This window comes from Cataglyphis hispanica, chromosome 2 (assembly GCF_021464435.1).
Source record: "Cataglyphis hispanica isolate Lineage 1 chromosome 2, ULB_Chis1_1.0, whole genome shotgun sequence".
Lineage (NCBI taxonomy): Eukaryota > Metazoa > Arthropoda > Insecta > Hymenoptera > Formicidae > Cataglyphis > Cataglyphis hispanica.
The window spans coordinates 8,123-131,940 of NC_065955.1; the positions used below are offsets into that span (position 1 = coordinate 8,123).

A 123,818-nucleotide genomic window follows, 5' to 3' on the forward strand; every position below is an offset into this window, starting at 1 on the left:
ACCCAATCCCAATCCCAATCCCAACCTAACCTAATCCCAACCTAATCCTAACCTAACCTCAATCCCAACCCAACCTAACCTAACCTAACCCAACCTAATCCCAATCCCAACCTAACCTAATCCCAACCTAACCCAATCCCAACCTAACCTAACCCAATCCCAACCTAATCCCAATCCCAACCTAACCTAACCCAATCCCAACCTAACCTAACCTAACCCAACCTGAATCCCAACCTAACCCAATCCCAACCTAACCCAACCTAACCTAATCCCAACCTAACCTAATCCCAACCTAATCCCAACCTAACCTAACCCAACCCAACCTAACCTAACCTAACCTAATCCCAACCTAACCTAATCCCAACCCAACCTAACCTAACCTAATCCTAACCTAATCCCAACCTAACCCAACCTAATCCCAATCCCAATCCCAACCTAACCTAACCCAATCCCAACCTAACCTCAATCCCAACCTAATCCCAACCTAACCTAACCTAACCTAACTCTAACCTAACCTAACCTAACCTAACCTAACCCAATCCTGAACCCAATCCCAACTCTAACCCAACCTAACCTAACCCAACCTAACCCTAACCCAATCCCAATCCCAACCTAACCTAATCCCAACCTAACCTAACCTAACCTAATCCCAACCCAACCCAACCTAATCCCAACCTAACCTAACCTAACCTAACCTAACTCAACCTAATCCCAATCCTAATCCCAACTCCAACCTAACCTAACCCAACCTAACCTAACCTGAATCCCAACCTAACCTAACCTAACCTAACCCAACCTAATCCCAATCCTAACCCAACCTAACCCAACCCTAACCTAACCCAACCTAATCCCAACCCAACCTAACCTAACCCAACCTAACCTCAACCTAATCCCAACCTAACCCAACCTAATCCTAACCTAATCCCAACTCTAATCCTAACCTAATCCTAACCTAACCTAATCCCAATCCCAACCTAACCCAATCCTAATCCCAACCTAATCCCAATCCTAATCCCAACCTAATCCCAATCCCAATCCCAATCCCAACCTAATCCCAACCTAACCTAACCTAACCTAATCCCAATCCCAACCTAATCCCAACTCCTAATCCCAATCCTAATCCCAACCTAATCCCAACCTAACCTAATCCCAACTCCTAATCCTAACCTAATCCCAACCCAACCCAATCCCAACCCTAACCTAACCTAACCTAACCTAACCTAACCTAACCCAACCCAATCCCAATCCCAACCTAACCTAATCCCAACCCAATCCCAATCCTAACCTAACCTAATCCCAACCTAACCTAACCTAATCCCAATCCTAACCTAACCTAATCCCAATCCCAACCTAATCCCAATCCTAACCTAATCCCAACCTAACCCAATCCCAATCCCAACCTGAATCCCAATCCCAATCCCAACCTAACCTAATCCCAACCTAATCCCAACCTAACCTAACCTAATCCCAACCTAACCTAATCCCAACCTAATCCCAACCCAACCTAATCCCAACCTAATCCCAACCTAACCTAACCTAATCCCAACCTAATCCCAACTCAACCTAATCCCAACCTAACCTAATCCCAACCTAATCCCAACCTAACCCAACCTAATCCCAACCTAACCCAATCCCAACCTAACCTAACCTAACCCAATCCCAACCTAACTCTAACCTAACCTAACCTGAATCCCAACCTAACCTAATCCCAACCTAACCCAATCCTAACCTAACCTAACCTAACCTAACCTAATCCTAATCCCAATCCCAACCTAACCTAACTCTAACCCAACCTAACCTAACCTAATCCCAATCCCAATCCCAACCTCAATCCCAACCCAACCTAACCCAACCCAACCTAACCTAACCCAACCTAACCTAATCCCAACCTAACCCAACCTAATCCCAACCTAACTCTAACCTAATCCCAATCCTAACCTAACCTAATCCCAATCCCAACCTAACCTAACCTAACCTAACCTAACCTAATCCCAATCCTAACCTAACCTCAACCTAATCCCAACCTAACCTAATCCTAACCTAACCTAACCTAATCCTAACTCTAACCTAACCTAACCCAACCTAACCTAACCCAACCTAACCTAACCTAACCTAACCTAACCCAACCTAACCCAACCTAACCTAACCCAACCTAACCCAATCCCAATCCCAACCTAACCCAACCTAACCTAATCCTAACCCAACCTAACCCAACTCTAACCTAACCCAATCCTAATCCCAATCCCAATCCTAACCTAACCTAACCTAACCTAATCCCAACCTAACCTAACCTAACCTAATCCTAATCCCAACTCAACCTAACCTAACTTAACTTAATCCCAACTTGAATCCCAATCCCAACTTGAACCTAATCCTAACTTGAATCCTAACCTAACCTTAATCCTGAATCCTGAATCTTGACCTGATCCTAATCCTGACTCCTGACTCCTGACTCTTGACTCCTGACTCTGACCTACCTGACTCCTGACCTGACCTGACTCCTGACTCTGACTCCTGACCCTGACTCGACTCCTGACCTGACCCTGACCCTGACTCCTGACCCTGACTCCTGGACCCTGACTCCTGACCCTGACCCTGACCCTGACCCTGACCCTGACTGACCTGACCCTGACTCCTGACCCTGACCCTGACTCCTGACTCCTGACCCTGACTCCTGACCCTGACTCCTGACTCCTGACCCTGACCCTGACTCCTGACCCTGACCCTGACCCTGACCCTGACCCTGACCCTGACAAAAAAAAAATTATCTGTGTATATATATATATAATATATGGCCATACTTACAGCGATATCGTTATAAATTCAAAGTGCAAACGTATTTTAATCTAAATTTTATGTCCGTTCGCGCTTTATGAACAGCGTTCCTTATTGGCACTGTCATTTTCTAGGCATAAATTATACGCATCAATCACGCGAAATATTCGAATTGCCATTTTCTATTATAGGGTCTCTATATGGAACTAGAGGAATGCGTTCTGTTTCGCGCATTGGTCGCTTAGATCGCCTGAAAATATTTAGTTCACGTGACATATATTATAGATTTTCAAACGATCTGCACACTCTTGCGCGTGAAACGGAAAGCAACCTTTATGGAATTCGCGATATGCGCCATGGGACGTCACCCTTGCGAACTATGACAGGGTCGTCACAATCTTAAGCGGGGAACACACACTTTTCCATAAGCGCATAACCATAAGTATAAGAAAATTGATTGGTTCATTTCGTTAAGCATATGTTTGTGGACCGATCAATTTCCTTAAGCGGGGAACACACACTTTTCCATAAGCGCATAACCATAAGTATAAGAAAATTGATTGGTTCATTTTCTTATGCATACATTTGTGGACCAATCAATTTCTTTACGTTTATGGGTATGCGCTTATGCAAAAGTATGTGCTTCCCGCTTTATACTTACGGTTATGCGCTTATGCAAAAGTGTGTATTCCCCTCTTTAAGAACAAGTTCCGACTATGAATACGGCCCTTCATCTTCGTACTCCGCGCCCAAAAATGTATATATCTTGTGCTCCATCCAGATATTTTTTACATCCATGGTCGAAATCTTCTCAGCGCTGCTCAGCGCCGTTTTGGCGCATATGCGTTGATCAGGGAAACTAAAATATTGAATCGTAACTTTCGTGGTTTCGTGTGATGTTGATGATGATGCTCTGAAACACCTCTGCTAAAAAGAATGCGCGTATTTTCGTACGATACATACAAAAGATGTTCGTATAGTATTGTTCCGTGAAATTTAGTGGGAATAAGTTCTAACGTTTAGATAATTGAAATCGAAAAACTTGTATATTCGCCATGGATAGAAGAAAAATGTCGTAAGTGAAGAATATCCCGCGACATTAAAGACGCCCAATGCTATATGTGATGGCTGCTTATATATCTTATCTTAGCTTTTATCGCCACGTTTGCCTTGTTAAGTTATTCGATTCGTTGATTACTGATACACTTGTTTCTTTCGAAAATGAATTATAAACAGTCTCGATGAAAGTCGAACGATCTTTAACTTTTTTCGTTTTACTTTACCGGTTGTCACCTATTTACATCAAAAATAGAAATTTTATAAATGAAATACTATACATTAAAGTTTATTGCAAATGTCCGAAAACATGCGACATATAGAGAAATAATATGCTTTTATAAATTTCTAGTTGATAATTAATTCATAGGTTATTATAATCTTGATCAAGTATGTATAATCTATATGTATAATTTTTTCACTTTTTGTTATCTTTCTTTTTACACTTATACTCTTTCTTTATTCATAATCGAAATAATATCAAGATTATACCTTTAATAATAAAGGACAAAATAATCTTTGACAATAATTTGAAATAATTTACACAAATTTTTCCAAAGTATTAACAATATAAGCTAATATTATATAACCTAACTAATTAGCAATCGATAGATAGGTTAAAATCTTTAAAAAAGATATGTAAAATTTACAATTAAAACAAAATTTATTTAATATTTGTTTATTTTTTTGTTTATAGTACAGCAGGGGATTCCCTCTATCAGATTTTGGAAATTCCAAAAACTGCCACTTCAGAGGATATTAAAAAGACGTATAGAAGATTGGCTCTGAAATATCATCCAGATAAAAATCCTAATAATCCTGAAGCAGCTGAAAAGGTCTTTTAATTATAATTTTAATTTGTATATATCCAATCTAAATATTTTTAATAACTATATAATTTTTGGATGTATATATATATATATATATATATATATATATATATATATATATATATATATATATATATAAAATATTGTATTCTTTGATAGATTTAAATTATAAATAAAATAGTCAATATATATTGTATCGATACAATATATACTGAAATAAAAAAAAATTACGTAATATATTTTATTAATCTTTAAAATTAATATAAATTGCTTCTCAAAACTATTTATATATATATATGTATATGTATATAAATAGTTTTGAGAAGCAATTTATATTAATTTAAAGATTAATAAAATATATTATTACTTTTTTTTTTTTTCTGTGTGTATATATTGTATCGATACAATATATATTGACTATTTTTATTTATAATTTAAATCTATCAAACAATATAATATTTTATATGTTTTTATATATTTATTTATATACTACAATATTATAATTAAATTATATATTTACAGTTTAAAGAAATAAACAGAGCGCATGCTATACTGACAGATCTAACAAAACGGAACATATATGATAATTATGGATCTTTGGGTCTATATGTTGCGGAACAATTTGGAGAAGAAAATGTTAATGCTTACTTTGTTGTCACTTCTGGATGGTGTAAGGTAAGAGTAAGGATTAATTTTAGATTAATGTTTCTTATTGACATGATCTAATATATTTTTTGCTTATAATTTCTAAAATATGAGAGTATTTGTCAAATATTTATATATATGTGATTTATGTTTTTATATATGATTTATTTTTAAATAAATGCTCTATAAATCACATATTTTATGTATAAAATATATCATGTTAAATAACTATAAGATAATGTTATTGCTTCAACTATTTTCAAAAATCTATAATTTTATAATTGCATTAAATTATATTTTTGTGGTTTAGAATAATGATTAGAAATCGGAATAGTAATAAAATAAATATTTTAACATTTTGTTACAGGCATATATCTTATTTGTTTTCAGGCACTGTTCATGTTTTGTGGACTAATTACCGCTTGTTACTGTTGTTGCTGTTGTTGCTGCTGTTGCAATTTCTGTTGCGGTAAATGTAAACCGACACCCCCTGAAGATAGTGGTGCATACCATAATTTACAGGTAAAAAAACTAATATCATTTTAATTATTCTTTTGTAATAGGGTTTATATAAACTTTAAAGCTAGATAGATATAAGAAGAAACAAATTATATTCCATGATAAAGATATAATAGCAAAAAAAAATTTAATTAACACAAAATATAAATACAAAAATTTAATTAACACAAAATATAAATTCAATGAGAAAATTCTTATTTATTTGTATATATTATCATACCAAGCCGACTAAAGAACTCTCCATTTCTTTCTTTATTTTTGTCATTTTTCGACATATTTATCATTGATTTATTAACTATTATCATTGATATTTTAACTATTATTTTTTTAATTAAAATTATAGTTTGGAAAGTATAAGTTTTTTATCAGCAGAAATACAATGTCCTTAATAAAAATGTCCTAAAAATTGTTATTTTTAACGATATTATTTTCTCTATAAATGAAAAGAATTTGATATAATTATATGCAAATTATGCAATTAGTTGCATATTGCATCCTTATTTTCTTCATGTACATCTAGGTACTACATTTTTTTACATATTTTTTTTTGATATTATTTTTATTTTGTTTTATCGTGTAAAAAAAAATGTATAAAGGAAAAACGAGATATAATATTTTCTACATACATTTTTATATAACCTATTAAAATTTAATCCAAAATTTGTTTTCATACAATGCATGTAATATTAAAAGAACGAATTTTATAATCAGTTAACACATTGCTTAGAAGTGCATGATCTATGCTGTATGACGATACAAGCAATTATTTTCGTTAATTTATATAAAAGAGGTCAAAAAAAATATGCAATAGATCTCGAGCATGATGTGTGATTGGATTTATTACACACACACTACACACAATATGCATATATATATATATATATATATATATATATATATATATATATATATATATATATATGCATATATGTGTGTACACACACACACACACACACACACACACACACACACACACTTCTTAAATCCTTTACTTGAAACATGTACTGAAAATGTTTCAAATATCGTACTGTTAATGTCTAAAGTTTTTTATCGATTTTATACTGATATTTCGAGCATAAGTTTAATTTTCTATCTTGGATAAAATAGAGCCATATAATGCAATCTCATTTTCATATCTCTACTTATTGATAATCAGAATTAAATGTCTTCAAAAATAATTAAACATTAAAATTCAATTACAGGATTAAGCATTGATCATCAACACATAATTGATTATCAACACATTTTATCGTATTGGAATCTTATATTAACAATTGCTCTAAAACAAAATCTCCTAATGTGTCGTTGTTAAAATAAATCAAGTATTTGTGTAATCTCATCTTTAATCCTAATATCTTTATAATTGACAAAATAATGTATTTTTTAATATATATATATATTTTTTTTTCTTTTTTTATGTGCGTATATATACATTATAACGATATAAATTTTCTAATATTATTAATTATTCTTTATCTCTATACATGTTTCTAATTACACATAATACACACACAGTTAAGTTTGAAAAATATATATTCTTGTTCTTTTACATTGATGCAAATTTCCAAAATAAAGTTGGAAAACGTATCAGTGAGAAAAGAATATTTTAGATATCTAATTGCGAAGACAAGTGATTCAAGGAGCTCATGCAATTTAAATATGATCGACGTATGCATAAATGTTTGTATCCATCTTGAAATTGCAAGTACTATCTGTTGTTCTTTTTGATCCGGCACTATAAATGCTTTGTATTGGCTTGGCACAACTTTCAATGTTTTTAGTTATGAATATTTAGTTTAATATTACACAAACACATACATATAAATAATTTTAACATCGTTTCTAATGTATTTGTATCACCAAAATAAGAATTGTTTAATACATTGCATGAAACGAAACAAAATTTAAGTATTTTTCTTAAATATTTTTTTTGCAGTATATGCAACATGTATAAGTATACATAATTTTAATTATAATTATTAATTTTTATTTAATTTGTTTTTTTAAACAAAATTATCTATCTATTCTACAAGTTCTTATATAGACATAGCTCGCTATATTTATTATTTGCGTGAAATGATTGTAAATAACAAATGCATAAAACTTTTATCATTGTGCACGCCAAGTTATATTATGTTTTATAGGAAAGCGTACATAGTTTAGTCGTTTTGTTTATGTTATTATTGTATTATAGCGGAACCCGAATCCAGAGGCTGTTGTGACAAATCAACCGAGAGGTTTTGGCAAGGTAAGTTTTTTTAATGCTCGGAATTTTAATTTTTTTTTCTTTTCTTTTGCTACATAATTAATCATAAATATTAATGCCTTTTATTTTTGTTCTCGTTAAAATATTATATTGGAATGACTTTACACGCAATATACACATAAGTAGTTCTTGTACTATATATTTTATTGTAATATTCGCGCACTATTTTCCCTCCGTGAGCAATGTGAAAGGTAAATTATTACAGCTCCCATACACTTCTGTGCAACGTATTGCATGATATACTTGTAATTATTAGAAATTCTTTAAAGATTCACTATTATTAAGTTTCATATAGAAGAACATATAAAATTTTGTACTATTTACATCGTAGTTATTAAAATATTAAATTGTTTTTAATTTCTGTATTGCAACTATATGGTTCTCATGAAAAGTTATATAGTATTCATTTATTTTTTCTATAAAATACCGATGAGTTACTATGACTTCTATTATTTCAATAATATAATTCTTAACATTTAAAATAAACATATTAAATTATGCATTATTTATGGAAAAATGAGAAGAGGCGTTGCAAACATATTGGAAAATAATTTAACAATTTATTTTTATTTTAATTATGCACAATTTTAATTATTACAAGTACCAAATTAATTGCGTCTGAATCGGCAAGTTTAAAACAAATATGGTTGCTTTATGCATTTATATTGCTTAACTTTTATCATTTTTTCTGCTGGTATAAGCTTTAATTAAATTTTATATATTCAATGTGTTTTATATATTCACTTTATCATATAAAATATTTACATATTTATTTATTATAAAATTCATCTTTCTTTTACACATTATGTTTTTGTGTATCAGCAAACCAAATTAATGAAGGATAAATATTGTTTAAATTACAAAAGAAAAAAATAAAATAGACATAAATTATTAAAGTTGACTTGGTATGAACATAAAAATTAAATAAAGATATTACAGATATAATGAATGCGGTGCGTGCGGTAGGCGTGCGTAGCGTGCGTGCGTGGCGTAGGTGTGTGGTGTGTGGTGGTGTGTGTGTGTGTGTGTGTGGTGATGTGTGTGTGTGTGTGTGTGTGTGTGTGTGTGTGTGTGTGTGTGTGTGTGTGTACATACACACAATATATACGGATGGGATTATTGTATGAAAATATAATACCCGAGAAAATAAAATTAAAACGTAAGAGAACACATACATGCATATATAAGGTGATTTAAAAGATTACTGACAAACTTCGAAAACGTATAGAAGAGTCGGATCTAGCATCTTTCGAGTAGGATCTTATATTATGTTCTCCTGAAGTAATCCTGAGTCAGTACAAGCCTTTGAATTTAAGGAACTACATTGTGAACATAATTAAACTTTGTAATATTGTATAATATTATTGTATTCATGTAACCTTTGATTAATTATTAAACTGTGTACAATAAAAATTTTGTAAAATTAAAATTATTTTTCTTATTGGTATATTATCCACAATGTAATTTCTTACATTCAAAGGCTTGTACCGACTCAGGATTACATCGGAAAACATGGGTTTCTATTCGAATGTTGCTATATTCTGATCTCTCTATACTCTTCTGAAATTTGTCTTCTGAGTCACTCTATAGATAAGATATTTCTGAGGATATAACTAGTGCTGATTCTACATGAAAAAATAAGTCTAAAAATGTAGAATAATATTTATTCATATAAGACCTTCAAATAAAATTAATTGTACAAAAACAAAATCAGAACAAATACATGAAAAGTGTTGTAGAAAAGTTTTCTACATTTTTTACTCATTCTTGCGTGTAGAAATATTACCTTTCTGATTTTATCATCATTTACAGGATATCATACACACGCGCATATACATATATGTGCGTGCGTGCGAGCGTGTCCTTTATGTGCGCGCGCGCGCGCGTGTGTGTGTGTGTGTGTGTGTGTGTGTGTGTGTACTTTTGGGTTGTCTCTTCTCGCTGCGCGCTTATAGTCGCGCGAATTGGTCGATGTTTTTTAATTAATTTCTTAATAATTATTACAAAAATCGCAAAATGGTAAAGGGCTTTTCTCTTCGGTTTCATCTGTTCTACCTGCACACGAGAGGTGATACGGTCAATATCAGACATTTTGTACATAAAAAGTTTTATTATTACGATCAAGATGTCTAAATATTTAAATATCTGAAATATTTAATTATTTATTAGTGCAGAAAATATTTTATATTACAGCATTTAGGATTTTAAGGTATAATATGTATAGATCCACACACACATCTGTATACCATAAGCGAATCTTTTATCAAGGAGAAAGAGGAAAAGATAGCTTGTTTCTATTATTTTATTATAATTTTTATTATTTTATATTTATATTTTTTATTATTACTTTTATTATATTCGGTATTCTTAAACCGCTAAAAAATATATATATATAATTGTGTGTAAAAGGAAAAAAATAGTAATTATTTATTATTAAAATATTATACAATATATAATAAATTTCTGCAGAAATGTATAAAATATATTTTATACATTTCTTTTATATTTTAATTATTTTCATGGATAAATGGCTTAACAAGAGATATTATATGCATTTTTCAATAATTAAAATATGCATTCACAGGAAGATGAGAGCGATGATGATGCTGTGACAGCTCAACCTCAAAGTGCATCTCAAAATACATCCAACATACAACAACCTATATTTGCCATGCCTGCACCAGGATCAGCGGCACCAACGTCAACAGTTAATGAAAGCACGAATCTAAACAGCGGCGGTGAACGTGTGATTTATACCACTGGTATTACGAGTTCTTGAACGTAGAAAGTACAATACATATTATGAATTGTTGCCTTCTATACATTGCCATTAATTATTCAATCTAAGAATGTTTGCTTTTTTCTTTTTGTCCATTCTTTTTGTTAATTATGATATATTTTATATTCTTTCATATTGATGACGATTTTAGCACATCGAAAAAGACTATACTAAAATAATTTTCTTGTACAATTGTTGTTAAGATGATTATTTTTCAAAAATCTTACAGGATAAAATCTTACAGGACATTAAATATAAAGGAGATTTATTTTGTATAAAATTATATATAAAAACCTGATCGTGATCTCACAAATTCCTTTTTAACGATAGTGCAAAATTTTAATGGTATTCTTTTTCAATTTTCTTTGCTAAACTTTTTAGTAGTTCTTTTTTTATTAAAACAAACTTGTCCACTGATTTATCATTTTTAAGTTATTAAAAGTGCATTAATAAAGTAAAACATTTTTCCATTAAAACAGTTTTAGATCAAGTGCTGTTCTTAATATTAAAAAAAGATAATTCGACGTAAGAGTCCCTAATAATAAATATCTTAATGCTAAAGAAATGGACTAATTGATCCAAGAGTCAGGCGCGGTAGACGAGGCGCAGAGATTATCTCATCAGTTCAAACTGAATAAAGAAAAAAAAATTTAAGGATAATCTCTATGCCTCGTCTACTGCGTCTGGCTCTCAATTAAGCTATTCCTCTAGCATCAAAATATTATAAAAAATATTATTAAAATAAAAGGACGCGAATATTTTATTTCTGTAGAAAATAATAATTTTTCAAAAGAACTTTATGTTCACGAGTTTATCGCGATATCTTGTATAATTTATGTAGCAAACAATAACACATATATGAATATATATATGTTGTAAATAAGGATTTATTTTTATCACAGAAATCACAGGATTCTATACATTAATATGTGCTTACATACATATACTTATATACTAAAAAAAGGGAACATATTTTAATAAGTTAATGAAATTCGTAATCTCATATTTTACAATTTTTTTATCATTTACGCATATGCGTGCATATATGTAAGAAAGAAAGAGAGACAGAGCGCGCGAGAGTACATGTGTCTATATTTATGTGGTGAATGTGCGTGTGCGCGCAAGTAATACAATTTTTGTGCTATTGTCATCGTTCCTCTTTGCATTTTAACTCAACAATTCAAATCTTACAATATTACATTTTATTATTTGTGTACAATTTTTAATTATGATTATACTTATGTGTTGTTAATTTTGTTGTTGTTATTTTTAGTCTTTTATTTTAATTTTTAGTATTTCTTTGTTTTGTTCTTGTTTTTACACTTTAATGAAATTTTTACACACCTGCTTTTATTTATAATGTATCTTTGAAGTTATATATGTATGTACCTTTGAAGTTTTTTTTTAAATGAAATGGACTAACGAAGCAAGTTTGTGATAAGTCGAAAATTTAAATTGCAGATTTTATAATAATGCATATGTGTGAAATAAGTAGAAATCAAATATTATTACAACTGTTATTGCTTTTGATAATATCTGATGAATCTACATCTAAATTTGTATTGAAATACAATATTTGATAACAGGAACGCAAATTAATTACTAAAAAAAATTTTTAAATTTGTTGTACATTTTAAATTTATATTTATATGCGTATTCTAAACTTCCTCGCAAACATTACATGAATATATTTCTCTTCCTCTGCATTTTTCATATAAATTATCTTTTTTATTTTATTTTCATTTTTTTAGCTATAAAACTTTATCTCAAAAGATATTGCATTTGTAATATATATTTCGTTAAAGTTATTTAATTATAATTTTGTTTATTTTTTTTTATTAAAAGATTACAGTATACTTTACATATATATTGTGTGTGTAAATATATATATATATATATATATATATATATATATATATATATATATATATATAACTTCACACATTTATAAAATATTTAATGCAATTTCGCGAATTATCAGTTAATAATATGAATAATACGAATTAATAATAATACAGATTGCGATACATGCATTTCTATTTACGAAAATATCATGTGTTATATCTGATTATCTAATGTTTAAGAATTTTATAAATTTGTTTTGCAAAGAAGTATACTGACAATAATAAAATAAATAAGTAGCGCTCGAATGAGATTTTATGACTAATATGATATTTCAATGTAGCGGCTGCTACAAACCCATTTATAGGAGCCAATGCAGCTACAACTGACACCGGACCATCCAGATGGTAGACTCAACATTATGGAAAATTATCACACGAACATTCAATTTATATTTTTAGCGCCGGATCTTTACAATAGCTTATTAATATAGATTATAAGTTCATTGTTTTGATAAAATATGCTGCAATTTGTTTAATATAATGACTCTTTTTTTCTCTATTTCTTTTTTTCTTGTACGTAAAATTTTTTAATCCTTTCTAATTCTTATTTTTTTGTTGTATTTTATATTATATATGTATATATATGCGTGTATGTATGTGTGTGTTGAGTATGTATTTATGTGTCTGTGTGTATGTGTATATTGTATTATATATATATATAACACACACACACACACACACACATATATATATATATATATATATATATATATATATATATATATATAAGATATCTCGCAAGAAGTTGTCATCTTATTTTATCTTTTAAACTAAAAGAGATAGACCATAACAAATATATATCAAATTAAATGGTTCAAACTCAATTATATTGTGAGCATAGTAGTTTCTTCCAAAAGCTATCTGTGTTAACGAACGGGAGGTATGCATAACTTTTTTATAATGTGAATATTTGGATAGGAAAAAAGTTGTAGCGCTGCTTGAAACGAATACAACGATGTATGATATACTGTAAATATTTTACATATTATACCAATTTTATCAACTTGAAATATCGTGGGTGATGTTTACTTTTTTATTTTCAGTCCTGCGATATAGCCAACTACTGATTGAATATTATGATCAAATGAAAACATACATATGTCAATCTTATCTTTAATACATGAATCAGAAGTTGGCCATATCACAAAGCAGAAAGGTAGACATCGCCTGCCATATTTCAAATCAATAAATGTTGTATAATATGTAAAATATTTACATTATCATACATCGTTGTATTTATTTCAAACAACGTTACAACTTTTTTCATAAAAATATTCACATTATTAAAAAAAAATTATGCATACGTCTCCGTTCGTTAACAGCTTTTGGAAGCAACCACTATATACAATAGAGTTCAGTTTGGACCATTTAATTTGATATAAATTTGTTATGATCTATCTCTTTTAGTTTAAAAGATAAAAGAGAATAGTCGCTTTTGCTATGTACACACACACGCGCGCGCGCGCGTACACACACGTATACATACTGACATACTCTATGAGTAATTATTAGATTATATTTATTCAAATGGTCTTGAATTAAGTATATACATATTATCTATAGCGCGATTTTCCATTAAGAAAACAATATTTTACACACGTTTTTAAACACGTATAGAAGTATATTTTATGTTTGAATTTTTCAAACTTATAAAGTATTTTGTTTTTTTTTAACATTTTTTTAAATAGAATCTTTAAAAGATTAACGCATATATACGTGAAAAAAATGAAGTAAGATATGGAACCTTGATAAAAGAAATATATAAATTCTTATATTACCGAGAAATTACTCAATCGAAAACATGAGATCATCTGTTTTATTTCTTTAGAATATATTAACACAAGTTAAAATTATTAGTATTATTAGTATTTTAATCTAAACATTCGTTTTAAATCAACTTTTTAAGTAAACATATAATAATTTCAGTATAATAAGTGTGCAGAGAGAATATAAGTAGGAAATATGAAAGTATCTCAATAGTAAGAAAGTATTATATCATTTAATGAATTTCAAGTTTGCATTTCTCAATGAAGACTTAATTATTGTAAAGTTGAGCGACATTTAATGTTTTATTTAAATTGTTGGTAAATAGCAAAATCCTATTAGTTTTCACTCAAATTCAGTACATTTTTTTAATTTGTTTTAATTTTTTAAAGAAAAGTTTCGTTAAATATTTTATCTCGATTTTAACAATTGATGTAGTCAATTGATGACCAAGTAACAAAGTGACATCAAATGACGTTTTAATAACATATTGACGTTAGAAATGACAAATGACATTTGATATACATGTGTGTCAAGATATCAAGATTAAACATTTTAATAACATCTTATTGACAATGTCTTATCAAAAACGTCATTAAAATTACTAAGACGTCACCTTGCTACTTGGATATTTATCATGGTTATAAAGCAATACAGTAACTTGCGTAAAATCCCACGGAAAAAATTCAACCCAAGTTAATCTCTCTCGAATTTTTGCAGAATTGCAATGCACTTTATCATTGTTATTAGCTCTTAATGATAATAAAGAAATCGCAAATTTGCATATAATAATTTTTATAAAAATCTATATAAAAACTTATGTTGCGATATAATAATTTACAAAATAAATATTTTGTGTGTGCTAAATTTCATACTATACATATGTGACATCGAAGAGTGACATATTAGATTATTATCACATTTGAGGATAATAACATCGATCTTAAATTTAATTTAATTTTAAAAATTTATTTTTTGTTTCTTTTATTTATCTCGTTTTATTATCACCTAAAAATCACATTTTTATCTTACATATCGCGATTAGATGATCAATAATTTACCATTTATATAATTTACCATTTTTAACAGGTTTAATTCACGAAGCTTCTTTTTTTGAAAGAAAATATTGAATAACATCGTTCAAGACAAAATGACTTTTTTTAACACGGGAACGGGATTAGCCGTTTCTTATAAGTTTTTGAACGCTACGAATTCGATTTCGAAATTATTCCATCACGTCAGAATTCTGAGAAATTTGCAATTGAAGTTGCAAAAAAGAGCTGTTTTCACGAACTTTGTCATATTATAACTATAATGTGACGTGCTGGAGAAGTTTTATTACAATCAAAATAAAGTATATTGTTAGTTCGACCCTCAAAAGGAATTTTTGATGTTGCTTACGATTAATAAGATATCCATAATTAAATATAGAATATATTGCAGAAGTTAACTGTGACTTTTAGGTCATTGACGATTTACCAAATAGTTTTCAATTATGTTTATTTAAAATTAAATTTTTTAAATTGCTGAATACAAATTTAATCAAAATTCTCAAATTCAAAACGGTGAACTTTATATGGCGAATGTGTCAAAACTTAAATTATTGATATTATAATATTGAGTCTGTCATATTGAATCCATTTTGAATTTGACAATTTTGACATTGGATTTGTATTCAGTGATCTAAAAAACTCTTAAGTTTAAATAAACATAATTGAAAGCTATTTGGTAAATTGTCAATGATCTAACGATAAGTGTCACAGCTAACTTTTACAGTACAACCTATATATAATCATGGATATTTTATTAATCATAACTGACATCAAAAATTCCTTTTGAGGGTTGAAAGTCCTAACAACATACTTTATTTTGATTGCAATAAAATTTCTCCAGCACGTCATATTGCAGATATAATATGATATAGTTTGTGAAAATAGCCCTTTTTTACAACTTTAAATACAAATTTTTCAAAATTCTGACGTGATGGAGCAATTTCAAAACCGGATTCAGAGTCCAAAAACCTATAAGAAACGATTTAGTCCCGTTCCGGTGTTTTTTTCTTTATTGAACTATGTAATCAAACTGGTAAAACATCAAGAATAGAAAAATATAAATATTTTGGCAAACGAATTTACACATTTTTTAAAATATTTTATTTATACTTTAATTATTACACATATTTAATGAATATATTAAGAATTACAATTTCTAAATATATATTTACAGAATGTTTTGTTTAAGTCATTTATTCCAATAATTTAATATTTAATACTACTAGTCAAAAGTTGACAAAGCTGTTAAAATATATATATATATATATATATATATATATATATATATATATATATATATAGGTCATATTATTATTGTTGGAAACAGTTTTGCTCTTAGAATGACTTGGAGTTGTATATTTTGTCGGCCATACACGTATTGACTATTATACGAATATGAGAGAGTATTAGAACGCCTTTTAGTGTGATGTGTGTATTTCATAATATTGTTTAGATTTATCTCCCTCCACTCTAATATTTTATAAAAAGTATAATTTCATGTGTATCAATGACGTACCTCTGTGTATGGATGTATGGATGTATATCGATTAATTTGAACATTTACGCTGCATCGATTAAATGATGCACACAGCATGCCTACGATAAGATTTCTTTAATTATAGATATTTATCTGTATTATTCAAATTATTATGTAAATGACAAATATATTGTCAATCTGCAAGAACATTTTCAGGACTTTTAACAATATAAACGCATATGTAAATTTATATTGTAACGTAAATGTGTGAGAGATAAAGATTGAACGTAATATGAAAAAGCCGCCTGAATTTTTATAGAACATACATAGATGTCTGCGAAATAGTTTTTGGAGTTTATTCAAATCTAAACCATAAGTCTCTCGGTTCTTCATATCGAATTATGATATTGGAAGTGAAAAATATATTAAAAAATCACAGAAAATTCTTTTTTTTTATTATTCTGCATTGGCGAATATAGATTCAATATATTTTTACATTTTTACATTCGTACATGTCGTACATCTCCAGTAAAAATAAACTTTACGATAATTGATTGAGATTTGCAGCTATTTTTATTAATCTATGAACGAACAGAATGAGGATTTTCGGCATTTTGTTTATTTATTTTGTTTTATTTATTTTTAGATTGTATAAAATATGATAGTATATTAAAAAATAATTTATCTTAATGTATATAGGGCGAGAAGAACATTCAGATGATTTCTCGCTTTTGAATTTTCCAACGTAATAATTTGAATAATCCAACGAAATTATTAGTGAAGAAAATCAAGAACTCTGAAAAATAATATTTATTTTGAGATAAAGCGTGCAGATTTTATATATATTGAATAATTATAATTATTTTATACAATTAGTTTATTCAAATTTTTTAGATTGTAAAACGATACTTTTTAATTAAATTTTATTTATTCTCAATAAATGTACATTTATTTAGTTATCTATTTACTCATTTAACAATTTATTTATCTGTGTGTCGCGCGCGCGATTAATATCTTTATATCATTTTCATAAATATAGAACAAAGTAAAATTTTTTAGGGAACAAAGTAAAATAAATTATTATATTATTGAGATTATTAAAAAAGAAGAGTAGATAGTTTAAATTCTTGCACATTATTTTATCGATGTGTAATTACACTTTGTATCATCAGAATTATAAGATACAAGAATTTAACACAGAGAGATTATTCTTTATTTTATTGTTTTGTATACTTGTTACGTAAAGCTTTAAAAAAAAATTTAAACGAACAAAAACTCGATTACGAGATATTTAACTCTTTCATACACATTTCACGATTTTCGAAATTTACACGCTAATCAATAAATATTTAAAAATATTATATATGTATTCACTATATTATGAGAGAATTCAGAATGTTAAATATCTATACGCGCAGTTAATGTTAAATATTTATATGCGTTTATTCAGTTGCCTATTTAAATATTTTTAATGACTCGCGTAATATTCTACATATTATATAGATGTATGTAATTATGTTTATTATATATAAAGTACTTATATATACATATTTAATGTTCCAGAAATATACTATGTTCACATGATTGGATATACATACAAATAACTGATAAAATGTTGTACTTAAGGTAGTTGTCTCGCGACAGTACAATCCAAAATTTTATTCTTTGAATCAACATTAAAACATTTGACGGTATACCTACGATTACTATAAAAAATTTTGTACAAACATTCTGTACACTATTGCGAAATCAATTGAAAATTGTCTACAACGTTCGCGAGCATCATCTGTCATTGTTTAATTTTCGGTGAATAACAAAGATGAAATGAAAACTTTTTATTATTGTATTTCTAAAATTAAACGGTCAATAATTTTGATTTTTTAATAGAATTTCTAAAATGTCTTTCTATTTTGTATTATAATAATTTTTTATCACTTGTTATTTTTTCTAATTATTAAAATTCAAAATACAAGATTGTCGTACGTTTGTGTATGCGACATGTAAAAAAAGTGCAATTTTTGATAACGATTATATCGCGTTCGGAACGATCAATTGCTTTTAAATTGTACAAATGTGTATAGATATCATATTTATGACGTATAGTTAAATTTTCAAATTTTTATTATTTAATTGCGGGACAACTATCTTAAAGGAAACAGTGAATAATTGTAAAGTTAACATTGTACAACACGAAATACTGTAAATAAATTAGATTAAACTATTGAACAAAATATATATATTTTGTATTTTCCCGCTTCTAAATTAGAGATTTAAATTTAAAAAATAACAAAATAAAAAATTTTATTAATAAATAAAGTTATTTCAAGTGCTTACATAATTTCATTAAAAATAATATGAAACCGCCGATTAATTTATAAAGAAATGTTACTCAGGGCCATATCCTTGACAACATATGTCAAGGTCAAAGTCATCGGCGTATAGGCCCTTCTTCGAGTTTTACCTTCTTTTTTTCTCACTGCAGTTATGTTGAATTATATTGAATGACGTCAAAAATAAAAAATTCTGTTAATTTTTTTCTTGTAAAATAAATTAATTTTTTGTATATTATTTCAATCGGTTGCCAAATACGAATTTAGAAAATAAATTAAAAATTTTATTTTAAGGGCACGTTTAAATGACTTAAATGCAACTTTAATCTGTATATATATATATATATATATATATATATATATATATATATATATATATATTCTATATTTGTAGTAAAGATAAAAAATTGATCAAGAATATTACAATTATTATTAATCCGTAAGCTTTTTTTATTTTGGAAAAGAATAATATATCTTCGTTAAATATGTTGTCAATCTATATTTTATTAAACGCGGGTGCATGAATAATATTAACATACAAAAAAGCTGTTTTGATGTATTTTGCAAAAAAAAAGATTATATAATTTTTAATGTCGTAATTTCAATATGATTGCAATGAGGAGCTTTAAACAAATTCTATGTAAATACATTTATACTAATAAAATACATTTTAACTAATGTAAAATACATACATTAGGAGTTATTTTCCTATTTCTTCTATTTATTTTAATCCTCTATTCCACAAAATTTTTCAAATCAACGTTGGAGATAATCCGTGCAGAATGTTCTTGTTGTGCATTAGTAGATAAATGTTCATCATCATCTAACAAAAATTTATCATCCTCATTTTTTTCTTTTCCTTTGATAGAAGCAAGGTATATTTCTTGTCGTTTTATCTCTTTCTGTAATTTAAATATATATTATGCGATGATAATCTAGTTCTAAACATATATATATATATATATATATATATATATATATATATATATATATATATATAATGCATATCTAGGTAAAAATTACCTCCAACATATGTTTTTCCAGCTTATCGTATTCATATGCTTCACTGAGTTCTTCTAACATTTGATACCTGCTGCCAATTTCTAAGTCATATTTAGCTATTACTGCTAATAATTTTGATTCAATTGTCAATCTATATAGGCAATGATTATATAATTATATATATTGATGGAAATTGAAATCCCAACATAAAGGAGTTATGCTGGTTGAATGAAAATTACACAGAATGTTTGTTTACAAAATGTTATTTGTAAATATTTACTTTTATTACATTTTTATATTTAATTTTTTATTATATATATTATTTATTTATTTGTATTTTTTATATATGTATATAAAAATATATATTTATATATGTATATAAAATAATTTAAAAAAAAAATATATATATATATAATAAAAAAAATTAAAAAAATGTAATAAAGGTAAATACTTATGTAAGCAAACATTCTTTATAATTTTTATTCATATTTTATTTTTACCGAGTAGAGAAGACACGATAGGAAGGGGCAATGTGTAACTTAACAGTAGAATGTCAACCAACGCAAAATCTAGATCCTAGGCTCCAGGAGTCCCGATAGAGTTCCGTTATTTTTCCTCTACTCGGCTTATAGTATAAATATATAGAAAAAAATAAATAATTCAAATTTTATGCACGCATACTTGCGTTCACGGATAGTTTGTTGCAATTTCGTATTTATATCTTTTAAGGATTCGAAGTCATCTATAACATTCTCCAACGCTAATCGTATTTCATTTTGTTCGAATTCCCAAGCTTTATATAAAGTAAATTGTTTCTTCTCGTATTTGATACTATAAAAATAAATCGCAAAGATAAAAAATGTTTGTAAAGCACGTATATATACGTAAACCTAAAAGCGCTCAATAATAATTCTACGTTCTACATTTTATCTACAAAACGTATAATAAGTTTTTAAATATAGATATACGTTGTGTTTATGATATCTTCATTACACTTTTTGTCGATTTCATTAATAGCAATTATATTTTTCCCGTATTGTTTAACTACGTCCTCGAGCATTCTTTTATGATTAATTCGTTGCCTCTCCAAATTTGTAGTGGATACTATAAAGATGTCCAAAGAAGAAAAAGAAGATTAATGATATATATATATATATATATATATATATATATATATATATATATATATATGTATATATATATATATATATATATAATATGTATATATATATATATATATATATATATATATATATAATATGTATTATATTTTTGTATATAAAAATTATATTTTACTAGCAATATCAGCGACAGATTTTTTATGGCAGCGCCAGAGTTGTCTATAATGTAATTCTTTATTTCTCGCTTGTTCTGACATAAGATGCATTCTACATAAAATATAATTTAAAAAATAACGGATGTAATTCAAAAACAAAGCTGATGGCATTGAAATATGTTTATAGCGAGGATTCGTACGAAGAATGTCAACATGTTTATCAAGAATCTACAAAAAAGAATAAATATATGTGATTAGAAAATGGCAATGTAAGAAATAAAAAATCTCTATTTTTCTGATAATAGAAATATGATTCAATTTTATTTTGTTTGTATAAATTTTTTTATATTTGACGTTTTTAATCTAAATTAAGTATATATTATATTATAAATTGATATCCATTATTTATAAATAAAAACATTCTATGAATTTATTAATTTTTAATTTTTTATATAAAATCAGAATGAATATAGGATAAAGATAACCTTCAGTGCTTTGTAAACCGCATAGTCTAAACTAAATGTGTCGTACGCAGTTTTTTTAGAATTTGTATCATCGATTCCTTCTTTATAGATGATGCTAAAATGTTAAATATATTTGTGTTTAATCATAAATTGGAAATTGAAATCATCGGTAAATACATAAAACCGATGTATATACATATATGTTTTAAGCCGATTACCTGATTGCGTAATCTTGTTGTAAACATTTACAGCAAAATTCAATATTGCACAAGACATCGTTTATTACATTCATTTCGCTAGTTGTAAAAACTGTACATAATTCAGGATCCAATATAAGGGAAGGCAAAGCCATCTAAGATTATGAATAGATTTATTACAATGATATGATATCATCAGTAAGCAAAGAAAATTTAATTGCATTATTAACTGCTAATTCCAATTTTCGTATCGCAGACTCAAAAATAGTTGTTGTAAGCGTCAATATGATCGATTCTTTTGGAATTTTTCTCTCATGTTCATTTATAATATTATATCGTTTTTCAGTAATCCTGAATACGGAGAAAGGAGAATTTTCTTCTATTTCCCTAACCCTAATGAATATAATCCAGAATATATTCTTGAAAGGGCAATTTAATATGTATACAAAAAATACGTTTTGCTAAAAAATATTTTAAACTATGGATATATTTTTTAAATTCAATGTGCAACTTCTATCTAGAAGTTCTTAACGCTATTAATATTATTATCGTGCGTACGGTAATGAAAAAATTATATTCACTTTAATTAATGCTAAGTTAATAAATAAATAATAAATTTATTCAAATATACATACGTTTTATAATCAGATTTCACAAAATAGGCCTCATTATATTGATTTTTATAGGAATTGTTATTATAATTATTTAAAAAATAAGACATGATGTAAATATAAATGCAATAAAAAATGTAAGATGCCATGTGCATATCATGTGTATATATACATATATATATATATATATATATATATATATATATATATATATATATATATATATAATACAAGGTGGCTGACAATAATCCCCACTCCTAATATGTGCAGATAGAGATGAGGATTAAACCAAGCAGGAAAGTACTTTACCATTTTTTTGTATAACGCTTAATAAAAGAAGTTAATAAAAGAATTATTGAGTAAATTCTGATCAATCATCGCCGATCTTTAGCCTGGCGCATGTTAGTGAGCCATGTTTGAAGTAAAATAATTGCAATTAATATTTATTCCTATCCCTAATATTTTCTTTATTGTATGCAGGACGTAAAATTTGAAATTTACAATCATAAACTGAATTGTTTGATATATATTAGGAAGAACAATTTGGAATCATTTAATATATATATATATACATGTACCTTTATTGTTTGAAGTAAAATAATTGCAATTAATATTTATTTCCCTAATATTTTCTTTATTGCGTGCAGAATCTAAAATTTGAAACTTACAATCATAGACTGAAACAATTTTTTGAATAAATTTGATTTATAAATTTGATTTTATAAATTTGATTTTGAAGATTGAATAAATTTTCGAAAAAAATTTCGTTATAAAATATCTTTCTATCAATTGATTTATAAACACCTCTCTTTTTGCTTATTAGTAAATTTTTAAAGTACATATAACTTTGTTCCATAAATACAGAGAATATAAGACTACACAAATAAAAAGAAGAGTTTTTTTAATCTTTATTGGATTACAATTTACTTATAAGGGATAAATATAATAAAAGGAATCAAAGATATAATACTTGATTATTATATATGATAAATGATTAAAGTATCCAAGCAACAAAGACAATGGGCAGAGAAGCAACATTTGATGCAATAATTGCATTCATTAATTTAATCTTATAATAATGCCTATATTTATCATGCGCATGTATAGTAATATATGTATATCGTAAGATATATAATCGAGAATACGGAATATTATCAAGTTTACTTGTAGAATTCGTGCTCGGACTCGTCTTTCTTAATATTGTTTTTATAACCCTTTTCAAAATCTTTTGCTAAAACTATATAACGATTTTCACGGACCGCGTGCATTCCTGCCTCTTGACAGATAGCATTAATATCAGCACCAGAAATTCTGTCTGGTCGTGCTACATAATCCTCAAGATCCACTTCTTCGCTCAAATTCATTTTCGCGGTAATCGTAGAGAAGATTAAACGTTTCTGACGACGATCGGGTAGCGGAAATTCAATCTTGCGGTCCAATCTACCAGGACGAAGCAATGCGGGATCTAGTGTGTCCGCTCTATGAGAGTAAATCGAAATAGCAAAGCAGAGGTATTAACTATCTTGACATCCAATAAATTAAGAAATTAAACTTCTAATACAGAATTATAACTAGCTCACCTGTTTGTTGCCATAATAACTTTAACATTGGTTGTTTGATCAAAACCATCCATTTGATTCAATAATTCCAGGAGAATACGTTGCACTTCACGATCTGCTCCAGTTTGAGCATCAAATCTTTTTGTAGCAATAGCATCTATTTCATCAACGAATATTATGGCTGGTGAGTTTTCTTTAGCCAAACGGAACACATCTCGCACCATTCTTGGTCCTTCGCCCAAATACTTTTGCACAAATTCAGAACCCACTACACGAATGAAAGCAGCTGGAAAATAGAAAATAACAGAATTTAGAGCACAAAATCTGTTTCTCTTTTCTTCTTCCACGCGATTAGTTTATATATTTTATGTGAGAATTCTTTTAACAATATATTTAGATTTGTACCAGTAGTATGTCTAGCAACTGCTTTTGCCAACATAGTTTTTCCACAACCGGGTGGTCCATACATAAGTACACCTCGTGGTGGGTCAATACCGATTTGTTTATACAATTCAAAATGAGTAAGAGGCAATTCTACTGCTTCTCTGATCTCTTGCTTCTGCATATCCATCCCGCCTATATCACTGTATTGAATATCTGGCTTCTCATCTGCATTGCAAGTAAATCTTGATATTTACAATTCTATTACATTTTCATTTAATCTAAATGTAGTTTCATTCTTGGAGGAAATTTTCACCTGCTTGTAACATCGAAATGCTGGAATCAGCTTCTGGTGGTAATACATCAACTAAAGCATTGCTATGCTTATGAAGCGCTACACTAGCGGAAGGCTTTAAAAGTTCTCTGTCTATAGTGGATAAAATTCGTACATAATAATTTGAGCCTGTTGTAGAACCCACTATGCCAGTATTCTGATCAACAGCTTCGAGAAATTGTCCAATGACCAAAGGTACACTTTGAATACGTTTAACTTCTTCTTGCGCATGCAGGTATTCTTTTTTTAGATTACGTTGCTCATCCTTGATATATTCTTCTTGTACCTCGAGAAATTCTAGCATTCTTTGCAATTTCTATTCGAAAGATTAAACAATATAATTGTAGTATGTATTCAGTATCTTTAATAAGCTTGACAAAATGCTATGTAACTTCACAGTAATATTGTTGCAAGTTAATTGATAAAAAAAGACATAAAAAGATAAAATTAACAAAATATAAAAGAAGTATGTATAAATATATGGTTTTAAAATCTGTTATATACTTCAGATAATATATTGGAATGTTTATGGAAATATGCAACATCTACCTTATATTTGGTATAAAGATCTTCGACATCCAACTCGTCTCCAGCTCCTGTGTAATGACCAACAACAGGCTTACAATCGATTTCAGCCACATCCTGAATATATAAGTTTAATATAAATCAATATTCATAAACTCTTTTATCAATTAAAATCACCAATTATTTACAACGTTATAAAATACAATTCTGTAGTTATAAACATATATATATTATTAAATTATTTTAAATTGTATGAATTTATACAGATAGGGTTAATATAAAAAATCAAATATAAACGTACCTTATCGGGCAAAATAATACCTAATTCTTCCATTAGTCCAAGAGAATCCTGCAATTTAATCTAATCAAACATCGACTTATGGATGATCCGTGGCGTATCGAGTGACTTCAGATTTTTGAGCAGATCTCTTCGCAATTGGTCACAAGTCACAATCGGTTCCACAAGATATATCATTAATAACATGATTATATTAAGGATGCACACTCCATTGGTGTTACAAATTGTTCGAATTATCTGATTGGCCAATCAAAAAATGAAGTCTTTATCCCGATTGGCCAATCGGGCGATACAAAGTTTTGTAATGCAAGTGGAATGCATCTTAGGAATCTATCACGTAATTTTACGTGAAACTTTTAATTTTTTACATTTTTTTTTTCACTTATCCAGATTTCTTGATATAAAACTTTTCACGTATAGCGATTATGTAAGTAGCTTAGGTGCGCACAAAGTGAAATCATTAAACATAATCTCTATAGCTAAGAGAGGGTTTATTATTATTAGTACAACATTATATACATGAAAAATTTTTTTTCTGGTAATGCAGTTAAGGCTCTTACACAATGCGAGGCGACAGCGATAAGGGAATAAGGGAATAAGGTAATAGCGATAGCAATGGGCAATATCCAATAAGAACATTGCTTTTTCGAAAAAGTAGATCTCTCATTGGATATCGTTCATTGCTATCACTATTGCCTTACATTATGCAAAGACCTTTAAGCGGGGACACACACTTTTGCATAAGCGCATAGCCATAAGTATAAGGAAATTGATTGGTTTATTTTCTTATGCATACATTTGTGGACCAATCAATTTCCTTATGCTTATAATTATGCGCTTATGCAAAAGTGTGTGCTCCTCGCTTTACAATTAAGCGGGGAGCACACACTTTGCATAAGCGCATAACCATAAACATAAAGAAATTGATTGGTCCATAAATGTATGCATAAGAAAATGAACCAATCAATTTCCTTATGCTTATAATTATGCGCTTATGCAAAAGTGTGTGCTCTCCGCTTTAATAACAATGTACCATATTTACTTCAATTCCGAAGTATATTTATTAATTCCCTAGATTTCCGCCACCAAGTTTCAGGGCAAAAATATTTAGGTGTAAAGTTTCACATTTCCGCGGTTGGGAGAGTTACATGAACGAGCGGAATCATAAGCCGGTATTCATATAGCGTATTCGATTTGTTGATATAATATAAACTTATACTTCTATGATGATGATGATCAAGAATAATTAGAAGTTAAAGACTCTTTGATGGAGGTTATGAATCACGAAACCAATCATAAACGGCTTTCCGCCATGATAGTTTAGAGTCATTGAGTTTCAAATCGAACTTGAGATCTGACTCGACTCGACCCAGAATCGGATAGAGTCAACAAATCGAATACACTAATAGTCCGTTCTTATTTTTAGGCTACGTTTCAAAACGTACTCATCGAGAAAAATTTTACTCAATGGCTGTTTCAAAACTTTTTTAAATGTTTCTGATTTTTCCAAGCCCGCTATAGAGTAAAATTTTCCTCGAAGAGAAAATTTTATACCGGTTTTGGAATCTAGGCTTAAATGGCGTTTTCGAATGTAGCAGGATAATCGCTCTGAAAACGATTAGTGACATTGCATTGTCTCTGCCAATAAAAGACTTGAATTCATAATAAAATATAGTGCCGATTAAAATATAGTGATATAGTGATCCAAGTTGGATACTCATCGAAAATCTCGTAAAGCCCGTATCAGACTACGCAATGAAAATTGAAGATTAAAATTTGAAATTTGACTAATCAGAACAAAAGGGACTAAAATTTCTTTGTCCTGACTGGTCAAAATTTAATCTTCAATATTCAATCTCAATTTTCAATGCGTAGAAATGATGTCATTTTACATCATGTGCGTAGTCTGATATGGGCTTAAGTTCATGGTTGAAATCGTATGATTTGTATGATGTATGTATTTATATCACATTGTATGACACTCGTTTAGTACTTTCTTTAAGAATGAAAATTATTATAAAAATTTGTTGAGTTTGTTAAAATTTTATTATATATATATATATATATATGTATGTAAAATATAAAAAGGAGACTATAATATATGCTTATATTATAAACAGGTCTATACATAGTGATACAAGAATAATGTCTATAAAAAGCAAAAAAATATATTTTTAGGAATAAACTTTTTATTTTGATATTTTGGGAATGAAGACATTTCGATCTCTTGAGAGTTTCAATTGCAATCACTGCATTTCAGATGCAAAATATAATCAACTTTTATGATACTCTTATTGTTTGATGAAAAATGCAATGTAAAATTGATGATCTACCTGATGAATTATTGGAATACATTCTGAGCTTAATACCACCTTATAAAGATCTCCAAGAGTGCAAATTTGTTTGTAAAAGATGGTACCGTGTCACCAAAAGTATGCATCCATTTATTTCATTATTCTTTATACATTTATTATATGTTGTAATAGAAATATGTTTGTGTGGAACAAATTTATTATATATATCTTTTTAATTAGATGTAATGGAACACAATGAAGCACATTTTCAAAAGTCTGTTGCTTTTGGATCTTTACTATGGAATTCATTGCCATCTACTCATTGGGCACTCACCATTGGAAAGAGACATTCACATTCCGCATGTATATATAATAATTCTATGTATGTATTTGGTGGTTGCACAGCTACATGGACAACATTCAATGATTTGTGGCAGTTAGATTTAGGCACAAGAACTTGGGTTAGACCAATCACTATGGGCAACTATCCATCACCTAAAGCTTGTGCCACTATGCTCTATTATAACAAAAGTTTAATTTTATTTGGAGGCTGGTCTCATCCATCACCATATCCTTTACATCAGGTAATTATTTAATAAAAAGACAACACAGTTGATATTAATTTATATAGTGGCCGAGTTTATTTCATTTTAGATACATACTTAAAACTGTTAGTCTTATTTTTAAAAAATTTGCTAAACTTTATATATGTGAAAGCTTTATAAAATATATCTTAATTAAATTTATATAATTAAATCATAATTTAGAAAGTATAAACAATCAAATTACAATGTTATTCGTCATTTATTTGTTTTATAAATTGTTACAAATTATCTTCTTGAATCTATTTATTTATTATGTTTATTTTGCCTAAAGAAAGAAGACTAATACTAAAATAATTAAACAAATATTTTAAATAAAATGTGAAATATACAAAAAGAGATAATAATATATATAATACATTTTCAGCAATGGAAATTATTTAATGAATTACATGTATACTCTATAGAATCAAATAAATGGACTGCTATAAATACATTAGAAACTCCACCGCCAACATCTGCACATTCTGCAACAATACATGGGAACTTAATGGTCGTCTTTGGTGGAGTTTGTAATGGATACAGGTACAGATATATACTTATTGGTGGATATATAAACCTACAAATATAAATATGAATATTTCAATATTTTTATAAATATGTGTACATACATATTTAATGTTACTTGTATTATTTCATAATAGTTCTAATGATATATGGTGCTTAAATTTGGATTTGTATTATTGGCATAAACAAACTACATCAAATTTGAAACCTCAACCACGTTATGGTCAATCACAAATTGAACTTGGGGAAAAACATCTACTTGTACTTGGTAAGACATTCTTGATTGTTTATGAAATTATCTTTTGTACTAAATCAAATATTTTTTTTATTGTTAGTCTTATTTGTAATTTACATACTTCAGAAAAAATATATTTATTGAGATAGAAAGAAAGAGAGAAATATCCTTGATATATATTAAAATAAAGAGTAGAGGTATAAATAGAAGTATATATATATATATATATATATATATATATATATATATGTATATATTATATGTATACATATATATGTATATATGTGCGTGTGTGCACTATATAGAATATTTATTTTTTAAAATAACCATTAAAATCATTAAAATAATGTGTGTGTGAATATTACATATAAATTTTTACTCATTAATATTATTAATTATATAACTATAGTTATATATTTGAAATTAGCATGGGAGGTTGTACAGGACCAAATGCTGCTATGAATGATGCTTGGTTGTTGACAATGGAAGGTACATCTTGGACATGGAAAAAAGTTAATATGCACAATACAGAATGGGCACCAACACGTATTTGGTGTCATCAAGCTTGTAAGGTATATAATATATAATTAAAATTTTTTTTTTACGAAAATAAAAATATATTTTTTAATTTAACAAAAATTATTTTATTTTTATAAACCATTGACTTCGTATAATTGATTTAGTATTTTTGAAGCTATTCGGATTTACATATAATGTGACTAATATCTTAAACAAATTATTTAAAAAAACCCAGATAATCTTTAAATATCATCCCTCCATTTAAAAGAAAATTATTTTGATATTATTTCTTTCTTGAATAAAAAGAATGTCATATTTAACTTATGTTAGTTGTAAAAAAATTTGCTCCCATTGATGATATCATAATTAAACACTTTGTATATGTTGCCAAATCAATTATTATAATGCTATTATTTGCATAGGTGGGGAATTATATTATTGTACTTAGTAAAAATAGATGTCAAACCAAACCAAGTGATATGAGTATTTCATTAAGAAAGGTTGCTTGTCAAAGAAGTACTTCACCACGTTTGTGCGAGTCGAATCTTTTGCATGAAAGGTCTGATACAATTATGATAATTTTAATTAACATTGTTATGAAAATTTATGCAAATGGCTATAATAATTTCATTATTATTATTAATTTTTTAGGCAAGAAAATTTGTCTGCCATAGATAGAGATGAAAATATAAATGGACGACATGGAGCATTCTCTAGGTCACATTCACAAAATGCACATACTACATCGCATACAGCCAGTATTTCAAAAACGATACCATTTTACAGTGATAATACTCTAAGCATGGCCGCATTCCGCGATCAACCTTTGCGTAATAATTCAAATACAGATAGACAACGTCAATTGGAATCATTAAGAAGAATGGAAGAGAAAATTCGCAATAAGAAAGTACAACCACTGAAAATATTTAAAAAAGCCGAAAGCACGTTATCTATATTTGTGTTGGATATTACTAATGTTCTTTCCGACGATTGCAATGCGTCGTGGATCCCTTTAAAACAGGATGATCATTCAGGACCTGATGAGAGAATTTTGTATTCCCTTGTAGTTGGAAAAGGAGAATTAATAGTTTTTGGAGGTATTCGTAAAGAGCATTCAACATTAGGTCACACTGATGTAGATGATTCTGTAGTATATAATGATCTCCATTTTATAAATCCGCCACGATATGTTATTTAATATTAAAAAATAATTAATAATACAGAACCCCCTCTATTCTGGAATCATTTAAATTCAATTTTTCTTTTATTATTCTCAATTCCTATTATATTTTAATGGCACATGTGCATAATAGTTATGCACTTTGTTTTTGTTTTTTTTTTTTATATTTGTTTTTTCATTTCATATATGATTACATAACATTTAGTTGGTAGCTGTTGGCATTTTGTTGGCACTTTGTTGGTAGATAAAATGTAATGAATACTTTATCAAGTCGTGTAAAATAGTCGATTATTATTAACATATCTAAATACGGTATTAATAAGTTAACGTTTTTAATAATAAGAAGAAAGAATAATAATAAGAAATGTATTAACATATAATTATGATGTATTATTAAGACTACATTTAAACAATTAAATCTATGCAAAAATCAATGAAAATTGTTATAATAGTAAAAGAATTGAAAGTCATTAAACTAATAACTTTAATTTGTAAAATTAAATAAAGAATCAAATTATTTTAAAAATCATTTCAAATCATACATAAATTTTCAAAACAGCATTAACAACAACACCCAAAGATGACATTCCCCATAATTTAAAGGATATCTTATTAAATTGCAAACTTAATTCTCTTTATTTTTATCTTTATTTCTTTAATTGTAAAGATTAATCACATCAATCTAAATGAATACATTTAAATAATATAGCCGATTTAGATATATATTTCAATTATTTATTTTTAGTGTTAAAATTTGTTAAATGGATTAAAGAAAAATGAATATGATGAATAATTTGAAAAATAGCGCGCTCGGTGCCTGTTGCGCAGGCGCAAATGGCTTTTGCGCGCGCGAACTATTTCTTGACATCTCGCAAAAAATGCATAAAGCAATTATTTAATTTTTTCTTAATAAATACTGTAGATAGTTATTTTTTTGGAGCAAATTCAAACAAAAATGAAGCGATTTTTCTGTATTTTGAGTACTTATAAATTCTTATAATTTTTGCTTATTATTTTGGTATTTACATTGTTATTAACTTCATCATTTATTTATGAAAAAAGTAAGTTGGATCAAATTATGAAAAATGCTTATTATGAGAGAGAATTAATCTGATTTTTTTCATGCATTGTAAGTTTAATTACTATGTAGATCGCTGATTAGGAGCTAGCTTGGAGCTTATTGTTAGAGTTGTATATAGGTAGCAGTTTTATTGTTATCGCGTCTATGCTCGTGCTAACCACCTGTAGCCTGTAGCCTTTATTCCAGTACCCATTATTCCTGTATCCTGTAGCCTGTAGAATGAGAGAGGGGATTTCTCAACATGACTGAGCATAATACTTGCCGGTTCAGTATGTACTTATGGGCGCTTGGAAATGCGATAATTCCAATTATATTTGTTGTCTGATAATTGAAAGTCTGATAATCGAAATCCCATGTAAATCTGATTAAAAGATTTTGGTGGAATCAATTATTTTTGCAAAAACAGTTTTTTTACTGTTATGAGTTAAAATGTGATATGGTATTTTTTCTCTATATATTAATGAAGATTCATCAATATACACCAAAAAATTGAAATTTTATTAAACGAAAAAAATAGAATAGAATAAAAAATTAAGACTGTATGATACTGCAACTCCTGCAATAGAGAAGGACAATTCGACAAAGAAAAAGAAGATAAGATATAAAATATTTATTCAATATTCCCTTCACTCCATGACATAACTTTTGGCAATTCAACATTTTTTTTCATATGAGTGGGAATATCATTCAAGGTCTGTGATGGTCAATGACCATTCCCGATTCTCACCATTGATTAAATGAACAGATTGTTTTTCATCGCGAGCAATCTCTCGTGTTTTTCTCAAACGATTTATATTTACGATTTATGTCTGCAAGCCAATTCACATAGCATCATCTAGCAATCATGGATCAATCTGAGAAAAAAACCAAGAACTTTGAAATCATCGTGAAAAATCTTATAGCCGGCGGTGAGTCATTTGAAATTCCTCAAAAATATTTTACTTCATAATTTTTTAATAAGAATTTTTGCAATACACGTTTCGTAAATTGAGACAAGAAAAAGAAAGTGATAGAAAGTGGAATGTAAAGCTACAGAAAATGCTTTAGTAAAGTTACAAATTTTGTAATATTGAATTTTATTTCAAGACCACTTCAGAATGTCCTCTTAATTTTTCTTATTTTATATCAGGAAAGAATAAAAATATAATATTATATTCAAAAAATGATCTTGATTTATAAAAATTATAACAAAAATTTTTTAACATTAAAAAGAAAATGTTATGTAATAGTTCTTGTATTTTCTATTATCATTTTGTAATTATTTGTAATTACTTTATAAAGTATAAATTTAGAAATTGATTTTATAAATATATATATATATATATATATATATATATATATATATATATATATATATATATAAATCTACATATAAATCTAAAGATACTTTTTTTGGGGAGATTTTCATGTCCCAAAGAAAAGTATTTTTAGAAATAAGGAAACAGGATACTTTAGTTGTATTCCTTTACATAAAAATATGTAAATTATATAATTCTATATTATAAATATTGTTATATTATGTATTACAGGTGTAGCTGGTATGTGCTCAAAAACAGCTGTAGCACCTTTAGACAGAATAAAAATTTTATTGCAAGCACAGCACGAATATTATAAACATTTAGGTAAAAAATTGAATTCTTGTTAATAATGTGAATATTAACAATGTGAAATATGATTGAATCTTTAACATATGTATATACATATATGTACAAACACACATAAACATATGTATGTATGCATACATACTTTGCAGGTGTTTTCTCAGGATTAAAGGAAATTATTCAACGTGAAAATTTCCTTGCTTTATATAAAGGTAATCTCGTTCAAATGATTAGGGCTGTGCCTTATGCAGCAATACAATTTACAGCATTTGAACAATATAAAAAGGTAACGAAGAAAATCAGTATTAAAGATTATTCAAATTCAATATATTGTTTGATATTAGATAGTAATTTTTATCTAATAATATGTAAACAATAATATTTATTAGAGCTGTACTGCCTTTTGCTGAATAAACCCTAAGAACATACTTGCATTGAACAACTTTCATAAAAATATTTGCTAGAGAGAGATGTAGAATATAAATAATTTAATTAAAATGATTAAAATTCTCTATCAGAGAATTAACAGTAAAGTTTATTGCTTATAGAGTAATAAACGTACTACACTACTAAATCACAGAGTAAATACATAATTCTTTTTTTAGCCATGTCACAATTAATTAGCTAAATAGGATGATTTTATATATGATATTTGGAACCACTGCAATAACTGCTTAGATTCACTTTTTCCTACTCTTCAATTTAAATCTCCCCTATGATATTGTTTTAAATATGGATAATTTTATTATTTTGTTTGTAATTAAATATCTTAAATTCTTCCTGTATTGACAAAAAGAAATAACATTGCAAAAGATACGAGAATGACTGAATCTAGATCTCTCTACTTCCCAGTGAATACTTCATAAATTTGATCATAATCATATATACAAGATTTTGATGATATTGCCGATATACATGTATTAATAATATTTGGTAATTATTAAACTAAATGTCAATTTTTAGTCAACTTAAAAAAAAATTTCCAGAAAAAATAGAGAAATTGGATATGTGTATATAATAAAGAGCAAATAGACTTTTCATTAAATAGTTACTGATAAATGGTTTAAAATATCGTGTTGGCATATCTTGAATGCACATATTAATATTTGGCTAGTTATCTGTTCGACTGTCATAACTGAAAAAGTCTTATTTATTTACTCTGTATTGTATACATATAGTCGATCTCTTATATTTGTTCTTGTCAAACTGTAAATGTTAAAAAAACTGATATAACATTTCCATAATTTTTGTCAGCGTTTAGGAAAATTATTCAAACAAGGTTCACATATAGATGGGTTCTTAGCTGGAGCTGCCGGAGGTGTCACAGCAGCTGCAATTACATATCCACTTGATACTATCAGAGCAAGATTAGCCTTTCAAGTTACCAGCAATACACTTTATTCTGGAATTAAACATGCTGCTGTTAAAATGTTTAAAGAGGTATATATATATATATATATATATATATATATATATATATATATACATATGTATATATATATATCATTAAATGATTTAAACTGAACTTTATTGTAAACATAATGATTGCTTCCAAAATCTGTGTTAACGAATCGAGAAGTATGCATATTTTTTATAATAATGTGAATATTTCGACATAGAAAAAGTTATAGCGCTGATTGAAACGAATATAACCATGTATGATATAATGTAAATATTTTACATGTTATACCAGTTTTATCAACTTGATATATCGCGGGCGACTATCTTTTCTACTTTTTCGTTTTCGGCTGTGCGATATAGCCAACTTTGGATTGCATTATAATCAAATGACAGCATATGTCAATTAGTCAATCTTTAATGCATGAGTCAGAAGTTGGCCATAACGGGGAGAAAGTAAAAAAATAGACATCACCGCGATATTTCAAATCGATAAAACTTGTATATAATATGTAAAATGTTTACATTATATCATACATTGTTGTATTTGTTTTAAATAATGCTACATTTTTCATGTCAAAATATTCACATTATTATAAATTGTAAATTATAAAAAAATTATGCATATTTCTCCGTTCGTTAACACAGATAGCTTTTGGAAGCAACCACTATGCTCACAATATAATTGAGTTTGAACCATTTAATTTGATATATATTTGTTATGGTCTATCTTTTTTAGTTTAAAAGATAAAAAGGGACCATTTTTGATGGGACAACTTATGCATATAAATGATACACATGATTTATTTCAATCTTAAAAAGATGCATTTAAACCTATAAAAACTTTATTTATGCCTTTGCATCACAATAATAATAGAATTCTTCAATAATAATAGAATATCTTAATTATATTCAGGTATATTATAAATTAAGATAATTATTAAAGTAAATTTTGAATACCAGAACGAGATCAAATTTTAAACCTACATTAAACACATACAGACAAATGAATCATGTATATATTGATAATACAGAAAGATTCAATTTTCTTGCATGAAATCCAAATATTTTTACATGATAAAATTTTGATAACTTAATTTTTCATAACTTGGATTTTGTTTGTATCAGTACAAGTTAATAGAGTTAATGGAAAGATAATATTTCAGGAAGGTGGCTTACGAGCATTATATAGAGGATTCTGGCCAAATATGTTGGGCATGATACCCTACGCAGGATTTTCCTTCTATACGTTTGAGAAATTAAAATATCTATGCTTGAAATATGCGCCACAGTATCTTTGTTCTGAACATAAAACAACTGGTGAGTTAAATTGCCCATTTTATATAGACACAGGAAATATAGACTGCTTCTTTCTAATCTGTGCTGTAAACCAAAAGTATCTGCTCGAGTAAAAAAGATATAAATAATTAATACAACTCGTTATTGTTTTCTAATCGATGTATAGAAACTTTACATTTCAGATAGAGAAAGAAAAAAACATAGTTTGTGCCATCATACATAGTAGATGCCGTCTCTTTTGGTATGTTATTATATGTTTGACTCGCTCAGCAGTCTATGCTTCCTATATGTACATTTCTTGAATCTAACAAAAATGTAATGATAGGAAGTTACAATTACGATATCCTTCTATTTATGAATGTATTTATCCCCATCACTTCTGTCCTACTCAATCAAATAATTATGGCATAATTAAGGTACAATAGCTTTCTAAACTAAAATTCTTTTAGAAAGGACAAATGAAATTATGTCCTTTTTTTCTTTTCATGAATTTACTTACTTAAAGTTATGCTTTCTTTTCAAAGAATTTGCCAATCACAGATTTAAAGCATTAGCAATGGATTAAGATCAAAGATCGATTTTATTAACGATAAAAAATAATAATAAATAAAAATAATAAAAGTAATTATAATAACCATTGTATTTCATTGCAGATAGTCTTATATTAAATATACCAGCAAAACTTTTATGTGGAGGCGCAGCCGGTGCTGTAGCGCATACTTTCTCTTATCCATTGGATGTTACAAAGAGACGTATGCAATTGGCAATGATGAATCCAACTACACATAAATATGCGTAAGTAATATGATACAATATTTTACAAGAATTTAAACTTTGCAACAGAAATTGAAATGGCTCTCTTGTGTTTAACCTTACAATACTTTTTTTAATTACCATCGTTATATATATTTCCGAGGTACCATTAATACAGAAATTTAGATATTTATATATATATATATATAGTAAAAGGGTAAATTTATTTATTTATTTAGATATTATTAATCTACATAAAATGAATACTCTCTTAGGTCTGGAATGTTGTCTACAATTAAAATGATATATGTTGAGGATGGCATTGTAAAAGGCTTATATCGTGGAATGAGTATCAATTTTTTACGGGCAATTCCTTTCATGGCAGTTGGTTTTGCTGTGTATGAAGTAACAAAGCAGATGTTAAGCTTAGATACAGGAGTAAAATTATAATTATATACATAATATTACATAAATTAGATGGCTAGAGTTTTTATATACTCATTGTATATTTATATGTATATTCGTATGGATATTTTTTTTTTTTTTTTTTTAATCAGTTGGCTGATTAAAAGTACAGATTATGAAACAAATAAACTAACATATACGTATTTATTTACATAAATCAAATTTGCTTTTGTTAAAAAAAAATCATTTTGATACTAAAAAAATTTTCATATTACATTATTTTTACAAAAATGTTCAATCTATTATGAAAGGCTGAATTGTGAATATCACATAATACAAGTTAGTATTCTAATCAAATATTTTACTTTTTAATTGATACATTTTATATGTACCTGCAGTTAAGCAACTTGCTCATTATATTTACAATATGATAAATATATTTTGTAGAAATAGATGTATTTAAATACATAACAATCTATATTGAAAATCAAAATTGAAGAACCTAATCAAATTATGTAACTTATTACACTTCAACATGTAATTATTATTTACATAGATAAAATTATATACCTAATGTGAGAAATAAAAATATATATTTTTATATGTTTTATGTTTTATCTCAAAATGTATCTATACATGTAATAGAAATATATTTTATTTTGATACATATTACTTTTTTTTTCATTATTAATAGATACAAATATTAGATAAACTAATAAGAAAATATGTGTTGTGTGTGTGTGTGCGTGAGTTTGTTTTACAGAGGTTAATAGTTCAAGTAATTAAAAACATGCATAGGTGGATGAATCTTACATGAAACATGCGTTATTTTCTAAAATATTGTATGTAGAGCGATATAACAAACAAAACTCTGTCTAAATATGATAATATCGTTTTATTTCTGTAGTTTCTTATAATAAGATGACATTATATAATTATATGTTTATGGCATTTGTTTATTCCTTTTCACAAATCTGGGCTTACCCGACACCAGATCTTTGTAAATTATATTAAAGTATTTAAATAAAACTTGTGTCAAGTAAAAGAATATTGTAGACTTATTAATTCTATGCCAATTTTATATTTATCATATACAATTGATTTATATATGTATAAGTATTACTTTAGATAAGTTAAAAAATTATAAAAGCTATCACAAAAATGTTTAATTTGAGATATACAAAATTTGCTCCATATATTGTAAGATTCGAATTAAGGATATCAATTTCTACCAAGTTAAATCTAAAATAAAACTTTAATTTGTCAAATGATTAAGATTATTATTATTATTATTATTACTATTATTATTATTATTATTATATATGTATTAATTATTTTATACATTTAGGACGAATATTTTCGAAATTTATATCAATAAAATATTTAAAACTATAAAAAAAGTTCTTATAAGTGTATAATAACTTTTCAGTATATCCCGTACCAAATTATGAAATCAACAATAATATTCATGTATAGATATTAATATATTAATCATATTTTCAACAAAACATTTAGTAATTTATATTGATTTTGTCCATGAAAGTTGGTATGTAGTGAGAGAGGACAATAAATAGAGCAAATATAAAATTAATTAATTCTGGTTGGTACCTATTATTTTGCTGTACTTTTAATCAAACTTCGTCGCATTATAATACTACAAATGTGTTTTTGTTCTATAGGAAAAATTTATTCTTATTATTGTAGAGTCCAGAGAGAATATATTACGTGTATACGCATAGTGTATAGAAAATGAAAAACAAAAGAAAAAAAATGCTCAACCTGCATTGTGCAGAAGAAGGATCGCGAAGTTATTTCCGCGCTGCGTCCTGTGCTATGGATTTACAGTCTTAATAAATTGCTATATAATGTGCATCTTACACATTTCAAGTTTGTCTCGCCATCCATTGTCGTCGCTATTGTGATTGCTTCATTATGCATTATGTTTGAATTGTGATGCTTATTCCTATAAATACATCAGTAGTATGTATATACGTTTTTCATTTTTCTCTTAACCGTTCATTATACACGATGCTCCTGCGTACGTTCAATGAATATGAAATTTGACGCATTGGATTGCTTTGGCTTGCATTACACATGTTTATTTACCAAAAGCATCATTTTATATCTATTAATTAATAAAAAGATCATCAGTAGGTTTACAAGCAATTGTTCTTTTAATTTAACCAATGTGAATGCACAGATTCACTTGGTATAAAATACATGTTTCACTTTAGGAGGCAGATAGAATTGATGCAAAAGTTTTCCATTATATTTCTAAATTGTCATTCATTAACTAGTACAATGCATAACTGAACTCTTTGTAATTGCATAAATTAAAAAGCATGTTCATGATATAAAAAAAAATATATTTAGTTAACAGAAAAGTCAATCAAAGGCCAAAATAAAATTTCTCACTGTATACCATTAAATATAATCATTTTTCCTAAATAAAATGAAAATATTTTAAGTGTGTGAATATAGATATATAAATCTCATTAATTTTCTTTTATTGTATTATTGCGTAAAATTAATATTATGAATTAATAAAAAGGGACTTCAATAAAAACAAGTTTTATATTCGCACATTTTAAAAATTTTTATATCATTTAGATAAAAATATTTACTTTTTATGCTAAAACTAATGAATACCACATATAAAATTAATAGAGGACTATAATTCCAACAAAATTATTGTCTAATGAGTTCATGTGTAATGTAATAATAAAGTTTAATATTAACTTTTATCATTAAGTTTTTTATTAAAGTTCTTTAATAATCTCTATACATGGAAATTATATTATATTTATTGAATTTTTATACAGCACAATTTATAAGCATGCTAATTTATCTGCAATTGCATCAACTCATCTTTCTTTCAAGTGGAACATTTCATGCTTCATTCATACCAATAATAATAAATGTGACACTTTCTTAAATATAAATTATGATCTTGGTATATTTTTTTTGGAATCTTGCATGTGACAAATAATTGGTTTAGAATATACGAGATGTTTTGTGTACAAGTATAATTATTCTCGATGAAAGTTTTAACATTCTCATTCAAGATTACAAAATAATACCATTTTATCAATATTTCTACCTGTTACGCGCGAATGTATGTGCATATTCAGTTTCTTTATAATAAAAATACAAGCGGATATAATAAAAGTTGTAAAACTCAATGCTACAAGTGAATTTTAATCGATACGTGTGTACATTATTGTATTCTTTTTTCTTCTTTAGTGTACAAGTAATGTTGTGTCTACATGTATTGTGTAAGGCACGCACAAAACGTGCGTGTAAACTATTCTATTTCTCAATGAGACACCACAAAGTGAGCCATGATATAATACTTGGAGCTATATGTGGTATATGAGAACTTGTTTGAGCCTCACACTCATTTAGCGATGTTCTATTATAGTTATATTATCTGGCGTCACTATAAAGTCAGGATCGCGCATTTCCATTCCCCTACCTTGACACTTAGCCCTGAAGCCTAATCTCTTAGAGGAAGTAATCTGGCGTTCGCCTGGTAACATGTGGTTCTCCACGTCTCGGTGCTGGGTCAAACTGTAGGCTGTGATAAAAATCAAGAAAATTGTGTTTTTATTATACTTTTATAATTTGAAAATATTTTTGATCACATATAATAAATTTTTTTTTAATACAATATAGCACATTTAAGATTATTATACATATTTCATACATTTATGTTATACATTTAATATTGTATTAAGTTAATTAAGAAGAAAATATGAATATATAATAATATATGTGTATAATATATTTTAATAATGCAACTTGAAAATAAATATGTGTAGTTTAAATATACAGAATGTCCAAGACAACGCCCTGTGACAACGCTCGTGAGCAGATAGAGGACAGTAAACTGAACAGAAAAATCCTTTACCATTTTGCAATTTTCGCAATAATTATTGAGATATTAATTAAAAAAAAAATTGGCGAATGAGCGTTTCGCGCGGCTAGGTCATGGGACGTACGCACTAAACGTGACAGTGGCGAGCTTCGTAATGTCGCACGGCAACGAAAAGTTTGGTATCCCTCTCGTCGCGAGACCAAACTTTTCGTTGCCGTGCGACACTACGAAGCTCGCACTGTCACGTCTAGAACGTACGTCTCATGGTCCAGCCGCGCGATAGCTGCGTGTTCATTTAATATATAAATATATTAAAATCATACTTACAATGAATATTTTAAAGCATCATCCAATTCCATGATAGCAGCTTGATTTCCGCAACGATAACAGTAATTAGGTGCAGAAAATATAGTCACAACATTGCGGTCATGACACCTGAAACAACATGTTATAAGTGATATTTTCTTCTCCTATTGCAAACTGTTTATAAAATATTCGGTATTAGGCTATACACACATGTAGTAGAAAAAGAACATAGTTAAATATTTTAAAACTAAGTAAATAATATTGATGTTTGTATGTACCAATTATAACCCTCCATGACCAATTGATGAGCTCGTGACACGAGTGTTAATCCATTGGAGTGGTTGAATGTTTCAGAAATATCTTGACCAAAAGTATATCCTGCCCCACGTGGTGAAATACCCCACCCTCCTCTATCATCTGGATCTGACCATAACAGATCGCACATAGGACCCTATTAGACAACAGACGCGATTTATGATGATAAATTTTCTTATCACACATAATAGATAGAATTTACAGGAATAATAATAGCAGTTACTAACTTCGTGTGGCACTTCCTGAAGACGATCTAGAGCACGTATATGATCTAAAGTATCAATCGATGGCGATAAACCACCATGCAAACAAAATATTTGACCATCGACCAACGCTGTTAGCGGTAAATAATCGAATAGGTCTGTAAAGAACTTCCATACATTGGCATTCCCATATTTACGTAGACATTCATCGTAAAATCCATACACTTGTGTGATTTGTCTCGACTCGTGGTTGCCCCGCAAAATGGTTATTCTTTCTCGATATCGCACCTTTAGAAGTACAAAAAAAAAAAAAGAGAGGAAAGATAAAAAATGTAATAAATTTGATAAATATTTAACCCAAAAAAATGTATATAATACATAGATTATAGAAAATAACGTCTGAATGTAATTAACAAATATACAAATATACTCCAAATTATGATTATAAATTATAGATATCTTAAATTATAATATAGAAATTTATTTACATATTATATTATACCTTAAGAGCTACAAGTAAAGTGACAGTTTCGACCGAATAATAGCCACGATCAACATAGTCACCCATGAAGAGATAATTTGTATCAGGTGATTTGCCACCTATTCTGAACAGTTCCATCAAATCGTGGAACTGTCCGTGTACGTCTCCACATACTGTAACGGGACATTTTACTTCTTGTACATTTGATTCCTTAGCTAAAATTTCTTTTGCCTGAAAATTTCAAGTATTATAGAATAAGATGTTCTGCAAAAGAGAAAAAAAGAGAAAGAAAAAGAGAGAGTTCCTGCAACTGTTAAAAGACAGAAAAAAGTAAGATAAATTACATTGCAAATAAAAAAGGAATAGATTACTTTACAAATATATGACAATGTAATAATAATTTAATATTTAAATAATATTTTATTGTATTAATGTTAATGTTTGATCAGAAAATAATACCTGTGACATAAAATAATGTGTAAACATTTAAAATAAAGTAATGCAATAAAAGAGCAGGTCATTTAAAATTTTAAATTATCCTATTGCCATATTAAGAAATATTTGGTAACACTTAAACAAATTTCTTTCTACAAATGGATTTCAGTTGTCAGTTGCAGATACAATAATTGGCACGCATTTAGAAAATTAGATACTTTGGCCAATTGGCACAATATATGAATACTATGTAGCGATACATTATTGTGAAGTGTGTTACAGCTATAATATCATCTTCAAAGGTCTAAATATAGCCCATTTAAAAATATTTATTTCATTATCTTAATATTTACCATTAGAATTTAGAAACTGAAATAATTAGAAACTGAAATAATAATCAAACAAAAAATTCTTTATGCAAGAAATTATTTGTATTACGCTACTACTTTAAAAAATTTTACTAAAATATATCAAGATTTGTCGTAGTTGCAGTTTGAATACAAGAAAATTTTAGCTAATATTCTATTCAATTTTAAGCAACTATTACTTCTTCATGTTAGTTTAAACGTAATGGAAAAATATCCCAGTTCTTTAGATATTGATTCATAGCAAACAAATACTTCATTAATCAACTGCCTACATGATCAATAGAAAGATAAGAAAGAATGACAGATACTACCGCTGATATTGTAATATTATATATTATTGTAATCTGGAAAAATGATAACATTGTTCATCTCTTGTAGAAATTGTCAAAAGATATACACTTTAGCAGAAGATGTATAAATTAATTGCGACAACAGTGAATATACACTTGTTGCAGAATTGCATTAACAGGTCTAAAATATATATATATATATATATATATATATATATATATATATATATATTTAAAATAATTTTACACATACACACACGTAAGCGCGCGCGCGCGCGCGCGTTGGCGTATGCGTGATGTAAAATAAAGTCATCGATTAAGGATTGCAAATCTCTTTGCTCTCAAGAACTCGATTTTTAGATTTCAATATCGATGTCCCCGCGATCATCGAGAATAAATATCAAAGACGTTGGGAAATCCCAAGTATCATTTGGAGGAATTTATTGATTCTTGAATTCTCGTGAAATGAAAGCGAGTGCTCTAATGAAATACGTGACATTTCAACGAGCCATGTTTGACGGCAATGCACGCGCTAGCCGAGGTCGGTACTGTAGCACACAGTGTTCCTATTAGAACAGCATGCGATGCAATCAAACTGGAATCATTTAATCATGCGATGCGAAACGCGAATGGGATCATATGGAATTAATCGATTCCGCGAAACGATTGAGTACCTTATCGCAGAGAGTTTTCACTTGGCTCTCTGTCAGTTGTTTGCAATCGTTTAATTGTTCTATCCACTGGTCGAGTTCCTTGAGCGACGCCTTCTCCTCCATTGTACCTGTTCCCGGGTCTACACGGAATTTAACACACGGTATAAATCCTGCACACCTTCACTATCGCATGTAATCCGTCGCCGAGCGAGCACCTCTAATGCGAAACTAAATCATTCGGTTCTTCTTTCCCAGCCACTGGCACGAGAGACTCCCTCAACACAAATATCCCGTAAGAACGGAGAGCAGCGCTCATTCGCACAAAATGGCCGAACGGCGAGCCCGAGCGCTGGCGCGGTGACGTCAAATCGTACTCATGCGCAATGCGTGGTATACCGTACATCCCTGCCAAGGCCGAGGGCCGAGAGCCGAGACCGAGGAGGCCATGGCCGAGGCCGACGTCCGCCAATCGGAATCGCGATTCGAGGCTCGTCCGACTAATAGCGATTGATGACATCGTGCCCATGACCGCGTGATTGGAGACGTAGCAAACAACATTAGACCGGATCTACAATAGGTATAATACTACTTAGGCCAAATCTACAATAGGTGTAGTAGTAAGCCTTAAGCCATAAGAAAATAATCAATAATAATTGATTATTCTACTTATATTTGACTGTGATTGATCAATTTCTTATAGCTTAAAGCTTACCATACTTATTGTAGATTTGGGCTTATTACACCACGAGTTGCGGATTCGGTTGCGGTTGACAATCGACTGAATTGACCAATCAGAGTAAAGCAGTTTGCCAGTTGAATGATCAATCTGCATAGATTCGCACCCTAAAGCTCATATCAGACTATGCATTGAAAATTGAAGATTGAAGATTGAAATTTGATCGAGATCGAATTTGAAGGGAATCGATTATGTAACTTTTTCTCTGCAGCGGAAACGTGAAAAATTTTACCATTAATTCTAATGGGAAAATTTTTCACTTTTTACGTTTCCACTCTAAAGAAAAAGTTACATGATCGTCCCATGATCCCCCAAAGCAGTGATCATGTAACTTTTCTCCAAAGGCGGGAAAGTGAAAAAATTTCCCATTAACTTTAATGGCAAAATTTTTCGCTTTTCACCTTTTTGTCCTAGAAAAAAGTTACATGATCGACTCGCAAAACGAAAGAAACTAAAATTTCTTTATTCTGATTGATCAAAATTCAATTTTCAATTTTCAATCTCAATCTTCAATGCGTAGTCTGATGCGGGCTAAGAAAAAGTGTCGTACGAAAAACGGCGGATTTTTTTAGACTTTTCTTTGGTATCAAATATATCAGTGTAAATTAGACTAAAAATGAATCGCACTGATAACGAAATAAAAAATTTATTTTTACCAGGAAATTTTCAGGATATAATTAATCTTCCATCATCTCCTCTAATACACAAATCATAGTTTCAAATCAAGTTTAACGATATACATAATTGAGACATTTAACAGTGATTTATTTGGGTAAGCTTAGAATAATTGATATTATTCTTATACATTATAACAAATCGTTATCGCAAGAGATAGATCAACAATGTGACACATACAAAGCTGCCTTATACTCTTCTACAAAATGTGAATATAACTTATTAAATATATCGATCATAAAAATTCGGTTATCATATTTTAAAAAATTAAAAAATTATCTTGAAGAAAACTAAAATATTATATTTAAAAATCTATACATATTTTTTTATTATAATATATATATATATATATATATATATATATATATATATATATATATATATATGCAAAATAAGATTTTAACAAAAATGCATAATAAATAATATAAGTTTAGATTAAGAAACAAAAAGATATATATTGGAATCTGTTTGTGGAATAGATTGTATAGATAGCAGTTTCGCATTTGTTCTTTCAATAAGGAAGAAAGATTTTAAAAGTAAGTTATATAAATAAAAAAAAAATTCTGTATTGAATAATTTCATAGTAATCTAACACCAAGCATGTTTTCAATATATAAGCATTATCATTAACCTTAAATTGCTACAGCAATCTCTATGAAGACGTATATCGGGAATTATAAAAGAAGATAACAATGCGATTTGAATTCCATTAAATTTCCATCTGCTGTATTTTACTTATCGTTATTCTCTCCACTGTTGGTCTATTTTTCTCTTACAAAGAGTTGCATCCAACTGTTCAAGCCATGGCAAAATTAACATAATTTTTCTTCTATAATTTGGATCCTTTGCAATAGGGTTATGCTCCAAATATACAGTCTGTAATTTTTTATTGGCTTTTAAAATATCCAACGTATTCCAGTCTTCAATTTCATTATTGTTCATCTGTAGATATTTAACATTGTAATAAATTTTTATTGTAATAATATATATTGTATAGTACATAGTAATATACAATTGTATAATACCCTACTAAAAAAAAAAAAAACAATTTTCATGCTCTAAAAATTGGGCTATTTTCAAACCATTTACACTCAATGAAAAATCATTGTAGACAGATTAAAAAAGCATTTTGAAGCTTTACGTTTTAATTTTAATACGCTACCAATGGTTTTTAAAAATTTTTTTATCTTTCTTATTTTAAAATAAGAAAGATAAAAAATAAGATAAAGATAGAAAGATAAAAATACACGTTGTTTTTTAAAATTTTGACATTTGCAGATCCGATAAAAAAATTTCTTCCGAAAAATTCAACTCAAATTCCATAAACTACATTTTGCTTACAAAATATTTTCGTTAAAATTTTCCTGCAATTTTTTTTTGACCTAGTTATACAATTTTAAGACTAAATCTGTATTTTTTAGAAATGATGTTGATATTCGACAAAAAATAATCGTAGATAAAAATTTAGAAAATCATTTGAATTGAATTAAATTTTTTGAGAAATTTTTTTATCGAGAGAATCAAAAATATATAATTTTAAAGAACAAAACAATGTGTTTTATTTTTTAACTCAAAACAAGAAAGATAAATAATTTTTTAGAATTACCAATATGTTAAAGTTGAAACTTCAAGCTTCAAAATGCTTTTTTAATTTTTTGTTTACAATTATTTTTTTGTCGAATTTCAGCAGTTTGAAATTAGCAATTTTTAGAGTATAAAAAGGGTTCCCTATTTTTTTTTTAGTGGTGTATATTTTTCCATAACTTACCCAGAATTCTTCAAGATTATTAAGATGATTTATATTTTGAATTTTTTTGATTTTATTATTAGCCAGATCTAATATTGTTAATTCTGGACAATTTTCTATGCCTTCTATACATGTTATACCATTTTCAGATAAATATAATTGATCCAATTTTTTTAATTTCTCAATATTCTCAATCTTTGTAATCCGATTACTTTGTAGACTTAATAATGAGAGGTTTTCCAAACTTTCCAAATTTTGAATTTTGGTAATTTTGTTTTTACCGAGAAATAAATTGGTCAATTTTTGGAGACCCTCTAGATTTTCAATTTCACGTATTTTGTTGTCACCTAATTCCAGTAATGTGAGATTTGTCAAGTGTGAAACATTCTCAATATGTAAAATCTTATTAGATGTTAAAAACAACTTTTGTAAATTTAATAAATTGTTTAATCCTTCTATCTTCTTAATGCGATTAAATGATAAGTCCAAAAATCTAAAATCCATAAATAATATTAATAAAAATATATATGTGCAGACAAGTTATAAAAATTTAGTATGCATATATATATATATATACATATATATATATATATATATATATATATATATATATATATATATATAATTACAAATATACATTATTCAATGTTACAAAATTAAAATCAACATACTCCAGATTCACAAGTGCAGTTAAATTTTCTATGCTCCTAATTTGATTATCTCTCAAATCTAATTCCACCAAAGTAGTAAGCGTATCAAGATTTTCTATTTTCTTTATAAGATTCCATGTAAAGCATAATCTGCGTATTTGTGTCAGTGGCTCTAGATTTTCCAGTTTGGTTAATCTTGAATGGTTGAAATCTAGTTCCTAAAATATATTAATAAGAATAATCTTTTGTTAAAATAAAATGTTCATAACACACACATAAATACAATATATTATATTCAAAAATCTTTTTGGAAAAAAATTTATTAGATTCTGCTAATAATTAGAAAAATAAAATAATAAAAGTCACAAACTTCACTATTAGGATCTATAATTAATATTTTGTCAGGCTCCTCAGATTCCTCTCTCTCGTTTTGAACTACCATTTTGGCGGAACCTTCACTTTTGTCTTCTTCTAAATTTTCTTCTAAATCTTCTTCTAAATTATCTTCTTCTAAAATAATTGGATCAAATCAAACATAACCTAATTTTTTACGAGATGTATATATAATTAAAATTTATCATTCGAATATATTATACCATGATTAGCCATTATTGGAGAAGCACGATGAAAGGTGATGGTATAATGAATAAGTAAAGATATAATAAACGATTGGCTGTTATTAATTAAAATCACACAAGATCACTGATGTTTATGTCAACCTTTTGTTAGCTGATATTTTTGATAACGCACTATAATCCATTAGCGATTCTCTCTCTCTCTCTTTCTCTCTCTCTCCCTCTCTCTCAAAATGTTATAACACAATATTATAAATACTGTATTATGTGAAACGACAGAGAGGTAAAGAAGCTCAAATCACACTTAGAAAAGAGAAATAACCCACATACATAAAAGCTCTCTTGTAATATAAATAACAAATCAATCAAACGCTAAATGAAGCATGATATTCAAGAACGCCAAGTATCGGGCGTATCAGATGTTCCACAATATCAAAAAAAAGGGCGCCAAATACGGAGTCATCTGACGTACGGCAATTCAAATTTGCCATAATGTATTAATGCACATGCACAGGAAAATCAATCAAAAACTTAACGATATAATAAATAATAGGTTTGCTCATGTTGCTTGCAATTCTCAGAAATTTTTAAACTTAAAACCAAATAAATATATATATGGCATTTTCAAATAGACCAGTTAATCTTGGATTATGAATTCATGTCTTTTATTGGCAGAGATAATGCAATGACGTCATTACTTGCATTGGCTTTGCCAACAAAAGACATGAATTCATGATCCGAATTGAATTACCCGTCCATCCAAAAACGCCAATAGATTGCATTCCGTATAATTCACTGACAATACTGCCAGCATATCTTTGTTATTCACCGAAAGTTATATAAAGGCCCTTGCACAATGCGAGGGGAACAAGAGAAAGCGATAGCGATAGATGATATCCAATGAGAGATCTGCTTTTTTGAAAATGCAGAGTTCTCATTGGATATTGCTTATCGCTATTGTTAATCCTTTGTTCCTATTGTTATCATCTCGTATTGTGCAAGGGCTTTAAGGATGATGACATATTGACAACACTGTCAGTGAATTACATATTCTTGAACATAGGCTGGTACTCATAGTCAGTTCTTATATTTAAAACCGTCTTCCAATTTCACCACCTTCGGTTAAGTTAACCGACGGTTAAAATCAGCAGGGTGGCAACAGAAAATAGAGGTGAAGGAAAACCAAGCATTCTTATCATTTCAATTGCCACCCTGCTGATTTTAACCGTCGGTTAACTTAACCGAAGATGGTGAAATTGGCCCTACGAAATGCAACCATATATTCAGATATATTTACTAATAACTAGTGCTAATAACTAGTAAAAAATGGGTGCTTTTAGGAGACACAACCGTAACATCATATTCATATCAACACTACAATGTAGTATCGTATCAACACTCGATATTGATTTGTTGGTGTGGAAGTAAAAACCAATGTTCGATTCTTACCCAAAGATTGTGTCTTCTGAACGCATCCAATGACACATCATATTTTTTATTATACTTATATATTTTATCAAAGTAAAAGTTTTCCATTGCGCGAGCAATAAAAATCTTATGAATCTATTTTAAATGTTTTCTTAAAAATTTTATAAAATTGATATTTTATCGATATATGTCCAGAAGTAATATGATTCTGAAGAAAATAAAAGTCTTGGAATTAGCTGGGCTTGCTCCAGGACCCTTTTGTGGAATGGTTTTATCAGATTTTGGGGCATCCGTTATCAGAGTAGACAGGGTAATTAAAAAAAAGTAGATTTTATTAGAATTTTACTAAAATATAAAGTACGTAGTTTATAATTAAATACGAGTGAATGAAAATAAATAAATATTATTTAATCATTATTATTAAATTGTATAATTTGTATGTTGTAAACATTTTGTACCCAACAATTATTTTATTCTTATTTTTGTCTCTATACAGATTGGAACTCAAATGTTAGATTGTTTGGGCCATGGAAAAAGATCAATAGCATTAGATTTAAAATCTGAAACAGGGATCAATATTTTTAAAAAATTAAGTGACCAAAGTGATGTTGTTATTGATACATATAGAAGAGGTATATGTATATGAAAATATATCTATTTTAACAAATATATCTTATTTAACAATTTTAATTTTTGAAATAAAATCTATTATGTTAACAAGTAATTTATAATAATTTTAATTTAAAATAATTTTTAACTTTGAATTTAAATTATATACAATAGAGTTATATCAATATACGAATCAATAAAGAACATAATCTTTAATTTGTATAAAAACATATATAATATATGTACTATAGGTGTCATGGAAAAATTAAAGATTGGACCAAATGACCTTATGGCAACAAATAAAAAATTGATATATGCTAGATTAACTGGATATGGTCAAGATGGCTTTTGTGCGGATATGGCTGGTCATGATATTAATTATCTAGGTTTATCTGGTAATATATATAATATTATAATGGTAATATATATATAATATATATATATATATATATATATATATATATATATATATATATATTTGTATATATAATATAATACATGTATATATTTCATTATAGTTAGTATAGATATACTATGCTTATATTGGAATAAATATTGTATTAATATTGTATACTGATGAATTTTTTATCATAACACATTTCTTTACAAATAGAATTCTATTATTTATCTTGTGAGAATGTATTATAAATAATGAGATATAAATAATTGTTAATAGGATTGCTATCTTTATTTGGCCGATATAATGAGGAACCTACACCACCTGTTAATCTAGCTGCTGATTTTGGTGGTGGTGGTTTAATATGCGCCCTTGGTATAGTTTTAGCACTATACGAACGAACTAAAAGCAACATTGGGCAGGTAATAGATGCATCAATGGTAGAGGGAACTGCATATTTAGGCTCCTGGTTATTCAGAAGCCAAAAGATGCCTGGCATATGGGGAAATCCACGTGGCAAAAATATGCAAGTGCTTCTTCTCGGAATATATAAATATGCTCTTGATTTTATATTTTTTAAAAGATGTTTCTAAAAGTATCTTTTCCCACAGATTAGATACAGGTGCACATTTTTACAATACATATGAGACGAAAGATAAGCTTTATATGTGTGTTGGAGCGCTCGAACCACAGTTTTACGAAATTTTCATGGAGAAGCTTGGTTTTTCAAGTGACGAGATACCGCAATTCGAAAGTTTCGAAGATAATCGTCGTAAAATCGCAGAAATTTTCAAAAGAAAGACTCAGGCAGAATGGTGCGCTATATTTGATGGCACTGATGCATGCGTTACACCATTGCTAAGTTTAAAAGATGCTGCATCATACAGTCACAATAAGCAGAGACAAGCATTCACGATTGTGGGAGATGACATAATCCCAAATCCTGCCCCTCGCTTATCTCGTACACCTGGCATTTCTAGAGGAACTTGTAGAAACCCACAACCTGGTGAAAACACTATAGAAATCTTAACCGAATTAAAATTTCAGTCTAAGGAAATTGACAGTTTATTATCAAATGGGTTTGTTTATCAAGCACATCATGCATCTAAAATTTAATATGAAAATTATTTTACAATAATGAATATAATATTCTATATATCACACATGTGTATGTAAATAAACAATAATTAAGTAAAATGGGAAAGAGGAATAAAAAAAGAGAATATATAGTATAGCAAAAAGGATTTTAATTCCTATCTTTGTATATACCGATAATTGTTTGATATAAAATTTAATAAAAAAAAAAAATAATATAATAGGTTATTATTATTATATTACAAATATAAATCATATAACATTAACATTTAAGCTTTTTACATTCTCCCTCCTTTCTGTATATTTTATTGACTATAAATTCTACAAAGAATTTATTGTAGAATTGGCAAAAATATTGCAGAATCAATTGTTCATGATAATATAAAAAACAATTTGCCATAATTAATTAGAGCAGTCGTACAAAACTGAAAAAAGTATACAACAGATAAAGAAAAACTTTACATACAGATATACTAAAAACCCATCAGTATTGTACTGGCAGTAATAGACGTTTCCCTCGGTGCGCTAGCTTGCCGCACGCTCATCTCCCATGTGTCCAATAGCTGAGACAGCGAAAAACGACGTGGTAGTTTTGCAACACGGGCATTCAGGGCCTTCTGTACAGCGCATAGGAATGCCGTTGCTTCATATTCATGCGGAGCCATGACACAGCGAGGTGGTGTTGAAGGGTAATCAGCTGGGACTGTGACCGAGATCGGTGGTACACATGGAAGATGACGATCGTCGAGCCAACATATTAATTGTATGCATTTAGATCCATTTTGCTGCGCTGGATCTAAACTAACCTAAAATGAGAAAATTGTTTTATTAGTAATATTTATATTGTATAAATATTTTTTATTATTTTAATTATCGTTTATTATAATAATCCTCGAGATAAAATTCTACATGTATAATTCTACACATATGTAGAAAATATTTTAACAGAATCTATACGAAATATATCTATAAAAAATTAGGACATTTATATTTACAAATAAAAATGTGCAACAAACAGTAGGTATGTTTGTCATAAATATGAAATTTTTAATAAATATATCGCATGGTTTGAGATTGTCGAAAATGGACTTAATGAGATGTTGTTACATACCTTAAACCGCTGGTCCAACCTAGCTATCTCTCCTTGTAACACATCTGGTATTTCACTAGGTGATTCTTCTACTTTTTGCTTCTTCAATGGTGGTGGCAAATTTCTATTTTCATAAATATAATGAAATATGTATATTCCCATTAGATTATAAATTTATTATTAATAATTTGCATACATACAAATCAGAGTGTACACATAACCATATACACATTTGGGTGTTTTATACATTCATCTATACATGCATGTACACATACAACCATAATGTATATAATACTTACTTTATTTCAGGTCCAAATAAGGCATCTAGGCATGGTCCAAAGGTACGTTGCAATGTGTGATTGATTACTGGGCTCTGAAGATGTGTGCTTACAGCTTCTAATAGCGGACTGAAGATTTGGTGTTCTTTCAATGTTGTTACCGGTGGTCCTACGCTACCATCTCCTCTCTTAAAATCCAGTTTTTCTAAGACAACTTCGCATTTCAGCAATGTATCTAGTGGCATACGTTTACTCGGATTTGATAGAATTTCCAAAAGCTTCTTCATCTTGCTAAGTTTATCGACATCTGTGGCAAAGAGAAGACTCAGTGTAAATATAAATATTAATGCTGTTTATACAAATTGTCGAAAAAAATATTAAAAAAGAATGCATACCATTAAAAATATTCATAATGAATGTTAATCATTTTTTTTCTTTGTTGAAAATTTCAGCCATGAAAATAATCCTATTATTTTATATGGTATTTTATTGGTATTTATAATGTTAAAAGTATATGTATATACAGGGTGTCCGACGTCAATCGCATCATCCGTTATGTGCAGGTAAAGCAGATAAAACTAAAAAGAAAAGTCCAATACCACTTTGTTATTTTTGCAATAATTTTCGAGAAATTAATTAAAAAAGATCGACAACTCGCGTGAGTATAAGCGCGCGGCGAGAAAAAAAGGCCCAAAGAGAACCCAAAAGTTTGTGATCGCTAGGCGCGCGACAAAATTTTAGGAGCACTCTACAAATGGTTACATACGAATGATATATAACAATGGATTCTCACGTCCTAGTAATCACTTCGATGGGTTGCCTTTTTATACTCACGCGCTTATATTCACGCGAATTAGTCGATCTTTTTTAATTAATTTCTCGAAAATTATTATAAAAATAGCAAAGTGACAGGACTTTTCTCTTCAGGAGTTTTACCTGTTCTATCTGCACACGACCGGTGATGCGATTGACGCCGGACATCCTATATATAATTCTGAGAAATAAAATTTTTTTTTAAATCCAACAAAACAAACAATTTTATCCAAAAATAAAAAAAACGCTCTATAAAAATTAAAATATAATAAAAATTATAAATAAAACACGAGTTAGTAAAATTATTATTACAGATAAAATTTTCAACATGTGTATGCATGTGTATATATTCTTACTTCCTTCGCTGCTCATCTTGGCAATCATTCTTCGTAATGGCTCTATGTATTTGCTCAATTGTCTGACTTTATCCCTGTAAGCTTGATCCTCTTGCTGAGGACTAGGTGTAGCACCTACACCTCCAGGAGTATTTAAGGAACTGCTTGGAGATGGTGCCATACCTGATTTAATATTTTATGATTTCACATTCCAATATATATTTTCTTATATTTAAATCTTAAATTATTTGAACTTACCTATTGAATTTACAGAACGTGATGGCCCTGTCATGATGGCATGTTGAGAGCTTGGTGATGGTACTAGAGCAGGCGAGGCTACCATCTGATTGCTATGAAAATATTTTTCATCTTGTTATGAGATATGCTCTCATATGTTTGTTAAAAATTGTATTTGAATGTATCAAGATTACCTTGATGGTGCTCCTAAACCAGCTGGACTTGGAGCCGAAGGAGACGGGCTTTGTCTTAGGAATTGATTAGGCGTAACGTTACGTGGACCAGGGAATCCACTATTCATCATTTCATTTGGCTGATAAAAATAGAAATAAAGATAATTTTAATAGGATATTATCAATGAAGATATTTATCATTGATGAAGAATGATATCAATAAGAATAATAAAAAAATAAATGTGCCAGGTACTTTTCTTTGAATATGATTCAATTGCTGCTGCATTTGTCCAGGACCCAATTGCCCAGGACCGATTTGATTCATTTGTTGCGGCATGCTCGTTTGTATATTGCCTATTGGACCCGCGATTTGGTTATTTATTTGACCTGGTAACTGATTCTGCATTTGAGACTATAACAAAAACATACATAAAATATTTCTTTCTTTCAAATACTTTCTTTTTATATATAGATATAATTACTAGATTTATTAGAATAAGTAAATGATGCTTATATATGAATATGTATACCTGCATATTTTGTTGTATTTGTCCAGCGGACAGTTGACCCATCTGTCCAGGTACTATTTGATTCATTTGTTGAGGAATATTTCCTTGTCCCATTTGATTCATTTGAGTCAACATAGGATTGTTTTGCATAGTTTGAATTGGACCCATGTGATTCATTGGACCACCAGTTTGCGATGGCATCATACCCATACCTGGCATTTTGTTCTGCATGCCAGGCATATTCATTGGTTGACCAGGTCGTTGATTTAAACTTTGCAAAACTAACGAGAAAATATATAAGATTTCAAGTACTATTTATCATTTAGAGGCAATATTTTCGTACATGACAACCTTTTCATGTATTTGTATGTATTTCAACAAAGGTTTTAAATATATATTTTAATAATATTGTGTGTCATATAAAAAAAAAATATTTCGAATCCGAACAATGTATTATAAATCAAAAAATGTAAGATAAATTTAATAGTTGTATCAATTTACTATATAAATCAATTTATTCTATCCATTAATAATATAAATGTAGAAAATGTGAATATAGAGAAAATTTTATATAGATTTAAATAAATACACATTACATCTATGACAATAATCTGTAATAACAATCCTTTACATTCTGGCCTTTAAATTTTCTTGTTCTATATGAAAATTTTCTTCCTCCATAAATCTTTTAAATGCCATCTCTAAGGGAAAATTGTAAAAATTTTTCAACTTTAATTTTAATTTATCATTATCTTCTTTTATATCTTTCGATGTTATACTCGTGCGTATATACTCGTAGGTGATATTGCAAACTTGAATATCCTCATTTAACGTTAGTTTTACGACAATCGTATCTCTGATGTTTAATTTTCGCAGACCGCTTGGCCATGCGTTTTCTGTAAATATTAATTCTATTTCTGAAATGGCATTAGAATTAATGAAAAATTGCATATCCTTATAAATTCTTCTCGCATTATACATAAATTGGTGTACAATGGCAAAGCGATTCATGTAAGCATCTATTGATCGTTGTATTTCATAAATTATATCCAATATTTTTTCAGAGATAGGATGATATGTGCCGGATTTAAGTTTATCATTAAGATCGATCACTTCTGGTACAAAAGAATAACCTGGACTGATGTACCATTTACAGCGGAAACTACAATATACAATTGTTATCTTGAATTTAAAAATATCTGTGCCAAGTATTTCGCTGTTCCCTTTATACTTGCATATATATTTTACAAAATTCTTGCCCGATTGTATTAGTATATCTTTCACTCTTTTCTGATATATTTTTTCCAAGTCATATCGCTGTATTAACCAATCTTCATATAATGTTTCCTTCTTATTTCTTAATTGCATGTATTTAGATTCATCACAATTGTCTATTCGTTTATTATCTGAATCGTAAACAGGCTCATTCGCGTATTGTTTATTCGCATATTGTGCGTAATATATATTATTTAATCGCTCCATTTGTTTAAGTTACATTTGTATAATATGTTTCGACTTTAAATACGATAGCATGATTCTTTGATATTTTATAGCTGTTTAATTATATATTCAATGTCTATCATATTTAACTATTTATACCCGACTAAAGACGCTTCAAAATACGTCTTAACTTGCAGCCTGTTCAAGGTCAAGGTCATCATAATATTTATTATAGGCAAACTTATATCTCTCCTCAATCAGATAGACTTATTCTTTTTCAATCAAAAATTTATCTCAAATGATATCTATTTATTGAAATAAAAGCCACCCTGCCCTGCTTAAATAGAGTGATTATAATGAACAAAATTTTAAAATATTAAAATTTAATATAATATGTGAGAAGCAAAACAAATTTTATTACTATATTTATTTATCTATTATCCTATGTTTATAATAAATTGTCTATCAACTATTATGTTATATTGTCCTCATGCGACAATATCAATGAATAAATTATTTTTTGTATAAACATGAAAAAAATCACTAATCAATTTATTTGATAGAGTAAAAATATATCAATTAATTATACAATTCTAATGTACTCTGTGATATCATATTATTCCAACATGCTTTTATAATTTTAAATGTTTATTATTTACGATTAGTTGCAGTGTTTGCAGGTGGTTGCGGAATTATGCCCTGATGATTAGGACCTGGTCCTCCCATACCCATCATTTGATTATTTCCCGTTCCTTGACGCGCCAATGTCTGTAAAGCACCGATTGGATCTGGCATGCCTTGATTGTTAGTGCCAGTATTACCTGGTGCGTTACCAGTTTGGGCTTTTTTAGTATCTATAGAAAGAATTGAATTCTACTAAACTATATAAAAAGAATATATCTATATATAAAATAAAATATATAGTACAGAATGTATATATATATATATATATATATATATATACACATACACACACACAAAATAATCGCAAAAGTAATGCAAATGTTTGTTTTTTTTTTTTAAATAATGATATAGCAACACTGGACATCAATGCTATAATTAAATGTAAATTTTGCAAACACAAAACTAATATACATATAGAAAAAATATTAACATATAGTTAACAGTATAATATAATTTCATAATAAAGCAACAAATTTTTTAAATTACAACTGAGAAAGAATGCACTTCATTATTACTTAGTAGTATAGATCATAAATTGTCTGAAGACTTCAAAGACAATAGATATCAAATCTCTCTCTCAAAGAAACAAAAAAAATAATTGCATATATTAATTATTAAATGCTAATACTAAAATCATCTTATAAAAATTAGTCTCATTACTCTTACGATAAATCTCACGTATATTATTATGAAGAAAGTATAACTTAGGAAGCTTTACTCATTTCTCTGACATGAAGAATTAGTCTGGCAACAAAGCCCAAGTATTCCTCCTACAAGAGAAAAGAAATACATTACACGACAATGTTGTAAGATTTGCTGGAAAACAATGTATAAAATAGTGATACATTTTATTGCATAATATATTAATTGTAAATAACAGACTTTTAAAATGTTGATTGTTATAACAATCTTATTAACACAAACTATTTTAAATATTGTTAAAGCTAAAAAAAAATATAACTTAAAAATTATATAATATAATTTTATAAATATGTAGGAAAAATAAAATATAAAAATATATAAAATTACTATATATTAAAAATTTTCCAAATAGTAATTTTAAACAAACCTTAGATTTTGCCTTTTGGAAGACATGATTTTCCATTTCGATACTATTTTTTGAAGTAGGCATCCCAGATACTTGTATAGCTTCATCTCTGTCAAAAAAATATCATTAGAATTACATATCAAACAAAAAATTAAATAGCTTTTTTAACAGCATATATGTTATAAGGTGAAAGGAAAGGAAACGAAAATAATCAATGGAAAAATTAAAGGAAAAAATAAAAAGGACAGTTGAAAACAAATCTGTTAAAACTATGATATAAAGTTAATATAATGCTTTATATTCATGAACAAAACTTATACTTATTTTTATTTTTGAAAAATGGGTTTTTACATAAAAAAAATTTAAGATATCACTCTCTTTGAATCACTAATGTCACCTTTCTCGCTCCTCAAATACAGATAATGTTTTCATCTTGTAAAACTTGTACGAAAGATGCAAAATAACTTACATTTTTGCGATTACGCTCTGTCGAAAGCTTTGAGTTTTCCATGAATCATCCGCGGCCATAATTTACGAATATATGACAATTTAAATTTGTTAAAATTTGTCAATAATATTCACTATAACCTACAATACTTCTTCTTTTCATCTATGTGGCTAGTTAGGCTTCTGGACGAATATGTCTATACGCAAGTTGATGAATAAAGCGAGGAGCACACACTTTTGCATAAGCGCATAATCATAAACATAAAGAAATTGATTGGTCCACAAATATATGCATAAGGAAATGAACCAATCAATTTCCTTCCCGCTTAAAGCGGGGAGCACACACTTTTGCATAAGCGCATAACAATAAGCATAAGGAAATTGATTGGTTCATTTTCTTATGCATACATTTGTGGACCAATCAATTTCTTTATGTTTATGGTTATGCGCTTATGCAAAAGTGTGCTCCCCGTTTAACCTACATGAATACACCATTGAATATTGTACTATCATATCGGAAACCAGAATGTTTAATTGTTCACGACCATGCCCCCTCCACTACTACCGCAGTTGCAATGAAGAAGGCATTAACTCTCCTTCAGGCCGTATTACACTACAGATTACTGGCTCGGTTACGGTTGGAGTTATGGTTGACAGTTGCAAATTGACCAATCAGTCGGCAAGCTATTTTGCTCTGATTGGTCAACCCACAATCATCAACCGTAACTTCAATTCTAACAGAGCCCGCAATCTGTAGTGTAATACGGTCTTAACTCTTCCTTCATTATTGTAGCCAATCAATTTTTCTCTCTAATGGAAAAGTTGTAGATTAGGATGTTGGCTACCGTGTCTTTTGCCGCGCGGTAGGCACGCATATATGCAATAGCCAATGAGACCTTACTTAAGGCCATTGCACGTGAAAAAATTGTAGTCGTAATCGTAAAACCGTAAGCAAATCAACCAATCACAGTTAAATATTCTAATTGCGTTTAGAATGCTTGATTGTGATTGGTCGATTTGCTTACAGTTTTACGATTATGACTAAAATTTTTTCACGTGCAATGGCCTTTAGGCTGGGTTCGGGGAGCACGCTTTTAGCGCTATGAGCTTGCTCTATCCTTGTTTAACTTTCAATAAATAACAAAGATAGTGCACGCTCATAGTGCTAAAAGCGTGCTCCCCGAACCTAGTCTTAAACAATCTTTAATATAAGAACGGCTTTATAAATACCGGCTGCCGACTGATGTCTGCTTCGATGTTGAGATATTTTTTTCTGATAATTATATATATATTTTATATATTTATATAATCAATAAAATTACGACGAGTACTGTAAGATAAATCAAGAAATTTTAATTAAATTATCACAATGGCGTTGTCAAAGGGTAAGCGAACGGTTTCTACAAATCTCCATCGAAATACAGATGAGATACTATATAACCTAAAATCCACTGTAACTAATAATTGTGCGCATTTTATAGTAATTTTTTATGGTAATACAATGTTGCAGCATTATTAAAACGTTTAAATTCAGATGACGATCCATTGCCAAAACGTTTAAAATTAGCAGAAACTGCATTTTCTGCTACGGATCTGGCACTTGTTTGTAAAGAAGACTTGCTCCTGGAATGGTTGTGTAAAATTTGTGTCATGGATCGACATGCTTGGAAAAGTTTGAATAATTGTTTAAAATCTGCCCACATTGACATTAAGACCAATGCGAAACAACGTTTGGTCGATATGCTTGCGCAAACATTACATAGTGATATGATAGATGTATATGAGGAAGTTCTTGAATGCTGCAGCTTAATTCTTGCTAATAATAGTATGCGACAATATTTTACAAACGAACCGAAGAATCTAGGTTTTTTAATAAAAACCTTATTTAATAATGTATTTGAGCATTCCAGCTGTCATAATGCGATGCAAGAAGAATATGATCAATTACTTGAGCCATGTAAATTATCACGTACAGAAAATTATGCTATAATAAGCATTATTGAAAGTTTAATGCAAATATATAAATTGATTGCCACAAAAAACGAATTAAGATTAGTCTTTATACAGGATATTTTATATCCTATGTGTAATTTAATTGATCACAGACATACAGATAATACAAATAAGCTTGGTGTAGTGGCGTACAAATGTATTCAGCAATTGTTAATCAAAGAAACCAAACTGATGCGAAATGAACAAATCTCAAAAAATGTCCAAACAATGTTCTCAGACTTATTTTGCACGTTATCTGAAAATGTGGAAACATTAAATTTTCAGAGTAATTTTCTAACATATCAGTTTATTTTTCGCACTGTATTAGGCACTTACAAATTAGATGCTGCTTTATTGGATGCATTTTTCAGAAATCTGATTAATTCTTCTGGGAAATATAAGTGGGAAATCTTGAATGCTTTCCTCAAGTTACTAAATAACGTAACACTCGACTTTGATAATATTATAGAAAATGTCACACTCTTCGAGTATTTTCAGAAAATTATAAGCGACATTTTAACATATGACAATATTACATGCATACATTATGGTATACTTACGCAACTTTCATATATCAATCCACTATTGATAGAAAAAAATATTCCAGATATTTTTAACAAAGTACTAATGAAAGAACAAACTAATGATTACACGAACTTATTAATCGCTGTTTTGCACTCCAGTAAGAAATTGAGACGCGAACAAAAGTTGATCTCGCAATTGTTAATATCATTGAAGCAGCATTTGACAATGAGAAAAACATACAAAACGAATACACCATTCTTTTCATATGAATTTAGAATAAAACTGAGAGAAACAATTAACAACTTTTCCAGTTCACAAACGATTGCAACTTTAAAAACATTAATATATTATTTAAATATAGATTGTGTAGAATTGTTGGAATGCAATACTTCACGTAAGAATTTTTATATTTATAATATATATATATATATATATATATATATATATATATATATATATATATATATATGTGTATGTGTGTGTGTGTGTGTGTATACTAAAATTATTTTATATTTCTCTTCTTTAAATATGAAGGATAAAAATGTATTAATATTGCAGGTAAAAATATATTAATATTACAGGCAACGGTAGAATTACTTGTTGTATTTTTTGAAGGTACACAGATTTTTGAATATATTAGAACATTGTCCACTCATGAGAAGTTTGTTAATGATTTAGACAAACTGGGAAATACTTTATCATTGTTGATAAACAAAGCATTGTGTTTAAGTCATGATAAGAATGTTATCATATTACTATTAAGTGCAGTGCAATCATTGAGCGAAATACAGGATTTGTTGAAATATTATGTACCAAAAAGTGCTGATACGAAGAAACTATTGTTCCCAATTCTGGATGATCCTTGGCAACAATTAATTCAGAGAATAACTAATTTCGGAGAAGATAATTGTAAAAATATCATGGTACCTGTTATGAGAATTCGTCATATAATATATTCAATTCTTAATTAATATTTCTGCAAAGCTTATATTTGTATAATTTCAGAATAAACTTATTTTACATCGAATTAAATTGAATACATCAAATGAACCTATTAAACTTCATGGTTTAATAGGCGGTCTCGAGTATGCTTGGAGTTCTATTTTGAAATGTAACGCAGATATACTTCCATTATTAAGTGACAAAGAGATATCCAAAGTAACATGTTTATTATTGGATGATATAACATCAAGTGAAAAGAATTTTCATGAATGGCTTGGTTTATTAGATAATGATTGCCTTCAAGAAAACAGACGCTTTGTAACATATCTCTTAAATCATATTTTCACCCAAATTGGACACTGTTTGTCATCAGGATGTACAAAATCCATTACAGAACACATTAATACTGTAAGTGTAAATTGTTGCTGATAATTTTTCAAGTTTTCTAATTAATAATTGTAAATTAAAATTATATCCCTGTCGAAATTTTCTAATATTCTAATTATAAAAAATTATAGGAATTGTTGATGAAAAATGAACATGATGATATGCTGGGAGTGTTGCAAATTATAAAAGAATTGATATCACAAGAGCAATGGGTTCAAATGACAAATGCAACTTCCTCTCAAATAGAATTACATTTGGAATTATTACTTCATTTACCATTGATGTATTTTAATTCTAATATAAGAATGTTAATATTTCTGCTTGTATATTCTATTAGCAGAGAGTGTGAGAAAAATGAAATATTGACATTATGCAAGATGATCTTTTCAGGTAATTGTATTTCTTTGAAATTGACATTCTTATGTATGTTGTATGTTTTTTCTTAATTTTTTAGTTACTATTTATATATGTAGAGAAAGAGAGAGAGAAATCTAGAATTACATAAAAAATTTATTTTAGAATACATAATAAAAATGTTGCAAATTTTCTAGATTTACTAGAAAAAGTCGGAATTGACATATTTCAATATATAGAACCAATAATGTTTGTAAATCAATTACCACAAAATAAAGCATTTTTGAAAGCTTGCGAATTCTCTCTTCGCAATGTGAAAACATACGCCACTTTCAAGAATCTCATAAAAAATTGTACTCAATGCAAGGAAACTATGTACAATCTTTTGGAATGTATGGAGATGGTTAAACCAAAACTAGATGCAGAGCAAAAAATTATTTTTAGAAAGGCAGAAAAAAGATTAGCTAAAGCTATTTTAAAAATATTACCTGAAAAAATAAACAATGCTTCTGATGTAAAATATTTGACAGCAGTGTTAAAAATAACAGTATCAACTGGAGAAGCTTTTGATAAATTGAAAAAATTAACTGAATTAACTCTCGAAAATATAATCACAGTAAGTATTATAGAAGAAATTTTATATATATATATATTTTATTTATTTTATTTTTTTTTTTTTTTTACACATTTACCCATATTGTACTTTGGTGTATTTGCTAAAACTAAACTTTTTTTTTTTTCCACAGAGGGAGATAATAGGAAATATAAATAACACAAGTAATAATACATTGTTGCAACAAAGTATACAATTGGCTATTATCGTTTTACGACATCGCAAAATGTTCGAGATCCAAGATACGATCATCAAAAACTTATGGTTTATAATATTGAAGCATCCTTGCAAGAATTTACTTGAAGCGTTATTGACGTCTCCTGAATCAAAAGAGTTTTATGAATTTTTAAGATTACTGTATATTAAGACAGTAAATTTCCCCCTTCTCTCTATTAATATATGTTATTAATATAATAATTTATGTTATTAATATATTACTAATATCTGTATATATAATTTGTAATATTTTTCTTATATAGATTGATAGCTTGTCACAAGCAGATGAAACAGCATGGACGAATTTATTTGTCATTTGGAGCAGCATAATGAAGACAGACATGCGAATCAAGCGTAACAAAGCACGTTTGCATGCAATCAACAAATTATTTGAAATTGTGCTCTCATTGGATATTCCTGACAAATATTGGTCAGGTATATTGCGCTTATCTCATGATATAATCAGTATTAAGCACTTATTTATTCCCGATATTACAATTGACCTTATTGTACTGGTCAGTTTAAAATCGCTTGTTAAAGTAAAAATATCGTCATGCAACAATGTGCTTGTCATCTGTGAAACACTGATGAAAGTCAAAACAAATTTGATAATAGACAGATTACCTAATTTATTGTTGTTATATAGAAATGTAATAAATATCATTGTCCACGCATCAAAAAGCGTGTCTGATAAATTTGATGAATATCGATTTAGATGTTTCGCGCTCGATATCGAAAAGTAAGTTTAAATAGTTTAATTAAAAAAGTTTTATTCGCTATACATCAGAATATATCGATGTATAATTTGTTTATAAATGATAATTTGACAAAAAAGTAATAGATGTTTTGCCGATAGACTTACAGGCTTATTGATAAAATTGAAAAAAGATATGATTCGACCAAGTCCCTATGTGATAGCTGATTTTTTGCAACTGTGTGTGGAAGGCAGTATACCATCTTATATTAAGGTAATACCTTTGGATATGACTTATTTTATTGAATTAATTTTTTAATAACAATTGTGTCACACTTCCATGTTGCAGATGGCTTTATATAATTCTATATCTCAATTAATTAGTATTTGTGACCAGCATGGAATTGCCTTTTTATCACGTACATTACCAACATCATTGCAGGAAGTTTTTAAAGTACAATTAAATACATTTAATAAATTTTATAAATTCTCTGGCAAGATTTAAATCTTCATTGCTTCTGTGTAGAAGAGTAATTTGAGAGTACTTTTCACGAAAGAAAGAAATAACTGTATAAAAATAGATTAATATTGTATAATATGCTCCATGTGTAAATTTATTTTTGTAATCTTTCCCACACGCACACGCACCACATGCGCGCGCTAGCGTGATTATATATTTGTAAAAAAAGAAAACTAAATAGGATATTTAAAATGAAATAATACAATTCAAATAATATTATGTATATAAATAATTGATAACGATTTTTTTATTTAATAAAAAATTCATACAATATATGAGTTTATTATTTCACATTTGCATAAAATTTCCAATAAAAGTGATTCAAAGCGATATCCTTCATGATAGAATATAAATAAGTTACTATATATACGGATTTGAGTTAGAGTTAGCATCTAGTATATATATATATTATCATGAGAATTAGAGTGCCACAAGGATTCCCTAAAGATCAATTTTACGTTGTATTGATTTTAGGAACAATCACCGGTTTATATAATTGGAAAGGCCTGTTGCAGGAACATTTGAAAGAACAATTTGAGAGAGAATTCGCGAAAAAGGAAAAGTCAAATGAGGTAAAACAAATTGTTTCATTAAGTTTGCGTCTGACCTAACCTATACGCCGCGTATATTTGAGAACCGAATAATTTTTTGCGATTGTTCTCTACCATTATTATTCGTAATTATAGTAATTAATATATTAATATTATTTAATTAATATTGTTATAGTAAAAGAATTAAAAAAGATGTAAGAAAGAAAAACCATTTTAATTCTAAAATTTCTTTGTTTATATACATATATCTTTAATTTTTTGAATAAAAAGCTATTCTGCATTTTTTTAAATAAATTTTATTGATGCATTTTTTTAAGATAAATTTTATTACGAACAAAAGTTTCTTATGTTTTTTAACTTCTCTGTCTTCTTCCTATTAAAAATTTTTAAGATATTGCGTAACAAATATTTTACAGCTTATCAGCAAAAGCCAAGAATTTGTTAATTCAAAAGTTTAGCAAATTTGGACTTGTAGTAATCGGTGGAGCCTTGCTTGTAACATGTTTTAGGTAAATATATTTTCTTTCATATTTTCAAATACAATCTTTTTTAATATTATACATATTACAAATGAAATAGATATCTCAGTTAGATTTAGACTGTCCTTTTTCTTCACAGGATTTATATACGGCCATGGTATATGAAAAATAAAAGTGACCGAGCAGAAGAACATGCAAATATTATTTACGAGCTTCGCAAGAAAAGAACCTTAGAGCAAAAACAAAATGAAATTTGAGATCAAGACAATATTGTATATTACTATATTGTTATTTATATGACTTTTTATTAGTATACTTATTTAAATAAACAAAAGATGTAAATAGTATGGTACAATAAAATTTCTATTGGTCCAATAGGATTATTACATAATCATATCGGAGAACTGATATAACTATTGTGTGATTTATTCCTCATATTTGCCACCGTAAAAAGGAACATATTGCAATACAGCTTTCCAATCAGTGAAGTACAACAATGTTAATGATCCGGCAGTTCCATAAGCCATCACAGATGGAAACCTAAAACGTAAAAAAATTTTATATAAAAACAGATGGAGTATCCAATATATATGTAATGCAAATCTATATATATGTTAAAATGAAATAGATATTCTCAGCCTGACAGGAAAAAGAAACAAAACACGTGAAAATCGTAATGAACAAATATTTTTTATATCATATTTCATTATGTATTAGAAATCTTGGAAACAAATGAAAAAAATTATCAAATATGACCACTCACACAATTGTCTATTTGAGATTGTGTAAAAAAAAAGGATATTCTAAAACCAAAAGAGAAGAATTCACCATTTTCCAGCTAATTCGACGTGCTTTCGTCCTAACCGAAGAGCCATTTTCTCAGTTTGATTCAAGCAGTAACTTCAGCTTCAGCTCAGGTGATCACAGGTGGGACCCTGGCAAACACAAAAAAAAAACTTAAGCAGTAATGACCCTCGCACACTGGACGACTGGACGCGATTAGGAAGCAATGGGCGATATCCAATGAGAGCTCTGCTTTTCCGAAAAAGCTCATCGCATCTAGATTAGAGATTTTTAATATTGGCAGTAAAGGCCATTGCACATTAACAAATTTTAGTCGTAATCGTAAAGCGGGGAGCACACACTTTTACATAAGCGCATAACTATAAGCATAAGGAAATTGATTGGTTCATTTCCTTATGCATATATTTGTGGACCAATCAATTTCTTTATGTTTATGATTATGCGCTTATGCAAAAGTGTGCTCCTCGCTTAAAACCGTAAATAAATCAACCAATCACAGTTCAAACATTCTTATTATGTTTTAGAATGTTTTATTATGATTGGTCAATTTTCTTACGGCCTTACGATTATGGCTTTTTAAAAATTTTTTAACGTGCAATGACTTTAATATTGGAACACGGCCAAGGAATCGATCATGTAACTTTTTCCCTAAGGCGGAAACGTGTAAAGAAAAATTTCACTATTATTTTTATAACCTTTTTAACCTTTAAAGCTTGTTCTACAATAAATTGTATGTCAAGTGTATGTTAATCAGAGGGAAATTAATCAATCACAGTCGATAATTAAAAAAAAAATTAACTGTGATTGATCAATTTGCTTACGACTAACGACATACGACTTATTATAGAATCGACCTCAAGGCGGTTTAAATGGCAGCCATGGCAGCGTTAAGCGTCAATGTCTGCACAAAAACCATCATTGCGCAGCTTCTAACAAAGATAGAATTTGATCGAGATACAAATGATTATGTTCTGATATACATTATTAATACTGAAAAATGATATTTATTTACATTTTACACAATAGATATTATTTTAGAATATTTCAGCAACCTAAAATCTTTTGCTGCATTTTTATTTTTATTTTATTCTAATTTACACTTCCAGAATAATGATGTTTTATAATATATTTTTGATTAATAATTAAATAATAATACACACATATACATCTATTATATAATAAAATAAATAAAAAAAGTAGAATTCTGAGCAACAATAGTCTGCGGAAGCGCTTAATGCTCGACGCTTGAAGGCGTCTTTAAATGGTAGCATTTACTCAATAACAATAACAATTTACTCAATATAACAACTCCTTTATTGAGTGTTATAGAAAAAAGTGGTACAACTTTTTTTTCAATCTACCTCTACCTTTTTGGTTACTTAAGATGTACTCTGTATATGTAATTTTAATATCGATAATAAAGAAAATTAAATTTTATATTGTGAATAAAGTAAAATTAATAATTTATTCTTATGATTTAACGCAATTTTCTAATGTCGTTATTTTTGTAGAAAAACAATTCAAATTTAAGCAACAGTATTCCTCTTTTGTATAATGATTTTTTAAATAGAGGCACACGTTGGCGCCTTTTTTTCATAATTCAAGTGGCCGGCTATTGCTGAAGTTTTTACTCTCCTCTCCTCTCTTTTCTCGTTTCACTCACGCTAAAGATCGTTCTGCGTCCGAAACGTTTTGCGTCTGCGTTGTTTACACTTTACACGTGTTAAGTCATTGAAGTCCTGGGTACACGGTTAGTTCCTTCAAGAGTCAAGTGCGTTTGTTTGTCTGGCGAAAATTTATTTTCAACAAAATCGACTTGTTATCCTTGCGTACTTACAACAATGGCAGATATGTCAATGAATGTGGGCATCACGCGGAAAATGTCGTTCGGTATCAACAGCAAATTTAACGGCGTCGAGAGCAAGACACCTTTTCTAATAGGCGTCTCTGGCGGCACTGCAAGCGGAAAAGTAAGGATATCGTGCATGGGTAATTAATATATAATAACAAAAATCGAATCATTTGTTATCAGTGTTAAAAATAGCATGAATTACGTGTTGATCAATTTTTTAGGAACTGTTATCTTTTGTTTTCTATTTTTCATATATATATTCTATTTTGTGTGTGTGTGTGTGTGTGTGTGTGTGTGTGTGTGTGTGTGTGTGTGTGTGTGTGTGTGTGTGTGTGTGTGTGTGTGTGTGTGTGTGTGTGTGTATACATTTGTTAATACACATTATTTGACATATCAGAATATATAGACAGAAATACTTTACGATCAGAAAATGTTTCTAAAAATTTATTAACAACTTTTTTAACTTTTGCACGTATTGTATAACTCATGCTACTTTTAAAAGGATCGCAATATCTTTGTAAGTAGTAATATATATTTAATATATATAGATATTATTGAAGTACAAGGACTCATGCAACAATGTTAGCTTCATTTTGAAACATATAAATTCAATATAAGAAGGGACTGTTTTTACTTGATAAATAAATAAAGATTTAGTTAATGTAATAATTAATTAGACTCTGCGGCATTAGTTATAAAGATCAAGTAACTATATTTAACTCTGATTGTATATGATGACAACTTTTTTTTTTATTGTTTCAGTCCACAGTATGCAAGCGTATAATGGAGAAATTAGGACAAGTTGATATGGATCACCAGCAACGCCGGGTAGTCTGCATATCACAAGACAGCTTTTACCGCAACCTGACATCTGCTGAGAAATTGAAAGCTGAGAAGGGACAATACAATTTTGATCATCCTGATGCATTTGATGATGATTTAATCTTACAAACACTACAGGATATACTTGCTGGGGTCAAGTGTGAAATACCAGCTTATGATTATAGAACAAATAGTTTGTATGTACTATTTTAATATTTAATTGAAAGTTATTTTTATACCTATTAATACAAATAGAGAAACTATTTTTAAAATAATCAAAATATAATACAAAAATTGAAAACATGTTTATAAAAAATAAATAATTTTAAATGAATATAAAAAATTTACTATGTATAAATAAAATGGTTTGTGTTAATTTATTGTAGAATGAAAGATCAAGTTACCACGATATATCCTGCCGATGTGGTATTGTTTGAAGGAATACTGGTATTCTACTTCCCTAAAATTCGTGATTTGTTTCATATGAAATTATTCGTAGACACTGATTCTGATACAAGGCTTGCAAGGAGAGGTAATTCTTCACGTAATGTAAATTGATTGATTTGCGCTTCTATCTGAACTGTTTTAATCGATTTCTTTAGTACCAAGGGATATAAAGGAACGTGGAAGGGATTTGGATTACGTCCTAAATCAATATATGAACTTTGTAAAACCAGCTTTTGAAGAGTTCTGCTTACCAACGAAAAAATTTGCAGATGTTATAATACCGAGAGGAGCGGATAATACAGGTAATACATTATTAAATACACACAATGATATTTATTACAACTATTATTTTTTGTAGCTTGTTACTAATTTTACTATTAATTTGTTTGTTTTCCTTTTTTTTGTTTATTTATTAGATATGGATTATAGGAATTATCAATATTTTTAATTTTGAAATATATTTTAACAAAGCGATGATATATATATATATATATATATATATATATATATATATATATATATTTCATTAAAGTAAAGTTGATATGTTTTATATAAATCCTAAATATTGTAGCAATAATAATAAAAACTATATGCTTATTGTAAATATACAGACAAATTAAAATTTTAAATTGTTCTATTAATAAGAGAGTGTCAAAATGTTAACATCTGATTAATGTTATAACAAAACTATATATATATATATATATATATATATATATATATATATATATATATATGTTTTGTTATAACATTAATCAGATGTTAACATTTTGACACTTCTCTTATTAATAGAACAATTTAAAATTTTAATTTGTCTGTATATTTTTAATAAGCATATAGTTTTTTTTTATTATTATTGCTTACAATATTTAGGATTTATATAAAACATATCAACTTTACTTTAATGAAAATATATATATACATTTTATAAACAAAAAATTAATAGGTTGAATTAAAATCAATAAAAAAAGAAGGAATTTTAATTATTTGGATAGTTTAATCTCTTATAAATCAAAGTTTAATTTTAAAAAAGTTTGAAATTTTGAATCGAATGATTAATATTAACAAATAGAAGATGGCACTTATCTCTGAATACGAGATACGTTTTTACACAATAATTGATAGTTATATAGTTGATATAATTTACTAGAATATGCAATCTTTAGATATATAAAACTCGAATGCACATTGTAATTGTAATTGTTTACGTGTAAGTTGTTAAACTATGTTAAATTATAATTGGCAAATTATGTATCTGAGTTTTATAGATGGTATAATTTAAGCATTTATTTTTATTTAATTCTTGTTTGTACATATATTCATATCATTTGTTCAGTCTTTTATATACAGTATTACCTCACTTCATGCACCTTGTTTAGGACTGATCGCTATTATCAAGTGTATGTAAAAGCATAACAAGGATCCATCATTTTTTTTTTTTTTTTTCCTTTTTATTTTCTTTTTTTTTAACAGTTCCATAAGTCTTTCTCATGATTCATCCAGAGTGCGAGTGAAACAATAAAAAGAGTGAGTGAGAGAAGGACAATAAGAACAAATAATTTTCAGCATTAAATTTGAATGTTAAATAAAATGTTAAATAAAAATTTATTTAGATGAAGATTTGCACTCGCTTAAGAAGATTGGATGACTCAGTGTTGTAAAATGAAACGAAAAAACATTTATGAAGTGAGATAGTACTGTATATGTATCCTCATGGGTGCTGCCTGGTATGACGTTGCCATGGTTGCAGATGTCAGAGCTACACCTACTTAAACTCTAAGCAAATGCTTAAAGGGAGAGAGTATCTCATGGGAAACCTATATGGTCTGGTTGTTGTATGTTTGCAGTGGCAATAGATCTAATAGTGCACCACATCTGGGATATTTTGCGTTTGAAAAAGGCTGAAAACTCAACCGGGCAGCATCCATTCTTCTACCAGCATAGGCGTACCTCGGCCTCATCCGACACCCTCAGCAGATGATTTAAGCATGATAAGCTCAGTCAAGCATTGCATTTTTTTCTACACTATACTCCTATGTATGACTGAATACACAATACTGCTAATTCTTTTTTATTTTAAATACCCGGATAGAAGTAATGTCCGTTTTTCAATACGGATTTATTCGTATTTAATCGTATTACATTTAAATTATCAATATAATTTAATAATAAATAAATTGATAAATACGTGATATAAAGACAAATGATTGTCAAGCAAATGAAAGAAGAAACAAATAAATGTGATAAATATTTTTGTCATAATATTTTGAAACAACGTTTGTCGTCTTGCAACAAATATAAAATTGTCATGCAAGACTAAATTTATGTTTTATTACATTTTTACATTTATATTTACATTCGTTTCTACTGTGATATGTATACAAGAAATGTATACTAGATTATTAAGCATAATGTTTTTTTACTAATCCAAGTTTTTAGAAATATTGGTGAAAACGGACATTGTTTTCCCCCTAAACATATGATCTTTGAGGAATTATATCTTATTCTTATGTAGCGGATAGAATGTTTTTTATATATGTTTTATCTTGTATGAACATTTTTGTGTGTACAATTTTGAATTGTAATTTTAAATCAGAGGAATGCATGAAATTGTGTAGATTCAATGAAAGATAGATGAATTAGAATGTATTTATAGCAATTGATATTAATGAATCTTTGCAATTATTTTCCAATTCTAAATTCAGTTTCAACACTTTTTAATATTTTTCTATTTCTTCCTATATTGTCGATATATTCTAGCAGTATTTTGTATCTTTTATAATGCAGTTTATTGAGTATAATACAATATTTCTAACATTTTATTAATACAAATTATAGTAATATATTTAAAGAACGTGTAACATAAATGTTAAAGAAAAGAAAAGACATGACATAAAAGGAGTTTTGCTTTAAAAATATATTTTGATTCATTAAATTCTTGATAAAATTTACTCATTTTTCTAGAAAAAAGGAATGAAGGTAAGAGTCCTAAGAAAATATAAAACAGGATTAAACACTTTTGAAAGTGATTTCCTAATTTAAAAGATTTCCATCAATTTATTTCAACTTCTATATTAATTTTCTTGTGACTAAATTATTACTTGATATTATTTATATAGCTATCTATAGTCAGTCAAGTTTCTGGACAAATATCTCAAGTATTGTGTAAAAAGAGTCTATGTATACATAATTTGTATGTATGTGCACGCAATTGTGTCTGTGATATATGTTTGTATATTTTTGTGTATAAATATAGGTATTACATAAAGTTTTAGACTTTTGTTATGCCTTTTTTTTGTCACTTTCAATCACTTCAGCATATTTTACGTTTTTGCATAATATTTTATAATATGTATAAACACACGCAATTATTCTTTAAAAAGAGCATAATTATCCGAGTTAATTTATCTATTTTGACTTAGTTGTGTATCTCGAAATAAATATATATCTACCGCATTCTATAATATTGATTCTTATAAATAGATATAAACAAGAAATATGCCAAAACTGTTGTTGCAGTTCTTTTCAATAGCATTTCCGGCAAGAAATCTCAAAGCTAGAGCTTTGCTTAATGTAATTCGTAATAGAATATATAATTTGTACAACTTTCATTTCATTTGTACAAACTCATAGTAGAATGTATAATTTGTACAATACTTTCTCTATAATAGTTATTAAATCTGAGAAATGCAATTTTTTTTATCATCTGTTTGTTCATTAGCTTCTTATTAAAAAAATTTAATTTTTGATTATTTATATACATATATTTTATTTTCACACCTTTAAGACAATATCAATTCTCAATCTACATATTATGTTATATATTATATTTAGATTTATAATCAACAGAGGATATAAGCTTTGGCAAACAACCCTATTGTACATTGCTAATAAAGAAAAGAAAAAAAACTTCCTGTATTGTAAAATGATATAATGAACACAAGTGTCTTATGCATAATAAACCATGTATGTCATATGTAATCATAATACGATTACAATTATCTAAAATATCAGCAATTAATAATCCAGATATCTATAAACAATAATGATATATTGCTCCAAAATTTTCTACAATATATATTGCCAATAAAAAGGAGTTTTATTATCCCTGATATACATGATATGCGCATTACTATTCACACACTGACGTTTCATGATCTGTTACAGTGGCGATAGATCTGATTGTGCAGCATATAAGAGACTTCTTAAGCAACCGTGGTAGGGAAATGTCGGAGGCTGAAAGTCCAATAAACAGGATAGAGGAATTGTTCAAGAGGCCACATTAACTTTTGCAATTTTAAAGAGTTTCTCAGAGATCTTCTAATCGTGTTGTGCTTCTTTTCGATACAGATCATTTTCTTTCTTTTGATATGTAGTCTTTTCATTATGTAAATGTAGAGCATAAGAAGAAATCTCTCGAGATCAATGTTATTAGGAATTTTCATCATTGTTTTAACAGTACTTATTAAAAGTGTTTACATTTTGCAGTGATATTTGAATTAAAACGAATTAATTATTTTAATTGTGAGAGTAAATGCTTATACACAAATATATATAGATATGTGTATAGTATATAGTATAAAGGATACATAGGATATGATCAAAATGTATAGCAAAGCTGCAAGAACAAACTATATGTAATACAAGGATACAAAGAATCTATATTTATATTAGACAGAATAAATCTCTGTCCAAATCTTACAACTTTTTATATAATCTACAATTTGTTTTGCCGCATTTTTGAACTATATCCTGTATCTGCAAATCACAAAAAACATTAAATCAAATAAAATGTACTGTTGTGTGCAGCACAGTTATATATATATATATATATATATATATATATATATATATATATATATATATATATATATATATATATATATATATATTGTAGAATATCAATTAGAGATTAAAATATATAGCAATATTTATTGGAGTTATGATGTGAAATAGAAATTATTTTCTTCCTATTAATTAATGATTATTCAATACTTTACATAATTAATTGCTTATATTAAATAGATACATACATACATACATACATACATACATACATACATACATACATACATATATATATATATATATATATATATATATACATATATATACACACACACACACACACACACACATTATATATCTAAGGCATAAAAAAGTATATAAAATTTAATGATTACAATATTATAATTAATATTTAAAATTGTCTTTTTTTATACATATATGATATATATTTTACATTTATTAGAATTATTGATAATAAAGTTCTAAATTCATGCCGTCGTGTATTTCATCTGAAATGGCACAATTAAGAAAAATATAACATATGAAATTATTTGTTTATATTTCGAAATATTATAGTAAATTGCCTTTAGTGTACATTTTATAGGGTACGCGATATATATATATATATATATATATATATATTGCGTTCCGTTTCATGTATAGAGCGCATAGATCATTTGGAAATCTATAATATATGTAACATGAATTATAGATTTTCAGGCGATCTATGCGATCTATGCGCTCAATGCGTGAAATGGAACGCATCCATAGACACGATCGTATTTTAACAGAAAGGATACAATCTTGTAGCTTTATGTGATCTTTGAAAATGGTGTACCACTTCTTCAATACAATTTTTTCCCAATGCGTCCCCGTTTGGGCAGCTATCAATTTTTTCAGATCCCCTATGGTGTCGTCCGGGTTGCACTTGACTCTAACCTTTTTACCGAGACGGTCGTTACACGTTATCTCCAACATTTTCTATCTGACATAAAAGAACTTTAATAATTCACTGCGCAATTATTTTAGTTAAGTTACAACAATCAATATTTGTTTACATTTTTCATTAATATCGAAAACACGTGTATTCGTGTCGCTATGTCGTTAATATGTAATCCAGATTATCGATTCTGTAATTCAAGTGAGAGTAAAAATTACAAAAGCAAACGAATTTACTAGGTTTGGACCAAATTAAATTGAAATTATAAATTTTCTAATAAGTTCGCTCATTTTTGTAATCTTCACCCACATCTGAATTATAGAATTGACTCCAATTCATACCCAGATATTTAAATATCGCAGACGAAAAATGGTCGCACTTCCTCTCGCTATACACTAAAATCAACTAAAATTGCGCGACTTCAAATTTTCGTAGTAATTGGCGAAATACAAAAAGATTAATATAAGTTCGATGGCAATTCTAATTTTCGTACTCTGATATTGCGTTTTGTTTTTGAGGTTAAAGAGAGAAAAACAAAACTAAATCATTTATACGCGGTCGATAATAAAGGTTTCGTTATTTCAAGTTTAAATTACCCCGATAGCCATATAACGTATTCGGATGAAATGAAATGTGAGATGAAGCAGACTTGATCGCTCTGACAATGAGAGCGATTAATGATGTCATAAATACCGTTTTGGATTTTTAGAGATATACTTAATTATATAATAAAATTCAAAACTCATTTTCGATCAAACATATGTTCAAATTGGGTTTAATCGCTCTAAGGGCTCGAGCACAGACTTTTGCCTAAGCGCATAACCATAAGCATAAAGAAATTGATTGGTCAATTTCCTTATGCTTATGGATATGCGCTTATGCAAAAGTCTGTGCTCTTAGGTTGCAAATCCATGCAAGATTGAATAACGTAATGTGGAACGAGATCAAAACCAAAATCGAGAGCATTCCGCGGTTTTTGTTAAATTTGTGATTAGTTTTGCTTTCATTTCATTGCATAGGTTCACACCCTCGGAGCGATATCAAACCTGCTTCATTCAAAAACGCTAATAGAATTAGGTTCTTTTTTTTTATATGAACATAGTATAGCATTTGCCTTTATTTAAAGAGTAGGAGTAAAAATGCACATAGAAAAAGACAATCTTTATCTCTCCACATTAGAAGGAGAAAGGTAACTCTGACCAGTGTAGTCAGTTCAGCTGTAAAGAATAAATCTATATTGTTATAGATAAACAGTACGTTTGTTGCGCCACGAGGCCTGTGTGTTTTACTTGCTTTTACTTGCACTTTCTAGAATTTTCTACACTTGAAACGATATATATATGTAGAGAGAAAGAGAGAGAGAGAGAGAGAAGAAATAAGAAATAAAAACGAAGAATCTAACAATGAGTGTATAAAAAGTGCAAAGAAAAAGAACATATCGTCAGTGTCACCTGTGTCACGTGTCACTCTACTGGAGACCAGAGGTCGATACTTTCGTAATCCAAGTTGGTGAAGTGGAGTTCGGAGAAATGCAGAGTAGGAGAGGCTATATATGTTACGCTCTCCGCGAGGCGATATCTCTCCCTTGACCTCGACAATGCCATGTTGCTATTGCTATGTTATTACAGGAAAGATATCGGGGAGCGTGAGCGTGGTGATTCGCTATAATAAAAATAAATTGCTATCACGCAGCGAGAAAAGTTCGCTGCAAATTAAGGTTACTCGTACGAGAAACGATAGTGTCCGCTATCGCAGGTAATATGGCAAAAGCGGAGCGATTACGCTTCACGATTCTAGAGGACTTGATACTTTTACGGGAGGTCTTACGACAAAACCCGTATGAAGAAAGCGACAGGTGGAAGGTCGTTACCGACCATGTCGTAAACGCAACGCGGAAGAACTTCAGTTTGCGTTGCGTCAAGGAGCACGTCGATCATCTGTTAAAAATTTGGGCGAGAGAAGGCCACGCACATTTGAGAAAGTAAGCGAGCGCTCGTCTTCGTATTCTGTAATGTATCGTCTTGAGATTAATACACGCAATCTCTGCATTAATGCATTAATGCAGTATTATCGGCTGTTTTTCATTGAACCATTTATTATGAAATAATGTATTATATATATATATATATATATATATATATATATATATATATATATATATATAGTCAAAGATATAGTTATTATATCCTTTTGCTTATTGATTTGCAGATCAGGAACCGAGGAACAATATAATGAAAAGGAGCAACTTTTGCAGCAAGTACAAGACTTACAAAAAGAATTCAGATGCTTTAGTAAAAACTTCAATACACAGAAATCAAGAATGCAAACAAGAGAGGTAATGGAGAATATTTCTGATACTTTAGAGGTAATAATAGAGGAACCAGTAATGAAAGCATCCTCACCGACATTGTTGCCAATTGCATCACCAACTTCGTCTTCGTCATTGTCATCATCGTCATCGTCGTCATCGTCGTCGATTCTGCAATTCTCGACGAGGTCGCCAGCCGCATCACCATCGAGAACGGGTGGTCCAATAAGGAATAAAATGCGTCATGACATGAAGAAGTCAATGTTACAAATTCTACAAGAAAGATGCAAAAAAGAGTTGGAATTTCGAGAAAAACAATTTTGCTTGGAGGAGAGAAGAATTCAACTTGAGGAGGAAAAGTTTAGAATGGAAAAGAAGGAACGCGAGGCGAGACTTGAATTAGAAATTGAAGAGAGGAGACAAAGGATTTCTGTATCCAAACAGAAACAAGATATTCTAGAAATATTATTACAATTAGTACATAAACCTTGATTACTTTTATAAGATAGTTTTTTCTCGTTTTCTTGGTTTATAAATAAAATTATTGTTAAAATATACAAAGCAAGAAACGCATATCCTTTGATATAATGGTAATATATTGAACTTAAGTCACTTTGTGAAAGTTGAATGAAGATTATCTTGAATGTTTTAAATACTCTCGTTTTTTATCGTATATGGACCATGGAAATTACGTTAGCATTAGCATTATCCAAAGTATATCATTAAATACAATAATAGCAATGAGGAACTACGGACGTGACATATACTCGCAAAAAATATAACAGAGTTATGCATATTTAAAAATGATTATAATATATCAGAATAAAAATTGCGATATTTTTTCGATTGAGTATGCAACTACAATTATATATAAAATTTTAACATATATATATTTTGTTTTATAAATATTAAAAATTTTATATTTATTACAAACATTAATATATCATTCTTCTCCTCAGTCCTTACGTCTCTTGACAGAGGCGCTGTGACTCCCCAACATATGTCTACGGTGTGCGTCCCGCAGACTTTAACGCTGGTTCCGTCCTAATTAGAGGGGTGCTCATGGCAAGATACTCTCAGTGGTTTGGCATTGCCTGCCGAGAGGTGGCGATCGCGAATTCTATGATATTTTTTGTCTCTGACTGGATTATTTGAACTGGAGACCTTTGGCATAAAAAGTAAACATACAGTTTTCTACGCTATCGCAATCGACTCGTATATATCATAATTTATGTCTAATCGAGAAATCCTCGATAGTATAGTGGTTAGTATCCCCGCCTGTCACGCGGGAGACCGGGGTTCGATTCCCCGTCGGGGAGAAATTTTCTTTTCTCTATTTTTTTTCTCTCATTATTATTATTATTTTATTATATTATTTTATTGTCAATTATTAAGCAATAATCTCTAAACACATATTTTTTATTAAATTGAAATTTTTATTCTTATTTAAATAGCAACAAACGCAATTTTCAAGATCGCATATATTTTTTTCTTTCTCGCAATATTCGATAAAAAATAATGGAAATCTCTGTTTTATGATGACGTTTTACGATTAGATCTCTTACATATACACACAGGATATTTTAAATCATGATCGTTTTGAAACACACAGCTTTGAAACACCCTGTATAATTAAGAGCTACATAAATCTACTTGCGGATGAAGCTTAAAGCGGGGAACACAAGCCATAAGTATAAGAAAATTGATTGGTCCATTTTGTTAGGCATATGTTTGTGGACCAATCAATCATTCTTTAGGCTTATGATTATGCGCTTATGCAAAAATATGTGTTCCCCGCTTTAAATTGTTGGAGGTAACGTGACGAGGGCGAGAATTACCGAGAATAAGCGATGCGCACGCGCGCGCGATTGGCGCAGCGCCACCTATACTCCATTCAGTTGAGCAAGCGTGGCTAATCAAAGCACCAAGAGGTAAGCGCCGAGGTCTGTTTATTTTTGATTTTTCGTTAGATAGCTGTAGCTCCACGTCGGCAATTTGCAAGAGTAATGCGCTTCTTCGTCGTGCCTCGTCCCGTGCAACGTATTCGAAAAACAATTGATCTATAGCAGCAATTGCCATGGAAACGTAGGTGTGAACGCGCCGGACGGGGGTCCGTAACTTGTCGGGCATTTTGCCTAGTAAAAGTCGAGCCCCATTCCCCATTGCACACCCCGCGCAGTTGTCTCCGTTTGTCCGTCCATCCGTCATTCCTTCATCCGTCCGTCTGTCATTCCCATCCCCTCTTCCCTTTTTCGCCCTATCGTCCCTATCGTCCCTATCGTCCTTGTCGATCCTGTCGAGAGTCGAAAGTGTTGAGTCCGTGTTCGTAGTTGCGTTCGCGTTCGCGCCATTCTAACCAACTAACCAACGTGCACGTCGATAGTCGTCGATAGCCGACGACGCGGATACGCATCGAGTCGACGGGCGAGAACGAGAACAGCGGCTCTTCATCGCTTATATATATTCGCCGATATCTGGCCGCCCCGCGCGAACACGTAATAACGGGACTCGACTCACAATTTCTTCTGCCGCAGGAAAATGAGCAGCTCCGAGGAAGTGTCCTGGATTTCGTGGTTTTGCGGCTTGCGCGGGAACGAGTTCTTTTGCGAGGTGAGTACTCGGAAAAAATGTCCCTATTGTATATCGTTACATCATTGTCAAATGTATTTTAAACTCCATAAGAAATGTTTATTGGAGTACATTAGAGCTTCAGAGAATGCCCACTTATTCCTGCAGTCTCTCTCTTATCTGCAGTGTGTGTCTGTATGTCTGTATGTGTGTGTATAAATGTAAAAGTGACAAGCTCTTCTTATATATAGTACTCGTTTAGACTTAAGCTAAGAATAATAAAGCGACAAAATCTTAAATTGAAATTAAAATGATGCGTAAAAGTATAATCCTGTTTCTCTATACATAATGTATATATACATGGGATATACATATTTTGTTAGCCATTTAATAAATACTTTAAAATGTACAATTTGATTCTTATCTTTCTTTAAATTACGATCATGATAATTATACAAAATTATATTTGATATCTTAAAATATACATTTATTTTGTTATTGATAAGTTTTTTCATTTATATACAAGAGACATTCAAATATTTCTCACAGAAAAGTTTGCAATTATAGATGTTACTTATTTTGTTTGTCGTGCATCAAGGTGGATGAAGATTATATTCAAGACAAATTTAATTTGACGGGACTGAATGAACAAGTACCACATTATCGTCAAGCATTGGATATGATTCTCGATCTTGAACCTGGTAAGTTACCTCGAGACAATAAATGAAATTCTCTTTCTCTAATTATTAAGTATATAAATCGAAATAAGAAACAAGAAACAATTTGTCAAATACATATATCTATTGTTTCTAATACTCTTGTTATTTGATTTTTACTTGATAGATGATGATTTGGACGACAACCCAAATCAATCAGATTTGGTCGAACAAGCAGCAGAGATGCTTTATGGTCTTATTCACGCACGATATATACTTACCAATCGTGGCATTGCTCAAATGATCGAAAAATACCAAGCAGGCGATTTCGGCCATTGTCCGCGAGTTTACTGTGAATCCCAGCCGATGTTACCGTTAGGCCTCAGCGATGTTCCCGGTGAGGCAATGGTCAAGAGCTACTGTCCCAAGTGCATGGACGTTTATACGCCAAAGAGTTCGAGACATCATCATACCGATGGAGCTTATTTTGGAACAGGATTTCCACACATGCTGTTCATGGTTCATCCCGAATACAGACCGAAACGTGCGGCAAATCAATTTGTACCTAGGTAAATAGACATCAATCTATCAATAATAAGCATTTTTAGTAATAGAACAATAATCATCAATAAAAATTTAAAATGTCACCTTTGGCTGTCAAAATTTTAAAAGTATAATTCGTATTTAATTATTTTTGTTTACAATAATATTATGGAAAAACATATATATAAGAAGTTACTTTAAGATAAATAAATATTGCTTCAATCGAAAAAACCTTATTAAACACATTTTCTGTATATAATTATATATAAATTTTGTGAAAATTAAAATTTTTTTTTATAGATTCTATTAGTTTGTCAATAATCAAAGTCATATCATAATTTTCTCAATTTATTTCCTAATGATCCGTAATATTCATTGTTATCACCTATGTTAAAAAAAAAAAAGGTGATAAATTGAGCAACAATGATCTTCATGCCACACTGTGCTTTTATAAATTGTATTTTAACCAGAGATTAATTAATATAAACATCTAAGGAAATTAAATGATATTTAATATTGAAACGAAATCAAATCTTATTATATGTATTACTATATATTTTAAACTATTTGTGAAAGTCTATTTCCTGTATATATGTATGTAGAGATGTATGAAATTTGAAAGTTAAAAGATATATTAATATAAATTTATTTATTTTTTTCAGATTATACGGCTTTAAAATTCATCCTCTAGCATATCAGATTCAGCAACAATCTGCGTCCACGTTTAAAGCACCTTTACGGGCTCTTAACTACAATAATGGAAAACGTTAAGGTCATTTCGGAATAGCCTAGAATACTTCTTTTTATTACTCGCAATTTCTAATTTCGTTCTGAAGATTCAAATAAAATATTTTTTATATCTCTGTTTCTCCTATGCAATATGTTTCTGCGCAAATAGGACATTTCCTAAAGAGTCGCTCCTTGCAACTCTATCCACTCATTATCTCATTGCTTTTACATTTTCGGAATATCCGATATTACCTAAAGACACAAGAAGAAAAAGAGGAGAGGGAAGAAAGAAAGAGAGAGAGGGGAGGGGGGCAAGCATTTAATTTTGTGTAAATCATTGTCATAATTTGAATTGTAGCAAAAATATTGTTTTCAATAATCGTTTACATAAAGAATCAATATGTTTTTGTATAGAAACTTTGAACATAATTCACAATCATTAAAGGATAAAAAAAAAATAAAAAAAAAACACTATATATAGAACAATTGCGTTAGATCGTAAATAAGGAAAGACATGAATGATTATAGGATAGAATACACATCTGTTTTGTACGAGAGTCGTTCGCATCACTGTATTTGCTGCCAAGTAGTTCCTAAAAACGTGCAGAAGCGGACTTCCTAAAAAGAGAATCGAGAAGTGGATAAAGAGAAAGAGAGAGTACTCTGAGTTTCGCATTGGTTCTTTTCAAGACGAAAAATAATGTATAAAGGAGAATATAGCTATTAAGTGTAATTTAATTTAATTATCGAAGTAATTTGTGTGCGAACTGTGACAGAAACAATTTATTGATATGTAAAATCGTGTAGATAATATATATATATATATATATATATATATATATATATATATATATATATAAATAATTTATTTTAATGCCAAAAAAATTATTGAACTCGAGACAAAGTAATTTCAAGAAACGAAAAATCGTGCACAATGTTCCATGAAAAAGATTAAAATAGATGATTATCTTCGTTTCTATCACAGTTTTCGAAACGTTTTTATTGACATTTAGCATTGGTGAAAGGAAGATTTCGCGCGAAAATTTAGAAAATAAAAAAAATTCTGTGTACAATTTTTAACGCAGAACAACAAAGCTACTAGTAGTATTTTCTTCATTTCGTTTAATTATTCGCGAAGTAAAGTTTTAAGTCAAATAGATTTTGTATCCAAATTAATTGATTTTTAATAGGGAAAACTACGATATCGTATTTGCACTTAAAATTAAAGTACGATTTATTTACATTACATGTGTTTTCAATATCCATATACATTTGTGAATTTGAATGTAAAGATTCATATAAATGTGTAATTTAATTTGCAATGCTGTATACATTTAATAATTCCATTTTTATTATGTGCATTATACTTTATAACAGTTGATGCCTCCGTATAATCATATAATTATAGAAAAATATTGTATACAGGATGTTCTAGAATCAGTGCAGTCTCTGCTAATGATAAAATTTTGAAATGAAAATTTTAATATTAATATATTGTGACAACTGTACATATTAAAGAAGCGGCAACGCTTGTCGCACAGCAAAAAGCGTCGCGGTAGCCAATCAACTTACAATTTTTTATAAGAGTGAAAGATTGATTGGCGATTGCATCATCATTTGTCGCGCGGTAAACCTAAGTCCGGATCTACAATAGATGTAAACCTCAAGCCCTAAGAAATTGATCAATCACAGTCAAATATGAGGAGAATAATCAATTGTTAGTGTTAATTTTCTTATGTCTCAAGGCTTATTACATCTATTGTAGATCCGGGCTAAAAAAGCAAGCTAAAGTCGCATGCCGCGTCCTATGTTCAAGATGAGCCATTATGCCATTTTGTATAGAGATCAGTGTGATACGGGCTTTATATTATTTCTCCTAGGTTTCCATGAAATTATCCTCTCAAGGTACGTTCAAAAACATCACCCGTGTGCACACGAGTATCGCCCTATTTTTGTCGAACTTTTAGTAAATAACAAAGATAGAACGACGTTCAGATGATGTTTCCGAACGCAACCCAACTCTGACGCTCCAACCAATAAACGCGATCCTTGTGAATTCAAATGCCATGCCATGATGAAGAGCAAAAACCGGTAGAGCCAAGTTTTTTCAACGTTCAAATTATGTTTAAGTTTAGAAGTGATACTTACACATAAAATATAGAAACTGATATATCATATCAGGACACATAAATAAAACACTATTGTATGTATATATATATATATATATATATATGTATATATATATTTATATATAAATCTTCATATGCGCGTGTGAATGCCTTGTAACGCGTACATGCATACCGTATTTTGTCGGTGATTCTCTTTGTTAGGCCGTTCTGCAACTAAACTATATACTTGTATAGTGACAGGTGTGTGACATGGATATACATATGTTGAATCGAGAATGCTTCGAGCACTCACGATGAAAATATCTCGGTGATTTCACTTTTCCGCGTACTTCATAGCTAAATAGAAAATCTAGTATCAATTTAACCAATGGATTTTTAGGATAGCAAAGAAATAATTCAAATACTTTTTCTTCAGGTAAGTTGCTTTGGAAGTTTATTCTGATCGGAAATTTGTCAAAAGAAAGAGACAATAACCAAAAATTAACTTTTCTACATTAACATATATCTATTTTTTTAGAATGATAACAATTGCAACTTTGTCATTTATGTACTAATGAACATTTTTTAACATTTACATTAATGTATTTCCCTCTTTATATTATTTACTATTTTATTTATTTATTTATTTATAATACACATACTCTAAGAAATAAAATGTACAAATCATTAATAAAAGATTTTTATACAGATTTACAAAACAAGAATATAACATTAATAGCATTATAATGCAACTGAAAATTAGATTAATATAAATTTATATTTATAATATTTATATCTTATATATGTGTATGTATGTATGTATGTATGTATGTATGTGTATATATATATATATATATATATATATATATATATATATATATATATATATATATATATATAATTTCTATGCTGCACGTATTAAATGGTATAATAATTGGTATAATAAATTGGTAAATGGTATAATTGTATCTTTAGAATATAAAGATAAATTAATAATCAAAAGATTATATTGATTTGATTATATATTGATAAGGTATTCTTATAGCATTTACTGTCTTTATTTTCTTCAAACATTTATATTTTTTCCAGGGTTTTAGTAAGTTATTATTTTTTTATAACTAAGTTAAATTTAAAATTAATGGCAAAAATTAACTGAGGTTAAAAATTATTTAAACAAAAATTAACTCAGTTAAAGTTAAGTTAAAAAATTATTAACTCATTTAAGTTGAAAGTTAATTGTTTATCCATCAATGAATCAACACTTGTTGTACAATAAATTAAATATTTGCATTACGATCAATCATTTTCATACAACTTCAATATTGATGAATTATTTTAACTTGTATAAAAAAAGATTATAAGTTAATGTATTTAAAAATAATTAGTTTAAGTTAAAAGTTAACATGTTTGAAATTAAGTTAAATTAAAGTTACTACTAAAGCTAAGTTAAGTTAAAAGTTACTACTTCTTAACTTTTACCTATTTAACTAGCTATTACCCAATTCTGCTTTTTATAAAATAGCTGTACCTAATATAATGCATATTTTGAATATTGTTAAAACATAATATTTCTTTTTTTATAGGTATATTTGTTCTCTGAAGACTATCGATAATGTCAGATCTTGTGGGAAACAACAGTCACAGTTCTAATATCACAAACGCTAGCAAAGTGCCAGTTACGCTACCAAAGTCCCAACCAGTACGCCTCTTATATTTATGTGAGAGCGACGAAGATGATGATGATGACGAAAGCGAGGAGAAACCCCGCGAATCGGAAGACGAATCAGATTTGGATGGAGCGCCAAACGATTTCGCTGAAGATGCACCATGGGAATCGCGTGCATATGAAGCACCAGACGTTAATCCCTCGATTGTTTCAACAGACGGACTCTCGAGAACTACGTGCATATTGCCAAGGGATGGTTGTCCAAATGCGACTAATATTTTTTCCATGCAAAAGATAAACTATGCGAGCAATGAGGAAAAATGCAAAGATGATGTAAAATCTGAAGATAATCTGTTAGCTGACGATTCGAATAAACTAAAAATTTGTGACTTCAAACAGGAGAATAATTCACAGAACTATCATAATAGCTTTGTCTCCTCAAAGAGCCAAGCTGATATTGTTCATAACTGTTCGACAGAAGTGGCCTTTCCTTTGTCATCGCTGATACCAGGTAAAGGGGATTACATTGAAAAACCTGAAATGAATAAGAACCTGCAACCGACATTAAATAGTACACGATCGAATCTCGAGAATATTTACATATCCGATTTGTTGAATAAGAAAAAGGAGAAACAATCATATAACACATTGGCTGATAATAAAATACTGCACAGGAAGAGTGAGCTTATGTTGAATTTAAACAAGGAGGATCAGCGATATAAAGGAATGCTATATGATTTTAACGACCAGGCGAATAAAGATTTTAACGAGGAGCCTTGCAGGATGCCAACCATCGTATCGGAATCTGCTAGCTGTATATCTCAAAACTTATCCGGGAATTTAATACATCCTGTACATACATACAACTCGCAATACAGCACCTCCAAGTATGAAGCGAACGAAAAGTGTACGCCAGCGAAAAACCCGTGCACACACATGGAATTAAGTACACCCTTATTAAACGAAGTTCAGCGAACATCGTTACCTACTCCAATTAATCGTTTAGTCTTGGAAACTCCGTTGAAACATCTGTCAGTTGGTTCGGTGCATCCGAATCCATGCGCATCGCATAAACAATTGTTTCGGACCCCGCAGAGTAAATTGTCTGATGATTTAAGCAAAAGTCACATTCAAACTCCTTCTACCATATTGTCCAGTTGGTGTTACAATAACACACTATTAGAAGGAAAAAACCTCATTGCAAAGGACCATACACAAATATCTAGAAATACTGTTTGTACGCCTATTGTAGAGAAGCCGGACTCCGCGAGGTTTGTAGAACCATTTTACAATTGTGCGCCTTGAAAAAAAAAAATTATATATATATATATATATTTAATTAGTATTATTTGTATTCTATCTCTGATAAAAGATATATTTAATTTATAAACACATTACTGAAATAAATTTTGTTGTATTAAATGAACTTTTTGTTAATTTGATTGAAAAATTCAATTTTTATTGCATTTCCCATCTCTAGGATACTCAGTGATTCTTTCGAATGGATCTGAATGCAGATTATAGAATCACCGATGATAATTGATTTTTCTTTTTTTCAGAGTGAATGCCAAGAACGTGAGACGGCCTTTAGCTGATGCTACGTTAGTATATAGCGATTCTTCGGTAGTTCATCCTTTGGAATCGAAGCCATCCGTTACATTACACGCACGTATTGAAACAAAAACCGTCGCGTCTGAATTACAACAAGAAGACAGAAGCAAGAAATTGGATGCAAAATTGCTGATGCAGACAGAAATGAATTATCATAACGGTAAGCGCATTAATAGCGCGTTCAAATTAAATATAATAATTAAATTATTAAATATCTTATTTTGTTGTCACGTTAAGTTGTCATTGCATTCAGATCCCAAATTTGTCAAACCTACTGAGGAAACGAAGGACAACAAACAGTTCACCAATATGCCTGACACATTGCTAGCAAGTAGCACAAAGATTGTGCCGAGTAAAAATGAAATTAAACGAAATATGATAATCGGATCTGATACGGGCCTAAAACATTCCTTGGATTCCTTGCAAATCCTGAATAAGTATAGCGAGGGAGATTACGGGATTGTATCGGAATGCAATCGTTATTCAGTTCGCGAGAAGAAACGCGAAGAGGCTCAACAGATCGTAGATAGAATGACGAACATGCAGTTTACCATACCATCGAGCATTCCTCCCCAACGACAAGGCAAAACATTATATGTGAAAGACAGAGAGTATTTGATCTTGGGTTCTCTTGGTCGTGGAATGAGCGGCGAAGTTCTACGAGTACAGGATATATCTTTCGGCGAGTTACGCGCTATCAAATGCGTCGACTTAAGCAAGATGGACAAAGAATCGGCCCAGGGCTGCTTGGATGAGATTTCCATGTTGCGTAAATTACAGGCGCCCTGTATCGTCAAAATGTTTGACTAGTGAGTGTACATTACTACATTACAGATCTACAAAATATCAGATATATTCAAAGATAGTAATTATCTCGATTGCGCGATAACGCATTTCTCAGAGGAATTCGACAGATGATAATATTAACGAAATATTAACGCATTTAACAATGTTCGTTAATTTAATTCGATTGTTTCAGTGAAATCAGAGGATCTATGGTTTTTGTAGTGATGGAAATGGGTGACACCGATCTCAGCAGACTTCTTAAGTCCATGTCCCAGGAGAAGCAAATTTCTCTCACAATGATTCTGTATTACTGGACAGAGATGCTCACCGCTGTAAGACACATACACGATAATGGTGTGAATAAATATAATTCATTTAATTAATTAAAACGCAAGCGATCATGTTTCGCCCTGTAAATAAATATGTGATTTCTACATTTCAGGAGTCATACACTCGGATTTAAAACCGGGAAACTTTTTATTGGTACGCGGCCGGCTCAAATTGATAGATTTTGGCATCGCTTCCAGTGTAAATTCTGACATGACATCTGTTCTGAAAAGTAATACAATTGGAACATTGAATTATATCAGTCCAGAAGCCCTAATGGACATCGGTAGCAACACGGATTCGCCTACGCACAATGTTAAATACAAAGTGAGATAAGAGTAACAAATAAATAATTCGAGATAAAGATACCTTTATTTAATTATATTTAAAGTAATATCTGGAAAAACATTATAATCACTTATTAATTAAAATCAAATTAGCTTGATAATTGAATAAAAATATTGATAGCTCGCGATATTCGTAGTTCGATTTAAGTTCATAAATGATAAAATTCATAAGTTGCTAAAAAGTGATTTCTCGACAGATAAGTTTCAAGTCGGATGTATGGTCATTGGGATGCATCCTGTACAGCCTAGTGTATGGCCACACACCGTTCCAACATATACGTTCTCAATGGGCAAAGGTGAATGCCATAACTAATCCGAAACTGAACATTTTGTTCCCGGCCACGGCATCTTTTCTGGCGAGCGGCAAGGATCTTCAGGATCGCGAGCGCACGCCGCCCATTTTGATCGATGTGATGCGGAAGTGCCTTCAGCATGATCCGAAAGCGAGACCCACGGTCTCGCAATTGTTGCAGGTGCAGTATGTACCCACCACGCAAAATGTCACGTCAATCACGACATCCGCCAACATTCCGGCGAACATTCTCGTGAAAATAAAGCAAGCTTTGAATGAGGAAGAGTGGCGACAGTTGGTTCAGGTGAGAGCATCTTTATCCCGAGATATTAATATTTTTTATAAGCACGAGAGTGTGTATACAAAGTAAGAGAGATAAAAAATAGATATAATAAGTAATGTAAAAAAGATACATGTAAAAAGTCTTTCCAATGTTAGGAGCAATGTACATCATTACTTCATTATCAATTCGATATAAAATAACAGAATTATAACAGTTTGCTTTCAGTTTTGTTTAAACTTTTATAATATTTGAATAATTATACATTAGTATGGATGAATACAATTTTATTACTTGACCCGCAATTGAATAGAACCGAGCAAAAATTAATATCTTGCATTTTTTTCTAGGTATTGGACACAAAGCGACATTATACATAATATCAAAGTAATAACTTATAGATTTACTGATGTACATAAAAGTATTTGTAAATACATACAAGAGACAATTTTCAGCGAGATACAAATGTATAGAAACAATTGGTTGGACATGTGTATCAAGAACAAGGCTAATGACGAAAATAACACACACACGTACACACACACATATGCATATATATATATATATATATATATATATATATATATATATATATATAGTATATGTATGTATATATATATATATATATATATATATATATATATATATATATATATAGAGAGAGAGAGAGAGAGAGAGAGAGAGAGAGAAATGTAAAAGATTCGAGAGAATAGATTATAAATAAAAGTGAATCCTAATATTGTTTGCTTATGTGTCACATGAATATGAATTTTTGTATACAATATCAAGAATGTTCTCACTTTATGAGAAAGTAAGTTTATACAATTATTTTTAGTCGAATTAAAATATTCTCAGTTAATTATCTTGTGTTTCATTTCACATACAAATATCATATTCGCTATTCGCAAAGCCTAGATAATCGATATAGTGTTTTATATTTGAATTTTGCAAATTATGTAAATTATTTAGAATATCAGATTGAATCATGCGCGGTTTTATTTTGTTATTTTATTGCCTTCGCAAAATTGAAGGAACGATAAATTCAATTCTTACTACGCCGCTTAAAAGTTTTGATTATCTCTTCAAAGCATTAAAATTATAACGAGTATCTCACAAATTCTGTTTTGAAATATGGCAAATACGCAACGGATTAGTTTACTTCAATTCTACTTTCTCTATCTCTCTCTCTCTCTCTTTCCCTTTCTCCCTCCTCACCCCTCTCTCCGATTTCTATTAAAAAAATATTTCAATACAAAAATGTATTTTGTTTTTTTTCGTTATCGATAAATAATTGTCAAAAAATAAATTATATAGTGTTTTCTTTATTTATTAATAAAATGTTTGAATAAATAAACCAAATCATATGCAACATACATTAAGTTTTGCGTTTGTACAGGGTATCTGATAATAATCGCCCCACCCATGTACGGTAGAACAGATGAAACAAAAATCCTTTACTATTTTGCGATTTTCGTAATAATTATTTATTATTGAGAAATTAATGAAAAAAATCGACTGATTTGCGCGAGTATAAACGCGCAGCGAGAAGAGACAACCCAAAAGTTAATCCGCTGGATTTTCGTGTCCTTGCAATCACATATCAATGGGGCCTAAGGCCTTTTTCGCCACGTGCTAATACTTGCGCGAATTGGTCGATATTTTTTAATTAATTTCTTATTATTTATTGCAAAGATCGTAAAACGGTAAAGGATTTTCTTACTCGGCTTAACCCGTCCGCTCTTCACATTACGAATAGGACGATTATCAGATACCCTATATGCAGACTCTATTGTATCGCGTTACGTTTTAATGTTTAAATTATAAAAATATAGAATAACGCATAACTATATAGTCCTTTTTTGTAAATCATTTTACCGTTGTGTAATGAAATTAAATGTATCAGTTGCATTGAGATAGAAAAATTAATTTATCGCGATCGTTGGTGCTACCTAAGTTGATATTTCTATTTTTCTTGCGTTATTATATATGTCGTAGGCACTTAGTTATTTTAGGAAAATAATTTTTGACTAGACAAATGCTATCTGCCTGATTTGGCTGACTGAAATGGCTTTCATCTCATTTATTTGTGTTCGAATGCTGTTTTCCTAGGCAAATGTTATTTGACTGAACCGCTGTTAGGCAAATGGTATTCGTTATAATTATTAATAAGGTAATTATTTAATTTAACGCTTTCACCTCAAATATCGATAAAAAAGTGTATGCGTGAAGACCAATGGTTCAGTCAAATAACATTTGCCTAGGAAAATAGCATTTGCCTAAGAAAATGGCATCTCAACACAAAAATAAACGGACGAAAACCATTTGACCAGACAGATAGCATTTGTCTAGTCAAAAGTTATTTTTCTAAAATAACTATTTGCCTACGACATATATAAAAACTAATGATATGTCAACATTCTTACGATATGTTGACTTTTTTTATTTTATCTAGGCAAGTTTGACAAAAAGTTTGCTGTAACAAGGCAGCAGCGATTTTTATTAAGGTTGTACAAGGAACACAATGAAAGAGTTGAATGATATAAGAAAATCTCACAAAATAGTTTACGCATAAAATATATAAATTATCGTATTACGTACAATTCAGATGAATAAACAACGAAAAGCAGCTTTTTTTCATTTGCGAATTAAATAAATTACGCACAAACTTATTATTCTAAGCACAGATGTTCAACGCTGCGGAAAAATACACTGCCGCGTCTTTCGCTCGTCATAGATACCTTGTATAAAATGCAAAATGTCTATTTTTCACCTGAATCGCGTGGCTTGACAATGACGCCTTGTCACTCACGTATATTGCACTCGATCCCGCTGCGTATAGAAGGAAGGGATCAATGCGTGCTCGTGAGTTGCCAATATTGCAGCAGCTTCTCTCCTCTCGACAGTGCCATGGAGTTTGGTCTCTCGAATGTCAACATGATTTCCCTGACCTTGTTTTTCAACTCACGATCGAAAAGATGGCCACCAGTACGCTCCAACGCAGACGCCATATCATACTCAACTGAGGGCAGAGGCTCGCGAATGAAACGCGCTGCACTGGCGATGCTGGGAAGAATATGCCATTGCAACGCTCGAATTTCCCACAGACTACTGAGCAGCGCGTTACTCAGTAACGGGTCGCGTTCCTCCATGAGGAACGGATCACCTGCACCAGAAGCAACTTCGCCGCCCTGCGGATGATCAATCAGTCTCTTTAGTCCTGGATGTCGGAGCAACAGGTTACCCACGAAGAGGAGAATTATTAGGATATCTTCCGGCGGCGCGACTAATGTTAAACGTGCCAGTCGCTTCGCAAATGCCGCTACCAATGCTTCTGGTAAATGTCTGAAAGAATAGAAATACCTCAAGTTTGTAAATCATTTTCCATAATATTTGAAAAGGATTCTTTGTTTTACAAATCTTTTTATTATTTAGTTCTAAAAAATAAATTGCAATTTACTTAAATTTTATCGAGATTGTAAAGAGTAAGGTAAGGTACTTACGTCGAGCTAAGAAACAGATCAGATAAGTAAAACAGACGAGCTTTATACTTTGTATGAAAAATTTCTGGTTCAAACATCGAATACAGCTTGGTGAAGATAATTGAGTAATCTATATTATGCTTGGTGACCAGTATAAATACACCTTGCAAGGCTAGCACGCCGATAGGACCATCAAAATTTAGGGAGTCCATTAAGAAGTCTGTCAATAATATCGGTTTCTCTAAATGCGGCATGACTCGTTCCAGCAAGACCAGTAACAATCGCTTGTGTAACTGCGGCGTCAGTTCCCAATGCATAACACAGCCCCAGACTTTGTTTAACGCACGCTTAACGGCCGACTGATTCCATGTGAATGTAATATCTGTATATATATATAAAAAAAAAAAGTAAAGCAACGCTACGTAAATATTAATAAGATGAAAAATATTATAAATTGCGATAATGTAGAATATTTCATTACCTTGTGATCCGCATAGAAGCTCCTTATTGTCCGATACTTTAGATTCTAAAATATTTAAATTTTGTCCAATTTGTTTTTATAAAAATATACAGATATCAAGTAGATAAATAGATTAGGAACTTAAAAATATAGAGAGAGCTAAGAAATTCTATAAAATTATATAGATAAATAGATTTTCGTAGCTCTCAAAGAGTAACAATGCATAAATCTTAAAAGAGGAAGCATACCTTCTTCTTCTTCTTCTTTTGGTAGTGGTATTTTATCTATAAGTTCCAACAGATTCTTAAAATAAATTTCTTGTGGTTGTCTCTTTGGGGTGAGAGAGGGTAGACATTTCCATGTATAGTACAAGGCATCAGGGTATTCAGTGATCTCTTGGAATCTCGATATTAAATTTGTATTATCCTTTTGAGGTGAAAGCAACGTCATGAGGATAGGCTTTAGACGATGCAGAGGAAAGTGATAACCTGCTTGGTCACGTGGCTCCAATGACGCTTTACCCTCTTCCGCCAACAATTTTATCGCAGTTGTAAGGGCTTGCAATTGAATATTTGATCGACACTTCTCCATCGATGCTAGTATCTTCTTCCAAACTTCCTCGTAGCAATTTCTGAGCCAAGTTACATAGCGCGATTCGGGACTAAGTTCTATTTCGCATACAGTATGTTAGAATATAAATCTCAGATATAGAAAAATATTTTTTAGATATTATAAATATATAATAAATAGGATATTCGTATGATCTTTATTTTACGACTAATATAAAAGAACTTCTCGGATTACCAATAATTAAATTTTTTCTTCAATCTTACCCGAAGTGGTGAGAGTTATTGAACGTTCGAGATACATGTCGCCGCGTTTCAGTACTTCGACGAATATCGTTTCTATCGTGAGCAGGCATAAGCAGGTGGACTCCTACGAATGAAGAAAGATTAGAATTCTTCAACATCTTCTAAATATCTATCAGACAACACTGAAAACGCAAGTCTGACTTATGTTATGTAGCGATTTAGCACTTACCTCCCAATGACCGATTATGTCTACTAGGTTGTTGGCGTGTTTCCGCGAAGCGAGAAACTCCTGGGCCCGTTGCCGCAGCAGTCTCGACATTGCCCTCTGACCCGTAGTAGCGCCCGGTAAGCCCGACGCGTCGGTCATCGCTAAGCCGCTATGCTACTCTCGTGAGATTTCGCGAGAGACTATATTAATGACAGCGAGCAGCAGGTACACGGATAATAGTAGACTGTAGACTATAGGTGACTGTAGGCTAGAGGCTGGAGGGTAGTCGAAGACAGCCAACTCCTGTCTCGGTCTAGGTATATTGGGTTAGATCAGGTTAGGATTAGAGTTGGGTTGTGTTAAGTTAGGACACGAGGTCTGTTCGTTTTGCTGAACTGGCTGCACTAGTTCAGAGTTTATCTTTTTCTCTCCATATTGGAAAGAAAAAGATAAACTTTGAATTAGTGCAGCCAGTTCAGCAAAACGAACAGACCCACGCTATAAATTTGCCTGCTGTTCAGTAGCAATAGAACGTGATTGGCTCTTACTTTTAGAATGTTACGCCTATGATTGGACTATCAGCGTAAAATTGAGATGACGCACCCAATCGAAACATGGAAAGCTTTCTTTCCCCTTTGCCTCTATTGGTCGAATTTCGATCTTTGCAATCGCGGCGAAATATCTGGGATGCGTTCCGTTTCACGCATTGAGCTATGCGCTCGCCTGAAAATCTATAGTTCACGTAACATATATTATAGATTTCCAAGCGATCTATGCGCTCTATGCGTGAAACGGAACGCAACCCTAAACTCGCCGGTTTCTCGCGATTAGCGATTACAAATAATAATATATTTCGCGAGATAAGAATTATTATTGAGCATCATGATACGCGAGAACAAAGAAAATATTTATTCTAATCATGTTTGTTGGTTTAAAATATTTTGCAATTTTTACACGTTACGCGTTACATTACATCACTTGCGAAAATCGGAGCACGGAGAGAGATTTTCTGCGTGTCACGCTCTTCACATTTATTATGCATTTTTCTCGGTTCCACTTAAGAATCTCTTAATGTTATTTCGTGCCAATTCCATACGGCACGTTGTTCATAAAGCTCTCAATTTAGCCAGTCTTACGTTTAATTGACTAGTTCTTCATTATTAGAAAGGAAGGAGAAATCTTTTACTCGTCTAACATATTAAACTTATGTAATTAATATCGGTTGTTATTTATATATTTATTGACTTTATAATCAGTCGTGATAACATATTACAGTTTTACCTGAGACAACATGCTTACACATTGAATTGTCCAAGTATCGGACTGATAAAATCAAGTGGTCATTACAGGTAGTTGTAAGAGTCATTGTGAGTATATGTACTGTGAGCACAAAGGAGAGATTGGAAAGCGATGAAAATGACTACGGTTCCAGCTAAGCATACTCTTCACAGTGGAATTTTTCATCCTGTCTTACGACAGTGGCAGTCTCCAAATATAGAGATTACTGTCAATAATCTTATGTATCCCATATTCATATCGTAAGTATGATATCTAATTGCTATTTAAATAATATAATTTATGCAAACATTTATCTACGTATCTTTCTATCAGATATATGTAATCTAAAAATTTATTTGTCTATATATATATATATATATATTTCTGCTATTTGTAGTATTGTAGAACTTGACTTTCATATTTCTAGGGATGAGAAAAATTCTAAAGACGCTATTAATAGTATGCCTGGCATCTACCGTTATGGCATTAATCAATTGGAAAACATGTTACAACCTTTAGTTGCCAAAGGACTGCAGTCTGTCTTATTATTTGGTGTATCGCAACATCTTGATAAAGTAATATTAATGAATTGCAATAATATGGAAAGAGAAAAAAAAAAGTTTCTCTGATATAACATAAAAATATATTGGAATACACTAACTATCTTTAATTTAATTTTTTGTAATAATTGCTTTCTCACAGAGAAAGCATTGTCTTTAAATTTCTAACTATGTATTTCTAACTGCGATTAATGAGTATCTAATGAGAATTTTATTTTTCTTTTAATTCTATCCATTTTTTTTAAGGATGAGATCGGAAGTAACGCCGACAGTGCAAGAAATCCTATTATTCAAGCTGTACCATTATTGCGAAGAAAGTTTCCCAATTTATTGATAGCATGTGATGTTTGTTTATGCCCATATACAATTCATGGGCACTGTGGTATTCTGAAAAATGATGGTAGCATAAATAACGCGGACAGTATTCGAAGAATTGCTGAAGTCGCTGTGTCGTATGCAAAAGCTGGTAAAATAAAGTTCATACATTCTAAGAATTATTTTTAAGATATAATTATCTTATATAATGATTACGTATTATGTAATAATTACTTAAAAAATATTTGTAATCTATTATAGGCGCACAAATTGTTGCACCATCTGACATGATGGATGGAAGGATAAGTGCAATAAAACATGGTCTAGCTGCTGCTGGATATTCAAATAAAGTAGCAGTTTTATCCTATGCTGTAAAGTTCGCGTCAGGGCTTTATGGGCCTTTCCGGGATGCATCGCAGTCTGCTCCCAAGTTTGGTGATCGCAAGTGTTATCAACTGCCTCCTGGGAGTAACGGTTTGGCAGCTAGAGCTGCTGTAAGTTTTTGCTGATTATTATATTAATTTTTTACTCATTATTCACATAATATTTCTGAAATATTTATAAAGAATATAAATAAAATTTATATAAATGTATAATATCTCATTCTTTTAAATTATATTAAAATATATCAAGTATGTAATGGTTAAATATTCAAAATTATATTCGTAATTCTTTTTTTATGCTTGGCATTAGATTCCCAAAAGAAATTGATATTTTTATACATAGCATATGCAATCTGTTTTATTTTTTTGAAAGGCAAGAGATGTAGATGAAGGAGCAGATATGTTGATGGTAAAGCCAGGACTGCCTTATTTGGACGTGGTACGGCACACAAAGGATGCACATCCGCAATATCCTATATTTGTGTATCAAGTGTCGGGAGAATACGCCATGTTATATCATGGTGCACAAAACGGCGCGATCAATTTGGAGAACGTGCTGAACGAAATATTACTCTCCATGAGAAGAGCGGGTGCTGACTGTATCATAACATATTTTACGCCATTGATCTTGGATATGCTGCAACCGAAAAGCAAGTTATAATTATGTATAATTATTAAAAATTTATAAATACACTAAAAAAGAAAAAAAAAGGGGACACTTTATACTTATACGCCAAAATTGAACTTTATTTACATACTATTGAAAAATTATTAGCGAAAAATATCATAGATAAAAAATTGAAAAAGCATTTTGAAGTTTTAACTTGGAACTTGAAAAAGCATTTTGAACTCTGACTCGCTATCGGTAGTTTAAAAAATTTTTCATCTTCTTTATTTTGAGATTTAAAAAAAACACACATTGTTTTATTTCTTGAAATTATTTTTGACATTCTACAATTTGATAAAAAAGTTTCTCAAAAAATTTAAGTCAAATTCTATAAATTATAACATTTTGTCTAAGAAACATTTCTTTTTAAATTTTCCTACGATTTTTTTTGTTCGAGTTACACAATTTTGAAACTAAATCAGTATTCTTTAGAAATTCTTTTTTAGAATATAGAATTGAAAGAATAAAAGAATTTGTGAAAATTGTCGATAGTAGACACGTTAAGATTGATGCTTTAAGCTTCAAAATGCTTTTTTAACTCTTTATCTATGATTCTTTTCCGTCTAGTTTCAATGATTTGAAAATAGATCAATTTTTAGTGAAAAATGTTTCCTATTTTTTTCAGTAGCGCAAATATATATATATATATATATATATATATATATATATATATATAAAATTATTCATATATTAATTATTATAAATAATATGATATTAAATAAATTATTTAATATCATTTTCAGATTTTAATTAAATTTAGCATATGATGAATAATATTATTTAATATTATGAATAATATAGTTATAATTATAGGAAAAATTAATTTTTATGCAGAGAGATAAATTTTAATGGGCAAAGAAATAAATTTTAACATGATAACAAATTTTGTAAATTCTATATCACAGAATTTATTGGCGACGATATCATTTTATTTCATCATTCATGTTCGTTAAATAATGCCTTTATGTTATAATGCTAGTGAAATAATGATGTAAGATGGTGCGTCATTGCGAATAGACATTTTACTTAACTCATCACCTACTACCTGAGGTAACGGACGATACCGTTATACTACGTTACATTGAATGGTGTCGCGGTGCGCGTGAAGCACAACCGGAATAACACGTTCATCCGCGGCTATTTAATTCACATATGATCTTGTATAATGCTAATCCTGTATGATTTTTACAACAAAGAATAAGAAATATTCTTGTTATTTCAAGACATAAAAAATGTATCGTACACAGATATGTGATATAAAACATTAATAGGATACATACTAATAAATGGAAACTTTATTATATATGATATTTTAATAAAATAAATTTCGAATAAATTTATCTTTTTAAATTATCGAAGAAAAGAAAAAATATGACAGAAACCTTTTTATTTTTTTTTGCTTTTTTATTTTATTCCATAACAATATTTACGTATACATGATTGTATAAATCAAATAAATAAATACACACACACACATACGAAGCGCTTTTCAAAAATTCGGAAATTCGTCAACAAAAAAAAAAAAAAAAAGAATTGTTTACTCTAACTCTTAGTTTCCACCGTCTCTTTCAAAATCCCCTTGGACGTGGGCATAACAACATATCCCAGCGTTTTTGTTTTTTTTTCATGATTCTATGCTTCCCCGAAAGTATAGTGGAAGTAAGTGTACTTTCTGCAAATTTACCTCCTCCAGACGTCCTCATTTGTATCAAAACAATAGTGTTCAAACATAATTTTTTTTTACGACTTTGTAAAAATGAACAAAACAAACAATATAAACAAAAAATTAGGAGAAAAAGGAACAATTACATCAAATATATCATGACTGCTTTCTTTCGAACAAGTTGGATTCAGAAGTTTTTCTTTTCATGACTAAAAAGGGGAAACTATTTTAGATCTATTTTTATTTGCTTCATACAAACTTTGTTCAAAGCATACATTATAATAAAATCATACTTAATTAAAATATACATTAGAAAATATACATAATTCTTTCAGCAGTATTGATTATTTTTTATCGTGAAAATATTTAAACAAGATTTTTTTTTCTATATGGGCGCGTTCCTTAACGCCCACGATGCTCATGATGAGCGTTGCGGTCGTTAAGTGGAACGGGACCCTATGTATATTATATTTTACGTAAAAATGATGTCTTTTCATATTCTTAAAGCAAGATTATCATACACAATAATGCTAATTATTGAAAGTCTGAAAATATCTATTAATATAAAGATCTCTATATTAAAAAAATATCTATTAATAATGTACAAGTAGCAAAATGTGTTTAATATTTTTTCCAAGAAGTTATTCTCTTGGCATATCTTTAATTCCACAACTGTAGTTTAGGTTTAGACTAAAAAAAAATCCTAAACGCATGAATTTGCAAATTTGCAGTGAAAGCATTATTTAAGGATATCGATAGATATCCATGCTGGATAACTGCCTTGCGATATTCTAGCTGATGCAAACTATCGATGCTCGTGGATGAGTGAACCGCGAGACGTCGAGAGAGCAAGACAGAGCGAGACTCGAGAGCGCGAACTCTCCAACGGAATGGTGTCCACGTGTTCCGTTCGCCATATCTAATCAAACACGGGCGAATCGCGACGTCTGCTGAGGATTCTAAAAAGTATGCGGTCGTGACGTGGGCCAATGAGGCGCGGCCAACTGTACGCGTGTAAGACCAATCGACGCCGCTGCCTTCCGTCGACGCCGGCCAATCGGCGCCGGCCACGACGAAACATTCCCATTAATATCCCCGGTCGCGAGTCCGACATCGTCACATCAGTCATCGTTTTGCCGTTCGCTGCAAGTATCGAGGATCTCCCTTCATAACGCACATCGAAGAACTTTCGACGATTTTCGAAGCAAACCAACGATATATATTCTACTGGTAAGCGAATTAATAATCACTTTGGGATATCATTTCAAAAGCTCGTCTCGGGTAGAGAGGCTTCGCTTAAATTGACGTATCGACGTCAACCGGGATTCGAAGCGGATCTCGTTGCTACGAGAACATTCTGCATGAGAATCTTGCATCTTGGACGTCTTCGACCGTAAATTGTAATTGTCACTCGCAGCTGACGCAGATTTCAAAACGATGATCTTTCTTGATTGCGTGTTATTTCTGTGTTTTTTGTTAATTTAAACTTTTTTCTTCATATTTGGGAATCGTGACGCGCGAGCCTTTTGCCACGTTTGATCACGAGTCGCTTGATAACATCCCGCTCTTTGGTCAAAGTTTGTGGAAATTTCCGTGGAAATTCTTTCTACCATATAAAGACGTTCGCGAACAATCTTAGTTAGATCCATGATCACAATGTATTGGGATATGTCGAATTTCTGAAGAGATGACGCGTGACACGCTTATCGAGCCGAAATCCTCCTCTGTCAAATCTGATAGCTCGTACAGCGCCGTGTAAAGACTAATAATCTCTTGTTAATATCGAGCAAATTGAAGTATATAGATTTCTATAGAAAATGTTTCGAAACAATTTTGCGAAAATTTAAAGGTCATTTATGCATCAGATGTACAATACAGATGTATCGATATGGTACCAGGTGTATAAAGCTTAAAGACCCATCTTCCTATTGTATGATTGTAACGCGTAGGGGGAAAAAAAAAAATATCGGAGCGTCTTACAAAGCAAAGTTTATTCCTATAAAATTTATATCATTTTAATTTATTGTTAAAATTATTTTGATAAGTATTAATTTTATATATTATATTTTATTAATAATTAATAATTAATACTTTAAATTAAAGATATATAATAATTGAATTACATGATAAAATCTAATTGTATTGTATATATGACAAAAAAAAAAAAAACTATCAAGATCTCTATGTCAAGATCTAATTGTTATATAATTATTAATACTGAAGAAATGACGTGTTTGTGTAGGGTGTGTAATTCATTTAGATTAAAGAAAAAAATTGCACTTTCGCCCGTGCATTAATCGTATGATTATTATTATTGGTAATTTGTTAAATTAGGTAAAGTTTACACACTAAACCATGAAGGAAGGCAAAGCTTTACTGCTGATGGTGGGACTGCTCTCAGTCGCCACAATCGCAAAGGAGGATAAGGAGAAGGAAGATATCGGTACGGTGATAGGAATTGATCTGGGTACGACCTATTCCTGGTGAGTACGCGATGATATTATCGCATCATCGAAAACGATGACTCGTAATTTTTTTTTCTCCTTTCAAGCAAATTGATCAAACATTATGCGCTCCTTTTAGCGTTGGGGTTTACAAGAATGGTCGCGTGGAGATAATAGCCAACGATCAGGGTAACCGTATCACACCGTCTTACGTGGCGTTTACTAATGACGGTGAACGTTTGATCGGCGACGCCGCCAAGAACCAACTAACGACGAATCCGGAAAACACTGTGTTCGACGCTAAACGATTGATCGGCCGCGAATGGTCGGACCCGACTGTGCAGCACGATGTGAAATTCTTCCCGTTCTCCGTCATCGAGAAGAACAATAAACCGCATATCAAGGTTGATACTAACCAGGGTGAGAAGGTTTTCGCACCCGAGGAGATTTCAGCTATGGTGCTGGGCAAAATGAAGGAGACCGCCGAAGCATATCTCGGCAAGAAAGTCACTCACGCTGTAGTCACTGTGCCGGCTTACTTCAATGATGCACAAAGACAGGTGTAGTATTGATAATCTGTTTTGTCTGAAATGTGAGAGAGACAGAGCGAAATCTCTTAAGCGCAAACATATCATGAGTACCGAATCTTCAAGTTTATGTTCTGTTTAATGTATTTGTAACGATTCGATTTTCGAAACAAAACAGGCGACTAAGGATGCTGGAACGATCTCTGGTCTGGTCGTAATGAGGATTATCAATGAGCCGACTGCTGCCGCGATTGCGTACGGTCTGGATAAGAAAGATGGCGAGAAAAACGTGCTGGTATTCGATTTGGGCGGTGGTACTTTCGATGTGAGTCTGCTTACCATCGACAATGGCGTATTTGAGGTCGTCGCTACTAATGGCGACACTCACTTGGGCGGTGAAGATTTCGATCAGCGCGTAATGGATCATTTCATCAAACTATATAAGAAGAAGAAGGGCAAGGATATCCGCAAGGACAACCGAGCTGTGCAAAAACTGCGTCGCGAAGTCGAAAAGGCTAAGCGAGCGCTCAGTGCAAGTCATCAGGTACGTCGTATAGGTCTCTTTTTTTTCTATGTTTATTTACATGTTTTAGGTACATATGATTCTTCTATATTTCTATTTTCTTGCTTTTTCTCCTTTCTTCTATCTCATTTATCGAGCGCGATTATTATCATACATTATTCATAATTGTTGCAGGTTAGGATCGAAATTGAATCGTTCTTCGAGGGCGAAGACTTCTCCGAGACATTGACCCGTGCCAAATTCGAGGAACTGAACATGGACCTCTTCCGTAGTACCTTGAAACCCGTGCAGAAAGTTCTGGAGGATTCCGACATGAGCAAGAAAGATGTAGACGAGATTGTTTTGGTCGGCGGTTCGACCAGGATTCCGAAAGTTCAGCAGTTGGTTAAGGAATTCTTTGGCGGCAAGGAACCATCGCGAGGCATTAACCCCGACGAAGCCGTCGCTTATGGTGCTGCTGTACAAGCCGGTGTGCTCTCCGGAGAACAAGACACCGATGCTATCGTACTTCTCGATGTTAATCCTCTCACCATGGGTATCGAAACTGTCGGAGGTGTAATGACTAAGCTCATTCCAAGGTAAATATCTTTGATTATATATTGATCGAAACGATTCTAATCGGTTTTATATGCGTGATGCTTAGTTATAGTTAAAGTTTTATTCAGGGATTGCTTTTTCATACACGTACATACAGCAGTGTATTATTTTTTAAATACAATATATTTCTACATAAATTGGCAAACTTTTATCCCTAGCTTTACTCAGTTTTTATCGGATCGTCATTAAATTCTTCAATATTTGGATTATCAATTGATTAGCTCGTCAAATTATATTTACACGCGAAGTAAATAAAAAGATGAGATGAAACGTGACATTTTTCGTTTATTTGCACAGAAACACGGTCATTCCCACAAAGAAATCTCAGATTTTCTCCACGGCGTCCGATAGCCAGCACACCGTCACGATTCAGGTGTACGAGGGCGAGCGTCCCATGACCAAGGACAATCATTTGCTCGGCAAGTTTGATCTGACCGGCATTCCACCGGCGCCGCGCGGTATACCGCAGATTGAAGTAACTTTCGAGATCGATGCCAACGGTATTCTGCAAGTGTCCGCCGAAGACAAGGGCACGGGCAATCGCGAAAAGATCGTCATCACGAATGACCAGAACCGCCTGACACCCGACGACATCGAACGGATGATCAAGGATGCAGAGAAATTCGCTGACGATGACAAGAAACTTAAAGAGCGAGTGGAAGCGCGCAACGAACTCGAGTCGTACGCTTATTCGCTCAAAAATCAATTGGCTGACAAGGAAAAGCTTGGTTCGAAGGTGAGCGATGCGGATAAAACTACAATGGAGGAAGCGATCGAGGAGAAGATTAAGTGGTTGGAGGAGAATCAGGACACTGATCCAGAGGAATACAAAAAACAAAAGAAGGAGCTTAGCGATATCGTTCAGCCAATCATCGCCAAATTGTATCAGGGTGCAGGCGGTGTCCCACCTACCAGTGGTGGAGACGATGAAGATCTCAAGGACGAGCTTTAACTGCAAGCCGCTCCCTTCGATTCGCGGTTTGGACTGATTACTCGGCTCCACGAGCAAATACTTTACAGAAGTGTCGTTATTACACAATAATTACGAAAAGTTGGGAAAGGGATACAGTTTTCACCGTACATTTAGCTTTAAAGGTGTGTCTGGTTCTAAGTTTCCCCTAGATAATAAATAGCATATCTAAAATTTAAGACTCTTAGGTTAGGAAGGCATTTGAAGCTAAATGTGCAGTGGGAAGTATACGAGTCTTTGTTGTAAATCGTCAATGTACATTTAAGAAAAGTGCGAGAAAATGCCTGAGGATGCCGGAATGTCTCGTCGGATTTTTCGTACACTCTACGTAAGTAAGAGCACTTGGATAAATATACGTTATAAATACGTCAAATATTTATTAATACATATAAAATTTTAACAGTTTATATTGATTCTAACATTGTTTCGCACTTTCTTTGAATGAATTTCAATTCTATTGTAAATTGATCGCTCGATTATGTACATACAAAATGCGACGAGAGAACTCCGTGCTCGATCGAATTACAATAAAACGAAAATTTAACGTGATGTGTGCAAAATATTGCACATTGTTTGAAGATTTCGTTCTATTGTGCTTCATTCGATTGCGCTTAATACGTTCGATTTTGAATGATGCTAATATAGGAACGAAGGTATTGTCATGTGGAAATCATTGTCAGCCAATCTCTGTATCGTGTTTGCTAAAGAGGGATATGAGCCTCTTGATGAAGAGAGAAAACAATCTAGCACGGAGGGGCCGGGGGAGGCATCTTTCCGACGCTCTATTCATTTCTCCCCCGCAACAAACACACACACATACACACACACACACACACATACACATATACATTGACTCCACTGCGTTATTAATTTATTTCGATGATTGTTTTATATGTCTCATTATGTGTAATAATGATAATCGATTAATCGCGGAGCAAAGCGCGTTAAAGATTTGTTCGCGAGTATGCGTGAGAGAGTGAATGATGAACGGATACGTGCACGGGCTTGCACTTGTAACTCGTAGTACTGCCATCGTACTATGTACAATGTAGCCCAGTCTCTACGTGTGTCAGCGCAAACATGTATCGTAAGAATAAAGATTTTTTTCAGTAAACCATACACGCTCTTTTTAAATATTTATCAAAATATTTTAGTTTCCAGTTTTCTTATATCTACATATCTTCAAATGTGGCATACGTGCAAAGATGACAAACGCGAATGTTGTTTATAATCTTTAGAAAGTTTCTTGGAGCTTGATATTCGTTCGGTCATGCATAGATGTAATGATTTTTCTAAAGCTCTTATACAAATTATCGGTCTCTCGTTCTTTCTCGGTAGAGGAAAAAGATTCATTTCATATTAATCTTCTAATGATATTCTAATTATTCTTTCGATTTATCGATACAGTAAATAAAGTAAAAGATCCTTTTGAGTTCTGAGAAATTTATTTAATGACGTTCAATTTTTTAAAATAATTTGTAACAAAAACAGCACAGAGTTCGTAGACATAATCAATTTCATACTTAATAAATTCTTTCGCTTCTATTTTGCGTACCAGAATATAACCATTAACTATTAACAGACACGATGACAATAACATAATTCGTTCCTCCGAATGGAACTTTCCGAACACGTTCACTTGGAACAAGATGCTAGGCGCTTACGTGTTTCTCACGAATTTATTTAGATACAAAAATAATATCAATAGAATGGGGAATTTATACCTGTATTGGAAAAGTTTTGCGACTTTTTCAATTACGATTCAAACAGTTGTTTCCTACTTTTTTTTGCGAAAGTAAACGCTACAACATTTCGAGAACTTAATATCGTAGAATAATCACAGTCGCAATCGAGTGTTGTTCGTGACACAAAAATAAATGTAATAATTTCAATTTAATCATTGCAATATCATGTTCAACTACATTTCTTATTTTATTCATTTAAGATATCGTACTGCAGACTAATTCTTAAAAATTATGAAAAACTCGTTAATTTGCGAATTAAGAATGACAAATAATTTCCTCAAAGTTTTCATGTTGTACAGATTGATTCTGAAACTTTTCCTATACAGCACATGTACATGACAATTCCTCTTACTTCAGTTTCCAAATCATTCCGAATAATATCGCTTTACGAATTATACAATCTATACACGTATAATAATAATACTAATCTTAAACGAAAAAACGAGAAGTCGAGAAGTTAATTCGCAGCAATATAAATTCCGGGTGCTGCAAAATAATATACACGTATAGAAATCTGAAAAGAAGTTTTGAGATTGTTGAAAAATATTCTCTCATATCCCCCCTTTTTTTTTTTCTCTTTTGCGCCACCCATCCCTTTGACAGCGTACGTGGAAAGAAACGATCGTTAGTCGTAAGAATAGCATTTTTAATTAACGTTCTAAAGATGATTTTTTTTTTTTATGATTATACAATAATACACGTTAAGACATACACATGGAGAAAATGCTTTTCAAGAATCTCAAAGTTCTTTTTCTCAGAGAGGTCGAACTGCATAAAACGTGTAACATAAATCCACCGAACAGGCAACAGCTGAAGTGAACGACGATATTATTCGCCTGTGAATCGATTTGTTTCGCCTTTATTTAGGATTTTTCTTTCTGTAAAAAGGTAAGGCCAAAAGACATAGGCGTTCAGTGCGTGAATCACGAACAACGAGAGGGACAATTTTCGTCGTAACTCGCAGAGTTAGTACAATTCGCTCTTACTATTTTACACTGAGAACAAGGTAACGAGGTATTTCATTGCGGTTTTTGTACATGTAGAATTGAATATATTCCGTTCTTCGAGAGGTTTCACTTTTCTTTTTTTCTTCATACTTTTGGCATTTGAGTCGAAAGCTTCGAACAACGGGTATTGAGCACTTTTTCTTTTTTCCTAGTTTCTTCTTAGATCGTTGAAGCGACAATGTACTAATTATGGAATTATAAACTTTGTCTTTCATGTATAATATGTATAATCCTAAGGAACATGATGTATGTTATTTTCGTACTTGTACATAATTATGTTAGTCACAAACGTAAGTCTGCATACGACTGATAGAGAATCAAAAATAATAAAAAAAAAAAAAGAAAAAAAGAAAAGAGAATGAGATTAAAAATGGAAGTCCTTCGGTTGACAAATCATTCATGTACAAAATTATTAATAAATTTAGCGATAAATCTTTTTCTTCAGCGAGTTCAAGATACTTACTTTAACGAGTATGAATATCTTTTCACAATATTTTCTTTAATCCTATGCAGACTTGCGAATACTAACAGTATTCGAGACGGTAATGATGCCTATAATGCGAATCGGATAAAGTACGTTCATGTGTATGTGCTTCCTAGTCGAAATCAATTGAAATTAGATCCAGAATCTCGGAGGATCGTTTTCGGCAAGGAAGCTGACATGTTCCCGCTTAGATAACGCTTAAAGAATGTAGTAATGATCCGAGACGTCGTATATCGCACTTGGTGCCATATCCCGTGATTCATCCTGTTACATCCTCTTTTTCTTCTCCCTTATCTCATTTTATAATAACTATGTAATGCAAAATTTCTATTTTCCGCTCTTTTTTCTCTCTTTACGCGGTCAATATCTTTTTTTCCTCATCTATCATGAACACATTTAACATATTGTTTCCTTCTTTCTGTTTAATTACACAGCGCAACTTCCGAAATCAACTGTGAAATAACAGCATGGATAAGTGATTTCCTTCAAGTTCTGGCTATACTACTGCTTTCTTTTTCTTTTTTTTTTTTCTTTTTTTATCCGTTTTTTTTTTCCCTTCATATACGCCAGTCTATATATCATATACTTCGCGGACGTATTCTTATATAATAATATTAATGAATACATATATTTGCGTGCACACCGCAAACGGAAAGGATTTCGATTCTAGGATATTTTTCGAATTTTTCATGACATCATCTATCTTCAAGTATTGAACACTCTATAGCTAAATTTAATATTGATATAATTTTGTAATATATTGTACATACATACACGATTATAGAAGAGATTTGCTTGTACTATGATAAGATTGCTATTGGCGATTGAATTTAGAATTAAAATTGGTCGATTATTGTAAATGTCTGTTGTAAAAAAGAAGACGCAGCCCTTAGACGAAATCGCTCCCCGATCGCGAGACGCACTCCCATACATATACAAATACTATGTAATGCCTACTCGCTAATGCCAGTGAATACAATTGAGCTACTAATATGAACGTAGCGTAGTGTATATTATACTTAAACTCGTCTAACTAGCGTTTCAGTAATTAGACGCGTTTCGTTTTTCAAAAACAAATTTTTTTGCTCTCGCGCTACAAAGTTACGCATTCGTAAAAATGCGCTAGAAATTCTCTCACCGAACGATTTAAACACGAGATGTATGTATATGTGTGCGTGCGCGCGCAATAAATGTATAAATAATTTCTCCGAGCGCAATGCTCACAAAATACCAAGTTTAAAAATAATGTGTAAAAGTACAAGATATAGATACTTTTGATAAATTATAATTTATTACAAAATTCTCGGTAAAACGCTGCGCAACCGAGATTAACAATCATTTGTGTGAATTTTCTTTTGAGAAATACGAATCTTACCAATAAATTTATCATGATTTTCTTTCGTTGAATCATAAACACGCAATTTTGTTTAAAATTTCTATATAAGAAATTTCTATATATATATATATATATGTTTTAATCACTGCATATAACGTGTCTTCAAATAAATATATAATTTTTTTGATAAAATATTGATAGAGAAAATCGGTTTCCCATTTTTTCTTTCTTTCTTTTTTTGAAACTTAGTTTATCGCTAATTAATTCTCTCAATGTGATGTATGGATAAATCTTTTTCAACAGATAATAATAAAGAATCAATTTCTTTTACTTTTTTTCCCAATTCGGCAAAAAAGTAAGACTTCAAGCTTTAGAGAATCAATTAGAATTTGACATTATTTTTTATATTGGAGGAGTAAAGTGTTTAAAATCGTTTAAAAGGGAGAAATTTACTTATACATCCTATCCAAAATTGTTGTATTGAAATAAAATTCATTCGTTATAATTGCTGTTGATAGCTTTTGATCCACAGATTATCAAGAAGACAGCTGCAAAGAACAGGTGAACAGTTAAGCACTTAATTGAAATTTGTTTCAAAGACCTGAGAATGTTCATCCACGCTGTACTTTTTAGCGATTAGGTATGAAGGAGGTACATATACTTTTCGTACGCGAAAACCCGAAAGGGGAAAACTCGAGAAGATAATTCGTAGATCAAGAGCTCGCCGAAAGATACAGAATTTTCAACAGAAAATTCACGTGTTAATTCATTCGCGCATAGTGACTAAAATTCAACAAATATAATAATATACGGTGCGCTTCTGGGCCGCGTCGCCTTAAATATCATTTCCCTAGTTTGAACAACAACAATGTATCTCGTATCACAGTATATTATTCAGTAATGTATTTAGTATTTGTCTCTCGCTTGTCTTCACTTTGGATATGGCAAATATGAGATAGTAACAGTAAAATTATACTAATGTAAGTCTATAACTCTTTGGGGCTAAATGCGTATCACAGTGGGAAAATTTTCAACGTTCCTATGTTCATCACCGTCCTCCTCCCTCTTTCACTTTCTTTTTTTTTTGTCTTTTTCGTTTTACTTATTTTAGATTATTATTTTTTAACTGTCCAGAAGCGCACCGGTACCAGAAGCGTGTTAACTTTTGTTTGTTTTTTCTTTTTTTTTTTCTAATAAGATCACGTTATCGATACGCGCACGTTATTACAAAGAAGCGTAAACCGGCAACCAGTATTAAGCAAGCAATATAGTAATATAATATTAGAGAGTATAAGATTTTTCTTTTTTTTTTTTATCATATTAGTCAAAAAATGCACCATATGTTACTTAAGATACGCGTTTCCGTATCCGCTATGCAGTCTTATCCTAACTTCGCTGCGTAGTGTGTCTCTGATAATGCACTATTATGGAACATAGGACTATTGAATTGTACTTTTTCCTTTTTTTTTTACTTTTCAAAGATTATTGCAGTTGCATATAAAACTTTCGAAGGTTTTCAAAATGTCTTACATCACAAAAATAACTTTGAAGATAAGTAACGGTATATCTATGTTCTTTTCGATCATTTTCATAAAAATAAAAATTAAGTATAGTTTAAGTTAAAGTTGACTCAGATTCAAAGAATCTTTCGTAGCTTTCTCTCTCTTTATAAATGTGATGTTAGAAAAAGAAAAAAGCAGAAAAAAGCAATGATATTTTCGATGCAACATATCCTCGATAGCAATTTTACAACAAATGATAGTGTAAGATTTTAATTTGTTTTAGAAAAAAAATACTTACAAATTTCAAATATATAATTAAAATAAAATAAAATATAAAAAGTAAGATTTCATATGCAACGGCTTAATAAAAAAGTATATGTAACTGAGTTATATATTGCTTATATGATTATCAAATTAATATTGCGCGCCAATGTATGCGAAAAGTAAAATCGCCGAATTACTTTAAATAGTAGTATCGTCGAAAATCCAAATCCGGAGTAAAAACTATTTAATCTTTTTTACTCATAAAAAGAAAAATACTACACAGCTGTTCCCTAACACTAAAAACATGTAGATAATTTAATATCATCGTCGTGGGCCAATAATAATACACAGCGCTACTTGCGGTACGTTCTCGATAATTTTCATTGTTCACTTGCAATACTCTGTATTCTACAGAGTTCAAAATGTACTATCTCTCCATAAAAACTTAAATGAATTAACAGACATGTGCAAAATTAAACAATCTGATTCAGTTATATGTATGCAAATACACATAAGCCAATGTTCGAAACTTATAAAAAACAGAGATGTTTAAGATTTCAAAATTTGCCACTGTTTTAAGTAATTGATGAAAGCTCTTTTTGCAACTTTCCTTCATCTCTATTCATCACATTAGTTTGTTTGTCAATCCGACTCGATTTTGAAAAAAAATCAATTTAATCTCACTATAATCAGCTTTTAAAACTATCAAAACAATGTATTACTGCACTTTTATATCGAAATATGCTTTAAGAGAAAAAAACTCCCTTTCTTTGCTCGACTTCTTGCATCATATCCTATTGAAGAAAAATATTTCAAAGAATTTTCTGCATAAGTACAATATAGAGATCAACGCGCGCATCTTTTGTAAATCGATAATACTTACAAATGAAAATTTAATGTGTATTCACATTTAAAACAAAGATTGGGAGAACGCCCGGATGATAATAGGTACGGTAGCGTCGAAACCGTTGATCGTTAAGATATTTTTGTCACAATTTATCTTACGATATGTTGAGGAACAGCATACGCTGCAATTAATCAACCTGCAAAAAAAAGATTTCGCGTCTTTATCTGTTTAAATTTAAGAAATTCATGCAATAAACAAAACTGCGCATCTACTTTGCCTGTGGATGTTTTAGTTCATCTCTGTACGATATGAGAGCTTTCTGAGATTCGTCATACTTTTCGTACACTTGATCCACAATATTGATAAAGACATCGTACTTCGTCTTCTGCTTCATGGCCCATAATATTGGTTTACTCAGGTTAATACCTGCAACGGGTATTTTCTTTAATGTCGCCAAAATGTCGCTGCAAGATTGCGTCTTGTCGACGTCTGCTGTATAAACTCCAACGTGCTTAAATGTCGCTACGGTAACATTTGTTTCGCAACGCAAAAGCATCATCGCGATTAGACAGCCCGTCTCAGCGCCAGTCATATTAGCGTTCTGCCAAGCGCGTCCTTCCAACATCGGCTTGTTCATCCCAATCGTCACTAGGTAGCGCAAATTCGTGGGTTGTTGATGCTAAAAATGACGGTAGTGTTATTATGTAATTATGATAACAGGATTGTAATTAAACTGAACCTTCACAAGTATCGCAATGCAATCTATAAGAGAAATTGACTTACAGCGAATGACAAATCAAACATTTCGCGTAGAATGCTCACTACTTTGATATTCGGATAAGGTACAGGCGGCAGAGTTTTCTTTGCTGATTCTTGGACTTTTCGCTTCTCGTAACTCAAAGGTCTTAAAAATGTGTGTATATATATATATATAAATGATATAATGTTAAGTCTAATCTATTACTTATAAAAAGGCGCACAAATGCACTTACTTTCCACAATTTTCGTAATTTTTTAGAGTGATGTAAATTAATGCGGGATGAATTTTACTTTGCGCTATATGTTCTGCATTAGCAAGCTGCTCCGTTATTTTCTCGACTGCCAATCCGCCCGACTCTAACAATCCAAGATTGCTAATCCTTTGCAGGTTGTTTAAGAGTGTAACGATATCCATTGACGATATCAATGAATTCCAAACCTTGATACGAAACAGCCAGACATTATATTAGCCCATCAATGCTTGATAAATATCGATTAACACTAATGGTGATTAACAAAATTTTCTCTTCATTTACATAGCGTTCAAAAGTAGGTGCTTGTTTTTAGTCATATATTTGATTATGCAAATTTTAAACCAATTTTTCTGCAATTTGATGAAACTCTTAATTATTCACATCAACAACTTAATTTAAATATTAATATAATTCATATAATTAATATTAATTTAATATAAATATTTTAACAATTATAAATTTAATGTGTGTTAATAAAATTGTTAGTTCTATAAGTTCTATAATATTATTGATATAAGTTCTATATAGCATATAACTTTACCTAACTTTACTTACTTAAATATTTTAACAATTATAAATTTAATGTGTGCTAAAATTGTTAGTTCCGCATAAGATCCATATAGCATATAACTTTACTTGTAACATTTCTAAAAATCGCATTTCAACAAATTGTCAAGAAAGAGAGAGAGAGAGAGAGAGAGAGAGAGAGAGAGAGAGAGAGAGAGAGAGAGAGAGAGAGGGAGAGACAGAGAGAGAGAGAGAGAGAGAGAAAGAAAGAGAAAAAAGATTTGTAACATTCTACCTCCTTAGATTTTAGCAAGTGTCCAGGTACGTGCTGTAATGAGTAACCATATCTTTCCAGTAAAGCAGCTGCTCGAACCTCATCTTCACAATGTTTGAAGTCTTCTATATTTTGTAGGTATTTTAATATTTCGTTAATATTCGGATTCTCGGATTGATCTTCCAAAGCCGCTTTAGTTTTTTCCATGCCATGTATTATATATTTCAGTATCACTCCTTTTTCTATTAAATAATTAACCGCCTAAGTAACATTTCACCATCGATTAATGGCTGTAGCCATTAATCAAGATATAATGTAATTTCACTGCATATAAGTTATCTGTTAACACGTACAAGTTATCTTAATTATTAATTCTTGGACAACTTTTAGTTGTCATTATACTGGAATCTAATTAGAATCATCTGTATCAATTATAATCATATATAAATAAAAACATAAAAAGATAATAAAAATAAATTTGTTTTTATTATTTCAAAAGAGATTAATAAATCTCTTGAAAAAAATGACAAAAGCATTGACAAAGAAGCATTGATTGAAGAATTTACAACATTAAATAGTAAATTCATTTGTTATTTTGTTATTTTTACAAGACATATATTAATTTTTCTTTCATAAAAATTTTTCTCATCAATCTTTTATAAATCATAACTTTGTGGACACTTACCTGGACTATTGGTTGAAGGATGAGCTAACTTGACGATATCTTTATGCTTCCAACCATATCTACTTTTGTATTTTGTGACACATTTTGCTAGGTCCAATGGCTCTTTGGAAAGATACCAATTGTTTATAGCTTTCCTCAAACCTTGACCCCAGCCTTGTGTAATAAAATTCAACTCTTTTTCTTTGCACAATTTGGAGACAAATTTAATAAACAAGATGAAGTCCTGTGTAGATGCACAGATCTTTGCTACATTATTGTATGCCACATTACGCAACATCTCGCTTTTGTTTTGCCTACAGCAAACAGCGAGAGCAAATACCAAAGTTTCTGGATGTGGAACAAGATTGCTTTCAAATGCCTGTAAATAATCTCATCTTAGATATAGGAATAAATATTGTTTGATACACATTATGTACAATTTGTACTGATAATTACTTTTACGATTAGTTCTATTGGTACCAGTTGCTTTTTCTCATTACCAGCAAGTTCTTCTATAGATGGAACATTTTTCATTATAAAATAATTATGGACAAACCAATATCCAGGCTGATAGTTGGCATATTCCTTTCCAACATATAGAAATCGCGATAAACGTATTTCAGGCTCCTCAAATCTTTGTTCTTCTTGAATTTGTGATCGATGCATTTTAGGAGAAAGAAGTCTTGAACCAACATATTTATAATGTGTTAATTCAGAGATATCTCCAGCCATTTCCTGATAACACATGTTTAAAGCACAATAGTTAAATATATAAAATTATAAAAAATTTACTAGTGTTGCTATTAATTGCAAGTGTTAGCAGATGGCAAAATTGTTAATAATTACTTCAATTTCTGAAAGCAATTTTTAGGCAAAAATAATTAAAATGTGTGTATATATATATATATATATATATATATATATATATATATATATATATAGAGAGAGAGAGAGAGAGAGAGAGAGAGTTTATATAAATATATAAAATTCAATATAAATTGCCTTCCAAGAATACACACACACACACGCGCGCGCGCGCACACACACACACAAAAATATGTGGATTTTTTTGTTAAATAGAGCAATTTGATATAATAAATAAATATACATAAAAAAAAACAAAAGCTTTAAAAATTACTGTTTTGTTCAACAAGATTTTATTCATTCATATATAACTAGTAAAGTGCTCCTCACTTAAGGAAACAAAAGCTTTGACTTTGATCATATGTATAAACAAATAATCGTGTTTCTCATAAGTTTTTCTATCTATATATGCTTTACTTTTTTTGAACTTTTTCTCTCTAAAAAAGAAAAAAGAAACATATGGAAGAGCACTTGGAATTTCATACGATCCAATCGTGAATTGACACTCGTATCTTTCGCTCGACACACGCGTCAACATATGACATATAACATATGAGGCGTCAAGCGTCAAGCCAGGACGTATGTATATACATGCATACGTGCATGGACGCACACGAGCGACGCACTCTTTTTGCGAGAATCACGCATACATATCACTTTGTTATCGGATAAGGTAACCGCAGAGATACGCGGAGGAGTGACGCGAATTTTCGTTAGTAGAAGCGATACGGAATGGACAATAAAATCAAACGAGAGCCATGAAGGAAAACGAGAGAGACGTGATCGTCCTGTTTGCACCTTACCTTGCGTTAATGCGAACCGACACACGTTACGGAGCGAATGATATACGCAAGAAAAAACAGAGTAGACGACAAAATATCCACGATTATCACAACGATGATGACGACGATGACGACAATGACAATGCGAACGACAATGTACAACGTGCCCGACGTGCTCGACGTGCCCGACATGCAAATTGCGGGTGCGGGGTGCGGGGTACGGTTGCGGGTGCGGGAACGGATGCATGCCAGCGACGCGGAGCGGCAAACGGACTGCAACGGACGACAGATCACATGACCACAGATCGCGTTGCGTAATTCAATAGGGCGACATCAGATGGCACGACATTGATGTTTCGGTCTGACTTTCTTATTGCCTGCCTATTTCATTGTTAGCTGCAGCATCGAAAACACTCTGCCAAATTTAAGAAATAAAATAGAAATATATTAATTACAAGTATTATTAGTAAAGAGCGCATACGCTAGTCGTAAAAGTGTTATGTATTATTAAGTTTCAGAAAGCAATCATAAAGTATATTAGAGTATTAATTAGACTGTTTTTTTTTTTTTTTTAAGTATTTGTTTAGTAAACAAGAGTTTATATTACTACAATAAATTTTTGAATTTTACAAATAACAAGCTTTTCACGAAGTTACGAGTTTTATCTTATACACTCTTTTGTCTCAATAGTGCTTATTTTCTCTCTCTTTCTTTCAAAATATTTCTTTTTATAAAAATGTTTTACATCAAATAAAGTACTAAATATACAATGTATATATGATCTCACGTTCATTTTTTCTCGAGTATAAATTTCATCGTAAAACATTGAATAAATATATAGAATTTGCATACACATGTATAATGAAATAGAAATTGCATTGTAAGAGTGTGTGTATGCGTTAAAATTGCAACATGCTGCATCAATTATAAGCTTTAATTCAATCGGCAAACTAACAATAAGATGTCATAAATTAATATAGTGCTAAAAGTATTAAAATTGTTCTTGTTTCGCAAATCGTATACATTTGAATTTAAGAATTATTGAAGACGATTTTCTTCGAGAGTCTGATTCGTTGTACAGTGTAGCGCATACATATGAGAGACAAAAGGAGCAAAATGATTGTCCCTCGGTCCTCGGCCTCGGCCATCGCGCGATTCCCCTCCATGCCGTTATCGCTAACAATAAGATCAATTGCACACAAAGATCGAGATAAGTTGAATGAAAATGAATAAATGATTCTCCCAATCAATCGATCAACTCCAGAATTAACTCGCCGCTATCTAACAATAATAAATCGATATCACATTATAATTGTCCCTTAATCTTTGCGTTGTTATGTTGTAACAAGGAGTAGACACACGATAGTCCAATCCCTTGCTATCTCTAATTAAAATCTCTAAATACTAATCGGATTCTATATAACATTTCGCAATTCAATCATCGAACTTGTCATTTACCAAACTGCAACATTGTATCGATACAGGATATGTTTTTTGACTCTTTTTTCTCTCCGATTTAGATGCGTTGCTTAATTATATCGATGAATCGAATCGAATCGCAAGATGATGTAAAATTTTGTAAAGTTGCTTCTGTGATAAAATGATTGATTTCTCTATACGAAACAATAAATTTTATCAGAAAGCAAGTTTGAAAAAATTTACGTCATTCTCTCTGAATGTGCATGTCATAATAATATTCTTAAATGCTCTCAACACACATTCATTGTAAGATAGCATCGCGCGAAATATACAAATATTAAGAAAGAAAAATTAATCATACTGTATTATAATGTTATTGAATGTTGCAAACATGTATGAAATATGTGAGAAAAGAAATCGAAAATTTTATTAGACAGAATATGATATTTTTTCGCAAGATATATTAACTCTCCAAATAAATATGAATTTTTTATGCTACACCACGTAATTCGTAGCCAACAAATCTCTCCGTTTCTCTTTTTATCTCTGTTTTTCGCCAATCGCAAGCGGATTCGATAATCGAATTCAGCGAAGATATACGCGCATATGTAAAAAGAATCTATAAAAGTATGTGTAGTCATATATATATATATATATATATATATATATATATATACCTATACATATACATACCTACATACATACATACATATATATATATATATATATATATATATATATATATATATGCGGTGCTTTATCGCTGAAAAAATCGCGTGATGCATAATGTGCTTTCGCATGTGTATGCGTGAGATTTTACGATCGCGTATTTATGGCCGATATTTCTCGCTGCGGCAACTCTCGACACTTTTTCCCAGTTTCTTGTCATTTTCTGATTGCTTTTTATCATCTTGTTCATCGACTCGTTCCTTTCGGTAATATTGGAACCTGAAACTGCAGCACGAATGATTTACGATGATTATGATTTTGATGATGGATCAAGCAAAACGATTTCATAACTTAACAGTTTTTATTAGTTGCATCTCTCTCTCTCTCTCTCTCGCTTTCTTTTCCTCTTCTTTCATTTCATAAGGCGTTTATTTTATTTCGCTGATGATTTTGTTTAATGCCAAAATCCTGTCGCGTTTTAATTTTTCAACAGTAATAGCTATCATTTATTTATCTTAATGTATAAATTTTCGTATATATTTTTCAAAGCAAAAAAAAAAATAAAAATAAAAAAAAAGTTTTTCGAATAATTTATACATACACACATTCCATCTGAAAGAATAGAAATCTATTAAGAAATATTGGATAGATTAAAAAATTTTATTTTTTATAAATTCGAGAACTTTTTCATTATAAGTCACAAACATAAGAAACGTTTGTGAAGCTTTGCAAAGACAAAGATTTTTACAGAACAATCTTCATAGAGAGTCAAAGAATCTTTCAAAGTGGACTTAAAAATCTATATGCCCGTGATTGAAAATTTATAGATATTTGTCAAATATATATATATAATTTCATATAAAGAGTTTGCTAAAAAAGCTTTACATGTTTTTTTTAATAACAGATTTTCTGGCCAATTTAAAAACGGTTTTTCCTTAACGAAACTCGAGGCATTAATAACTTTTTTATAAACGATTAAAGAAGGCTTTTCGCAAATTGAACTTTGTAGAGCTGCAAGATTAACGAAACTATTTAACTTACAATTAATGTCAGGTGAAATTTACTTTAAAGAAATTTTAATTTGTTTATTACAGAGATAAGAGAAAGATGAAAAAAATTGGAAACTTTCAAAAAATGATGATTTTCCTCGACATTTTCGCAAAGAAAAAAAAATCGGCTCCATATAGATCAGAGAAATCACTATGGAAAAAACATCCGGTTATTTTGAGACATTGTATATATATATATATATATATATATATATATATATATATGCAAAATAGCATTTTTGTTTGAAATTCTGTACACGCGATGATTCGTAAATACAAAGTAAATTTCATGTCATCGGGGATCGATTGTTGAGATGAAACGTCTAGAAATCGTAAAATGAATGCGAAGAAAGAATTGGCACGAATCAGCGATAGAAATGCATTTCGGATCAAATCTTTGCCGATCAATCGATGTGCAATGTTGTAAAACGTCTTACGTTTTTCACGAATAAATGTGTATTAGTATGATCACACATTTCATCCAGAACCGAGGCGTACATTAATTATTGTACGCGCGGTCGTGATGCGTGTCTGGAAACGCGAGAGTTGGCCCTGATCGCCTTTATCCATGCGATTACACGGCATGCACATCTGTATATACGAATGTAAATATATGTGTGTGTGTGTGTGTGTGTGTCGCATATGCATATATGTATATAAAAGCGCTAAACTATATAGCCGCGTATTACTCGTACTATTACTCGCTTCCGCGCACAGCTGAAAGTTACTTGTAATTGTGAGTAGGGAGTGAGAGGATGGGGGGAGGGGCACGCTCGTTCCCAGTTGCCATCTGGGGGGTAGGCGACTACGCGTACGAGTGAGCGTGAGGCCGTGCGTGAAGCCAGCTCCCCCTCCCCTCCATGACTATATACAAACGAGTGAGTTTCTCTGCTCATTATGCGTATTTATAACTACGCGAGTCACAAACACACACACATGGCTCGCGATGCTATCGATTTTTCTGGATCTCCGCGCAACACGATTATGCCCGCGTGTATTATATATACGTGCGAATATGTATGCGTGCGCTCGCATCGGCCGTTATGTAACGCGTTCTGTATCGCGTTTCTATTAATGTCACTAATCGTCCGAGTATTAATCACGTTTATCATATTTCTCGACCATGTAAATGTAATATTACTACTGCCTTCTCTCTCATGTGTATGTGTGCGAGTTCTATAATGTTGTTCCGCGATCGTTATCTCTCTTTTAATGCGTCAAGTAATGCATCCGCGAGGCAACCGCGATTCTTTCGAATGTATTTCTTTCTCGCTTCGGAATATCCTATCCCTATACACGAGGTCGAAACAGGCACAAACAGGCATCCTCCGGCAAGTTTAAGTTTTCGGAGAAACGCTGCGTCGTTTCCCCGAATATATTCGTCGCACAGCAGCGGAGAACAAAGGAAAAAAAAGGCCTCTACATTTTTATTTTCAATATACAGATATTTTGCTGAAAAATTACGAAACTTTGCGTATCTTTTTTCAAAACTCGTTGAATTCCAAGCAATCGCAAGAGAGAGAGAGAGAGAGAGAGAGAGAGTATAACGATGGAATAAAAATGTGCCATTTTGAGATTTATAGAAATATAATAGATGTCAACGAACCTACATTATCTCCATGTATACATAAATGGTATACGATGGAGAAAGATATCCTCTTATATAATGCGTTAACGCGCGATAAATATATCTTACTTTTAGATACTCGCGTGAATTGCGAGGCAGTGTATCATTTTATTCCCTTTTGAATTAAATTTCTTTAAAATAATCCGCCGGATTAATGCGCGCGCCGAGTATATAGGAACTCGCATTCGCTCGAGCGAAGCCGATGCCGTGTATATAATTGTTACACACCGGATAATGCTGATCGTACATAATAGTAGAAAATGATAAGAAACTGAGAGGTGTACGGTAGATTTGGATGATTATTAGCTCTAGCCTCTAGTCCGCTAGAGTAGCGTCGCGCTCTACTCGTGCGCGCGAACCGGTTTTTAATAAAATTCAGTTCTTCGATTATTATGTCGTCGAACGTACGATGCAATCAGAGTCATCGGAGAGCGAAGCATCGCGATGCCCGGCGAGGCCAGAGAAAAAGGAGAGAAATAGAGAGACCATTAGTAAAAAGAGAGATAGCGAGCGAGACAATATACGAACGTTATGTTATTCGCGATCACGTACTCGCTTCCTCCGTAGGGGGAAACAAAGAGATCGATCGTTCGACTTATGGAACGACCATAGCTAAACTTTTATCTCTCTCTCTCTCTCTCTCTTTTTCTCTTTTTCCCTTGTCATCCTCGATTTACAGAAACGTGAATCGCTCTTCTCGCAGACTCGCAGTCTCGCGACTCACGAAATTAATGTGTTTCAGTTGAATGAGCTAACACAAAAATTGATTTGACGATGCTGGCGGCGGGGCTCGCGCTTATCAAAAGCTTGTTTGCACGAGAACGCGATCGCGAGGCTCGCAGATAAAAAGCAGCACTTCCGATAGAGATGTTATTCTGCAGAATCTACAGGCGTGTTGTTGTTCCACCAGCCTTTCGTTTTACGGATCGCTAGATTTATGATTTGTAGTTCAGTCCCTGAATCTCTCCCTCTATGTATATATATATATATATATATATATATATATATATATATATATATCTATCTCTTTCTATTCGCAGGTCATGCCCATGCTACGGATTGACTCCGCAGATCTTTGCGATATCTGATTGTAGATCGTCTCACACATTTAACCTTACAATCGTCGGATTATTTTATCTCCGTTTTTCATACACTTCACTTGATGTAGATTAATTATATTTATAAACACACGATAAGAGAGAGTAGAATCTCAAAGATTGAACGATACAACACCACCATTGCGTTTACAGATTCTTAACGATATGAATCGTATGGATTTGTAGATTGTGTGAATGATAAATATCTCGTTCGAGATTCATAAATCATCGGATGATATACGAAAATTGTAAATTTGTAAAAAATCGCTGTCACAAAACATTCTCGAATCTCTCCATCTTTGTATTATCATGGATTCTTAATATCACTGAGTCGCGATATTTTTTTTGTAAGATCTCTAGAGTATTTTTTAATTTGGCAATTTCTTGGTCAGAGTCATAAAAGTAAAGCTTGTGCATTATTCCTATTTCATATTTATAATTTGATATTTGCCGTTTTTCATATTTGTAAATCTAATTATCATTTATTCGCAGAAATTCAAAACTAGAAAAATTATGAAATAACTAAATAAACAGAAAAAATAATTTTTCATGCTTTTGCTGCAATGTCTTTATAAGAGAGAGAGAAAGCGAGAGAGAAAATTATATCTGTAATCTTCATCTTAGAATAAAATATACAAGAAGAATATTAAAAAGATAATAAACGCATTTTTATTTCCTCCTGTTATCTTCTTTTTAACTTTGTTATTTCTATGTATTTTTCTCTCTGCAATTTCCATATAATCGCGCGAATATAGAGCATTTCCACTGTACGCATCTCGGACAAATGTTATGTCTATGTTAATTGTCCAAATACGATCACCTT

The 123,818-nt window shown here is 30.4% G+C and overlaps 20 protein-coding genes, 1 long non-coding RNA gene and 1 other non-coding gene across 44 annotated transcripts; 12 read left to right on the top strand and 10 right to left on the bottom strand.

Moving 5' to 3' along the window:
* The first annotated feature begins 3,585 nt into the window (after positions 1-3,585).
* On the top strand, positions 3,586-19,300 carry LOC126858996 (dnaJ homolog subfamily C member 5-like). Of its 2 annotated transcripts, XM_050609808.1 has the most exons (7): positions 3,591-3,850; positions 4,529-4,667; positions 5,184-5,336; positions 5,697-5,828; positions 8,020-8,073; positions 10,676-10,853; positions 13,056-19,300. In XM_050609808.1, the coding sequence occupies exons 1-7, from the start codon at positions 3,831-3,833 to the stop codon at positions 13,121-13,123; spliced, it is 744 nt and encodes a 247-aa protein (XP_050465765.1). In that variant the 5' UTR covers positions 3,591-3,830; the 3' UTR covers positions 13,124-19,300. The 2 variants fall into 2 exon arrangements, with proteins under 2 accessions (XP_050465766.1, XP_050465765.1); XM_050609809.1 differs by lacking the exon at positions 8,020-8,073 and having other exon boundaries at positions 3,586-3,850.
* An 815-nt stretch (positions 19,301-20,115) lies between these two features.
* On the bottom strand, positions 20,116-23,151 carry LOC126858598 (uncharacterized). The gene is made up of 8 exons (XM_050609073.1): positions 22,972-23,151; positions 22,358-22,491; positions 22,161-22,254; positions 21,696-21,903; positions 21,368-21,503; positions 21,081-21,230; positions 20,421-20,550; positions 20,116-20,299 (listed from the first exon to the last, which is right to left on the bottom strand). Exons 2-8 carry the CDS (start codon positions 22,489-22,491, stop codon positions 20,132-20,134), a joined length of 1,020 nt encoding a protein of 339 aa, XP_050465030.1. The 5' UTR covers positions 22,972-23,151; the 3' UTR covers positions 20,116-20,131.
* Positions 23,152-23,831: 680 nt separating this feature from the next.
* Positions 23,832-26,313, bottom strand: LOC126858568 (26S proteasome regulatory subunit 6B). Its single transcript, XM_050609007.1, has 6 exons — positions 26,048-26,313; positions 25,771-25,863; positions 25,204-25,537; positions 24,912-25,115; positions 24,528-24,792; positions 23,832-24,426 (listed from the first exon to the last, which is right to left on the bottom strand). The coding sequence occupies exons 1-6, from the start codon at positions 26,078-26,080 to the stop codon at positions 24,108-24,110; spliced, it is 1,248 nt and encodes a 415-aa protein (XP_050464964.1). The 5' UTR covers positions 26,081-26,313; the 3' UTR covers positions 23,832-24,107.
* An 875-nt stretch (positions 26,314-27,188) lies between these two features.
* On the top strand, positions 27,189-31,910 carry LOC126858555 (F-box only protein 42-like). Of its 4 annotated transcripts, none has more exons than XM_050608994.1 (8): positions 27,189-27,216; positions 28,305-28,476; positions 28,579-28,922; positions 29,308-29,465; positions 29,585-29,714; positions 30,114-30,254; positions 30,624-30,760; positions 30,853-31,910. In XM_050608994.1, exons 2-8 carry the CDS (start codon positions 28,353-28,355, stop codon positions 31,397-31,399), a joined length of 1,581 nt encoding a protein of 526 aa, XP_050464951.1. In that variant the 5' UTR covers positions 27,189-27,216; positions 28,305-28,352; the 3' UTR covers positions 31,400-31,910. The 4 variants fall into 4 exon arrangements, with proteins under 4 accessions (XP_050464951.1, XP_050464942.1, XP_050464924.1 ...); XM_050608985.1 differs by lacking the exon at positions 27,189-27,216 and adding an exon at positions 27,957-27,997; XM_050608967.1 differs by lacking the exon at positions 27,189-27,216 and adding an exon at positions 27,959-27,997 and having other exon boundaries at positions 28,165-28,476.
* Positions 31,911-32,256: 346 nt separating this feature from the next.
* LOC126858605 (solute carrier family 25 member 16-like) lies at positions 32,257-38,642 on the top strand. Its single transcript, XM_050609086.1, has 7 exons — positions 32,257-33,370; positions 33,992-34,084; positions 34,216-34,349; positions 35,318-35,503; positions 36,628-36,781; positions 37,414-37,555; positions 37,789-38,642. Exons 1-7 carry the CDS (start codon positions 33,307-33,309, stop codon positions 37,961-37,963), a joined length of 948 nt encoding a protein of 315 aa, XP_050465043.1. The 5' UTR covers positions 32,257-33,306; the 3' UTR covers positions 37,964-38,642.
* Positions 38,643-41,096: 2,454 nt separating this feature from the next.
* Positions 41,097-45,196, bottom strand: LOC126858612 (serine/threonine-protein phosphatase 2A catalytic subunit alpha isoform). Its single transcript, XM_050609099.1, has 6 exons — positions 44,868-45,196; positions 43,122-43,331; positions 42,644-42,907; positions 42,380-42,552; positions 42,123-42,230; positions 41,097-41,495 (listed from the first exon to the last, which is right to left on the bottom strand). Exons 1-6 carry the CDS (start codon positions 44,967-44,969, stop codon positions 41,423-41,425), a joined length of 930 nt encoding a protein of 309 aa, XP_050465056.1. The 5' UTR covers positions 44,970-45,196; the 3' UTR covers positions 41,097-41,422.
* Positions 45,197-46,961: 1,765 nt separating this feature from the next.
* LOC126858586 (protein phosphatase 1 regulatory subunit 7-like) lies at positions 46,962-49,800 on the bottom strand. Of its 2 annotated transcripts, none has more exons than XM_050609051.1 (5): positions 49,251-49,800; positions 49,025-49,164; positions 48,676-48,872; positions 48,026-48,497; positions 46,962-47,199 (listed from the first exon to the last, which is right to left on the bottom strand). In XM_050609051.1, the coding sequence occupies exons 1-5, from the start codon at positions 49,261-49,263 to the stop codon at positions 46,999-47,001; spliced, it is 1,023 nt and encodes a 340-aa protein (XP_050465008.1). In that variant the 5' UTR covers positions 49,264-49,800; the 3' UTR covers positions 46,962-46,998. The 2 variants fall into 2 exon arrangements, with proteins under 2 accessions (XP_050465008.1, XP_050465017.1); XM_050609060.1 differs by having other exon boundaries at positions 49,025-49,161; positions 49,251-49,798.
* A 473-nt stretch (positions 49,801-50,273) lies between these two features.
* On the top strand, positions 50,274-53,024 carry LOC126858573 (alpha-methylacyl-CoA racemase). 3 transcript variants are annotated; one of them, XM_050609039.1, is made up of 6 exons: positions 50,274-50,292; positions 50,853-50,967; positions 51,154-51,289; positions 51,518-51,661; positions 51,943-52,189; positions 52,275-53,024. In XM_050609039.1, exons 2-6 carry the CDS (start codon positions 50,860-50,862, stop codon positions 52,777-52,779), a joined length of 1,140 nt encoding a protein of 379 aa, XP_050464996.1. In that variant the 5' UTR covers positions 50,274-50,292; positions 50,853-50,859; the 3' UTR covers positions 52,780-53,024. The 3 variants fall into 3 exon arrangements, with proteins under 3 accessions (XP_050464996.1, XP_050464988.1, XP_050464978.1); XM_050609031.1 differs by having other exon boundaries at positions 50,287-50,305; XM_050609021.1 differs by lacking the exon at positions 50,274-50,292 and having other exon boundaries at positions 50,467-50,967.
* A 2-nt stretch (positions 53,025-53,026) lies between these two features.
* On the bottom strand, positions 53,027-60,251 carry LOC126858544 (mediator of RNA polymerase II transcription subunit 15-like). The gene is made up of 12 exons (XM_050608957.1): positions 59,835-60,251; positions 59,387-59,474; positions 59,036-59,087; positions 58,293-58,487; positions 56,215-56,474; positions 55,938-56,096; positions 55,706-55,824; positions 55,533-55,624; positions 55,296-55,457; positions 54,148-54,433; positions 53,870-53,972; positions 53,027-53,564 (listed from the first exon to the last, which is right to left on the bottom strand). The coding sequence occupies exons 1-12, from the start codon at positions 59,891-59,893 to the stop codon at positions 53,232-53,234; spliced, it is 1,908 nt and encodes a 635-aa protein (XP_050464914.1). The 5' UTR covers positions 59,894-60,251; the 3' UTR covers positions 53,027-53,231.
* On the bottom strand, positions 56,482-58,299 carry LOC126858623 (uncharacterized). Its single transcript, XM_050609106.1, has one exon. The coding sequence runs from the start codon at positions 57,673-57,675 to the stop codon at positions 56,821-56,823; it is 855 nt and encodes a 284-aa protein (XP_050465063.1). The 5' UTR covers positions 57,676-58,299; the 3' UTR covers positions 56,482-56,820.
* A 690-nt stretch (positions 60,252-60,941) lies between the features above and the next one.
* LOC126858529 (uncharacterized) lies at positions 60,942-66,328 on the top strand. Of its 2 annotated transcripts, XM_050608939.1 has the most exons (10): positions 60,944-61,197; positions 61,323-62,723; positions 62,888-63,252; positions 63,335-63,679; positions 63,790-64,048; positions 64,210-64,628; positions 64,759-64,995; positions 65,105-65,580; positions 65,698-65,809; positions 65,885-66,328. In XM_050608939.1, exons 1-10 carry the CDS (start codon positions 61,182-61,184, stop codon positions 66,038-66,040), a joined length of 3,786 nt encoding a protein of 1,261 aa, XP_050464896.1. In that variant the 5' UTR covers positions 60,944-61,181; the 3' UTR covers positions 66,041-66,328. The 2 variants fall into 2 exon arrangements, with proteins under 2 accessions (XP_050464903.1, XP_050464896.1); XM_050608946.1 differs by lacking the exon at positions 64,759-64,995 and having other exon boundaries at positions 60,942-61,197.
* A 114-nt stretch (positions 66,329-66,442) lies between these two features.
* Positions 66,443-67,427, top strand: LOC126858707 (uncharacterized). The gene is made up of 3 exons (XR_007688719.1): positions 66,443-66,627; positions 67,023-67,115; positions 67,225-67,427. It is a non-coding gene; the product is annotated as an uncharacterized LOC126858707 (long non-coding RNA).
* Positions 67,428-67,430: 3 nt separating this feature from the next.
* LOC126858705 (cytochrome b-c1 complex subunit 10-like) lies at positions 67,431-68,189 on the bottom strand. The gene is made up of 2 exons (XM_050609170.1): positions 67,914-68,189; positions 67,431-67,625 (listed from the first exon to the last, which is right to left on the bottom strand). The coding sequence occupies exons 1-2, from the start codon at positions 67,958-67,960 to the stop codon at positions 67,511-67,513; spliced, it is 162 nt and encodes a 53-aa protein (XP_050465127.1). The 5' UTR covers positions 67,961-68,189; the 3' UTR covers positions 67,431-67,510.
* Positions 68,190-69,469: 1,280 nt separating this feature from the next.
* LOC126858635 (uridine-cytidine kinase) lies at positions 69,470-75,863 on the top strand. 3 transcript variants are annotated; one of them, XM_050609116.1, is made up of 5 exons: positions 69,470-69,859; positions 70,504-70,760; positions 70,950-71,095; positions 71,166-71,312; positions 72,858-75,863. In XM_050609116.1, exons 1-5 carry the CDS (start codon positions 69,731-69,733, stop codon positions 72,989-72,991), a joined length of 813 nt encoding a protein of 270 aa, XP_050465073.1. In that variant the 5' UTR covers positions 69,470-69,730; the 3' UTR covers positions 72,992-75,863. The 3 variants fall into 3 exon arrangements, with proteins under 3 accessions (XP_050465073.1, XP_050465077.1, XP_050465082.1); XM_050609120.1 differs by having other exon boundaries at positions 75,178-75,847; XM_050609125.1 differs by having other exon boundaries at positions 69,744-69,878.
* A 235-nt stretch (positions 75,864-76,098) lies between these two features.
* On the bottom strand, positions 76,099-77,339 carry LOC126858683 (ubiquitin-like protein 5). 4 transcript variants are annotated; one of them, XM_050609166.1, is made up of 3 exons: positions 77,080-77,339; positions 76,599-76,779; positions 76,099-76,307 (listed from the first exon to the last, which is right to left on the bottom strand). In XM_050609166.1, exons 2-3 carry the CDS (start codon positions 76,774-76,776, stop codon positions 76,264-76,266), a joined length of 222 nt encoding a protein of 73 aa, XP_050465123.1. In that variant the 5' UTR covers positions 76,777-76,779; positions 77,080-77,339; the 3' UTR covers positions 76,099-76,263. The 4 variants fall into 4 exon arrangements, with proteins under 4 accessions (XP_050465123.1, XP_050465118.1, XP_050465126.1 ...); XM_050609161.1 differs by having other exon boundaries at positions 76,599-76,783; positions 77,080-77,315; XM_050609169.1 differs by lacking the exon at positions 77,080-77,339 and adding an exon at positions 76,857-77,064 and having other exon boundaries at positions 76,599-76,783.
* A 624-nt stretch (positions 77,340-77,963) lies between these two features.
* Positions 77,964-79,966, top strand: LOC126858656 (uncharacterized). The gene is made up of 2 exons (XM_050609136.1): positions 77,964-78,719; positions 78,947-79,966. Exons 1-2 carry the CDS (start codon positions 78,499-78,501, stop codon positions 79,536-79,538), a joined length of 813 nt encoding a protein of 270 aa, XP_050465093.1. The 5' UTR covers positions 77,964-78,498; the 3' UTR covers positions 79,539-79,966.
* A 327-nt stretch (positions 79,967-80,293) lies between these two features.
* Positions 80,294-80,365, top strand: Trnad-guc (transfer RNA aspartic acid (anticodon GUC)). Its single transcript has one exon. It is a non-coding gene; the product is annotated as a tRNA-Asp (tRNA).
* Positions 80,366-80,848: 483 nt separating this feature from the next.
* Positions 80,849-84,785, top strand: LOC126858667 (casein kinase II subunit beta). Of its 2 annotated transcripts, none has more exons than XM_050609151.1 (5): positions 80,849-80,977; positions 81,581-81,656; positions 82,213-82,315; positions 82,458-82,839; positions 83,476-84,785. In XM_050609151.1, exons 2-5 carry the CDS (start codon positions 81,585-81,587, stop codon positions 83,582-83,584), a joined length of 666 nt encoding a protein of 221 aa, XP_050465108.1. In that variant the 5' UTR covers positions 80,849-80,977; positions 81,581-81,584; the 3' UTR covers positions 83,585-84,785. The 2 variants fall into 2 exon arrangements, with proteins under 2 accessions (XP_050465108.1, XP_050465104.1); XM_050609147.1 differs by lacking the exon at positions 80,849-80,977 and adding an exon at positions 80,983-81,131.
* An 854-nt stretch (positions 84,786-85,639) lies between these two features.
* LOC126858706 (uncharacterized) lies at positions 85,640-91,535 on the top strand. The gene is made up of 8 exons (XM_050609171.1): positions 85,640-86,086; positions 87,234-88,587; positions 88,876-89,087; positions 89,181-89,736; positions 89,907-90,067; positions 90,156-90,367; positions 90,585-90,983; positions 91,310-91,535. Exons 2-8 carry the CDS (start codon positions 87,263-87,265, stop codon positions 91,337-91,339), a joined length of 2,895 nt encoding a protein of 964 aa, XP_050465128.1. The 5' UTR covers positions 85,640-86,086; positions 87,234-87,262; the 3' UTR covers positions 91,340-91,535.
* A 71-nt stretch (positions 91,536-91,606) lies between these two features.
* On the bottom strand, positions 91,607-96,287 carry LOC126859130 (nucleolar complex protein 4 homolog B). The gene is made up of 6 exons (XM_050610113.1): positions 95,940-96,287; positions 95,732-95,834; positions 95,147-95,566; positions 94,920-94,964; positions 94,460-94,820; positions 91,607-94,301 (listed from the first exon to the last, which is right to left on the bottom strand). Exons 1-6 carry the CDS (start codon positions 96,075-96,077, stop codon positions 93,809-93,811), a joined length of 1,560 nt encoding a protein of 519 aa, XP_050466070.1. The 5' UTR covers positions 96,078-96,287; the 3' UTR covers positions 91,607-93,808.
* Positions 96,288-96,643: 356 nt separating this feature from the next.
* On the top strand, positions 96,644-106,964 carry LOC126858708 (endoplasmic reticulum chaperone BiP). 8 transcript variants are annotated; one of them, XM_050609180.1, is made up of 10 exons: positions 96,726-97,456; positions 97,624-97,771; positions 98,003-98,222; positions 98,333-98,565; positions 98,828-99,044; positions 103,156-103,267; positions 103,368-103,788; positions 103,934-104,299; positions 104,453-104,856; positions 105,173-106,964. In XM_050609180.1, the coding sequence occupies exons 1-10, from the start codon at positions 97,329-97,331 to the stop codon at positions 105,825-105,827; spliced, it is 2,904 nt and encodes a 967-aa protein (XP_050465137.1). In that variant the 5' UTR covers positions 96,726-97,328; the 3' UTR covers positions 105,828-106,964. The 8 variants fall into 8 exon arrangements, with proteins under 8 accessions (XP_050465132.1, XP_050465134.1, XP_050465133.1 ...); XM_050609175.1 differs by lacking the exons at positions 103,156-103,267; positions 103,368-103,788; positions 103,934-104,299; positions 104,453-104,856; positions 105,173-106,964 and adding an exon at positions 101,580-102,072 and having other exon boundaries at positions 96,644-97,126; positions 97,194-97,456; positions 98,828-99,104; XM_050609177.1 differs by lacking the exons at positions 103,156-103,267; positions 103,368-103,788; positions 103,934-104,299; positions 104,453-104,856; positions 105,173-106,964 and adding an exon at positions 101,580-102,072 and having other exon boundaries at positions 96,644-97,126; positions 97,268-97,456; positions 98,828-99,104.
* Positions 106,965-109,560: 2,596 nt separating this feature from the next.
* Positions 109,561-117,382, bottom strand: LOC126858709 (RNA-binding protein RO60-like). Of its 2 annotated transcripts, none has more exons than XM_050609182.1 (9): positions 117,156-117,382; positions 115,945-116,170; positions 115,510-115,867; positions 114,846-115,066; positions 114,023-114,228; positions 113,814-113,934; positions 113,303-113,709; positions 113,067-113,226; positions 109,561-112,977 (listed from the first exon to the last, which is right to left on the bottom strand). In XM_050609182.1, the coding sequence occupies exons 2-8, from the start codon at positions 116,152-116,154 to the stop codon at positions 113,094-113,096; spliced, it is 1,656 nt and encodes a 551-aa protein (XP_050465139.1). In that variant the 5' UTR covers positions 116,155-116,170; positions 117,156-117,382; the 3' UTR covers positions 109,561-112,977; positions 113,067-113,093. The 2 variants fall into 2 exon arrangements, with proteins under 2 accessions (XP_050465139.1, XP_050465138.1); XM_050609181.1 differs by having other exon boundaries at positions 115,945-116,223; positions 117,156-117,381.
* Positions 117,383-123,818: the final 6,436 nt, after the last annotated feature.

Excerpts from the sequence above, each read along its gene's own strand:
- LOC126858996 (XM_050609808.1), top strand. The coding sequence starts at position 3,831 with ATGGATAGAAGAAAAATGTC. Across the intron at positions 4,668-5,183 it reads ATCCTGAAGCAGCTGAAAAG|TTTAAAGAAATAAACAGAGC; the intron begins GTCTTTTAATTA and ends ATATATTTACAG. Across the intron at positions 5,829-8,019 it reads GTGCATACCATAATTTACAG|CGGAACCCGAATCCAGAGGC; the intron begins GTAAAAAAACTA and ends ATTGTATTATAG.
- LOC126858598 (XM_050609073.1), bottom strand. The coding sequence starts at position 22,491 with ATGGCTTTGCCTTCCCTTATATTGGATCCTGAATTATGTACAGTTTTT. Across the intron at positions 21,904-22,160 it reads CGGTTTACAAAGCACTGAAG|ATTCTTGATAAACATGTTGA; the intron begins GTTATCTTTATC and ends TCTTTTTTGTAG. Across the intron at positions 21,504-21,695 it reads ATCTGTCGCTGATATTGCTA|TATCCACTACAAATTTGGAG; the intron begins GTAAAATATAAT and ends ACATCTTTATAG.
- LOC126858568 (XM_050609007.1), bottom strand. The coding sequence starts at position 26,080 with ATGGAAGAATTAGGTATTATTTTGCCCGATAAG. Across the intron at positions 25,538-25,770 it reads ATCTTTATACCAAATATAAG|AAATTGCAAAGAATGCTAGA; the intron begins GTAGATGTTGCA and ends TCTTTCGAATAG. Across the intron at positions 25,116-25,203 it reads CATTTCGATGTTACAAGCAG|ATGAGAAGCCAGATATTCAA; the intron begins GTGAAAATTTCC and ends CTTGCAATGCAG.
- LOC126858555 (XM_050608994.1), top strand. The coding sequence starts at position 28,353 with ATGCAATGTAAAATTGATGATCTACCTGATGAATTATTGGAATACATT. Across the intron at positions 29,466-29,584 it reads GGAGTTTGTAATGGATACAG|TTCTAATGATATATGGTGCT; the intron begins GTACAGATATAT and ends ATTTCATAATAG. Across the intron at positions 30,255-30,623 it reads GGTGTCATCAAGCTTGTAAG|GTGGGGAATTATATTATTGT; the intron begins GTATATAATATA and ends TTATTTGCATAG.
- LOC126858605 (XM_050609086.1), top strand. The coding sequence starts at position 33,307 with ATGGATCAATCTGAGAAAAAAACCAAGAACTTTGAAATCATCGTGAAA. Across the intron at positions 34,350-35,317 it reads CATTTGAACAATATAAAAAG|CGTTTAGGAAAATTATTCAA; the intron begins GTAACGAAGAAA and ends AATTTTTGTCAG. Across the intron at positions 36,782-37,413 it reads TTCTGAACATAAAACAACTG|ATAGTCTTATATTAAATATA; the intron begins GTGAGTTAAATT and ends ATTTCATTGCAG.
- LOC126858612 (XM_050609099.1), bottom strand. The coding sequence starts at position 44,969 with ATGGAGGAGAAGGCGTCGCTCAAGGAACTCGACCAGTGGATAGAACAA. Across the intron at positions 42,908-43,121 it reads CTTTACTTGTAGCTCTTAAG|GTGCGATATCGAGAAAGAAT; the intron begins GTATAATATAAT and ends GTACTTCTAAAG. Across the intron at positions 42,553-42,643 it reads TTCAGGAAGTGCCACACGAA|GGTCCTATGTGCGATCTGTT; the intron begins GTTAGTAACTGC and ends GTTGTCTAATAG.
- LOC126858586 (XM_050609051.1), bottom strand. Across the intron at positions 48,873-49,024 it reads TTATAGATCCTAATAGTGAA|GAACTAGATTTCAACCATTC; the intron begins GTTTGTGACTTT and ends AATATATTTTAG. Across the intron at positions 48,498-48,675 it reads ACTGCACTTGTGAATCTGGA|ATTTTTGGACTTATCATTTA; the intron begins GTATGTTGATTT and ends TATGGATTTTAG.
- LOC126858573 (XM_050609021.1), top strand. The coding sequence starts at position 50,845 with ATGTCCAGAAGTAATATGATTCTGAAGAAAATAAAAGTCTTGGAATTA. Across the intron at positions 50,968-51,153 it reads CCGTTATCAGAGTAGACAGG|ATTGGAACTCAAATGTTAGA; the intron begins GTAATTAAAAAA and ends GTCTCTATACAG. Across the intron at positions 52,190-52,274 it reads AATCCACGTGGCAAAAATAT|ATTAGATACAGGTGCACATT; the intron begins GCAAGTGCTTCT and ends CTTTTCCCACAG.
- LOC126858623 (XM_050609106.1), bottom strand. The coding sequence starts at position 57,675 with ATGGAGCGATTAAATAATATATATTACGCACAATATGCGAATAAACAA.
- LOC126858544 (XM_050608957.1), bottom strand. The coding sequence starts at position 59,893 with ATGGCCGCGGATGATTCATGGAAAACTCAAAGCTTTCGACAGAGCGTA. Across the intron at positions 53,973-54,147 it reads TTATTTGGACCTGAAATAAA|AAATTTGCCACCACCATTGA; the intron begins GTAAGTATTATA and ends TTATGAAAATAG. Across the intron at positions 53,565-53,869 it reads GGTTGGACCAGCGGTTTAAG|GTTAGTTTAGATCCAGCGCA; the intron begins GTATGTAACAAC and ends TTCTCATTTTAG.
- LOC126858529 (XM_050608939.1), top strand. Across the intron at positions 62,724-62,887 it reads GTTGGAATGCAATACTTCAC|GTAAAAATATATTAATATTA; the intron begins GTAAGAATTTTT and ends TTAATATTGCAG. Across the intron at positions 64,629-64,758 it reads CTCTCGAAAATATAATCACA|AGGGAGATAATAGGAAATAT; the intron begins GTAAGTATTATA and ends TTTTTTCCACAG.
- LOC126858705 (XM_050609170.1), bottom strand. The coding sequence starts at position 67,960 with ATGGCTCTTCGGTTAGGACGAAAGCACGTCGAATTAGCTGGAAAATG. Across the intron at positions 67,626-67,913 it reads GTCGAATTAGCTGGAAAATG|GTTTCCATCTGTGATGGCTT; the intron begins GTGAATTCTTCT and ends TTTACGTTTTAG.
- LOC126858635 (XM_050609116.1), top strand. The coding sequence starts at position 69,731 with ATGGCAGATATGTCAATGAATGTGGGCATCACGCGGAAAATGTCGTTC. Across the intron at positions 70,761-70,949 it reads GATTATAGAACAAATAGTTT|AATGAAAGATCAAGTTACCA; the intron begins GTATGTACTATT and ends AATTTATTGTAG. Across the intron at positions 71,313-72,857 it reads GAGAGGAGCGGATAATACAG|TGGCAATAGATCTAATAGTG; the intron begins GTAATACATTAT and ends GTATGTTTGCAG.
- LOC126858683 (XM_050609158.1), bottom strand. Across the intron at positions 76,308-76,598 it reads TCACATAAAGCTACAAGATT|ATGAAATACACGACGGCATG; the intron begins GTATCCTTTCTG and ends GTGCCATTTCAG.
- LOC126858656 (XM_050609136.1), top strand. The coding sequence starts at position 78,499 with ATGGCAAAAGCGGAGCGATTACGCTTCACGATTCTAGAGGACTTGATA. Across the intron at positions 78,720-78,946 it reads GGCCACGCACATTTGAGAAA|ATCAGGAACCGAGGAACAAT; the intron begins GTAAGCGAGCGC and ends ATTGATTTGCAG.
- LOC126858667 (XM_050609147.1), top strand. Across the intron at positions 81,657-82,212 it reads GGAACGAGTTCTTTTGCGAG|GTGGATGAAGATTATATTCA; the intron begins GTGAGTACTCGG and ends TCGTGCATCAAG. Across the intron at positions 82,316-82,457 it reads GATTCTCGATCTTGAACCTG|ATGATGATTTGGACGACAAC; the intron begins GTAAGTTACCTC and ends TTTACTTGATAG.
- LOC126858706 (XM_050609171.1), top strand. The coding sequence starts at position 87,263 with ATGTCAGATCTTGTGGGAAACAACAGTCACAGTTCTAATATCACAAAC. Across the intron at positions 88,588-88,875 it reads GAGAAGCCGGACTCCGCGAG|AGTGAATGCCAAGAACGTGA; the intron begins GTTTGTAGAACC and ends TCTTTTTTTCAG. Across the intron at positions 90,368-90,584 it reads CGCACAATGTTAAATACAAA|ATAAGTTTCAAGTCGGATGT; the intron begins GTGAGATAAGAG and ends ATTTCTCGACAG.
- LOC126859130 (XM_050610113.1), bottom strand. The coding sequence starts at position 96,077 with ATGACCGACGCGTCGGGCTTACCGGGCGCTACTACGGGTCAGAGGGCA. Across the intron at positions 94,821-94,919 it reads GCTTCTATGCGGATCACAAG|ATATTACATTCACATGGAAT; the intron begins GTAATGAAATAT and ends ATATATATACAG. Across the intron at positions 94,302-94,459 it reads GATCTGTTTCTTAGCTCGAC|ACATTTACCAGAAGCATTGG; the intron begins GTAAGTACCTTA and ends CTATTCTTTCAG.
- LOC126858708 (XM_050609180.1), top strand. The coding sequence starts at position 97,329 with ATGAAAATGACTACGGTTCCAGCTAAGCATACTCTTCACAGTGGAATT. Across the intron at positions 97,457-97,623 it reads ATGTATCCCATATTCATATC|GGATGAGAAAAATTCTAAAG; the intron begins GTAAGTATGATA and ends TCATATTTCTAG. Across the intron at positions 98,566-98,827 it reads GTTTGGCAGCTAGAGCTGCT|GCAAGAGATGTAGATGAAGG; the intron begins GTAAGTTTTTGC and ends TTTTTTTGAAAG.
- LOC126858709 (XM_050609181.1), bottom strand. The coding sequence starts at position 116,220 with ATGGCTGGAGATATCTCTGAATTAACACATTATAAATATGTTGGTTCA. Across the intron at positions 114,229-114,845 it reads ACTTGCTAAAATCTAAGGAG|GTTTGGAATTCATTGATATC; the intron begins GTAGAATGTTAC and ends TTTCGTATCAAG. Across the intron at positions 113,227-113,302 it reads CTAAAACATCCACAGGCAAA|GTTGATTAATTGCAGCGTAT; the intron begins GTAGATGCGCAG and ends TTTTTTTTGCAG.